Genomic DNA, 124,520 nt, shown 5'->3' on the forward strand with positions numbered 1-124,520 from the left:
CAGAGGAGATAGTAAACTGAAGAATTTGTACCAAACCAAAAGTGGTATCCTGAAAAGTGAACTCAATACCGTCTGCTAATATTCAGGATTCAGCTGAAATAATGCTCCACTTGTGTCTCTCTTCAAATTGGCCTTTTAAAAACAAAATCAATGCAGTTGTGTCAGATCAATAAGGGATTCCCTGGGGTGATTTCACAGCCTCAGCTGTATCACAAAACATCTTCCCCTTTTGTCAACACTGAGGAGCAGCAGTCTGGATGACCTGTCAATTAGAGGTTTTCTGTCTAGACCTGATGATAGTCCACACGATTGCAAAGCCTATGAGTGAACACTTATGGTGTAGGATTTACTTTGAAACAATTTTCACTTAGAAATCATAAGTAAATTTCACAAATTATTACAAAGAAATGAAAACTAACAAAACTCTTTTTTTAAAGTAAAAAGACTCAAGTAGTATGTTCCTGTAAAATGTACTCCAATAATCTTGGTTTTATTTACATCTAAAAATATATTTTACAGTACTTGAAGGCCTATTACTGCTGCAGCTCTCCTGGTTGTGGTACAAACCAAACTTCTGAATGCAAACCGAAAAAGACCTGCCACTGAATTCTCTTTAATACAAGTTTACAATAAATACACTATAATATGTCAGATATCAATTTTATATGATTTTGTATCACACTTTAGCCAATATTGCTAGGTATTTTGCTAATGATTCTATTTTTTTTTTCTTCTTTCTGAGTCTATTGCATTACATTACATCCTGTCAGTATGAGAGCACTTGGCATGAAGTCAGGGGTAGCTGACAGAAAGCAATTAAATACCTGAACAGCCCAAGGAGGAACCTCCTCCAGTTTAATTCTTTGGCAAATCCTTGGCTCTAAGTGTGGGTGATTCTTAATTATTCCTCAGAGTCCTTTTCACCTGGCTCACCGTATTGAGTCTCTAACAAATCTTTCAGTCTTGGCCCATGTAAATGGTATAGGTTAGGTCCCTGAAGAGGCAAAAGAGCTTCATTAGAAAGACATATTTTTTTCTCTAAAATGAAATGAACTGGTAATTGCTGATAAAAGTTTATTTGGTCATAAAGAAATTATGATAAACTGTAAAAGGGGTATAGTCTCTTTCTTCTATACCCGACAGTTGAATTATTTGACTGAATCATTTCGTGTTTTTCCCTAGTTATTGGTAAATGCATCCAACCATCTGGGATAATGACCAGCTGACTGTACATTATTCAGCTTATTGCACAACTTCTAACTAATAAATATGTGGACTATTGATGAGTAGAAATTATTTTACAATTTTACCTGTATATTATCTATTATATATTATCTTAGTTTTCACTAAAAAAAAAAAAGGTCCATTAAAGTGTGTACAAAACAATTGTCCTTGAAAAAAGACGAACACAACAATAAAATTACAGTAGGCTAATCCTAATATGGAAGTCAGATGAGGTCAATTTCACTAGTCGATAACTGAGACACAATATGGTGCCAGTTGCATTTGCATGAAACAAGAGTGAGCGAGTCTGCGGAGTGATACAAGAGACAACGAATTAGAGCCGGTTTCAGATGCCAACAAGAGGGTTTGCTATAGGCAAATTTAGAAGATGAATATTAGGAAATATTATCGCTGGATTCCACGAGTGAACAACCAGAATCAAGCAGCCTTTTCCAGAGACCAGTGAAATAAGGTATTCTATCAACCTAGTGTTTTAAGGGTTCATTTGTTCTCGAATATGATACAATGTAAGGATCCTTGACACCAAAGATGAGAGTCTTATTTCACTGATATAAGATATTTCCAGAAAATGTCTTCTCAGTCAGAGAATAAAGATAAAAGATTATATTTCCCATCCACATAATTATATTAATTAATACACAAAACTTATTGCATCAGCGTCTAGTCTATAGGCCAGATTTGTGATTTTTCTTTTTTCTTTTTTGCCCTGACTTTCACTTTCTACATACAATCATTCACTTGACATATTCTGTCTTATCAAAAGACAATTTTTCATTTTAATTCCAGTCATTTTCAAAATTTTCAGATCAGAAATGTCAATATCATGTCTTCTTAAATTTCTATATATGAACAAAATACATTTTAGCTATGAGCTGATCTGGGCAAATATGATGCAAACATTCAAGAACAATTTACTAGCCATCTTGACATGAGATGCAAGTAGCCGAAGACAAACCAATAGGAGGATTCTCTGACAAAGACAGATATTAAAATTAATGGGTGAAGTCATAATTTCCCATTGGAGGAGTACTGTATTGTCAAAGAGGCAATCAAACTGCAGATATGAGCGATGGTTCAGATGCCCAATATACCCCTTTAATGTTGTTTTGGGGAATTCTTTGGATTTATGACTCTCCTTAGGTAATTCAGATAGTGATGCCTGTGAATGTTAATGTCCAAGAGACCTAGCATTTGGCTGATTAAAGTCAAGATGAACACTCTGGGCTGCATGTGCCAATGGAGACTGGTTAATTATCCACATTACCCCTAATCACAACCTTCTTTGGTTTTGGCTCATTTGCTCTTTTCTTCAATGATTTTCTATCTATACTGCAACATGTGGCCAGAGACATTTTACATAAAATACCAATAAATTAATAATTTTTTTATTAACATAAATGATCACACACACACACACATACAAACCCCGCGATAAAATAAACATCCCATAATTTGTCTTGGTGAAGAACTTGTTGGCAATAACTGTAATCATGTTTTTTTGTAATTGCATTCCTTGACCTTATCGCTCTATTGCTATTAAGGTTTTGTAATGGAGATCTTTAACATCAAGACCAAAATGAGTCACTCATTTACTTAAAAAGAAGAGGGAATAGGGGGAGACAGAATAGGAATGAGAGATAGAATGGGAAATTAGAATAATGACACTCGACTTGAAAATCATTGTATAAAAAATATCTGAACAAAACTGTACTTTATTTTTGTTTGCGCTGTAATATGCAACATATTTTGCAAGTGTAAATTACAACAAAATTAAGCGATTAACAGATTCTACTCAATTAAAAAAAAAAAGAATCTGAGTAATTAAAAAAAAAAAAAAGCATTTTTCTACTAACTAATTATTTAACATTCACATTTCTATTGCTGGTTTACAATTCATTAATCTGTAAAGTTAACTTCTAAATCAAAAATTACTTTTGAGAAAATCCAAAATGTTCAAATTAAAGTTGATACAACATTACAGAACAATTGCTAACGTTTTTCAATAGACAGTGTATCAAGTCTAAACTCACCTTGTCAGCTTACACTGGAGTCCAAAGACAAATTTGTTAATATATTTCAGTGCACAACAGTTAAACTGTCTTACGAAAGAGAGAAAGAAACAATGCATTCTCTATGAATACTGCCAAAGACATATCAATATCGTATCAGATATAGTGCTACAGCATCATTCGACCCAAAGTCAATCCTTGACAATATCTATGCTGTGCTATCAAAATATAATGAACAAAAAGAAAAAGCACAGCTACTAACATGTCTCGGAAGCTAAACAAAGCTGCCATATTGAAAGTCAAAGAAGAGGAAAAGGCAATACACTCTACGAAAAAGTCAGTCTGAATAGTTGCTTGCAGTAAAGCAAAGCAGAAAAAAAAAATCCATGTCTTTTTTTACGCACAAATAAGCAAAGATGTGTCTTTGTGCTCTAAAGAAGAAATAATGTCTGGTAAGCTTCACCACATGTAGTAACTTCTTGTTGTGTCCACCTGCGTCTGCTTAGTGTCTGAAGAACCGTCCTTGTCCTTTTCGCTGTCTGCCTCCCATAAGTTAATGAGGGGAGGATAGAGTTCGTTTAGGGGGATAGAGGAGGTTTTCTGCATGTACTTCTTTAAGGAGTGATGGTAGTTCTTCCTCTTCCATCGCTTTGCAATGTATAACGTGATTGAGCCCAGGCTGATGATGGCCAGTATTGTGCCCATGACTGCCGCCAGAGCCGTATTGGTGCCTTCTTCAGAGATCTCCACCGCAAACGTAGCATGCTTGGTCGTGACATTGACGCATGACTTCTGGGTCTGCTGGTGGATATTGGAGACCGAGAGACAGACCTCATACTCAGTGGCCGGCTGAAGGTGCGTGAGGTTGTACTCGTGAACATCTACAGGAACTTTAGCCGTATAGGTGATGTGAGGGTTGTCGATTTTCATGGTGGCTGAAGACCACTTCAGATTGGATGTCATGACGTTGGAATTCACTTTCCAGGATACTAAAATTGAGTGGGACTCTGTGTGTTTCACGTAGATCTTCATGAGCTGGGTGCTATCCAGAAGAGTCCCGTTGACTCGAATGGCGGTCACCCGAGTGTCCGCTCCTTCTGTATTCTGAGCCACACAGGTGTAGTGGCCAGAGTCATCCACCTGAATGTGGGATATGCGCAGAGTTCCTGCACTGTTGAGTTGGTATTTATCGGATATGGTATCCATCATGACTTTGTTACCAGATGGGGTCACCCAGTATATTTCTGGTTCAGGTTCAGCCATAGCACGACAGTCAAGGTCTACCGTCATCCCGATGTCTAGGTTGAGGTGATTGGGGAACGTGTCGTGAGAGATCATTGGCAGACACTGGCCTGAAGATTCACGAGAAAGTACGTCTCTCACACGCTGACCTCTAACCTCAAGTGGCATGGCGCAGAACATGGAAAGAGGCTCCATAAAACGAATGGTTGTCTTGTTCGAGCTCATCCATTGAATTACACAGTCGCAGCGCAGCGGGTTGCTGTGGATACTGATCTCCCTCAGGTTGGGCAGGGACTCCGCCGTTGCTTCGTAGAAAGAGTTTAGAGCGTTGTTATTGAGCATTAGACTCTCTAGTGATGGCAAGTCACGGAATGCTAAACGGCTCACGTAGGAAAACTTGGGGTTGTTGGTGGCTTCGAGTTTGGTCAACTCTGGGAGGTTATCCAGCGCAAAGCGATCAATGGACACAAGTTCTCCCATGTTGTTAATACCAAGTTCTTTCAGCCTTAGCATGTTCTTGAAGTCGCCCTCTTGAATTTTATGTATTGGATTCTTGTTCAAATCCAGAAATTTCAGGTTTGGAAGCTTCTGCAGAGCAGTCTGTGGCACCCGGACTAGTTTATTATCATAGAAGGAGAGACTCTCCAGGTTGTCTAGTCCAACAAACGCATTGCCTGGGATATCAGTGAGCTCCATTCCTGCCAGGACCAGGCTTCTTAAGTTGGTAAGAGGTTTGAAGTTCAAATCCAGGATGCCAACCACAGGATTTTCCCCAATCATCAGGATCTCCAGGTTGGGGGTTGATTCAAACCAGCGACTGTCAATGGCCTTGAGCCTGTTGGAGTTCAGATGGAGTCTCAGAAGGTTATGCAATCCAGCGAAGGCATTTGGTGCAATGGAGCTGATCTGATTGTGATTAATGTACAGCTCCTGTAGATTGGTAAGGTCTTGCAAGCTGAAGTCAGGCATCTCGACTATTTGGTTTTCCTCCAAGTGAAGCGTTGTGAGTTGCGACATGTTGGTCAGGCCGATATCCTGGATGTTGCTGAAGTTGTTCTGGGACAGGTCGAGTTCTGTGAGATTCAGTAACTGTTCCAGTTCCTCACTAGTTCTGGCAATGTAGTTACTTTGCAGTAGCAACACCTGCGTGTCAGCGGACAAGTTCCCGGGGATGCGTGTAAGGTGAAGGTCATTGCAATCAACAGTAGTTGCTTCTCTGTAGGTGGACTGGGGTGTGAACCAAGGCCGGATCTCGCACACACAAAGCTGCGGACATTCTGTACTCTGAACTGAAGAGAGGCCAAGTAAAGCCAGAAGCAGGAAGAAACAAATCTTGCCCTGCACAACAAAAAAGAAAGTCCCTCTTGCCATTCTGACTGTTCTGACTGTAAGTGTTTATCCTCTCAGATCTGAGCTGGAATTCCTATAGCGCCAAAAAGATGGGGAGGTGAGATTCTCATTCAATAGAAGTGTTGCAGAATAGCCCTTTTATCCCTCTGAAAGCTTGAACAGTGGAGTTAAAGAGCTTCCAGAAGACTTAAAAGAGTGTAGTTCCCGTGGGCTCATATAGGTTTGAAACTTCCTCACAGCATGAATCTTGGACTGGAGAGTTGGCCTAGAATAAAAATAAACAGAGAAAAGCCTGTTACAATAATTAATGGAAAGATTCCTTCACGTGAAAAATTGTGTTATGTAAACATGTCCTACAAACATGTAACAGATATGAGTTGAAAGCAGAAAAATGGATTCAAAAAATAGAAACAATGTTTCTACACATGGATGAAGCAAAAATTGCACCGAAAAAGAAAATTCTGAAGTATTTAAGTATTTTCCAGGTAAAATGCATGTCCAAAAAAAGAGATAAATGTACTTGCATTGACAGATTTTTCCCCACATTTTTTTCATTATGAAAAAATGTATTTTACTTGTTTACCACTATAAACTTTAAATTATAACCGAGTTTTAAGCAGATATATCTAGATTAACCACATAAAAAAATTACTAAATGAGCTAAGCATTATGTAGAAAAGATATGAAAAATCACAGAAGTAGGCGAATATTTTTTATATTTTGTAGGCGATATTTTTGTTCCAAATACAAAATACAATAAACCTGTGTACAAATATAAAGATAAAGTGAAAACCAGAGGCACAGGCTTTTGTTTACTGCAATCTGACATGCATGAAGTGGTGGCTCAAAGATGAAAGAAATGGTGACCGAAAGAAAGGAAGGCAATATTATTCCTCAGGTGATCAAAGAATTGCTATTGTAAACAAAGACTGAACTTTAGTGAGGTGTAGAAATGACTCTGTACATTTATTCATAGTCTTTCCTGTCAAGATATTACCATACCCTGATTCAGAATGGTTTTCCATCTTAAATAACTACAGTATTACATCTCTTGCAGCAATTATGTAAAACAAAATACATAAAAATAAGATATTTATATTACACAAATGTGAACCATGACAAACCAATCATATCAAATCAGGTAAGCTTGACTTGATTCTGCATGCTCGGTAGGAAATATGTGTTGTCCTAGATTACGGAGGATAATTTAACACTAGAAGGGCTTTTGAAATTTGGAATGAAATAACCGAGCATATTAAGCATCCATCGCAAGCAAAAGGCACAAAAAGGTGGCATGTTATTGTGTCTTTGACAGAGCAGTGAACGGGGCATCTGCTATCCCATATGGTGCTAATGCTGACTCAATCACACAAACAGCAAGCCAAAGGGATTTAGTCCTTGCCAAATACCACCTACATTAAGAGCAGATACTCCTCCACAAAAGTTGCTCAGCCTTGTTAATGTTTCTTAACGGCAAGATTCAAAACAACTGAACTACACTTCTCCTGAAAACATAAGATTTAAAGAAAAAAATTTGAAAGATTTGAAAAAAATCCACCCACATGATATTTAGATTACATATGCCAACTTCAGAAATATGTTCACTTCAGAGCTTTGGAGTCTCTCATGAAGTTGAATCCACCAACAAATACAAGCTTGATCTCATTCTCCCAAGAAAATGAATGGAGGAAACATGGTACAGCTGGTGTAAATGAGTCCTTTAATGTGAGAGTGGAAATCAATAAGAGGCCTGATCTCCCCCCTGTGGCCAAGGGAGCATCAGGGCAATTTAGAATGAGAGCTGAATGTAACTGCCAGTCTCAGCAATTCTCATAAACGAGTGCAGTACACAGATGGGACCCGGCCTGTGTTATCGGAGTTATCAGCACCATCCTTAAAGTATTTCGTAATGCAATACAGAATGACACCTCACACTGAAAATGGCACTAATCTAGTGAAAACAGAAGCCAAATCAATAAACTAATTGAAGAGATGACTTTGGAAATTCACTATTTTAATATTTAACATTTTCAGTCCATTTATCTTATAGGTTTGAACAAGAAAAATGACACAATAAAAATATACAATTATCTAGGTTGTAATACAATATGTCACACAATGACATGTGAAATATCTTAATAAGGTAATTAAGATGAAAGATTAAACTTATCTGTAAAATTTTAAGAGAGGCAGATGAATGAATGAGATGAAAGAAAATAGAAGGACTAAAGTGTTCCATCATTTTCCAGGAATAGCAACTAATTAACTGATTTTCACCAGAACATGATCCATGCTTTCCATGGTACTCAATTCGTTTAATGTCTTAAAGGGATAGTTCAATTCTGTCATCATTTTAACCCACCTAACCTGTATGACTTTTTTTCTGTATTACAACAGAAAATATATTCAATGATGATTTGTCTTTGATATAAGGAAAGTCAACGGGGTCCAAAACAACACTGGATCGCACTGATTTTCATTATTAGGGTGGGTAAAGATGACAGAATTTTCACTTTCGTGTAAACTGTTTATAATATATGTGATATATAAATATTTGTGACCCTGGACCTCAAAACCAGTCATAAGTAGCAGAGGTATATTTGTCCAAATAGCCAACATTGTATGGGTCAAAATAATCGATTTTTCTTTTATGCCAAAAATCATTAGGATATTAAGTAAAGATCATGTTCCATAAAGATATTTTGAGAATTTCCTACCATAAATATATCAAAACTTAATTTTTGATTAGTAATATGCATTGCTAAGAACTTAATTTGGACAAATTTAAATGAAATTTTCTCAATATTTAGATTTTTTTGCACGCTCAGATTCCACATTTTCAAGTAGTTGTATTTCGAGCAAATATTGTCCTATCCTAATAAACCATACATCAATGGGAAGCTTATTTATTCAGCTTTCAGATGATGTATGAATCCCTATTTCAAAAAATTGACCCTTATTACTGTTTTTGTGGTCCATGCAGGGTCACATATAAGCTGCTACTGTTATGGCATTTTCTATTGTTTAAAATCAGTAAACAGTGGATCAAATGCACCCCATATATTCTGCCATTTTATTATAATTTATTATTTTATATAATATGTTTAATTTTTACCAATACTGAGGTCAATCTGAGATTCAGCACTTAATAGCAGTATTTACCAAAGTGGAGGCCAAAACCTTTCCAGTAAGTAGGATAAAGTAATCCAGAGATCACAATTTAATTTAAGACTGTATCTCGGGCTTAAAATTAAGCCACAATTCCAGCTCTGTTTTTAGATTAAGGCTTAGTTGTTTTTCTCTAGTTAAGAGACATTACTTCAGTTTTATTAATTCTTTTGTGAGCATTCTATTGATAATTTGGAAGCAAAGTTACTAAACAAAACTAATGTTGATGCGGAGTGTTTTAGGGTTCAAATAAGCCTAAAAAATAAGTCAGATGCTTTAAATTTTTTCTTTAAAGTATATGGCCTCATAAATCAGGATATGTAAGTTAGGATGAGGTTATTATAAAATGATGGCTACAAATGAAAACCTCATTAGAAGTTGCAAACAGAGAATTACTCTCTTTTCACATTTCAATAGCGGTATTTTGGAAAAACTGTGCACAGGCTGCAATTATGAATGGAAGAAATATGATGTAACAAAACAAACATATTTCTCACAGTACCTAAGGACCACACAAATAGGACACCCTGATGATCCTCATAAATATTCCATCTTTATAAGTAAACAGGATCTAAATCCAAATTAATGGCTATTTATGCCATTCCAACCTCATTAGGTGAACTTCTGTAACCAGCTTGCTTCCTGTTGCCCAGCACGTCATCCTGAACTTCCCCTAGTCTTAGATAACAAATGACAGCTGTGAAATTCAATGGGAGCCTATTTGAAACACCTGCCATTTCAGATCACCGACAGATGCAGATCTGTTCTCTGCAGAGAGTGAAGACTTCTGTTTTGAAGACACGTCTGATCTATGGGTCACAGTACTGCTGTGTCTGACAGGGTATTATTTCAAGTTTGAGGAAAATGAACACTTGAAGCCTGCAAGTTTATTTGAAGTGTACACTAAGAGCTAAACCGAGATTTGAGTGTGATCCCGAGTAGCTCTTCGTTTCGATGCCCTAAATATTAAGTGAACTTAAGTGATGACAAACATACAAGTTTGTCAATGAAACTTCCAAAATGGTTGTAAAAACAAACTTTAAAGATATTTAGGCAAAGAAGATGCACTAAAACTACCTCCTAAATAAGCAACTTGAGCACCGTAAAGTGCACTTTTTAAATCTCACAGAAAATCAATATTTTAACTACTACCAACAACACTAATGGGTTTGCTCGTATAAAAATAAGGGTATTTGGATTGGTACGCAAGCCTGAGCTAATGGCAAGGATCCACACAAACATTAGAACACATCATTTGTTGTTTGTTATTTGATTCAGTGATTCATCAAGCCACTTATGAATAGCAACAGAAAAAACAACTGTTGTTGCTACAGGGCTGATTGTGTTTCTCACAGCCTACAGGACTTAAAATATCCTGAAAATACATTTCCAGGAAACTGTATTTGCTTTTCTAACCGTCTATATGCACACAGCTTTCTGTGAAGGCAGAGGAAATACATTCCCAGCATACAATACAAAAGTCCAAATAAACAAGTGGAGAAACCCAAAAGGCCTGCTAAAATGGCTGACAACGTCATCTCCAAAAATGACCATCTTGTCTCTAACTCCAGTCTTTTCTCTGCTAATCTCCTCAAGGGGCTCACTTCCTAAAAACCTTCACAGAAAGTGACTGAGAAATTAACGGTAATTAATTTTATTCTTGGATCAAAAAGGCTTTGCAAAGGGCCAAGAGAGCAGATCTTTTCACATCCAACATTCAAGACCGTCTACGCTTGCCAACTCTTAATCTGAGGGGTATTATTAATTGCATGGTTAATCATTGCTTTGCCCAGGGTTGAACTGTGGGGTAATGGCATGGGCGGTAAAGTGCTATAGAGATGGGGACTATTGCGAATGGCATAAAAACATTGATTTTTGATTGACTTCTGATTGCCGATCAAATGGAGTCCTCTGTGTCACTGCACAAAGATGAGTGCTGAGAAGCAAATGCACAGGAAGCCCCAAAGGTCCCATTTCAATTATTTTCAGCACTGTGTGTTTCAAACCATTTGCACTTATAAACATCACTGAGTGGGATTACCAGAATTTGTAATATATAAAACACTCAAAATCCTCAAATAGCATTCAGAATCATTGCGTGTGAACATCAAGTTGAATCTTCCATAAAAGATGCATGTTTTGAGATTTATCCTAATATATATTCAAAAAAGTTATTAATTTGGTTAAAAATGTTGCATACTTGAAACAGCAACTTATTTTCTTATAGCTAATCAGCTTAAAATGAATATGTGTATTACAAATGCTGTTTAAACTAAATATTTATATACATAACTATTTAAAAAATGCATTATGATCATAAAATTAAATTAGGTGATTTGATGAATTTATAAAAAAATAACTATTAAAATTCATGCATTTATGAGAGCAGTGAGAAATGTCTTTTTTTTCTCCATCTACTGTCCAAACAGATCTTTTGCTACAGTGAATTCTTAACCAGATAATGGTTGCAGAATTAGTCAAACAGCTGCTTGGTCGATTCCACTCTTTATCTCTGTGACCAACACAAAAGACAGACTTATTCTTCACCACTGACCACTGTTACTTCCAATCCCCCCCAAAAAATGATAAGTTCCACTACAAGAGCTATATTATTGTAAAAAAAATATAATAATAATAATGTTGACAGAACAGTTTTTATTACACTGCTATTAATTACACATCATAATATGTTAATATTTATTTTGCAAAATGTTATCGTTATATATTATGAATGAACATTTATATTAAACAAAGTATAGGATAAGAGCCATACAATCCCTAAAATCCACTGGGGGAAAAATGTTACCCTTTAGGACGTTTTAAAGACGTAACCACCTGCAGGCTATTGTCTTCATCAACACATGCCCGACATTTTCTTTACGTTGTTGTTGCTCATGAGGACGCTTCTCTTCAAATGTAAGAAAACAACTTCTGCAACAGACGCAACAGCTGCAACAAGGGGTGGCGTCCCCAGGGACAATACAAACCCCCCTCCTCAAACCTCATTATACATCCTTCCCTGACTAAAAGACGTCTTCCCGTGTTTATTGTCTTTCCTAGGGAAGTCGTGGCGTCTTATTTCGAACGAGTAAGCAACGAAACATCTGCTGGAGTGCCTGGACATTGAGATGCAAATCACATTTTTGCATCGCCAACCAGACCCCATGCGCGCGCCTGCGGTAAGCCAGCAATAACGGGATCTGATCAAAGTTTGGGATCGATTTCCGCCACAATTACAGTGTAAAATCACTCTCAGCAGGCTAAATATAACAAACGAGTGGCTGTGAAGAATTTAAATAATGCAAACGGCATAATCAAGTAGAAATAGAAGTTAAACTGATACGCCAAACAAGACTCAACCAAATGCTTTACGCATGATGTTTTATCGTTGCATGCATTCACGTTGATGTAAAGCTTTAAAAAGTCACCCGTTTACCATTCCCATCACATTCTGCTTACTCCTAATACACACACACATACGTGGTAGCATAATCTTATACCAGGCTATTGTTCTGAGAAATACAACATAGATTGTGTGAACTCATAAATAAACCATAAACTAAGAAAAATTACACACGTTTTGCCCTTGAACATCTCAAGCGCAACAGCCGATGCGTCCTTGCTATAAATGCAGTAAATCACGCCGTATGGCAGGCCATTTGAACATTATTCCTTAAAACTATTTTTTTTATAACAATAGTTCTTATTCTTATTTTTTTAGAACTGCATTTATCATTCTAATTACTAGTAAGTTATCCAATGTTGACTAGTAGCCTATCACTTAATGTATTCTCTACATACTAGTAGCTACTTATTCCTTTGCTACTAGTCAGCTATCCAAACAGTATTTTTTAATTTTTTTATTTAACCAGGACGGTCCCATTGAGATACAGTATCTCTTCTACCAGGCAGTCCTGATCAAGATAGGCAGAAAAGGACAAAGTTACAAAGAAATACATCATTGTTCACCACACAATGAACAAACAAAAAACACAATTCAGTAAAAAGTAACTAATCCATTGTTGGTACCAGTTTGCAAAACGTTGTTACTTAATTCTATATATGGACTCCTAATTTTCCTATTAGGAAAAAAAATAACTTTTGGGAAAGTTTATAGCTTATAATGAATAATTTGCCTGCTAGTATTTAATAGCTGCTTGTGGAACTGAACAAGATATAGTCACTACTGGATTTATTCATAATAATTTTAAGAACTAAAATATGGTTTATTATAGTACTATTTATAAATAAGTATTATTTATAAACAAGTATTAATATAAAAAGAGACAGTATTTAAATGAATAAATGGTAAAACGGCTTGCCACACACCTAATCCATAGAAGAGAAGCCCAAAAAAGCAACATAGAGACCATCTATTTTCAGTTTACAAGAAGGAAACATTTTTGGGTGACTTACTTTAAAACCACAGCTCATTCTGACAGACAAAGGTTTTGCAAGTAGCTCCGTTTTTTTATTAATTTATTTATTTATTATTATTGCACTGCGAAAACCTGTTTAGTTGCCCGTGGTTCTGGTTTAACGTGCACAGATGAGAATAGTATATGGATGCTTCAAAATCTATCTGAGCATACCTCTTTGGATTGCCAGCCTACACTCTCCGAATGGCACTGAAGTCCTCCCTCCGCGCTGACTGATTGCACTTTCAGTATCTAGATACAGTATCTATGTCCTTGCGAAAGAGCACTGAAAGAATATCCACAGATAATAAATACCATCTCGTAGCTCGTAAGTTCCGTATAATGAACTGCTTTACAGTGGCATCGTTTCGTTACATCCACTCCGCGAAAATTCATGTGCAACCTTCGCCAAGCGCATGGTCAGGTTTTGCATGGATCTTTGCGACGGGAATCCGCTGACTGGCTCCCATCCGCCGTGTCTCCGTGTTACTGTGGAGCCCGTGCTGCGTCGCCAAGGAAAATATGATGACAGCACCTGGCGCTGTCCGGGCGAGTCAGCTGATTCCCGAGCAGGCGATTGGTTGCTAGCCGGTGGCTGTCACTCGATTCCCAAGCAGAGCGCCATCTGTTCAGGGATTGTTGTGATGCGAACAAAGGCGGGCACTGAGGGGAGCGCGGTGGGGATAACGCGGGGCGTGGAAGCTGAAATGCTAAGGAGCTGATATTCTCTTATGAGAACGACTCCCTCCTCTTTGACGTAGTGATGGAGGACTCTGCATGGTGTCCCACTCACCAAAGATTTACAATGAGACAATGTCCCTTTGTTCGGTGCCTCACTTTGAGGAAAGTTCTTCCTAATCCATCCATCCATGTGCATTGTCTTGGATTTTCAGACAAAATTTCCTGTTTTAAAACAAAGAATACATAATAGCTTATAAATGGAAAACATTTAAAAATGTATTTAATTAAAATTAAATGTAATTAAATTATTAAATATTTAATTAAAAATCAAATTAATTTGTGTGGAGAATAGGAATAGAAAACTTTTTGCTCTACATAATATGCCAAAAATACATAAATAAATTAATAATTTAGAAAAAAAAAATCCCAGGAGACGTGGTGGATGAAAGCATATGCGAGCATAAGCAGTCTGCTCACATAAAGCAAACACTTGATAAGTGGAACAAAAAAACATCATGCAGTAGGGGTGATTCATTTCCAATTCAGTTTTGAAAGTTTTTTTTTTTTTTTGGAAACTAATCAGATTCATTATTAGTGTTTTGGAAATTGGTGATTTCTGGAGGAACACATGCAAAAAATACCAAAAAAGTAACACTTTACAGTAAGGGTTATTTTTAACATTAGTTAACAAGATTTTACAAAGTTTTTTTAAAAATACTTCTAAAGCACTTATTTATTATTTTAGCGTTTTTAAAATCAAAATATTAATTATGTTAGTATTATTTAATGAGCTAATTAACAGTTACAGTGTTATTTCCTAATGTTAACAAAGAATAATAAATACTACCAAATGTGTTGCTCATTGTTAGTTATTGTTAGTTAATGCATTAACTAATTGGACATTATTGTATGGCATTACCAAAAATGTTACAGCCTGATTCAAAGGCACATGTGACTAAACATCTTCTGATCTCTACTGTATTTAGATACCACAATTACCCAGAGAGTCAATGAGTTTAAACTGCTGGATGAATGCGTAGGCGCCTTTTCTGAGTCACCTTCACATATAAGTGGAGAACTGGAGGCAAGAGGAGAATACAGCTACTGCATTGCCTCCCCATGGTATTCTTTAGCCCCATTGAGAGATACAGACAGATGGAGTGCTGTCAGTGTTTGTGTGTGCGTGGGTGGGTGCACATAACACAGGGAAACTTTTTGAGGTCACTGTTGCCCTGAAGGCCTTAGCTGGCAGGTATAGAAACACTACTGGCTAGATTTGCATTGTGATAAGATGGTGAAGATCAAACACGTGCACCCACATTACTAAACCATTATCTTACAACATTCATACAGTGAAAACTCTAGGAATAATTAGCAAAACAACACCTTTTATGTGGGAACATCTAAGTCAAAAATTATTATACGACTGAATGACTATTAGGTTACACCATCAAATATTTCAAGAACCAGTTCAGGTAGAAATAGCTGCAGACTAAGACCTTAAATAAAAGTAAATTAGCCACCACTGACATTTTACAGCCTTGCTTCAGTTGCAGAAAAATTGGGATCACACGCATTGATTGAAGATATTGATTTATTCTATTAAGATGAACAGTAAACAGAATTAGATATGTCTGTTTTAGAGGATTCCCTCAGTATGCTAACCATGCTCAACAGGTTCAGTCAGTTCATGCGTGAATATCTAAATCTATAAAATGATCAAATCAGACTCAGCAACAACACATAATATTCAAAAAAGGAATCTGAAATACCGAATTCCATTATGAAAAGTACTATCTATAGAATGATTTGTATAGTTTTTTTTTCCTTCTGCTAAATATCTATTTTTTAATTCTAATATGGAAAAGGCATAATTATAATGCAACACAGATGCTAACAATAATGTAATAAACATTTTCTACTTTTTGGATGAAATCATGAAACTCTGAATCAGTACTGCTAGCATTAGAATGGCCACCATCTTATTCAGACTGACACAGAGGTTAACAGAAGTTAAACCGGAGCCTAGGGTTAGTCTAGCTATCTGCCACAGTGAGATTTAAAATCAAGTATTTGTTGTGAGAGGGTTCACAGAAGCACTGAGTCAGGCGGGACCTGTGGATATGGGATGCTGGCAGAGGTCAGTCTGTCAATAAGGCCACATTAGAGTCTTGGCGTGCTGTAGAAGTGAGACAAGAGGACATGGTCCTGTTCAGCAAACTGCTCTTTAGACCGCACATGCATTCAGTGCCACTGAAACTGTTACAGGAAAATCAAAAACTGTATGTTCTTAATATTGCCCCAGAAAACAACTGAGAAGCTACGGAGCAGGTTTGTTAAAGCTCATTGCTGAAGTGTTCACGTACCTCTGTGTGAGTAAAGAGAATAATGGGTTTAGTGTGAATCTGTGTAAATATGTGAGCTCATTTTGTGCATCCCTGATCAAATGATCAGCTTTTAAATTCTCACACGGTCACCTGAACACAAACCTACACAACTACACACACTTATGCACAAGATACATGGTCCAAAGCAGACAGGCCCACATTGTCCTGTGATTCACTATTTTACAGTATCAACATTATAGCTCAAGCACACACATTTATACACACAAGTACTTAAATAGCTTATTATATATGCACTCTTCTGTAGACAAGAACATTTTCTCCATGGCATTCTCATCTCTCCAGCCCACTCCAAGAAAGAACTCCTACATAATGCATTGCTTCTCCTCACAAAACCTCTCAGATTCAGAGAATCATCACGCTCTCTAGTCTCCAAACCCAGACTCCATGCATGGCCTAACCTGAATTAAGAGCTCAAGCTGAACACATTCAGATGAACCTGGGCAGACAACTAACTATTAGAGAGCAGGGAATTAAGACTAATTTGAATAAAGCTTAGAACTAAAAGCAAATGAAATAAGGCCATCATTCTTTTTATTTTAAACCTATCAATAACTTTAAATTAGGGATAATGGTCATGGGGAATGTGTTTGCTCAAGAACCAGTGAAGGAACAGATTAAACCCCAAAAGCATGAGAGCACCAGCTGTATTGCTGTTTCTCATGGGTGGGAGGTGAAAAAAAGTCATGGTGGTCTCTCCTCTCTTCTTTCTTTTCACTCAAGAAAAAACTATGATTGATTTATTATTCAATAACATAAAAATATATTTATGCCCAAATTACATTTAAAAATAAGGTAAACAGTTCCAAATCAGAGAGAAAAGGTCACATTATTGTACTTGTAATTAAGACAAAAGTGAAAGAATGTACCATGGTATTCTTTGAAGACGCTTTGTAAATACCATGGTATATGGTAAGAGAAGAATATAGTAATCATTCACTACTATGTATTTATCAAATTGGTAAACCGTGGTATTGTGTCTGATGAATCTCTCAAGAGATGGATAACAGTGTCTTCATACGTGCCCCTCCTCCAACAAAAAAAACAAAGAGAGAGACTTGATGGCAAAATCTCTTGTCTTGGGGTGACAATGGTGACCATGTTTTGGGTCAGGGTTATGACCTCTTGCACAGAGAATGGATAAGAAGAAGAGAAAGGGTGGGGGATTCTTTCAGGGAAAGAAATTCTCTCACATAGAGCAGAGAGAGCTCATGCCTGCACAGCAACGGTTGCCAGGAAGATTGGATGCCTTGATAGTTCTTCTCTCGATGGCAGAATCTAATCCCCTATAGCAAAGCATGTTCACATGTCAACTCAGTCTTGCTCTCCCACAATCTCAGCTTTATATGAAGTGCACAGCCAGACTGTAATTTCCCCCTATTACAAACAGAATTATACTTCCTACTTTCTTCAGGATCGAGGTTCATAATCATGAAAGTACCAAACGAATTAGTAGCCTTACAACTGGTGCAATGCAGAGCCACAAATCACATGCACACAATTATTGCTATTGTTCATCCCCTCAGGAAAATGCAATAACAAAACACTTGAAGCCTGATGAGCACAAGCAGAAATGTTTTAGATTTAGTAGAATAAAAAAGTAATTGGATAAATTGCCAAAGAACAGTGTTAAAACTCTTGTTTTCTTGTTTGTTAATATATTGAACAACCTAATATACTTTTAATCAAGATTTTCTTTTTTTTTTGTAGCAATCACATTTTGTTTTAATGTGCTTTAATGGATGCAAAAAGCTTAAATTGTGGAGAGACTCTCCCATATACTCACCCATTTAAAATTTAAAGTCGAACTATGCAATATTTAATTGTCCAAAATCCATCAACTAAAATCTCCTCCTCTCTCAAAGGAGGTTGTGTCTTCGCCACATCACGTCAAAGAGGCGTTTCACTTGGTCCACATGTAGTTTAAATATTAAGCAGCTCTGCCTGGTAACCAAATATATGCAAACATAAATGTAATAAATGAATGAGTCATTTAAATATAAATAACATTTGAGTTCAACCATTTAATATAGATGTACAGAATAAAAAATTAAAGTACATTTTATACTTCTTGCTACTTTTTAAGTATGTTTTACAAGCTGTTTATTAAATTTTATGAAACTGTCTCTGAGTACACTGAAGGAGAGTCCCCCTTCATAAACTGTTCTAGGAACTCTGAGGTTCTTTTTTTTCCATTTCTCCCCCCTTTGACAATGGTTATTTTCTTTCTTTCAGTTTTCAAATGAAAAGCATCTTATGCAAATGGATAAAATTAGACATAATTTGTCAGATAAGCAATGAAAGCTATGAGATAAGCAATGCAGATAAGCATGTATATGTAAATTATATATATAGTATATGCTGTATTCTTTTCTTGCTCTAAATCTAAGACAGTTTATCCCTCAGGATTTCAGCACCATGGATAGTGGTAATAAAATAATTTTGCAAAGAGCTCTGAACTACTGTGAGTTTGAAAGAGAGCAAGGAAAAAAGTCAGAAGTGAAGAAGTCAACCATTCCTACAAACTTTGTCTCTTTATCATAGGTTTCAAATCAGATTGTGTGCCACTTTCAATCAATGATCCCCCATCACCCGGGAAAAAACAAAACTGATGTGCAAACATGAGGTTAATCTGTATAATCCAATGCAGATTATATTTAGAGGCTTTTTTCAGCTTTTACGGAGGCCTTTGTTAATCTCAGCATCAAAAATATGTCTCCGCCATTCAACATAATAATATACAATCAGGAAGTGTTGATGGATAAAAAAATAATACTACTATTGACACTGTTCAAAATAAAAAATATTTTTTGACAGAAAAATAGAAAAACAACGAAACCACAGAATAAAAGTCAAATAAAGCACAAGTACTACAACTAACACATTAATAGGGTTATGAGGATTATTAGGACATGCACAAAATGTTTTCCCCCCAATAATTAAATAAAAATCTGTCTATGGATTAGGAAAAGGATAACCCAGGATCAAGTCTTCTGGAAAACATCAGGATCTCTTTATTGCCCTGAATATTTCACATGGCAGGCAGAAGAGAGTCCGTTGCCAGTTTATAAACTATGTTCTATTCTCTGTTCTAAAATGACCAAATTGGGGAAAATGTTTTATAATACACCATGAGGTACTCAGAAATGTCAACAGTGCGCGTTTGTGGTTTACTTGGTGGTGCTCACTTTAGGCCACAAGGACAATGTATCTTTGCTTCAAAAAATAGCAAAACTTGAAACTTGTTTATTGATTTACTTACTGCCCTTGTTTAGCCAGCAACATTACCTTTCAAAGCATATTACAAAATCAATTCAACCCTTAAGTTTTGTGTTGTCATTTCAAGATATATTGAACAAAGAAATGCTCATGGCAGTTGCATAAGACATTGAACCGATGTCATTCATCCGCCATTACTGTGCTGCTTTTATATTTTGGGTCTTACTTGGGTGTATCTTGCAAACAACTTAAAATGTGAAAGCAGCTCTATAATTTGATGGTAATGAGGAAACGTTTAGGCAGTTAAAGGCTTAATATTGACTTTTTCCTCCTGTACACTTTACACAATATAGAATTAAATTATCACAGAAATTGAGATGCAGACAATCCTTTATCTGGAATCCCTCACATTACTGCTTCCTCTCACTGTGCCTAGTGTTTGTTAATACAATAGAGGGATAAAATTGGGAACACAATGTCTTTCAGCAGATATGGGACGCCTCGTCGCAAAGCCATTGCAGTTTAGAGATTCCAATTATTTATTTATTTTCTCCAGCAGAGCACTGGTAACTAGGCCACCAATGAAGAGTGAAAGGTTGGTAAAACTACGTTAAATTATAGCTCATATTTCATATAATTCACAAAGAGAAGCTACTCCTCTCAACAGAGACAAAGCAGCTAACCATAAGATCAAATAGGGATTTTGGGAATTACTATGTCATGTAACAGATGGTATTCTCCAGAATCTGCTTTCATTACACAGAAGGTCTGATATGTTTTTTAAGAAACATTTCCTTATGATTTTAATATATAAACAAGGTATATTATACAAAACAGTGGTGAATTTGGCTCCTATGTCATGTTAAATGCCATAAAGATGTCTTGTTTCTAAAAATATACAGACATATGGGCATCGCTTCGCTATTGTTTGCACATGCTCCCTAATTTAAGATGATTCTAACTCAGCTACATGCATATTGTGGATTACACCTGCTAGTTTGAGGCAGAGAGAATCAGGGAACAATAGTCCTCTTTAAACTCTCTAGACTGCCATTCAGCATGCATGAATTCAGCACGCATTCACTCCGCACAGCTGATTGGCATTTCAGGCAGAAGGAGCTTAAAGTTGGACCACATGGGGCTTACAAACACTACACCAAACTACCAGCCAATGTTAAAACCCCCCACTGCAAAGAGCTTAAGATACTTATAATGGTCGCCTGTACAACAGTGCCGTGATTGGCTTCTTCTCAACTTTTAAGTTTATAATCCATTTTGCCTCCTGTGAAATCTTGATTAAGTGCCGTCTGCGATCTCTGTCTCAATATGACTCGAATGCTTCTTGTTTGGCTCTTAGACATTCAGTGAATCTTCACTGATTTATATATTACATGATCATCAAACACACTGCCATTGTGGTTTTTAAAATATCATGCAAGGCCAATCTTCATTCAGGGATGTTTTACGACCCGGCTTTATACAAATGTGACATTTGCTGTCCGCTGTGAGAATCCTTTGGGATGCTTATTGGTGTAATACATGAAAGAGGACAAAACCGTAGACATATCAGATGAGTAAATTAAATTTGCAGACAGGCACAAGCTCCCCCTGAGAGCTGTAAAACGATATAAGCATAAATCTTAGGCACTTTGTTAGGTCTATTTGTAGCTAACAGACTCCAATTTGAGACTCTCACTCTAGTAATTCTTATTGTGCCGCATAAATACCAATCTGTTTATTTGTACCGGTTCAAACAAAAAATAACAGTCTTATTCCTAAACAAATCCCCTCTTACAATATTTTCAGTATTGTGACTGCACACCTCACTATAAATACCAATATGCTGTGAATGTGGATCTTTAAACACACATAAAATGTCAGTAAATAGACCAAATGTAAGCCTCTTAAAGTGTACATCACAGTACTGGTTCCTAGTTCATTTTGAATCATACAAAAAATTAAAAAATTAAAAATGGCTCACAGTTCAGTGAGGAAGCTGACTGTCAACCGAAAAGCTCTGAACAATTCACTCTCTGAGTCTGACTCAACCCACTAACTCACAAGTGACTTTTTGAAAGTTGTTACAATGTGAGAAAGAAAGTTACATAATTGTAACCATTGTATATTTTACAATTAGTAGTTTTGTCTGAAGAACAATGTTAAGGAAAAATAGAATATTCTTAAAATAAATTTATGGGAATACAAAATATACTTAACATGTTTATAAAGTTATAAATAAACAACAAAATTGCAGTTTAAGTTTGAGTCATTTGTTACACTGTGATTAGTTTTTTTGTTAATTTTTTTGGTCACATTTTAATAATTTCACTCATGATCCCTTTTACATTGAGCTTTACAAAGTGACTTAAATGATTATGATAAGTATTTCACAGTACCTCTGAAACAAAGCAGACTCAGCTGTTCTTCATGGATGTTTAAATGCACACACATTTATCCAGCAAAGGCTGTGAAAGTTGACACTTTGCTTACCACATTTTTGGGAGCACTTTGCCCGCCTCTTATTCACACGCCTGTGTTTGTTTACACGCTGCAGTGGGAGCAGATGGAGCAACGTCATCCATATTCATCGACCTAAGCGCTGTCACCTTGACCCTGACGCCAGGCTCTTGCCCTACTCTCTGTGAGGGTTCAATAGAGCCATTCACGGCTGCTGCACAAACCCAGAGTAGGCCCATTATAGCAGAGGCTGGGAAAGACAGAGAAGAAGCCTCTTCCTGCTTCCCCCATGTCTCAAATCTGCATTCCGAAACTCACGGTCTCAAGGAACGCCGTTGAAAATGGAACATCTGCCTGTAATGTAATAAAAACGTAATATTAATATGTAATTTAAAGCAAATAGTTTAATTTAGCTCAAAGGGAATCATTTATGATTTTATAGGGAATTTGAACAGAATCACTGTTTTACAGCTGATCACTGAACGAGCCGTATAACAAACTCTGCACTGAATATTAAAATCCAAAATATAGTGAAAACACTATTTAATAGCACAGTAACAAGATCGGCAGATTAAGACATTAACTTGTAAGCACAAAACACAAGATACTTCTCTTTTCAATATAAATAAGATTTTATTTATATAAACCTAAGACATAAACTAATCTAACACATGAACACAAGCATTCACACATTCACACGTTGCAGAAAGAGAGAAAGTAAGGGGTTTAAGAGAATGAAAATGTGAAATCCCAAGTTTACAGCAATATGTTCAATTGCATAGACCTGAACAACCATCAATCACTTATTTAACCCTCGCTTTGAGTTTCTCAATGAGGCTAAGATTTATATTAAATACACCGATTCAGTTAGAACCTGGAGGTGTTTCTTGCTTGCTTTGCCTGTGATAAGGGGTTTCCTTTGTGTCTCGACAAAGTGTCTGATTGGTTGAGAGTTCAGTAGTCTTTGAAGTGACGTCTTGGGCGTTGGATGAGGATGCGGATTTGGTCTGGTTGAAGTTTGAAGCTAGTGCAGTCAGAGCTGGACCTTGCAGCAAACTTACATTAGAACACGAAACTCCATGGAAAGAAAAGAAACTAAAGTAAAAGAATAAGAATAAAAGGATGTAACAAGACTAGGTGGTTTTCTTCTCATTGTGGTAGCAGCTGGCACGTGGGCCAGAGCACGCTCAAAGAGCAGCGTCAAAACGCGGTGGCAAAAGAGAAGAAGAGGAGAAGGGTGAATAAGAGAGAGTTTGATGGTGCCCTGAGTATTTAAACTCGGCTTTCAGACCGTCCCATCTGGATGTCTTGACCAATTAGATAGGCTATTATCTTAGCTAAATTTCTTATCATAAATATATATTAAAATAAATAAATATATAAATATATTATCTTATCATAAATCAGCATGTTATCAGTCACATGGTCCGAATTTTACACACTCTTGCAAAGTATAATTTTGGATGTGATTTCTATAACCAGAATATGATACATTTGACAAATAATTGATTGGAAGAAACATTTAAAGTATGATTTTTCACACTCATACATACCAAACATGCATCTGAATCCTTCAGCTATTCAATAATGATTAAAAAGACATACATAATATTTGATTAAAACATGATAGTCTAATATGTGGGTTACAAACATAAAATGGGGTTCTGCATAGAAATGTCATTTTAGGATGATTTTATGTGCATATGAAAAAGAAAGTCTTTGTATAGTTCTATGGACAACGAAGGCATGTTCTTTAGACAAAGGAATTTTGGTTTGGTCTGTCTTCTATTTGTGGGAGACCCGCCGAAGAGAGTCTGTATCTCGTGATTTTCTATTACAGGTTTACATGTGACCATCAGTCTTGATTACTTGCCCCAAATTTGACGGTCTCCTTCCTGAATTGGAATAATAAGTGTTCTTTTGTCTCAAGGTTGTAAGCTGTTCTGTGAAAGAGGCTTGCTGGTTAGTTTGCTTGCTTCCGACTAGTTGGAGCTAGGAATCTGATTTACGACGTTGTCCTGTTTCTTGGGCCTCACTGTGGAATTCCAGCTCCTCATGTTTCAATGTTCTGATCTCATCTTAAATTTGTCTGATTAAGTCTCTGATATTCTACAGGGGGATTGCTAAATTGATGGATGAAGGAAGGCAAAAGCAGACAATAGTTTGACACAAGGGAGAGCTCAATGGAGAGCTTGTTGGTTCATCTCAAGGTCTTGATCAGCATAATCAATGGGAAGCCCTGGGATGGAGTTTGTGAGAGCAGAGAGGCAACAGCGGTCCCACAGCTTGCGATTTGGACTGAAGAACATTTATTTGAATGTCACTGGTCCACACTGAAGCTATGCCAAAATATGCACCGCTATCCCTAAAGCACCTCTGAGAGCAACAGATCCTTTTATATGCAGATGAATACTGGAGTTTGATGGCGAAAAAATGGTCTTGTTGTACTGGATTACAATAGTTCAATTCAAATAAGCCCCTTTGTTTTCCACTGGATGTCTGAATCAGCAGTAAAATATCCTTTACAATGAGGCAATTAACCTCTCTGATTACAGAAGTAAGGGGAAGATGACCCATGATGTTCCTGTCAAAATGAATGAATGCAAAGCTATAAACTAAGACAAGTCCATGCTAATTTGCATCAAGTGTACATAATGAAAGCCATAAATCACTGAGCACATAAAACACACCCACAGGAACTGAGATGACACTGGTGAGGAAGTTGCATGAACCAAAAATTATTCACAGGCACTGCATATAACAGCGGGAAAAGTACAGTTTCCTGCTGTAATGTCCTGTCCAGTTGCTTCTAACCAGGCCAGACTGTCTAATTAAGTCCAGGACAAAACCCTGGAGATCACACACTACGTAGCATCAAGGGAGAGGGCTAAAACATTTTTTAGTAAACTAGGAGGTTTCAAACTATGTACCACAGGTTTGTATATCCTATGTGTGCTACAGGAAACACATTAGTCACCATGACTATGAGGTCCCCTTGTGGGAGGCGTCATCTTAATGAACTGTCATGTGAAAGGATGTCTCTCCCTCTTGTGCCATAAATACATCTTTTGCAGTTTATGCACCATGGAGTGTCCGCCTGTGGGTGCTCGTGAGGGCACAGGGAGCACGGTGTCATTGTTACATGCAACATAAAATGAAGTGGATGAACCTGCCTGGAAAGCGCAGAGGACATAACCTTGAAAACTGGCATGCTAAGTGGAGAAATGAGAAGCCACAAAAGTTTCAGCAGTTTCCCCAGAGTTTCAGCTGAAGTCTCTTATGCTCAGTAAGGCTGAATTTATTTGGACTTACAGTACAAACAATAACACTGCAAAATATTATTACATGATCCTTAAAAATCATTCCAATATGCTGATTTGTTGCTCAAAAAAAATGTTTAGTATTACGTTGAAAACAGTTGTCTTGCTTAATTATCTTTGGAAACTGGGACACTGTTTGTTTCAGAATTCGTTGATGAATAGGAAGCTCAAAAGAACAGCTTTTTAAAAAAAGAAGTCTTGTAAAATTATAAATGTCTTCACTGTTACTTCAGATCATTGTATTCTTGCTAAATGAAAACATGAATATCTTTAAAAATAATAAATAAATAAATAAATAAATAAATAAATAAATAAAACTTACTAACCCAAACTTTTGAATAGTAGTGTACTTGGGAAGATGAAAGGAAACACTGAACTATATCATTTCAGTTTAAACAGCCATTACTTTAGCTTTTCAATAACACTTTGGCCTCCTATATTTGCTGTAACTCCTCCAAACTTGCTCTTGACAAAGACTGATCAACTTGAAATGTGCAAACTTTGAAAATCATAATGCTAAAGAATGAAAATGTTCCTTCACAGCTGACTTCTTTCTGAAATACTCCAAGGAGCGTACAGCATCATACTGATGAAACTGTAGTGACATCTGTGTCAAAGGCTTATTCTGACAGGATATTGTTTGCTGAAGCAAGTAGTTTAACAACTCTGCAATGTAAAATAAGGACAACTTGTGTGTCTGCATGTGTCTTTCATCGTCAACACAGTTAAATAAGAACATGAAATGGAAATGTTACAGATGCTTTATAAATAAATTAAAAGTATGAAAAAACATCCCTGTTTCTGTTCTCTATCCAAAAAGACCAAAAGTCTATTCTGAGTTCTACTGCTGTGTGCTTAGATCTTCTTTTTGATCAGTGCTAAATAGCAACTGAAAATTAAATGCAAGTCTGAATTTATTATTAATAATATACAATAATATCATGTTTTTATGTATACTGATTATATATTTAATATGCTCTTTAATATATCATTAAGCATTAATGGACGTTGCGCTTGAGTCGCTTGTCTTTTGTAATGTCTCAAGCATGACACGACATTCTAACAGTGCTCAAAATAAAATAAGGTCAAATAAAAAATAAAAGCATGTATTGAAACCTTGCCTTTTTTCCCATTCCACTGCTCGTGTGTGTGTGTGTGTGTGTGTGTGTGTGTGTGTGCGTGTGTGTGTGTGTGAACCGACCCTTACTCTACTGGGAGCTGATCGACTATTTAACTGACCAAGGTATTTGGAATATTTACAAATAATTCTTTCTTTTTTTTAATATTTATTTTTGCCATTTTCACATTTATTATGATAGGACAGGTCAGAGCTGACAGGAAGTGAAGTAGGAGAAGGGGGGGGGGGGGGGGGGGGGGGGGTGTTTCGAACTCAGGACGCCCATAGCGCTATGGCGCAATGGCACAATGACACAAACGAATACTTCTCAGCATGTATCATCCACAGGGAGCGTCTCAAACTTAAGTTACCAATCTTAACCTTTTCCACATAGTAAATATTCTGCTGTTACCAGATCATGTTTCATCAGCTTCAGCAGAAATCCAGTTCATCATTACTGGAAAATCATTGGATCTAAACTTATTAAAGGAAGGAACAATTCAGAATAGTGAAAATGCACTTTAGTGTTTTGCTCCAAAAAATGACATAGCTGAATTATTATCGCTGATGAAACCTAGTAAATTATGTATTAACATTTATTTGTTGAAGTGAAAGCTAAAATCACTTTCTGATTCTGTCTATTTGGGGATCCTGGATGTTGCAATGTTTCACAACAGGTAAATGCTGAGGCTGTGAAGTACAAAAAAAAAAAAAAAAATGCCAGGATTGATTATTATTCTGTACCCAGGGAGTTTATCATGTTAATACATGAATGTTGTTGCACCACAGGAGGTAAATTTTATTCATGCTGTGAAAAGGAGCATGGCAATCAAAGCAAGGTCTTCTACATAGACCTACTCTATATATCAGTCCTCCTGAGTGTCCTCAACTGATTTAAGTCACCTCTTTGCCAAAAAATAATCCAATTTAAAAAAAAAATCTTTACATGAAATAGCCATTACAAGTTATCTTGGATGGGAAATTAGTTGTTTTGGCTTGTCATGTCAAATAAGACTCTCATTCAGGAGACAATATATCATTCAGAATTAATTATCCGGCTCTGAAGTCAGTTCTACCATGACGCTTTATTGTGAGTTATAACAGATGACTGACAGAGTGTTAGTGATGTGTTGTGACACAGGGTTAAAACTGAGTCTCTCACTGCAATTTGTCTGTCTGTCCTGTCACCAAGAATTTGAAAGAAGATGAGAAGAAAATGATAATATGATCAGAAGCAACATGCAAATATTCATTTGAAAAACTACTCATGGAGGGCACACGCATGCATGTTTTCCGATATAATACTGATTCTAAATTTAAGGAGGGAAGGGGTGTGTGGCCAAGTATGGTGACCCATACTCGGAATTTGTGCTCTGCATTTAACCCATCCAAGTGTACACACAGTAGTGAACATACACCCGGAGCAGTGGGCAGCCAATGCTGCGGCGCCCGGGGAGCAGTTGGGGGTTCGGTGCCTTGCTCAAGGGTCTCACCTCAGTCGTGGTATTGAGGGTGGAGAGAGTGTTGGTTATTCACTCCACCACCTACAATCCCTGAGCTGAGACTCGAACCCATGACCTTCGGGTTACAAGCCCAACGCTCTATCCATTAGGCCACGACTGCCCCAAAGATGCTACTTCATGCTACTCATATTAGATAAATACTGTTTTATAACGTGAAAGACATTTTGTGACAGCATTCTGAGTCTTTACCTCACCCTAAAGGTCTTTTTTCATGTCAAAATATACTTTCTCTTATCTATAGACAAAACAGCAGCAAAATACAAATGGGATTTGAGCTAAAATAGTCGGCATTGAAAGACTCAGCTTTGGTGCGATACTAAAAGCTCCACCACTAAAGATGAGAGTCTGTTCTTTCCCATCAAAGCCACTTTTCATCAAAAATTTGTGACAGTGACAGGCTTTCTAGAGGTCACCTCCAAGTAAACTGAGGCAGAAACTGTCCCAGACGCATTCAGCATGGGTTTTATTCTTCTATGCACATACCCGTCATCATTCACATTCATATTAGTACTGGCACATTGCCACTTTTGATACACACCTTCAGTAGAATGCAATAGCGTTTGCCAGGCCCACTTTAATATTTAAACGCATCCACCCCAGAAGTGCTTACTGCAGCTTACAAGAGAGCTGCTACTTTTGTTGACATTTTTCTTGTTGACATGCTCTTTTTGTTGCTGTTGATTATGATGGTGCTGTTGTTAAAGGGGTCATATGATGTGATTTCAAGTTTTCCTTTCCCTTTGTGTTACAAACTGTTCATGCATAGATAAGATCTCTAAAGTTGCAAAGACTAAAGTCTAAAACCCAAAGAGATATTCTTTATAAAAGTTAAGACTTGTCCACGCCCTCCTAAAATGGCTCATTTAAACACTCCCCCACATGTCTACGTCACTGTGTGAGAAGATTTGCATAACACCCCCCAAATGTATACGCAAAGAGATTTTTATTCTCGCTGTAGTATTGTTGCTGCCAGTGGCGCCATGAAGCTAAAGTACTTTGTTCGGCCTTCCAAAAGAGGACTCAACTAGAAATCAGTGGTTAAGTTGTATTTACAACACTGTTCCAGAACAGTTCAACCCAAATATTAGAGTGTGTGCAGCGCATTTTACGGAGGACTATTTCCTGAACCTGGAAGAGTAGCTTACAATACCAGCTGTGCACAAAGGCTGTTTCTACTTTGCAAGGACAGTCTGGCGCTTCTGACTCACAGCCTGTAAGTATGTATATATATTTAAAGAATTTGCCACTGACGATTCAAACGTGAGTTTTGAGCAGAGTAGAGTAGCGCTTGTTGTTTGTCGCTTCTTCGATCCCAAATGCAAACATGGTAATGTTTACGTGGCACGATGCATAAAAAGACAGTATAAGTCATTATAATCAGTAATTATGTCCCCACTGTATGCAACAAATGCCTCATTTATAATGGGTTTTATTGTTTTGGACTCATCGCGCTGGGACACGGCATCACAATACGGTAAGGGCATCACAATACGGTAACATTTCTATTACACACTTGAGGTATGCGGCCAATCACAATGCACTGGATAGCTGGCCAATCAGAGCACACCTCGCTTCTCAGAACGATGAGCTTTGTAAAAATTAATGCGTTTCAGAAAGGTGTTAATATGACCCCTTTAACTTTCAACTGTAATACAATATGAATGTCTGTAAACCTGAGCTCAGATTACCTTTAAGGGCTAATTTTTTATTACTTAAAAAAAAAAATATTCAAAAGAAATATCAAAGGGTGTTGATGTAATAGGGTTGATGAGCTTAAGCAGACCTTAAATTAGGTCAGCCTTCTGCTGCATTAGGCCAAGAGCGTGTCCCATGAGACACAAGCATCCCGCAGTGAATCCTGGGAAGCATCCTGCTACTTCGCCTGATCAAGGGCTTTCACCTTAGCAGTGTATGGGAAAAATGCATATTCTCACTAGTTCCACTTTCAGTATAAAAGTGAAGTCAAAGCCCAAATGCATAAACTGCTTAGATTGGTCATCTAATCACATTTTAGACTGGTCATAAAGTTTGGTTACACTTTATTTTGATAGTCCACTTTAGACATTCTACTAACTATAAGTAGCTTTATAACTACATGTCAACTGCATGTCAACTAATTCTCATTCATTTGCAACTACATGTCCACTAACTCTCAGTAGGGTAGGTTTAGGGGTAGTAGAATAAGTTGACATATACTTGCAAAGTTTCTAATAGTATGTTGTATGTTGTGGACCCATCAAAATAAAGTGTTAGAAGAAATTAAGCAGACAGTCTACTAATACTCTAATGACTGCTAGTTGACATGTAGTTACAAAATTACTTACTGTTAGTAGAATGTCTAAAGTGGACTATCGAAATAAAGTGTTACCTAAAGTTTTAAGTCAGTTACATAAAACATAAACTGGTTTATTTTATACCCGAAAAGTAAGACTAATTACCACTGGGTTACATGCTAGTTGATCAGACTAGTTCTTAAGACTGGTTGACTGTTTATAACTGTAGATAACCAAGCACAGTAATTTCAAAGACACATTCTATCTAATTTGTCTACCACACAGCATAACCACAAGATGAATAAAAAAAAATATGAACTGTCGGAGGTGTCATTCCCATTAAAAACTGAGCCAAGCGAATTTGAACTTTCTAGTACATACGGTCATACACTCAAGTATCTATTGTTCACTACAGATTGGGGAGGCAAATTCTGATTAATAAGCTGTTTGTTATTTTTATATTTTATTACTTAATTCATTTTCATGTTATGGCCAATGAACAACAAAAAGCAGATATTAAAATGTATTCAATTTAGTCTAAATAATCTACAAGTGATCACAGTATTATAATAATGGATAATAATTTTGAGATATGCTAAACATAATATTTAACAGTGTTATAAAATTATTTGTGTTTTAAAGATTAACAGTAAATGAGATTTAGATGAAGGCCCTAATGTAAAAATGGGGGAAACAAGCTTGCACAATAAATATTTAATATCAGCCAATACTGATAAATGACAGAAAACAATATATTTCTAATATATGGTATAGATATACTGTGCATCCCTGCAGTAGACATAATTTCAAATAAATAAATAAATAAATTCAGCTGACCAAACAAGGTGCTGCTTCTGTTTAATCCATTAGCAGTAGTAAACTTTTAAAACACACACATATACAGGAAAAGGAAGTCTAGTCTTTATGGATGCAATTTTCTGTCTTGCCAGATGGAGAGGTTTCCACCTGCAGCTCCTGCCATTCAACAAGACTGATGTTTTTCACATGACCAATCCACACCTTTCCATCTTCCTGTTTACTGAAGCTATTTTTAACACCTCTATTACCCCCATATACACAATGTACCTGTGTGCCGTGTCTTTGGATTTCGATGGATTGTTGTCATAGCTGCAAACTCTACAGACCAATCTACAGCGACTTAGCGTTGACATGGTTGCAATCTCCTTGCATGTTCTCAGTATTGGAGGGAGGAGGGTTGGGGGGATGGGAAGGATGGTAGTAGGGAATAATTGCAAAAAATGGGTGAGTGTGCACTCTGCTTGTAGAGGTTAGGTGTAGACTGGTTTGGTAGGGCTGCTCTGCATAAACGCTGTAAACACATGGTGTGTTGGGAATAAAATCACGTGAGTCTAATGAATGTGCACTGGCATGACCAAAAATAGCTTTATACAGTAGATTTAGCAAAACATTTCTGCTAAATATAAGTTTTTGTAAGAAGATTGTAAGATTGTTTCTCCTACTGTACATGACAATAACATTAAAAGAGTCTCGTGTGTCTCTAGTGTCAGTAGATATCTGTCAACAATGTGTTTGCCTTTCTACAATCAAAAGCCTGCGATTTCATTATGACCTTAAACATTTCTCATCAAATTCTTTTGAAAACAAATAAGTATTCACATTAATATTACAGATTCATACTGCTACTGTACGACAATAAAGCATCTTTTTTAATTCAAAGCCTGTTTGTAATTAAATCCCATGAGATATGAAAGAACAACCTTTGAGGAATAAAAATAAAATCCGGCAGCGATGCTAATATTTTATGCAATTATGCGTGTGATATTTAACTTATACAACATTTCTATAAACAATATGTTAATATAAGAGTAACTTGAGCGTCAGGTAAAACCAGCCAGTTGAATATTTCTTCTCAGCCATGAAAATACTTCCAAATGAAGCCAAAGCATCAAGCCTGTCGCCAAGCAACAGACAGCCCGAAAGCCTGGAAATATTTAATAAACACTAATATTTAAAAGTGTTTTTCTTCAGTTGATGTAGGCTTGGACACCCATGCTTGTGAGATGACTAATGTAAGTATGTCTGACTGAACAGGAAGGTCATTTAAATTAGCAGTAAATGAGATCTAGTATCAGGCCATTAAGTATGTGACAGGAACATACGCTTTAATTCCCATCTGACTGCATAAGATAAAAAATAGATTTTCATGAGCAATTTTAAACACTGAATAACTGGTTTCTCATTACATGTCTGACCTAACTGAGGAGAGAGAGACAGCTACAGAAAGATACAGAGACAGACTGCAGTACACTGCAAAACCAGCTTTCGTAAAGGAATTGTACAGGTTCAAGTTAAAATTTATTGACAGCTCCTTTGACATGCTGTCCATTACAGCATTAATCTATCACATTATAAATGGAAGGTCAAGTTTTGTGCATTGCATTGTGGGATGTATTACTCCAAAGAAGTTCTGGCTATGTGCAAGTTGCCATATTATTCTTACGTTTGCTGCAGTATTGTATATACTGTATACTGGGCACAGCATGCAAATGTTTGTTTATTTGTAAAATTGGATTAATGTTGCTCACTGAATTATGCAAAAATTAATTACCCAAAATATGCATTATGATGGAACAATGATAATATATTCAGTAGCATAATACAGGAAATTTGTGGTAGCATGGTTTTATGACATATGTTCACCATTAAAAGATTTTACAGCTCACAACTTTACAGCTCATTAACACAAGTTGGATGGAAAGACACAAGGAATGATTAAACACTAACTAGGTGCACATTTCTGCTCGGCCCTTTAGACATTAAATCAATTACTATAAACTCATTTGAAATTGAAAATTTGAAATTGCAATGGTAACTAAAAACACACCAGACTGTTAATGGAGATTAACCTGCATCACTTTAAAGAGTTAAAGGGAATATTGAGAGGTCCAGAGAGGGAGGTGGGAGGTGTTTTGGTAAGAAGCTGTCAGCAGGATTGTGGTGATGATAATGACAAAGCAGGAGGAGGAGAGAACTCCAGACAAGAGCTGACAGGACTCTGCTTGTGATAAAGAACTCACCTGCAGTCAAACTGTTCCTCCTCCACCTCCGTTCAGTGCCATGATCCCTCATCATTCACCTACTTAACGTCACAGCCACAGGATGTTCTGTGTGTGCATGTGCTCTTTGGCTTGATAAATGTGTAGCTTCCATGTGTTTGCCATGTGAGTAGCCTGTGTGTGTGCTTATTTTCATAACTGTGTCTGAGCAATGGTGCAAAAATCATACTTTGCACTGTCATTGAATTCTAGATTGATTCCACTGTCTGCAGCTCTGAGTGAAATGGAGGTCTTGATCATGCATCACTGCTATGTGATTCTGAGGTCCAGGTTCACATGTTTCTGAATCAGGCATCTAATGATCAACATTTATATCAGCTGACAGGATGGAGGGTTATGGGTGTCAGGGAAAATTAGATTTTTATCAGCACTGTGCATAGCATGCTGGGAAACAAGAGGGGTTGTCCAGTAGTCTTGCATCTAAGATCAGTGTTGTTCTTGATAACTGAACTAAAACTATTAAAATTGCTAACATTAAGCTAAAATGAAATGAAATATAAATATATGAAAAACCTTAAAAAAATTAAAACCTTAGAAATGTTGCCTTGGCCACTAACTGAAACAAAAAAAAGTTGGAAATGAAGCACTAAATTTATTGGGCAAGGCAAGTTTTATTTATATAGGTCATTTCATACACAATAGTAATTCAAAGTGCTTTTATAAAATAATTCACAACAATAAAAGCAAGGAATTAAAATTTTTAAATGATTAAAAAATTGATTTAAAATTAATTAAACAGTTAAGAATATATCAAATATGGTGCAATCAGTTCAGACGTAGCACAGAGCTCATTTAGTAAATGAAAATAAAAATTTCATATAAAATAAAAACACTAGCAATGCCTTAGAACATGTTAGCAACCACACAGAAACACGAAAAACACTCAAATGAAATGAAATGAAAAATGAAAATATCTAATATTGCGTGGCTGTTTCGCTGCTTTACTACCAAAGACAACAACACTTTATTATGATAAGTATAATTACAACCATCAGCAAGTGTTTACATTATCTGCCAGTGTTAATAATAGACTGCAATGATTAATGTCCATAATCAATAATGACGTATATCACGCACATATGAGGACCTAAAAGTGAGAAAGACAATCATAAAGTCATTTGTATAGCACTGCTGACTGAATGAGGTCTGGCATCTCTCTATAAAATCCTTACTGGTATTATGGAGACGACTGCGAGGCTACTAAATCTTGCCAGGATGATCCACGTTAGTAATGGCTAATTATCTTTTAACGAGGTTGGCAACCGAGCGATGCGTACCGAAGGGTCATAGATCACCATGTTCAATTGCCATTTCTCTCATTTCATCGTATCTTTGGATTCCCTGTGGCCCAAATAGATTCTGTGGCATGAATAAAACATAATGTGTATATGTAAAGCGTGCATAAGTAATGAGCGCATAAGACACAAAATAGGCCTTCTTATGAAAAATATGCCTGGGGCGAGTGCCAAAATTCGTAAAGATGACCTAAAAACAGCAGAAGTGGTTTTACCCGAGTCGCCAATGTTCTATGATTAGCACGACCTTCTGCAAAGACAGGTAAGGCACATCTAAAGCATGCCAGTCTGTGATGACAGCTAGCTTCAGAAGGTTTTTGTCGGAGAGGAGGACTCAACCACCCTTGACAATATCAGGTTGTGGTGTCAGTGCTTTGAAATTAAAATGCAGTTTCCTGTTTCATATGCCACCAAAGATGTTTCCATGCTTCAAACAGGAAAACAACTTCAATCTGACTGATATTACAGGGTGGAAAGAGAAGGGGAGGAACGTGAAATGTTGCCATTCATCAAAAGTATGGTAATGATAAACATGTTTGTGTGCATTAATGACTATAGACATAGCTCAATGTTATGACCTCCCACTGTGAGAGAATACGATTAGATCTTTACAACGCTTAACAACCGCAACTGCTAGAACATGTGCGGTACAGAACACAAACTTATAAACAAGACATGAAGAATAAAACAGAAGGCTTTTTCAGACAAGACAGAACCTATTTTTCTATGCATGATCATAGTTTAAGATCAAAAAATTATTTTTGAAATAAAACTGGAATATGTTTTGCAAGAAAATAGATCTTCAGAATTTCACTTTTAATTCCTATATTTTATGAGTGAAATTTGTTTCTACACCATTTTCTTTCCCGTGTAGTGAGATTCGGACTTTTAAAAGAATTACAGAACTAATGAATAAAGGAATAGTTCACCCAAAAATGAAATATACTCACCCTCATGTCGTTCCAAACCTGTATAAGTTTCTTTCTTATGCTGAACAAAAAAAAAAGATACCAAACAGTTCTTGGTCCCCATTGACTTAAAATACTATAGATGTCAATGGGGACCATCAACTGTTTGATTACCAGCATTCTTCAAAATATATCCTTTTATATTCAAAATAAGAAAGAAACTCATGCAGGTTTGAAACGATAAGAGGGTGAGTAAATGACAAAAAAAAAAAAAAAATTTTTTTGGGTGAACTATCCCTTTACTAATATCATCTTATATTGATATATTCTAATTTGTAAAAAAAATCTTATATTTACATTAATGAGAGGAATCTGGAATGTAATAAATGTTAGGCAAGCAATATGCTGCATAAAAATATATTTCTCTTTGTCTCTGAAAACGTCTGAAGTTCTCTGAAATTCTGCAATGTGACTAAGACTCCTTTGTTTGTGCAAGACCTAGATTTATAATTCATAGGGTTTATCATGAGTTTGCCTTTAATAGAATGTAGCTTGGTCATTTTAAGTTTTGCAGCTGATGTTCTGTGGGTCAACGTAATGAGCATCTCTAGAAGCACAATCAAGACAGTTATTTTAAATGTATATATTAATTTATAACCTAATGATGCCACTTGTTTAATGATGAGAAGCCTGAATAAAATAAGACATAGATTAGGCATCATTGTCTGATTACAGTATCTGCGTGGCATTGACTTTCTGAATGCTGTGTGAAAGTCAATTTATAATCCCTGTTTGACAGAGCTGAGATGAAGAGGATTTTGGGATGAAAGAAATGCACTCAGACACAGGGCCATCAGAGGCTGGTTGTGCACATGTAGGGTGCTAGATCCAGTTTTATCTCACAGGCAGCAGAAACACACACCACCGATGAGCACATACTCATACATTTATATTAACTTACATATATATATATTCTGGGCTGAATTGTTCCTGCACAAATACACAGAAATGAAACTGGAAAAATTTAAAAACCAAATTGAAAAATATAAATTGCATCCAATCTTACACTCATATAAATGCACATCTGCACACGAGCAGAGGCAAGAAAGCACAAATGCACAACTACACACGGCTTCTGACAGCAGACAATGTCCATGCTTATCTGTGTGTGGTTTTCAGGTTGAGGAAGTATTAGGACTTGGCTATACATTGTAAGGAGCACAGTTCCCGTATTCATGCATAAGAAGCTCAGGAGGTTAAGACTTCAGAACGTGTTGCTATGGAGCACAGAAGGAGGCTCCTTGGAAACACCCAGCATTTAGATTCAAGGAGGATATTCAAAAAAGAATGCTTTATTTATTTATTTACTTTTCTAACTTAATTTTAATCTTTCTTTCCAATAAATAAACACCATATGTTTGTGTCTGGAGTCCCTGCAGTGACGGACAGAGGCTCAGACGGGATATGACACACGGACAGGAAACCATGGAGCCTGAGCTGAATTGTGGGCAGATGAAACACAGGTGGTGGCACTGTGTGTGTCTATAAGCGTGTGTGCACATGGAGGTTAAGTAGAGCTGCAGGCTAAAGTGCTAAAGACCTGACAACAGACACGCTGAACTGCGTCTGTGCTCACTGAATCGTTACAGTGTAGCCCTGTTTTCAGCTGGTAAGAAGAAAAAAGCTGTCATTATGCCATTCTGATGGCTAGCCGGTGTTATCAGCGTTACAGGCTGCCAAGTTCAGCAGAGGAAAATCTGTCTGTAAATAGCTGAACATACACGGGCTATTAGGCTCGCAGACTATTAGACAGCCTATATGTCAACTCTGTATATAATATAAGCATATGGGTCAGTGGCGTAACACTATTCTCATCCAGTGGCTATATGGCAGAAACATCCTAAGTCAGAATTCTGTCCTATCTGTTTATTAACCATGGTAACTTTTTTTTTTTTTAAATCTTAAGTCAAGAACTAAGAAAAGTTGTTCAGAATTAATTTAAAATGTAATTAATGCAGGCAATAATTTGAAAAATCTCTTTAATGATTAACTTGTTTTCTATTTCTAAATTAGAATTAATTTTGATATTTTTGTTGTTGAGCTTAAAATAACACAATATACAGCTGGTGTAACTGTGCTGTAGTAGAAAAAATATCTAATTCAAAATACTTAGTGGTAGTTTGCCACATTCTTTTATTATTATTTTAAAAATAAGCTATTTAATTTAATTGTTTTTGTTGTTTGATTAGTATGAATTTATACGAATGATCTTCACCTAAGCCCGCCCCTAAACCTACCTGTCAATGGGGTTTCGACAAATCGTACGAGTGAGGTCGGACGAATTAGCCACCTTGTAAAATACGTACGAATTGGTCGTGAAATAGCATTGAATGAACCCACATAGCCCACAAAAAAGTTATCAGTACAATAAATCATGTGTTTCATGTGAAGTATGTGATCATAGCATGATTAAAATTAGGAAATTTCTAAAAAAAAAAAAATTGTTTTCTAAAGAGAAATGTAAATTTGGCTCTTGAATAGTGCTTTAAAAGTAAAGCATTACTTAGACTTTATAAATCCCCAAAATCTAGCATCAGAGATCCAAATCACTTCTTTGCCCTGTCAGCAGCAGCAGATATTAGTCACTGAATAATTCAGGGTGAGATATGTCCCAAGTAATTTGTCTGAACCGAATCTCCAAAATATCATCCAGGTCCAGTTATGTAAAGAGTTCCAGACACCCTTCAAGAAATCAGTTCTTTTACATCAAGTGCACGCTACCAGAAAAAGACATGTAAAATCGCTTGGGATTGGGAACCATTATAGCTATGGACACATTATGCTAAAAGCACTATGCTATTCGTGGCTCTGACACTACTTTGACTCATTGAATCTTGAGTGCTATCCACAGGCATCACAGAATGGCAAATAAAATTGATAAATTAATTTAAATAACATGATCCCAACAAAACTAGGCCTAAATACTGAAAATTAAAGGTTCACTAAGGTCAGAAAACTTTAAAGTTTTTAGACACAGCCAAACAGCAACTTCCTATCAAAGAAAAAAAAAACTTCATATAAAATATATACACTGTAGTATGCGAAAGATTTTTGGTAATAATGCAGACGTCTTCTACACTGCCAGTGAATTCCTGCAGAGAATACAACACTCATCCAGCTGAGCAGCCTTCTACTGAACATTGGTATACATGCATGCCAGTCGCCCCCATCCTGTCCCACTCCCATCTTCAAATACCGGCACACTACTGAGCCTTCATCCTGGGATTTTAGACAGTGCAACCTCCCTACTATGAATAATTCAAGACTGAGAGAAACAATTACATAAAGTGGGTGATCAATTATTTAGCCCGGGTTATATGTATTATTGAGCGTTCAGGAAGCTTGTAACTTAGTTGTTATGACTGCAACCCAACAGGACACTGAATGGGTAATGGTTTGGGGACATGGTTAACATGATTGTGTGGGGTGACCACTGAGGGGTATTATGTATTTGCTCAAAGCGTAGCTGCCAAAAACACACTGGATTGTGCAATGAAGTGAAGGATGCCAGATTTGTAGAGATCCAAATATGGTATCAAATGCAGACAGAATCTTTTTGCATTTCCTGTGGTGATTTTGCATTTCAAAATCTGTGGTATGAATGTAATGTAATTAAAACAAATAAAATCAGACAATAAATGTAATTTTAAAAAAAAGATCACAAAAGGACATGGAATGGTTCATTTCCAGAGCTTATCTTATGATTTGTCTGTCATCAACTACTGTTGTTTTCTCAGCCGATCAGGTAGTTGTTGGTTGCTGGTGTCGCTGGTGGTTTCCAAACTCTTGATTTCTCCATGCCCTTTGTTTTTGCTAAAGCTCTAACTGACTTCCTCTTTTCTTTTAGCATCCAAATTGCTTGCTTTTCTCTCAAAGTCAGCTCCTTCATCTTCATCCTGGTTTGTGTGTGTCATCGTCGAATGCAATATTCAGAATACAGAAGTAATGGATATAACTGATACAACAAATTCCCTGCTTTTAATATCTGAATAATTAATGCAACAGGACACAGCTGATCACTTAGAAAGACCTGTGAGGCAACTGTTCCTATACTTTATGCTCACATCAGATAGAGGGATGAAACTCTAAAAGTGCTGAACTTCTTAGCTGGTAAAACATCTGTGTGTTGAATCACCCAATAATAAAATGTGACATTCTGTAGTTTTGTCTCATATTCATCTTTTAATCATATTTGTAAATGTCTTGACTCCACAGCCAACAGAGCAATTTTTACTTAACTGTTCCAATACATTTCGAGAGCACTGTATGTTAGATATTAAAAGATATCTGCCAAAAAATCAAAATTCAAACTACAAGGTCTAAAACACATTAAAACAGGTCCAAAAACGAGAAAAGTTCAAATTCTTGAACTTTAAATGTGCTAGACATTGGCTGCAACAGAGGTACGTGCCACCTGAGAGGCTGTCGTCCGTGTCTACAGTGATATGAAGAGGATGTTTTCCAGAAGCCTTGAGAATTTTCAATGAAAAAAAAATGTTTTCCGCTCCACCTTAGTAAAAGAGACAGCAAATCAACAGGGATATCCGTCTTAGATCTCAGATACACTGATCATACTGAAAAGTATCCCATGTGCCGGAAAAAGTTTGACAAAACTGAAAATGGTTCTTTTCAAGCAAGCAAAGCTCGTCCACGAATGTAAATTTGGAGGCTAAGGAATAATACTTTCACAGTGAAACACCGACCAATACATAGGCCTACATAGATGAGATCATCATTCAGTAAACTGTACTTTTAATTAATTTTCTCATGGGAATTTAGAATCAGAAGTGTCACCGAGATCACTGAGCTACTGTGGGAGCAGTTTTCCTCCCTGGTGTCAGCATCTGATTATTATAGTTATGATGGAGTATGTGAGCTTCGTACATGACACTGGGCTGGAGAGATATGTAACAGATGAACATTATCACAGCAACCATATATCACACTGACAGTGAAGACAAACTTAACATCCAACAATGCCAAAGCCAGACAAGAAAAATGAACATATTTGGGCATTTAGGCATACATATACATACATGTTAGCTTTTCTATACCAGTCGAGGCTTTTCATTGCTTTCTTATTGAGCTCATGAAACGGTCTCTAATGAAACCTCACACTTACATTTTCATTAAGATACTATTTAGCATATTTATTAACAAGTAAACTCAGGGAGGCTAGTTTTCAAAACAGGTGATTTCAGGTTTTACTATTCATGCAAAAAGTCTAATCGCATTAACTCTCATTCAAGCATGCCATTATTTAGCATGCCAGAAATCCCACAGGGTCCAAGTTATCAACAGAAAAATCAATGCTTGATTATATGACCTAAGTATCTTACATAAACAATATATAAACATAAACAATAGCATTAATACCAGTTAACAACATAGATATTACATTCAAGGATAGAAAAACAACCCAAACATGTATTTCAGTAAGACATTCTTTAAATAAGAAAATGTGCTACACGTGTTCTGGGAGAAGTGTTTCCCTCACAAGCTGTTGTAACAAACAAGACCACTGAGGCGAAATCTCAAAAGGGACAACAGTCAGAAAAAACATGCCCAACTCCCAACACGTTAAGAGCCAACTAGTACTCCAGAGGCAACTCAAGCTTGTTTTAACCCAGCTCATAAAGTGTGGTGGCACACTGTGCTACGCTCTCTAGATCGTTTCATTTCCAATATTGGGCTTGTTGCCAGATGATGGTCCCCACTAAGAAATATGGTCTGTCACAGTTGATTCTGCAGCCATATTCATCTTTAGGTGTGGGGGGCAGAGGGAGTTATAAATAATAAATGATAAAAGGCAATCAAAAACAAGAGCTTCGAAAGACCAGCGTTCAGATTGTATGCAGTGCACAAGCTCCACAGGGCATCTTATTGATCATATGACCTTTAGCATTACAATGTCAAAACTGTGGAGGCTGCAGTCAGCAAAATCCATCAGTATGTCAGTGAAAGGACACTGAGGCTACGCCAGGACATCGCCAAGCCTTGTACACAGATTTGCATGATTTTAAAATGACGCAAAATGTTCTAAGATAATCTTTTTTCTAAAATGGACTTGTGTTCTTGCTCTAATCTGCGCTTCATAATGATTCATAAATACTTATTACTAGGCTGTATGTTTGTTCAGATCATTATTTCATTACTAATTTCTGTGTTATGATTGAAGATAAAGCAGTTTAGAGGAAAGTTTGGTTTACAGTAACACTGATACACACACACACACACAAACACACACGTTTGTTTTTGTGAAAAGTGGAGACATCCCATAGGCATAATGGTTTTTATACTGTACAAACTGTATGTGCTATTGCCCTACACCTAAACTTAGCCCTCACAGGAGACTGTGCATTTCAACTTTCCCAAAAAAAACCCCCCTTTGTATGATTTATAAGCGTTTTGAAAAGTGGGGACGTGGGTCAATGTCCTGAAAAGTCACCTTCACCTTGTAATACCTGTGTCATACCTGTGTCATTATACAAATTTATGTCCTCATTTGTCACAAAAACGCACGCACACACACACACACACACACACACAAACACACACACATATATATATATATATAAAACGTATGTGTGTATATATACATACACATAAATTGATTAAAACTTAACAAAACTACAGTCTTGATTATTCCTAAAATAGCCTACATTTTATTCAATAGAATGTCGTCAACAAGAAGGCTATTTTTGGGGTATTTCATCCAATTAAATTCCAATATTTTCTGAAAAAGGAATGCCAGTCTATACAACTCTGACTCAAAATTCTATTTTTGTTGGAGCAAAATGCCTAAACTGCTTATCCGCCAACTCCTGAAAGTCAAACACCTTTTATACTGCACCTCCAGATATCTCCTTCTTCCCTTCACAGCCATCTTGGATCTGTGCTCATAAAGCTCAGCAGTGCACCTGAGGCTCTGCTACAGGTTTCGTTCAGTCAACAACAAAATTCAAAAACATGGGCAAAGAAATTGAATTATCCCAGCCATATATCTCCACGAATGCCACTGCAGAGGAAATTGAATGTTGATCTTCCGATTCGATTGGCTTTCCAATGAAATGTAATAGCATTACATAATTGAATGAGTGGGAAAACGACAGGGTAAACAGAAGCAGGATGTTAAATATGAACTGTGCTCACACAGGATGTTGAGAAGATCAGACAGTCAGAGGCATGAGTCAAAATGGACATAAAAAGTGTTGATAATCTATTGAAAGATTTTAGGATTAGAAATGATTAAATAATAATAATAAAAATAATAGAAATCTTTATCAAATCTTTATAGAAAGTGTTTCAATACTAGAATATAACCAAATTTCTTAATAAAATATAACATTTATATCAGTTTTCACTTCCAAGACGGAAAAGATGCCAGTACTGTGTATGCATATATTATACGGTACATTCACAAACATAACATACTTGCTCAATTACTGATGATTATCTCTTTTAACAAAAGAAAAATAAGCCTCAAACTGTTTACACCAGAAAATTTTGAATGACATGTAAACGGTAGACCGAATCCACTGTCTGTTACAATAAAGATCGTCTTAGCTACAGTAATTTCACATCCGACCATCTGTCAACTTGCTTCTTTAAGCAAAACCCCATTTGAACAATCTACCCAATACACTACATACACCCTAACAGATGTTACAGATTTTAGCACACTAGATTATGTCATAAAAGTTAGACAGAATTAAGTGATATTCATGTGAAACTTATGTCACTAATCAAATTTTATGGCAATGTCATCATCGAAATGTCTCGCCGTCCCAGAGCGCTAGGTATCATTGCGATTTTTCATTTATCCATACAGCAACATACAAGAAGGCAAACACACAGAGCAAAAAATGTATTCAAGGAGAATGCAAATTGGTTCATTAATATTAATAACTTTTACAGTAAGATGCCAGTCAGGAGAAAACGGTGGGAATTTGCAAGTCTAATCCAGACTTTAGGACTCTAGGAAGGGTTTGTTCCACATCACAGCAAAAAGATGTCTTACTGTGACTGGAGGTAACAGAACACCTCTGTTACATCTGATTTTATCTGTTTCGAGACATTAAGATAAAAAAAAAAAATGAAAAAGAAGAAATAAATAAAACACAATAAGTGAGTCATAAGGGTCACATCCACCAGTTCAGGTCTAAGTTGCTCTCAGGTTCATATAAATAGCTGCTCTCCTACACACTGTGTTCTGATATACAACACCTCCTCTAATGTTGACGTGCTAATACTTCCTTCATGTAATGGCACATACCACATCAGCTCATCCCTCTGCTTCCCTGCTTTAGTTTGGTCCTCATTAAGACCCTAGTTCTGTCTACTGATACCACCATTGAGCTCTACTGCCCACTTATCCTTTGCCAGTACTGTACTAATGAAGCCTCATTTGTTGACTCTGAGTGATTAGACTTAATCAGGGCTTAATGACCTTGAGGCTATAAATGCAAAAAGGCAAAGACTTGTTAGCTTGGGAGAGTTGTATTTTAATATGTATGCAGAAAGGAATCCACTACATTTAAAGGGTTCGTACAATCCATTTTTTTAACTTCTCCCTTGAGATTCATTTATAATGTTGCTGAAGCTTTATGAGCCAAAAAGAGACATATTTTAGTTTCTCGTTACCACTTTCCACCCTCACTCTGATCCTTACATTAAAAGAGTCCTCCTTCGCATGTCATGATTTCTCAGTTTCTACTGGCACTGGTTGGGATTTTTTTAGTTGGTTCAAATATAGTTTTAACTGTCCTATCCTTCTGTAACAGTCTTTTTGTAAATCTTGTGTTGCATTTTGACAGGATCACAAAACAATTAACACTGAAATGTGCCGCCAGACTATTCAGACTGATTAGACTGTATTGATTCTGTATGTTTCATTATGCTGATGATCAAGAAAAAATTCAAGGCACAGCTTATGTAACTCACACAAATGTTCACAAACATCAAACATGCAGAGAAAAGTCTTTTTTACAGTCTTTTTTCTAAATGCATAATTATCTGGAAGATAAAATCCTGCCACAGATGTCAGAATGCCGCTTACATAATTCAAAACACATCAGCACTGTCATATTTCAAAGTATCTATTTCCTCTGCTTTGTATGCCTCACAGTAACCGCAATATGTATTTAATATGCCCGGATGTTCCAGAGAGATTAATTATGAGACCCATAGCATCATGGTAAAGCAGTCTATGAGTGAATGACAGCCCATGCCAAAAAGGAGACAAGTGAAGAAACAGCAATGCTCCACCATCCAGAGAAAACACATAAAGCATGACATTCAAAAAAGGTCAGCCTCTTGCTGTCTTTCATCCAAAAACAGGAGAACACACACCCACACAAATTCAACCAGGTATCCACACACACAACCCTTACCACAACTACCAAGGCCAAAGTCGAATCATTTCTTTTATTCTTTAATTATAAGATGCCCTTTATTCCCTAGTGTATACTAATACCAGTCAGGTTTACACCTAAATAGTTCTAACAGTTCATGCACTACTGATATACAGACAGCATGTAATAATGCAGATTTAATGCTAAGTAAGCAGTTATGAATTTGATAGTTCACCCAAAAATGAAAATTCTGTCATTAATTACTCACCCTCATGCTATTCCAAAACCCATAAGACCTTCGTTCATCTTTGGAACACAAATTAAGATATTTTTGATGAAATCCAAGAGTTTGCAAGAGGAATAAATCATCAGTGATGTACCCTAGGGTCCTCTGATGTGTGTGTGTGTGTGTGTGTGTGTGTGTGTGTGTGTGTGTGTGTGTATAAAACGCATTTCAGAGTGCAATGAAACTCAAAATCAAGCTTGTGTAGCTAGAAGCACCTGCGTGTACATTCTAGAACAGAGTATATCTGGGGCCTTATATTGATGTAGATATATACACACTTTGGCATACATGAAAATGCACAAGTGCAAACACAGACAGCACAGTCTCTCCCAGGTTTCCTCATCAGTATTCCATGGCCACAGCATGCTGCAGTGCCAGTGACACTGCTGTATCTGGCCTCTCTTCCGCTCTGCTATGTGGCTTTGGGAGAGGCTACATAGAGCTTCATGCTTATCTGTGACAAACCTCCCCATCTGAGACTGTTTGCTTTCTTCTACTCACTCACTCACTCACTGTCTCTCTCCCTCCGTCTGTCTGTCTGCCTCTCTCTTTCTCCTTGTTGTGGCCATTCAGAGTCTTTTATCTTGATTATCTGATTTATCTGATGAAAACAATAGTACACGAGAGCTTTAGAAAAAATTATGACTTTGCAGCTGTACTAAGAGCTTCAACACGAAAAAAGACTATGTCACTTGTCCATGCTTTCACTTTAATTCCCATCAGTTTCTAAAGGTAGGCAGAGAAGACATCTGGTAGAATTAAACTCCTAAAAATATCAGTCTCAGAGCAATAGACATCTCGCCGTAAAAGCCAGAAGACATCAAAGGTTTGCACTGAGCATCTTCAGGGGGCACAGTCTTGATTTTAATAAAGGCGGTTTTTCTGCTGCACTACCTTTGCGAGAGTCTTCCCAGCGGAGATTTATTAGCGAAAGATTAGTAGCTACTGCTAGCTTCCCGTTTGGCAGAATAGCATGTCTAAGCCACTGGTTTCATATTGTCAGTTTGCCGCTAAAGTGCTGTGTCGCACAAATTTTTTTTAATGTAGGTGAAATATTTGAAGCAGCACTTCCCTTGTTATTTTTACCCTTCTGTGGGACTGACACAAGCTTGAGTGGCTTTTTTCCTTGCTGGGTAATGCCATTTTGATGTTGCACAGGTGCAGACTGCACCTGCTGTCTCTCAGTGCTGCTCTTTCATTGGCCCAGATGTATCGCAAAGCAGAATCTTGGCCAATCAGGCATTACCAAGTGTTGCCAAAAGCAACTTGTTGTGATCTATGTGTGAGTGCATGCTGAAATCAACTTAGAACAACCAGTCGGCCGTTAGACACGCGATACAAACAACAGTAATGTGAGAGGAAATTGTGCTTTGCATAAAATATCACAGATTAAGAGAAATTGACTATTTCTCTACTGTTATTCAATGTTAAATATCAAGTCAAATTGTAAGAAATATCAAATTAAGAAAAAATACTTTTGTACTATGGCAACATGTTTGAATGATAAAAAAAACTATTACAGAGATAATTATATAATTGTCTTCATTGGAGAAGATCAGTCCTCTAATTGAATAAGATTAACTGAATGCAAACAGAGGAATCAGTGTCTTAAACTCAAGACTCACTGCCAAGCTGAAGCCCATTTCCTTTTCCACAGAAGTGGAACAGTAGTTTGTTCTCTTGCCCCCTGAATCAGTGCCCTGTAAATGGGCACTCACAAAAAGGATGTTTCTCTCCATTTGGTTGACAGTCTGAGCGGCACTGCAGGCAGTGAGCAGTAAAGAAATTTAAACAAACTGTCCTTCAAGGAGTAATAATCTGTGGCTTTTAATCTTTTAATCTAATCAAATAATATGAGTATTAAAAACAGTACAAATTAACCTGAAACTTTATCCTCAAACTGTACAGGGAGTTTATTTACATATTTCATTAAACCACAATTTTAATAGGGATGCAATGACATTAAAAGCCGGTAAGTGGGTAATCAGTGCTGTTATTGTTAACTAAAATGATTCAAAATTGTTTTCGGTAACTGAAATTGCCTTATGTCTACATTTAAATACAAAAATGCCTTATGTCTACATTTAAATACAAACATAAAATATAAAAATTAAATAAATAAAAATGCAATAAAATTTTATATAAATAAATTACAAATCACTAAAAACTAAAAATAGTCATTTGAAATGCCACAAGTGAATCACAACATTACAATTTACAGTATAACAATGGATTCATTTTGAGATTTGCTAGATTTAAGTTTTAAAGATTAACTTTAAAAACATTAGATGACAGCAAAGGTAATAAAAATCAGGAAAAAAAATGCACCATTAAATATCCAATATGAAACGATGCCGAAAAATATATAGCATCAGCTGATAACTGATATAACATTATTATATTTTACTTTTTAAATAATCTTGAGGAAAATATAACCTAGAAAACTTTGCTATTTTAAGCTCTAGAATATCATGTCACATAATAAAACTATATCTTTAATATCTTCATACAGGAACTAGTGTTCAAAACAAATACCACACGCTTAGGCAATATTCTTAATGTATGCAGGATATTTTCCTGACTAACTCTGTCTCCCATTCAAGATAATGGCATGCTGTTCTGTATCTTGCTGGGAGGGTAATTAACACCATTCCTGCCTCCTTATTATCTCAGATGCTGAAGATTATAAAGACAAATGTGAGTGCCGTCTTGTCATGCCTGCAGTGTCTTTTTACCTCATCAATGTCCTTGGAAAGCATTGGACAGAATTTTGGCATGAAGGTGCCAAACAAGACACCAGGGATCAGTTACTAACTTCTAGCATCTTCCCTCCGTCCTTGTGATCTCACTGCTGTCAGAGAAACTTAACGGTTTCCTTATCAACACTTCAGGTGAAGCACATGAATGATCTGGGCCTAATGGTTAGAGTCAGACTGTAACCCGAAGGTTGTGGGTTTGAGGCTCAGGTCCGGCAGGGATTGTAGGTGGGGGGAGTGAATGCACCTTCAATACCACGACTGAGCAAGGCACCGAACCCCAACTGCTCCCCGGGCGCAACAGCATCGGCTGCCCACTGTTGTGTGTGCACAGTGTGTGTGTGTTTGTTCACTTCTCACTGCTGTGTGTGTGCACTTGGATGGGTTAAATTCAGAGCACAAATTCCAAGTATGGGACACCATACTTGGCCACACGTCATGTCCTTTCTTTGAACAAAAGAAATATAAAAAATAAATAAAAAATCCTTCTCCACTCTACCAGTTCAGAAAACATGACCATGCTTAAATGCCCTTTATTGACCAATGGACTGGAGCAGATGCTGTGGTGTAAAGTCAATATCTTGAACACTCTGCACTTGGTGGAAAGTCTTCTCTGAGGCATTAAGTCACATTTAAATGGCCACTCACCTTCATTCCTCCACTTCCTTGCAAATTGTTCCATCCTTGCAGTAAGCATGGTCAAGTCCTTCTCGTGGCTCTTTATTGCCATCTAGAGCTCAATGCTTGTTTGTTTTCTGTGAAAACAGGAAGCTAATATTGTAGTGCACACGCTACACACACGTTTGTACAGCTATCATTGTGGGAACTTGTCATAGACTTCCATTGTTTTTATACTGACCTAACGATATTTTCTATCCACTAAACCTAAACCTAAACCTACCCCTAACAGAAATCTTTTCTGCATTTTTACATTTTCAAAAAAACACAATTTGATATTATTAATAAATGTTTACCTCGTGGGCACCGCTGGCCTGTCCCCACAACATCAAAATTGTCAGTTTTACTATACTTGTGGGGACATTTGGTCCCCCACAATTGAGTATAAACCTGTACACACACACACACGTGTATGCAGACTAGAGCAATATGACAGAACCACGTCATACCTGCCACACTATAATAATTTGGTCGGCAATATTAGCAACATGTTTTTCACAATATAATAATAATTTACTCACCATCATATTTCTTCCATTTGGTGTTCAAAAGGGGGAACATTAATGGTAATGAAAGTGAATGAGGACTGTGGCCACCTCCAAATATGCATAGTCTAAAAGACTCGTGCGATATTTTCAAAATCTTATAAAGTTATATGACACGCTTACGCGACGTACATTATATATGTTTAATGTATATGTATAATGTTACGCGACATTGTACATCATATAAACTGTTTTATTTAATGAAAATAACATCTACACTTTAAAATCAAAATCGTCAATGACGCGAACCAATGACGTTGACGCGCCTTTTTGCAGTGTATTTCAGAGATGATTTTTATTTCGAGAATTGATTATTATTTTATGCTGCCTGTCTTGTGCAAGCTACGCTACAGTTTACCACTAGATGTCAGACTTAATATTTTCAAGAAACTCAAATTATGGGGTGCGTTTGACAAAAACATCGTTAGCCATGCTTTTGGGAAACGCACCCCTGAGTTGGCTGGACAGTTCAATTCTGTGACAAGGGTGGCTCCAGATTTTGGTCAGTCTGATGGACATATAACATGTCATTTTTCGTGTCATTGGCTGGTGAAAAATAGCTATTAATCATAGTTTAGATTGTTTTATCAATATGTTTATTAAAGACAACAATAACAACAACTAGCCTAATATTAATAACAATAGGCCTAATATAATAATAATAGGCCTATAGATAGGCCTATTTAATCTCATTTCCTATTTTTCAAATTAATACAAGTATTGTTAGAGGATCAAAAACCTAGTATTATTATATTAGTTAAAATATTAGTGTTAACATTTGTATTGTCAAAAACTTATGGTCTGCAATTTATGATTTTAATAATGCAGACATATTTAGATATGCAGATTTATACAATTCTCTACACATTGATACAATACAACATGCACACACTCAAAAACCGTCAATGACATGAAAACATCTGTTGACATCCTGCTCACGCTTGTAGAGGTTGTGATGCTGTAGTTATAACTGCAATACACTTTCAGACACGTGTGATGCTATATCATGACCTCCAGAGATTGGGCAGTGTGCTAAGGGCTCGGATGAAGATAGGGAACAATGTCATTATGTCACCGTATTATTTCATCAAATGTACACAGTGTTTAGACACTTTCAATTCAGGTCACACTCTTGGAAATTATTGGGAAAATAAATTTTAAATAGGAAGTATTCCACATTAAGACTTATTTAGAGATAATATCTTGCTCTGTATTCAGCACACATATTGCACATCCCTCGCCTGGTGCAATTTTCTAGTAAGGTTTAATGGCAAATGAAAATTCAGTGTCTATCGGTCAAGCTATTTTTTTAATTGTTATTAGAAATCTTTCTACCAAAAAAAATATATATATATTTTTGTTGTTTAGCACATTCAGTCTTAATATTCTCATGCCCACAGTCAACAGCGACTGATTTCCATCAAGTTTCTATGCTTGTAATGCTGCACAGTATTTCCCTGCTTGAATGCAATCAGCATCCCATAGTTGGGCAGTTGATTGGTTTTCTTCTCTGAAACAGCGTTGATATCAGCTTTGTTCTCCTCCTACAATTCTAAGTTGCCAACCTGCACTGGTCACTCTATTTCTGTTAAGAAAAACATTTCCCACATTATGGTTTGTCTTCACAGCTTGAATAACACCCCAGGTAATAGAGAGCAATAAACCCACAGGTAATTAAATATGTACTTTTTTCAAGTGCAATGCATCCTGCTACATGTACTCTAAAGGTTTCAAAGTTGTTGTTTTTCCCCCAAGAGACAGAAAGACAGAATGTATTCCTCTGCTGTTGCTAACGACGACACTCATGACCACAAAATCCACACACATGCAACAAACAGAAAATATACAAAGACTCAAAGCAGTTTTACATGCAGCTAAATTCACTAATGAGCATTAGCTCCTATCTATAGATATAGCTTACACTGGATGATTTTGAAAAGTACTGCTTGTAGGCTATATAACTTTTTTTGATTAAAGAGATAGTTCACCCAAAAATGCAAATTCTGTCATTAATTACTCACCATCGTGTTGTTCCAAACCCATAAGACCTTCATTCATCTTCAGAACACAAATGAAGATATTTTTGATTAAATCTGAGAGCTGATTAAATGCATTGTTTACATGAACCGGATGCACCGCTGCAGACGGGATGAGGAGAAGAACTGTTGAACTGTTGTATTCTCATGGCTTCGTAAAATTACGGTTGAACCCCTGATGTAATATGGGCTTTTACCCGATGTCCTTGCTACGTTTCTGGACCTGGGAACATTGCAGTTGTGTTGCTGTCTATGGAGAGTGTGAGAGCTCTCGGATTTCATCAAAAATAGGTTAATTTGTGTTTCAAAGATGAACGAAGGCCTTACAGGTTTGGAACGACATGAGTGTGAGTAATTAATGACAGAATTTTCATTTTGGGGTCAACTAACCTTTTAACATAAACATGTCAAGCCTTTTTAGAAAACAATAAGTGAGACTGTCAGTAAGATCTTGCCATGACAGCTGATTAGCATGAACCCTCATCATGCTAAATGTGTACTATGCAGATCATTACCATCAGTAACTTCTATGTACAAAACCCTCCCATCAGATCAGTCTGTGATGTTCTTTTTCTTGTTGTTATGGAAACCCTGCAGACAAAATTATTTGCCATTCTTGTCCAGTACTTCCTAGTTTATTGGTGGCATCTTTAATCCCTGTCCACTTTCAAGTGTCATTTAAATTGCAATGAATCAGCACGGTCATGTTGATGCATCCAAAGTGTTACTTGAATGTCAAGTCAACCAACATTATTGAATTCAGCCTTTGAATCTTGGATGCTGAATGGGTTTGTATTTTTCTCAACTAATGTCTCTAAGAAACTGTAGATTTACTACAGTTAATAAATTATAAGTCAATAAATTATATAACATTGCAAGTTCAGCAATTATTTTAAATCACATCATAAAATGCTACTATAGAGAAATGTGCAGTTACAATCCGCTACACACATCCTGCTAAAGCAGTTTCACAAAATTTTTATAGTCAGATCAAATTCACTCTAATTTGACTCCAGCCACAAAGCATGCTGGGTAACGAACAGTGCCCAAACTTTTTATTCTCCCATTTTGACAAACTACATATTCACAAGATGTTTTGTTTGGTGGCTTGAAGTTATATTATGTTCTGTTTCAATTTAGTGTACAAAATTATAAAAATTTATTGAAAATGTTTGAATTGAAAATACATGAACTGTATTAGTAAATAAAAAAATAATAATTAAGTGAGTAAAATGGTTGAACAGTCTATATGTGCTGCATTCCGCTCAGGTGAAAAGTGTGTATGATGTAATGATGCAAAACTACTGGACCAATTTGAGAACAAGAATGCAATATAAAATGTTGTGACTTTTGGAAAGTGTTGAAAGAAATTAAAAGAGTTTTGACATGTCGACAGACAAAATATAGTACAAACTGGGAATGCAGAGATACTTTTTTGGAAAATTGCTAGACCCTTGTGACTAATCTCTGTGCAATTGCCACTGCCATCAAAAAAGAATCTTCAAACAAGTCAGCTTCTGCAATCACCTACTGTGCTTGCAGCAGACTATTTTCCATCTGCTGAATCTCAGACACCTTATCTGGTAGAGTTGTCCTTGACTGTGATCTGGACAGTAATAAACTTCTGCACAAAAAAAAAGTACAGGTGCAAAAAGAACAAAATCCTCAGGAAGTGTTGCCCTGGACCACCATTACAGCTAATGAAGTAAAAATATGGCATCCCGTATTGTTGAGGTTTTCACTGGAGAAACCCATTAAGAATGTGTGAAAATGTTGACTGCTCTTGACATTTTCCTTGAGTTGTTTATATGAGCCATCACTCCTTTCATCTATCAGATCTTAAAACCCTAGCTGCCATAAAAAAAAATGAAAATGAAAAGAAACTAACCCTTACTTTGCATTTAGCTCTCTGATCCAAAAAGGAACATACAGTTTGATTATTAAAAAAAAGGCTCACGTGGAAGATGATACTGGGCTCCCACAAAGGATGAGATGACTCAAACCTTTCAGAGGTTCTGTCTAATGGAACATGGCCAGCATGGTCAGTGCATTCAGTTGTCTATTTAGTCCTGTGGAAGACATGCGCAACCACCATTCTTTGATGATTTGGATTTGTATATATGCATGATCAGCTTCTTCTCACTCACATGTTACATACACAATATAAGGCACAAGAGGGGTGAAGTAGGTCTGATCTAGCAGTGGACACAGACAGCTTCTTTTGTGCCAACTAAGATCAATTTTAAAAAAAATTAATTAATCATAATAATGAAGTTAACAATTTAGTGGATTTCTGTTTTATCTGTCATGTTATGCTATAGCTTATATGGATAAGCAAATATTGTTAGTCATAGTATGTGGATTTAAAAAGATACTGGAGGTTTTGATTTATTTATGGATTATGATCTTCTCTGTCACCTGTTTGTGTATTTATCACTTTCATTAGAAACTTCTAGCAATTGCTAGACTTGAATAAAAACTACTGTATACTGTCCTGAGCAGGGGCACATTAACGCACGGGCTTCAGGGGGCTGAAGCCCAGGGGCCTACACTGGAAAGGGGGCCCAGTGGCTGCAGGGAAATTATATTTTTTGAATAATTATTTTTATGGGAATTTGTAATAGTATGTTTACTTTATGTAACGGCTATAATTCTGATGTTCCATAAGTGCCACCTTGTGGTAAAGAGTGAATTTGCATATTCACTTATATATTCACATTTTACAACCAGTGTTGTGAATGTTAATTGGCATATTAACAAGAAAACAAATTGAAATTTGACATAATTGCCAGGAAGCTTAAAAAAGGGAAAAAAAGATTTTCTGGGGTAGGGGGGCCTACTGTAATGCTATAGCCCAGTGACCTCTGGTTATCTTAAGGCACCCCTGATTCTGATATTTTTTGATAATATTTCAGCAATCAAGTATGAGTGTTTTCTATGTTTAGAATCAGATTAAGTGATGCCAAATTCGCAAATGCATCACTTGTTTGATTCAGAAAGGCAGAAAGCAAAAAGAGCGCTGGATGAGGTTAATATTTACCTAAAAGTTGCATCGTAAGAAACAAAACTTGCAAATGTCTTCTATTGTATCTTCCTGAGGGAAGCAGTCCAGTCATAGCTTGTTGTGTTCTACCTGAGGTCAGTGTCAAGTTGTGACTAAAATTGTTGGCCTGTTCTTCAGCCCCTAATAAAAAAGCACGCCTTCCTCAACAAGCAGCATGTTTTGAGATATCAGCTATGGTGCAGGATGAGTTGTGCACCAAAGTTTGACTCTTAAAGTCTCTGGTTTGGTTATGGTTTTGTAGATAAAACAGTTCTGTTTGTTTACTGTCAAACTTGCATCTTCTTGAATGATATTTCCCCATCATAGGGTAAACATAAAACAAGTAATCAAAAAAATAAAAAATAAATTGCAGAGGTCTATTGAAAAACATATTAATTGCTACTCCTTGTGGCCACCTGTATAGGCCTGTCCATTTTCAGTCAGTTCATGCGTCCTTATGCTGTCTGCCCAACGTTCAAAGCTTGTATGGAAATTTTAAAGCCCTTATTGAGACACGTTAATTGATTCAATTATTTTCTTTGAAAGCCTCTGATATGCCAGAGCTAATTGTGTCAGCAGGCATCAAAGTCTTATTATGAACAGATCAGATCTTTTTATCCCCAAAACTCATTTCCAGCTCACTTCCTCTCTAGCGGCACATTTTATATAATTTTTTTAATTCCACTGTGCCTCAGCCAAACTTGGCTCATAAATGCTTGTCCTGTTTTGATAATAATGGTCATAAATCTTGATATTTACTGGGATTTTAATAAAGAACACATACACACACACACATATAAAGTATATATATATATATATATACAGATATAGATATATAGACAGTTGTGCTCATAAGATTACATACCCCTTGCAGAATATGCCAAAATGTTAATAAGAGGGATCATGAAAATTGCATTTTACTTTTATTTAGTACTCTCCTGAATAAGCTATTTCCCATAACAGATGTTTATATATACTATATATACTCCATAAGACAAATAATAACTGAATTCATAAAAATTACTCCATTCAAACATTTACAAACCTTTGAAATTTTAATGATCTGTGTTGTTTCCTGGATGATCCACAACAGTTTTTAGGTGTTGTGATGGTTGTTTATGAGTCCCTTGTTGGTCCTGAGCAGCTCAACTGCCTGCTGTTCTTCAGAAAATCCTCCAGCTCCTGTACATTGTTTGGTTTTCCAGCATCAAGGGCTGTCGTGGCCCAAAGGTTGCGAGTTTGAGTCTCAGGTACGGCAAGAATTGTAGGTGGGAGGAGTGGATGTACTCCGCTCTCTTCCACCTTCAATACCACAACTGAGGTGCCCCTTGAGCAAGGCACAGCACATAAATGGCTGCCCACTGCTCTGGGTGTGTTTTCACAGCGTGGGTGTGTTCACTGCTGTGTGTGTGCACTTAGGATGGGTTAAACACAGTAGGGGTAACCACATGTCATGTCTCTTTTACTTTCATCTTCTGCATATTTGAACCCTTTCCAACTGTGACTGTATGATTTTGAGATCCATCTTTTCACACAGCTATTACAAAAGGTGTAAACATTTATTGATGCTCAAAAAGGCAACACAATGCTTTAAGAGCCAGAGGATGTAAACTTTTGAACTTGATGTGAAAAATTTTCTTATTTTGTTTAAAGATCTTTTTTTTTCATTTGGTACTGCCCTTAATACATAAATACTTAAATGTTTCCCAGAAGACTAAATATTGTAGTTAAATAATAGTTATGTATGAATCCCCCAATTGTCCTCCATGTGAAAAGATGGATCTCAAAATCATATAGTCACTGTTGGAAAGAAATCAAATATGCACAAAATGTTGGAAAACCAAAGAATGTGCAGGAGCTGGAGGATTTTTCTGAAGAACAGCAGGAGAACTGCTCAGGACCAACGCAGGACTCATGAACAACAACAAGATTCAAGGGTATGTAAACCTTTGAACAGGGTAATTTTTATCAATTCAGTTATTATTTTGTGGAGATAGTATAAACATCTGTTATGTGAAATAGCTTATTCAGGACAGTATTAAACAACAGTGCTTGATGAGAATTTTGTAGTTTCATGCAATTTCATATATCCTTTGAGCTACAACTACAAATTCAGCGAGCCAGTATGTTTACCCATACATTTAGAATTACAAACATTACAGTGTCTACAAAGACTTGGTTAAATAAGTCCATTTTAAAGCAATTCACTTCTTTGTTCACAGATACTATTAATGTCAATTATTGTGAATCCACAGGCACATCATTCCTCAAATGTGATCCAAATTTGTGTAGTTTCCACTTCACTAATAAACAATGTTGTTTACTTTTCTCAGCTCTTTTGCACATCTGAACTGTACAAAGACGCTTGTCCGAGGTACTTTGGTCAAAAATTGGAAGAGGTCAGAAACCTGCATCATGTTGTCATGATATTTTGAGTTTGAAAAGGAAAGAAAATTGTGAGGCACACATTACTGCATAGTTAGAGTTGATTACTGCTCTGTTTTGCAGCTCGATTTGACACGTTCTGAGACATGTTCTTATTATGTTATACGTAACCTCTCACACAGATACTGTGTACACTGAAGAATATTTTAACATTAAGAAGAAATGTAGTTTCATCTGATCATCTGTGCATTGATTAAGTTGAGTGGGTTTTATTTTTCCTGTCTCCCTAAACCTTGTGCATCATCACGATTATTATTAGCGGTTATTTGACTACTAAATATAGAAGTATATTGAAGAGAATTTTCTGTGTCACAGGAACAGTGTCTCTTACATTTGAATGCATACAATCTCTTTTAGGTTAAGGATAGCAGGTAGTAGAGACAAAGTGTTTGACCCTCAAAATCTTAATTCGATTGATTGGATGCATTGTCTAGCAGTGGCCAACACGTGTGGCTCATTGGTGTCATGGGCTTTTTCTGAGAATCACACTGCTTATACATCATATAAACAGCCTTGGATGCAGTTGAGCATATATTTCAGAAGACACGTGTACCAAATCTTTGCATAAATGATGTCACACGTGCACACGAATGCTCTCGAATTGATCTCACACTGTTTGAACTTTGCAGAGTGTTTGACTGGTCACAGAAACATCAGAGAAGCCATTCAGTTTCTGCGCCTACTGTCTGTCGGAACAGAGAGTGATTTTTATCATTTTCTTCTGAACAAAAGCCATTTTGAGGTCCATCTGCACTACCACACTTTAACTCAGGACAGGAGCTTGAAAAAAGACATTGGTTTTAGTATTTTTGAATAAAACTGCATTTATGGATCAGTGTTTACATTATAAATCAACTTATTAAGCGTGGTCGTATGAGTACCAACATGCACATATAAATATTAATAATAATAATAATAAAATTAAATTCAACTGGCATCTGGATAAAATATGGTATCTGGATCTAAATTCATTCAAAATTCCGTTCTTTGTTTTAATTTTTGTTTTTAAGATCTAAAAATGTACTATTTACAATTAAATCAACCTGATCACAGTTGCATCAGTGAAAGTCACTGAGACTCTGTGCATGTGACCATTGTTCTCAGTTTTTACGGTGTTACTGATTGGCATCAGATGGTTTGCTCTTATATTGAACTGACATTGTTTTTATTTTTTTAACTTCAATATAGGCAGGCCCTTAGTTTTTCTAAAAACCACAAAGGAATATGATTTGAAAATGCCTGTCTAAACAATGTGTGTATTTGTAACGTGACATGCAGGCACGTGCACAGATAGAGCTCAACCTGTGCAGAGCACATGCCCTTTTTTCCCGTATACTCCAATGTGCCCTTTTTTTCCCTTTTTTTTTTTTTGTGGTGCTGGTTTTTTTCTTCTTCTTCAATAAATCAATGCTATTGGTACCCTTTATTGTCCGCCTTTTTAACAAATATTTAGCCAGTGAGAGGTATTAAAAAGAGCTTGTGACTAATTCTTGTTGGATCCGTTCAAACTGTCAGTAAAATCTCATAACTCCACCCCCTCTATCTTGACTAAATGAACTGAAGTTCCACAGCAGCTGAATGAAGTCTTGCAAGGGTAAATAAAGATCTTGTTTGAATAAGTACAGCGTTTTCTTTATGCAAGAAAATTCTTATCCACCTTATTCTTCAACACGGAAGAGACAGTGTAATTATTTCAGCAGAGTTAAAAGCATCGACAGTTGCATTCTGACCAAAACATTGTCAACAACATTTCAAGGATCAACTTATGTTGGACAGTATACCTTATAAACACTTTCCTATAACTGTTGTGCTAATTGTTATTGCTAAACGGACTGCAAAAACACTGGAAAATACACATTTCAAACAAATTCAGTAACAGACTTTTTTAACTCCAATATTCAAGTTTAATACCAAAGCTTACCACTCTTCTCTGTTTAGTGAAAAGAGCGAAAAATAAGGCTAAAAGCGTTAATATTTTGTCACTTGAATTTAATGTAGAAGTGTTATGTTGATGTGGCATTGATAAAAGAAGATTTGAAAGTCTGTCTGAGCAAATGTGTGTGTTTACACTGATAATCTCTATGAAGTCTTCCACACTTAATCGGTCTTAATTGTTTTGTTTTCCAGTAAAAATAAGAAAACAAGACAAACTCTGTGTATGATAATTCAACATATTTTTTCATATCCAATTATGAAAAAAACACTATTTCAATTCATAGTTTATTTAAAAGTAAATATTGTTCCAAAGCAATAACCTCACTAAAATAACGAAAACTGAAATAAAAATGAATAAAACAACATATTTTAAACCTTTAAAAACAACAAAATTATTAAAACTTCAACTAAAATGAAAAATCTAAATCTAAAACTCATTTAAAATACTTATAAGTAAATATAGATAACAGCATCTCAGTGAAACTAAAATAACATTGCTGGTTTGGATCTATTTATTTAATTATTTTTAAACCCCTGTCCTGAACAAGATAAAGTGTTTACTATCACACACTGACTAAAGATCAAAAACCGTGTCATTTCATGTTGCACACTGATAATTTGGATAAGATAGGCGTATATCCAAGTGCAATTTTTGATAGTCTCCCTTAAAGCTCTCATATCACAATGTTTCAGCAGTGATACATGTGACCATTTCTTTCCTCTGTGCCACGTGCTTCCTTCCATTCAACACTCAAAGATCACAGACCTGTTTCCATGAAAATCCAAAATACAGTTTCCATGCATGTTCTAACTGTAGCATAATTTTGTGGTAGCAAAATATACACATTTAGACTGGTGGAAAGAAAACATCTAAAACACTTTATTCCTAAAAACATGGTGAAAATGCATTTCTTTTCTCGCTATTGACAGGTTAGGATTTTCTGATTTATGGAGTGATAAAATAGTCCCCTCTGTAAAAAACCTTTATCTCAAGAAAGTCAACGAAATAAAACAAATTTTGAAACAGGCTTTATCAAATTTTCAGATTTCTGGGCAGGAAATGTATGCAAATTAGTACATATTTAATTGGATAATGCCTTGTGCATATTAGCCTCTGGTATAAAAATCTTAAAAGAATAGTGCACCCAAAATTGAAAATTTGCTCACTGTCAAGTTTGTTTTTTAATCGGAAAAGATTTGGGGAAATATAGCATTACATCACTTGCTCGCCAATGGATGCTCTGCAGTGAATGGGTGCCGTCAGAATGAGAGCTCAAACATCTGACAAAAACATCACAATAATCCACATGATCAGTCCATCAATAGTGACACGTTCCAAATAGTGCTGTCAAATGATGAACTGCGATTAATCACATCCAAAATAAATGCTTTTGTTTGCATAATATGTGTGTGTACTGTGTATATTTATTATGTATATATAAATACACACTCAGTATATATCAGGTCTGGGAACATTTCAGTTGCGTTGCTGTCTATGGAGGGTCAGAGAGCTCTTGGATTTCATCAAAAATATCTTAATTTAAATTCTAAAGATGAACGAAGGTCTTATGGGTTTGGAACGACATGAGGGTGAGTAAGTAATGACAGAATTTTAATTTTTGGGTGAACTAAACTTTTAATAATGGAAAATCACTTGTTTCTTCTAAACAGCTTTTCGCTTCACAAAGCGTTAACTGGAGTCATGTGAATTACTTGTGGATTATTATTACGTTTTTATAAGCCATTTGGGCTCTCATTCTGACGGAACCCATTCATTCCATTGGTGAGCCAGTTATGTAATACTAAATTACTCTGAATCTGTTTCTATGAAGCCCCTCGGGCTAAGGGTGAAAACGTTTTCAGCCAATGGGTGAACTGCTCCTTTAATGCAATCAATAAACTGGGGGAGTATGGTATTATTATTAGTTAGTTTTCACCCTGTTCACCTGGGGTGTCTTGCCTTTGCTTTAAATAATAATAAAAAAAATGTATTCAAAATATATAACAACAATGGTCATGTCAGGTAGAAAAATCTGAACATTGATCCTCAAATCTGGCTCACAAGAACCACTTTCCTGCAGAGTTTAGCTCCAACCCTGATCAAACTCACCTACCTGTGATTTTCTAATGATCCTGAAGACATTGATTAGCATGCTCAGGTGTGTTTGGTTAGGGTTTAAACTAAACTCTGCAGGAAAGTGGATCTCGCGAGCCAGTTTTGAGTATCCCTGGTTTACTTCCCAGTGTATAACAAAAAATAAGCCGGCTGCTGAGGAGAAAGGCAAAGATGTATGCATTTTCTGAGTTAAAAGATGAATCACTGTGCCACCATATCTATTAAGGTTTCCGTCTAAGCCATCAAAGAGTAAAATTGGCAGGAATGATTACAGCCCAACTGATGTCTACTTGTCAAACCCCCATAGAAACATCATTTCATTTCTAATCTCCTAATCACTTGACCTATAGTGGCAAGCTGTGTTAAAAGCATACTTTGTTACTGACATGTAGGTCAGGAGCATTTCTGTCATTAGGCTGCCTACTTTTTTGCTTTTTTATGCTCGGCTCATTTGATGCAGATATTACTGAAAATGTAGCATTACAAAGGCAAAACATCAGTCGTGACTGTGAAGTGTGTCCTGATGTACATGCACCAATGTCAAGAACTTAAATACCGGATGCCAGAGAAAGCACATGCTTTTTACCAGTGTCCAACTGTAATTGCTCAACCACCTTCAATGAGTAATGCATGCACTGTTTGCCATTGCTGCTGACATTCAACCACTCAATATGTTCTCAAAAGCACTCTCAGAACTCCACAGTATATAATCAAAGTCAAAGCTGATTCAAACCAGTCCAATATTAAGTTCTAATGTAAACGAATATGAAAGTGGCTGTGCAAAGGAGAGGGAAATTAGCATGCAGTCAGGCACGTCACCACACTGTGCCCTAAGCAGCTCAACTATGTCCCAACTGCAGAGAACATTTCAACAGACTGGCATAACAGATGACCGTCCAAGATCCTGCTTCTGGGAATCACGTCAAAATTGGACAGACACAGCCAAATGGCATGGAGATGTGAGCTTTTGCTTGTCGATATCTGGCAACATCCCACAGCTATAGATTAAGAGCCTCATTGATTCAGGTGTTAAGCTGTCACACAAAATTCACTACAAAAATGTCCACATTTATGGGTTTTCTCTTGATTTTTTTGTTTTTCATTACTTTCATGTTACCTATTAGGAACCAGGTGTCCACACCTGTTCCAGGAGGGAAACTGTCCTGCATTAATACTTTTATTCAGCAAACACACATTAATTTAATAATAATAAAAAATTGACTGCAAAGTATTTTATACTGTTACAAAAAAAAAACAATTTCAAATAAATTCAGTTTTTTTGAAATTTCTATTCATTAAACAATCCTGGGGGGGGGGGGGGGGCATAAATGTTTCTCAAGCTGCAAATCATTATATTAGAATGATTTCTGAATGATCATGTGACAGTGAGTAATAATTTACTGAAAATTTAACTTTGCATTAGGTGTTTTTTTATTATTATTATTGTATTTCTGATCAAATGCTGAGCCTTCTGGAAAAACATTTTAAAAATCTTTCTGACCCCAAACTTTTGGCCGATTCTTGACTTTCTGACCATTGTGTATTTCATGTATGGGTGGTTGCTACACATTTCCCTCCCCTGTATTGTGAGAATCGGAACTGTATGTACTCTTTTTGACACGTCTTTCCACATTTTTCTTTTTTTAATATTTCATCCTCTGGGGGTGGGTTATAGCTTTAATTAAAGGGGTCAGACCACACGTAGTCTTACCAGCTGAAAAAATATTGCCATGCCCTTTTATCCTGTTAGTTATGCCTTTGCTTCTCTCCACACATGGCTTACTTTTGTTGTTAGTCTTATCTTCACCTGAAGCTCACAAGTCTCAAAGTCACAAATTGCATTAAATACCTTTCAAACATGAACTGATTCCAATGCCAAATGTTAAACTTTATTGACACACAGAACACTGTATTTTGTACACCACTGTGATTGTGATTAGGACACAGCATACTGCGAGCAATTTATGCTTGCTATGTACAGTTAAATAATAGAAATAATAAAAATCCCTAAGTGACTATGACCAGTTTTGCAAAAATAAATAAATAAATAAATTTAGGGGCAAATGAAAGGAATGGAGGATCGGCGGGAGATAAAATTGGAGTTGAACATAAATTCAGTGTAAAAAAGAATCATAAACCTCCAAAGCTGATACACTTCACAATGAGATGCCAGTGATTTTATTTACAGAAGTACTGTGACCCCACCGGTACAGTGATGCATCAGATGGTAATATCTTGGTACTGTGATATATACAGTAGTACTGAACCATATGCACGTACTATTTACATGTACTCCTTCGTACTTCAAAGAGTACTAACATCGTACACGTTCATGGCATTTGGACATGTTTGTTAGTGTTGTTTCATTTTCACTGTATGTCAGAGTGGCTTTTAATGCTCAGATACAGAGAGCTGACCATTGTAGCCTCCTCAGGCAGCGACTCCAAGTCTGTATGCTTCATGCACAGGAGAGTTCCCAACAATTTGGGGAAGTTCACAGTGAAAAGCAGGTAGATACATGGATTGGCAACACTGTTCAGGCTTGCCAGCAACATGAGGATGGTGAAAGTTGCAGCTGAAATATAAAAAATATATATACATATACTGGTTAGACAGAAGACATTACATTTGATCACATTCTTAATGAATATCCCGAAACATTTCATATTGATTGAGCATAGCTCAAGGTAACATGTAGGGGAGAGTGGGGAGTGTTGGAACATAATTTGGAACATCTTCCATTAGCTTAACCAATCAGAAATGAGTTACAGGGGTGACATCATATACAAATGTGTGTGTGTGGGTGTGTGTGTGTGCTTTTGTATTAAGCGTTGTATAATATGGTGTAATTTCCATTCATATTTGGTTTAATTGTATTTTAATTAATTGTTTGCTTTTTTTAACAGTTTAATAACTCCAAGGTCACATCACACTCCCCTGATTAAAATGATGCAGTTCTATAAATCTTCAAATAATAAAACAATATCTGACGACATCATTCAGGATGTGAAATTTTCCAAAGTCTCCACTTTTTAAATCACTTACTTTCTTTTTAATCACTTTTGTTATGTTTGTCAGTAGCCTATATAGGAGACGATATTGAACAGAAATATTAGTTAACTTGTGTCACCTTGTATCAGCCCTATTGTATTTGCAAAGGCATATCTCAACAGCACATCAGCACAAAGTGTCTGCTATTAGACTCTTACTCTCGGTCGGAGCGTCCGCGTCCCACACAGACCACAGCTGAACGGTGAAGAACGGAGCCCAGCACACGGTGTAGGCGAGCACGATCACCACCGTCATCTTCACGGTCTTAATCCGAGACTTGGACACCGACGCCACGTTGCTCGTACTGGTGGAAAGAGGGTGCGGGTGTCCTTCATCACGACCCTGCTGCCGCTGCTGGGTCTTCAGATACAGGTTGATCTGGAGCGCGCGGCAGATGCGCACCTGGCACACCATCACGGTTACGATGGGCACCAGAAATATCACCAGCGTCGTCCACGTCACGTACGCTTTAGGTCCCCACGGCTGAATGAACTGTGCCCAGCAGTCGTAGACACCCGGGGCGATCTGAACCCTGGAGAAAATAAACAGCTGCGGAACGCTGAAGACGAACGACGCGAGCCACGCGACGCACACTGGCAGGTTCCAGCGCGCGCGTCGCCTCTGGAAAGTCACCATGGGGTTGCAGATTGCCTGATAACGGTCAACAGTCATCACAACTATCATGTAAGTGGAGGCGAACATGCCGACGATCTGCAGATACTTGACCAGACGACATACGAGGTCAGGACCGATGAAGCGGTCGGTTATGTCCCACATCAGCTGTGGGCACACCTGAAAAAAGGCGACCACCAGGTCCGCCAGGCAGAGATGGGTCACAAACACGCGCATCCTGGACATCTGCCGTTTCTTCTTCCACAAAACCAGAAGCAGACCAAAGTTCAGAGTCGATGCGCAAAGAAAGATTACGCTCAGAAGCGCGATCTCGATTTGAGCTAAATACTCGTTCCGGGGTTCATCTCCGATGGCTTCCATCTCCAAAGTTGCATTGCTCAAGTTCAATGTAAGGACAGGCATTTTCTTCTTATCTCGAGTTTTGAACTAGTTACGGTTTAGTAGGTGCAGTTTTACTGACCCAGTGCGCACGAGACTGTCAGTATTCACACATCTGCGCATCTTTAGCGTGTGAGAGCGCACGGAGACTACAGATTGTATTTGATGCTCTGGTGGATGTGGGAGGGTCTTTCATTCAGAAATACTCAACAACACAATATGACATTCAGAAATCCACAAGCTGAAAAGATGGATTACAAAGACATTCAACCTTTGCCAATTTTGCTTAATACATATTTACTCTGGACCTTCCAGATAGAAATGTATTTATAATGTAGCCAACATAGGACATCTCCATTTAATTACTTGTGGCTAAAACCAATCAGGTGCATTCACCAATGATGATTTGGAAGTCATATTAAATGAATAGTTCACCCGAAAATTTCATTTTATTTATAATTTACTCACCCTCAGGCCATCCGAGACTTTTCTATTATTTGGATAGTTATTATATATAAAATCAACAACACTGAACCAAACTTTAATTCTATAGACGGGGAAAAAAATAAATGAATAAATCACACACATGGAAACATTATTTAAAATATATTTTTCTTTCCACAAAAGAAATAAGATTTAAAATGAGGGTGAGTAAATAATGGCAGAATTTTCATTTTTGGGTGAACTATCCCTTTAAATTTGACACCTATACATTGAATTAATCTTAAAAAACTGTGGGATTGTATAAAAACAATAATCAATGCAAAAATGATGACACAACTTACCCCTAACGTATCAATGTGAAACGCTTATCATTAAGTAATTCACAAACATATAACAAATAATCCATATGTAATCTCTGAACATCCATGGACTTTAAAGCAAGACAGCACGACACTGTACGATGTGATGTGGGTTACTTTATTTCAAAGTAAACACCTGAAGAGTTGGTTGCATAACCTTCTAATAGCTATGAACTGTTGACAAAGGCAACATCATTTTTCTCATAATGAAACCATGGCTACACCTTCATATAAGACGTCTTCTCTGCAAGAGAGCTAAATGACTCCCTTCACTATAATAATTACACCACTCATCTGAAAGGGCAAAATCTCACTTCAAATAAACAAAAAACAAAATTAACTTTGCGTCATTCAATTTAGATGCATACTTGTTCAAACCAATTATATTAATGAATGAATATGGTATTAAGCCAGGATAAATCCCCATTAATAAAAAAAAAAAAAAAAAAGAAATTATAGGGAAATTCATGAATAATTAATAAAAGAAAACTTTATTTTATAGAGTGTTTATGATTCAACGACTGTTAAGCATTCTAAATCTGAAAATGTGCACTTTGATACTCCAAGACATTTCCTGCACCCTGAAAATCATCCAAATAAACCATAGCCAGTACAAAATCCCAAGATAGCGACCACAGATATACCTAAACCTTTGGTTGCATTGTATCTGCAAAGGCATAGGACCAAATTATTTATACAACTGCCCTGATGGTTCGTTCTCACCCTACTCACTGACACTATGGCGGTGCACCGTCTGTACACAGACTCATAATGCATTATCACACATGCAAGCAGAGACATAAGCACTTTTGACACTAGAATGTTGTCTTATCTGGCATCAGGATGTGCTGAGTGTGGCCAGGAGTTCCTCTTTGCTCATCTGATAGTGGCTCTTCTTCCACATGTCCCTTAGCTCCTGAAGGATGGTGCCAATCTCTTTACCCGAGGTAAAACCCTGTTTGCGTAGGTCATGCCCACTCACTGGGAAGCGCGGGATGGACCACCTGCTCAGCTCACCTAAGAGTTTCTTTTCTCCCTGATACTTCAGCAGCTCCAGGACTTTATTCTGGGACTCCGGCTCTCTAGACTTCAACAGGACAAAAAAAAATTTAAAATTATATTTATATAAAAAATTAAGTGTTGTTATTGTTAATTAAAACTATTTCAAAACGTTCTCGGTAATTCAAATAAATCTGAAACAAATTAAAAATAAAATATATAGAAAATATTGTATTAAATATATAGAAAAATTTAGAATAGAAATGTTGCATTTGCAGGTAGCTAAAATAAAGTTCAGAAGTTCTAAAAATGTACTTTAATTACAAAATAAAAATAAGTTAAAGCTATGTAAAATAAGTTTTAAAAAAATGACAAATGACAAAAATACATAAAATGACTAATATTTAAATAATAAAAAAACTTTTAACAGAAAATATATTATTAAAAGATATTAATAAATATATAAAACTAAAATAACACCAGAATGACGGTTTTAATGATTATGGGGATAAACTGGGTCTTCCTGATGTCTGTTTGATAAATGCTTCTTTTATTTTTTTGCATGTCAAAATGTTTTATATGAAATTCAATTATTTTAAATTTAAAATGTTGTACATTGATTTAATTTTAAATACAACTGATGTCATGACATTTAACTATTTTAGAGCAGAAGGAAATGCACATACATCAATGATGAAATCTGTGTATGGTTTCATGCAGTCACATTTGTCCTGTCCCTTAACGAGATCTCGTCTGTATTTGACCAGGAAGATGCCCAAGTTCTTCTCCTCTCTGGATAGTTTCAGTCGCAGATCCAGTTTCTCCACATCATCCTGGCTTCGGAAAAGAGCAGCCAGGATAGTCATGGGTTTAGGAGAGCAGTCATGAGCCTTCTGCCAGATGTGCTTCATCTCCTCAACCCTGCCATCTGCTGGAAGACCTGCAAGAAAATACACAGCAAGTCTGAACATTTATAATATACAACAATATTCTGCATTATTATTACATTACCATTTTTCTGCCCCACAAAAAAATATCAAAGTTAACTTTAATTCAGAAATTTAAAGCATGTTAATCACAAAAAACTGCCCATATGAATTGCATTTTTAAATGCATTTTGAATAATAAATTTGGATGGGAAAAAAAAAATTAGTGACAGGTAATTGTCCATTGTATGTTTAGATTTTCAGCCACATTTCCTTACAAATATTTGTGTTGTGAGCTACTTCCTCATGTTTTGTTTCTCACCTGTGTACTGGGCAAGGCCCAACTCATAGACAAGCTCCAGCAGGTGATCAGCATGGTTTCCAACCAGCATCTTCTTCAGCTCCAACCAAATCCTCTCACCTGAGATTCCTGCTAATCCTCTGGCATTCTCTCTTATTGCCTCCAGAGTCTCGGGTTCATGTTGCCCAGGTTCAGTTGCCACCCGCCCATAAAATCTACAGAACAATCAGACAGAAACAATTTTTAAGATTTTAAGATAAACCACACTGGCCATTTATAGGCTATACAGTGGACTCCACCTTATAATCTTAATATTGTAAAATGTAAAGGATAACTTATTCACCCTTACATAATTTATCACATTATTACCTGAAATATCTCAGAATTCGAAGGTAGTCCTCTTGGATCCGTGGCGAGGCACTGCCGACAAACCTTACTTTCCTGTTCTTGAGATCTTCATATCCTTGGAAATAATCATAGAGAGTTCCATCTAGCCCTGTGAAAAACACAATATCAATATACAATATACAAAAATGTTAATGATTCAAAATCCAAATCAATGAGAAATTCAAAGCTAACGCAGGTGAAGTATTTTACCAAGAAACATGGAGTTGATGGTGAGATCTCTGCGCTCTGCATCCTTCTCCCAGTCAGTGGTAAACTCCACCTCTGCGTGTCGCCCATCGGTCTGTACATCCACTCGCAAAGTGGTCACTTCAAAGTTCTCATCATGAAGCTATATAATGTATAAATCCGCATGTGTCAGTTTGCCTTCCTAATGTTGACATTATGTGGAAAACTGTCACCAATCAAAACAGATCCCCTAAACCCACTGCAGTACTTTAAAAATATGACTTAGAGGTTTGGAGTAAAATTTTCAAGAATATAAAAAAAAACAAAAAACGGTATGCTTCACCTTACCCTGGCCGTAATGGTCCCATGTTTCTCTCCTTTGTTGTTTATCATCCTGACTCCTGCTGTCTGGAACATGCTCTTCATTTCCTCTGGAGTGGCTGTGGTGGCAAAATCCACATCTTCAGGCCGTTTTCCTGACAGAAGGTCACGCACTGCCCCTCCTGCAATCCTCAGCTCAAACTGGTTCTTTTCAAACATTTCTATTTGTCATAAAAAAAAATATCCCATTTTGGACATGTTCCTTGATGGTACAAATTTGCTTGGTACACTAAAATGGTAATCATTCAAAAGTTTGGACATGCCTAACTTAATATACAAAATAAAATGCAAAATAGTTTCATTTCCATTGATGTTATTTTATAGTTTCTGGTGACTTTACTATTATTCTAAAATATGGACATGCTGATAAGAATGAATGAGTAAGTGTGTCCAAACTTCTCAATGGCACTGTATATCAAAGTGGTATTGAAGAGGTATTTTTGAAAACGTGAGATAAAGTGATCTTACCAGCCAGCCCAACCAGCCCGTCGGTAAACAAGGACTCAAACTCTTTAGTCTTCAGCTGCATTGTGACTAATGATCTGTGACTCCACGTGAGATGATGAACGAGGTGCGCAGAAATTATTTAGCCCACATTGGTGAACTTGAAGACAATAAAGTCAGTGTCTTGCTGAATCTTAAATATATAAACGTTAGGTTAGTAAATAACTTGACTTGAGGTGACTCTTCGAGGCTAGTTCTTAAGGTGATGAACACATAACGTGATATTACCAAAGATTACTAAACACGCCGCGCGCAGCCATGACAGACGTTCACAGAAGGGGCGTGGCCAGGCGACACAGAGCTTCCGGGATAGCTACGTAATGACTTTAACAACCAATGAAAATTATTTATTTACTTTTTCAGGCTCCCACCCAGCATGGTGGATTTAGAAATACTCACATTTATTTGCATTTCTTGGCTCATTAAAACTGAATCTGTTTCGTATTCGTGCTGATAAAACTGTGATATGTTTATTATGTTTTATGTGTAAAATGATTTTTTCCTCATCAATCAAATCCTAAGGTTATTAGGACTCAATGACTTTAAAATCGCTGGGGTTTTGTGAAACGGTTCAATATCCGACGAATAAAAAAGAATGATTCCTTCATGAGTTACCCGTTAATTTAATCAGGCAGTAAAGCAGCCGTGAAGGAATAAAACGCGTTATCTCTCTGATTGCATCAAGTCCTAAATATTCAAACATGATGGTTTCTCTATATTTAAAGTTACCGCCCATTTAAAGCCAAAGCGCATCGCGAGAGTGAGGAAGTGGCAGGCTGTCGCATATGCAGTGAGCAGCTGCTGGGATCCGGTTAGTTTGATTTAATGGCTAAAGTGGAGATCGCCCCTTTGAGAAGCTGGGATGATTTCTACCCAGGCTCAGATCGCTTCGCCAAACCAGACACGCGAGATCTGGCGAAATGGAACAACAGAGTGGTCAGCAACCTGCTGTACTACCAAACAAACTATTTGGTGCTGGCAATCATTGTATTCCTGGTTGTAGGGTAAGTCCAGCTGTCTCTGTCTTCTTGGTGAACATGCATGCACAATATGGGATTCAACCGTAAACAGAATAGATAGTATTTCTAATTTGTTGTGGGCACGTCAACACCAACATCGCATTACAGAAAGTATCGCGAGAAGTAATGCTACTGTAAAGTCAGCTTTAAATGCACTGTAAATAAAGTTCTAATTCACGTAAATCTTTTTAAGCACTGTAATACTGTATTTTTTTGGATACGTACCAGCAATTTTCAGTACCTTATATTATAATTTGACATCATCATTGTAACTTGGTATCAGCAGCACTGTACTTTTTGAAAGATAATTTCATGTTGCATTAAAGAAAATAAGCTGTTGCCCTGTGCAGTTTAGAACATGAGGTAGTTCTTAGCTAAATATAGTTAGTTGGTCTGAGCACACATAGTTGTGTTGATATGTGGGCAGCTGTGTTTGTAAAATGAAGGCCAGTCTAATATCTGGGAGATTATGGTTTGGCTCTAATATTATAGCTAGTTGCTAAGACTGAACAATATTTAAGGGTGTGATCTCATGACACTGAGCATGCGCAAAGGCCACGAGAGCAGTATTTAGTCATGTAATCATAAACTGCATGTCTATTTTCACGTAAAGATTATTATTTAACTGTCAAATTTATTCATTTTTAAAATAACCAACATGAAAAATGCCTCCTTTTGTCAACAATATTTTTGTTTACACTTTATAACCATTAGGTGTCACTATTGGCATATTCTTGCAGAATTCTTATAACTGTGATCTAAACCAAATTCAAGTGAGCTTCAGGGCGTATTTAGTTCACTGCTTATTTCTAAGTAGACATTAATTGAAGTATAAGTTGAAAAGATGTTTCAGACTCAAATGTAGTATAATTACTATGATTTTGTCTTCAGTAACATCCTATCACCATCTGATTCTCTGTGTGCAGGTTCTTGAACCCTGTGAGCATGTTCACCGGTGCTGCAGTGGTCGCTTCGGTCTTCATTGGCTCTGTATGGGCAGGGGAGAACAAGGCAATCATCAAAAAATTCAAGAAGGAGAACCCTGCTCTGTTTGTGTTCCTGGTGATGGTTGTGAGCTACTTCCTCATGTCGCTCTTCGGTGGAGTTATGGTGCTCCTGCTTGGAATCAAGCTGCCTCTTCTCTGTAAGTTTCTTAAGAAAATTGTCATTGGTATCATAAATCTAAAAATGAAAGGAGGAAAAAAAACCAGCTTGTTTTCATAAGATGGAAATCTTTTAGATGGAATACAGTACGACTCTTTGTGGCTTGCAGGAAAACAAATGCAAAGCAGCAGTTTATTAATTCCAGCTATTTAACATGCAACATGAAGCATCTGGAAGTTTAGAGTGCTTTTTGTCATTTCAGTGATCTTTGCACATGCATCGCTTCGCCTACGGAACATGAAAAACAAACTGGAGAATAAGATGGAGAGCGCCGGAATCAAGAAGTCACCCATGGGAATCTTACTTGAAGCACTGGGTCAACAAGAAGAGAACCTCAGTCAAATTCAAGGCTTTCTGGAGAGCAAACTCAAGGAGTGAACTCTTACTGAGCTTCTCACTCGAATGAAGGAACGGCTTTCAGCTGGCACCGTTTCAGAAAACTACTCCGTTTATTCCAATTGGCAAAGCAAAAAGTATTTTTCACAGTGTGTTTTTTCTATTATGGAATGAAATAATTGTATTGACAATAAGAGTGTTTTATAATGTTTACATCTCAGGTCAAATGTAAGACGATGCAATTCAAAACGTCTTCCAAAGATTTCTCTATGACCTGTAGGGAAATGTGTCATGTTTATATTTAAAATGATAGTGTTTTTCTCTCCCAAAATATATTTATTCATATATTAAGACAATTCAATAATATAACATGACAATATATCCTCAGGTTTAGAGATCTTCAGATGTTCTGCAGTGTGATAACCGGAATTCTATGGCAACTGGAAACTCCTGCGGTACTGACAATCAACCGTATTACTTTGTAGAAGATTGTTTACTTCTGTTTGTTGCTGTTAATGTAAATTGTTCATTGATGTCTATTATCACATTGCTGATGCAGCTGTGTTGTAAAAGCAATAAGCAATTTGATCCCTGCATTATAGAAATTTTACCATTGGAAATGGAGTTTTAGATGCTCCGTTTTTCAAGATCATCCCTTACCTTTGGTTAATTGCTTTAATGCACAGCCTTTCATGGCGTCTTGTCACCTATTAGGTAAAATAACTCAAAGTTGAATTTCCTGTGACTCTATCAACCTTATTTTGCATTACGGAAGTAAGTTTTATTCTTTGAGTGTGCTTTTTGTGTTACAAGCCAGTGTGTTTATGATTATGATGAAGTAGAATAATATAATACCAAATACCAGTTTTCAGTATCATGTGGCATAATGGACTGACAAGTAAAATAACTGGACGTGATTGCATTAAATCTATGCAAAATGTGTTATTAAAGTCACATTTTGGTACTATCATGTGTTTTATTCTAATCAAATATTAATTTAGAAATCAAATTAATTGCTCTCAGCAATTGTTTCATGTTGTGCTGGTCAGTATGTTTTTTTGCAGCTTGAATGCAGCATTATCATACAGAGGTCATTTTATAAGTGCCATATTCTCAATCAAACATGATTCATTTATTCCACAATCAAAGTGTTTGAAAATATTGGGCTTACAGATATAAAGCAACTAGTAGTCGGTCATTTGATCTCAGCATGTTGGCCCAACCTGATCCATGTAAAAAAAAAAAAAAAATCTTAGGCTGCTGATATGACTGATACGACCTGTGAGTGTACATGACTTGAAACTTGTTTTCCAAAAGTATTCACTTCTTTGAGTAAAAAAACCTTTTAAAAGAGGAACAAGTGAACTGAGTGGGCCAAGCAATGCATGTGACTGAGCTATTCTTTAGAACAGTTTCCAACAGCTGACTCTCATTACAAACTCGCTGAACGACTGAACTTGTGGACTTGCATCAAAAAACGAGTTCTTAAAATGTATAAGGAAATATGACTTTAAAGGTAGTTTATTCCTAAATCCGATCCATATTCAGTCCTTCTCTCTTATTCTATGCAGTAGATTACAGGGTGTTCCTGAGCAGCTCACAACATCTGTGCAAACTTACCTGCATTAAATCATGTTTAGTTCCTCCATATGTGAAACTGCTGATTCAGCAACCTCACTTTCATGTGTTTACACTTAAAAACAGATGCAAATCTAAGCCCTTTGAATTCTACAATGCTGAGCAAATAGCTAATAAGTAATATGAGAAATGTAAGTGAACAACTATCAATTGTTGAGCGCACACACCGTTTGTTTTTTTGCACCATGATAGAGTTCAACAGGCAAATACAACAAACCTCCTAAGACACCTACAGTGAATTTATGATGGAACTCAGAAACTACCCTCCCCATCTCTAAAGGTTAAACATGACCTCATGTCTAATGCCCTTCAGGTGCATAAGGTGACCATTGTTGCATACTTTTAAACTGCCATGAAATTACTCTCTTTTAGGTCACTGAAGTAGTGGAATAATACAGTAGAGTGCTTTTTGGCAACTCGGAAGATCCAGCAAAAAATATCTTGAATCAAGTGATTTTAGGTGAGCAATTGAATCGTGGGATTGTATAGGCCCATTTATGCACTGACATTTTGTTTGGAAAAATTAGGTAAATAAAACCCCAGTTACAGATGATTATATTACATTAATATTATGTTTATATGAAGCTTAAGTAGGGTGTATAACCACAAACCCACTTGACAACTGGAAGGATGGTGTGTGTGTTCATGAAGGACTAAATAGATGGCCATTGTTTGCATGGGTTTGGAGTCAGCTGTGGATGACCTGGCTGATGTCTTTGTGCAGCTGGTGGCTACAAGAGCAAGGGGAGGTTAGACAGAAGGGCACAGCTGCAGCACAAACATCCCAGCATACTTCAGAAGCAGTGTAGGACGGACGGCCCCGGGCCACAGTTCATCAGAACAAAGCCTCTGTATCTCAGTCATTCTCAGAGCCAAGAGCAGAGGGCAATGTGAGGGGAGAGCAATCACTTCAAGAGCTGTAGGGAGAATGTCAAAGAAATACCACACTAAAATCGAAAGGAAAAAAATAAAAAGGGCTTGACTCATTCAAATGTTTTGCATTTTGAAATAATTCTTATGATTAAAACTTACTCCCCATTTCAATTTGGTGGGAAACAATGTCACTTCACTTCAATACAATAATCAAAATCATTAAATTATGCATGAACTGAGTACAAACATTTTTTACTACGATATATCCATCCTAATTTTAAAACGTTTAATATTTAATTGAAATTAAATATATACTGTATGCATGATTGTTTTACTAATGTAAATTAATATGATGCTATGATTTTTCCCCCAGTTTATTTTGGATTGAAATATCTTACAGTACATTCATTTTGTATTATTTAAAAAAATATATATTTTATGAAAATGACACTGGCTTAGAGTTTAAAGGTCAGAGGTCACAATACTTTTTTTTTTTTTCACAGGACTAAATCAAAATATATTTGGACTCTTTCAATGTATTTTAAATGTTACTTATTTTCTATTAATCAGTTCAAGTGCAAACATTAATAAATGAATTGTGGATATTTATCAAAGGTGTAGCATAAAAATCCAGCGAGCCGCATGATGTGTTGTGAGCTCGTTCTGTACACAGATGACTGATTGCTTATCTTCAGGGGAGTGGCTCATGTGCTCTTAGCTGGAGTCTCCAAACGAGCTTTTCTGGTTTTATACTGTACTCCACAAATGATGACGAGCTGCTTGTTCTCGTAAGAATTCAGAGTCTGAAGTGACAGAAAAAACTACTGTGTATAGCTTTAACACATTTTTGTATGTTAGAATTTTAATTCCATATTTCAGCTACTAAGACAGATATACAATGAATCAATTGCATTGCTACCTGGAAGTTGTTTTTTCTTGTGTGTCTGTTCAAAGTATAAATGTAACCATTATTGCATAAAATTGAAATGTTAAATAATACAAAAGTCATCTTTATAGTCCTAATTGTGGTTTACTGTAATGCTTAGTCGAGCTTGCCACTTCCTTATTGCATCCCAGCAGGTGGTATTTCCTTATGAAACCATAAGCAAGTTATATTTCGGATTATAAAAGCCTAAACCATTCATGCTCAATTCTGACAAAATACAAAAGACAATACATGTTGGTTTTCTCTTTTAATTCCAATGAATTTTTTTAGACAAATGACTAAGAACCAGCTTGAGAAATCCAAACTATATATTATATGCTTTAAAAACAAATCTTTCAAAATGATAAAAACAAATCTCTCTAAAAGATGAAAAACGTATCAAATGTTTTTACAGTATTTACAAACATATACAGTTCCCTTCTAAAGAGAAAGAGAGATGCTGTGCGCTCAGTCACGGTTTCCAATCTTTCAGAGTGAGCAAAGTCCATTAGAGTATAAAAGTGCAGTAAATGGCCATAATTATTGTACCTGGATAACTGTTAGGTGACAGTATTAAAAACTATTTTACTCCTATACAGTCATGTTTCAATAATTAAGAGTTGTTGCAGTCCGTTTTAACAGGATTAGAAAAGAAAATTAATACTTGGCACTGTCTGATGCAAAGTAACATGTTGATAGACATGATTTACTAGTACAGAAACACTGCTTGTGAATGGTACAAATGTTAGTTGTACACTAATAAAAATAACAGCACTGCTGGTTGTGAACTAAATTAAAATGGTCCCAGTACAAAGCCAGAAAGGATGGATACTTGTTATTGTGAATGCTTTAAAACTGAACCTGATGACTGAGAAAATACTGAATGAAAAGGCTGTTGTTGCAACATCACACTCCAAGTACTCGGTTTACGAACACACAAAAACACTGTAAAAAGTCTGACGAGATCAGCACGAACGACTAACAATACAAGTGTGAAAAAGCAATGTGGAATATTTTGATGAGGGTTTTGCACATGAGAAAAATCTGGTTTCAATCCTTCATATCATTGTTTGCTTGTGCCTGATGAAATATTAAATGTTGCAATATCCTTCAATCTCACAGTGTGTATTGGGGTGATGTATCCCCTTCATTTTGCCCACAGCGTCAAAAGCTTCACCCAAAGTTTCCACAGCAACCGTGTCTTGAAGACGAAGTGCTATCCCATAAGTTTGTTCACAAAGAGAATGCATTTTCCATTCTTTAGTCGCATAGCAGGATCTACTTCACACGCATGTTTTAAGGCTCTCGTCCGGCAACATTCCTACCTTTGGAACTTAATAAGCAAATGGGATGAGAACAAGGCACATGAGAGTGAACAGTTTCTCTCACCCTCTACACTATCGTTCCAGGTTTAGAGTTCTCATGCCAACAGAGCGTCTGCTGGTCTTCAGAGTCAAAGCTGCTGTCCATTGGGCTGCTTGTGTGTGAATCGTGGTGGTTCACATCTATATAGGATCTGCAAATAGAAAAGAGTAAAATGTTTTAATAATAAAAAAGAAATGTGGACAAATACGCTGATTTATTGAACATTTTAAACCCCAGTAGCAAATAACATACCAGATACACTAAAAACCAGAGTCACGGTCAATAGATGTGCAAGAAACACAAAGTTACAAAAATAACTCCTTGTGCAGCTGGTTTTGCAGCATTGTGCACTAAGGAATTCAGTATATCTGGTCAAGAAACAAGCCTTGTTTCCATTTTGATGATTGCTTTTTGATTAATATGTTTACACGTTCATCACAGATTTAAAGTAGGTTAAGTGAGACACAACATCACTGTACAGTGTTAAACATTCACACACCTGAAGCAGACCATACAGAAACACACACGTATGGTAGTCATAACTTGCACACAGCAATCAAAAACAGAGCAGGGTCGCATGCCTCCCCTCAAAACGAGACCTCACCCTTTTTTGGAAGCAAACACACAACCATCCCACCACCAACGAGTAAGCGGTAGAAAGTGCTGTGGAAAAGACTGCGGTTTTGTTAACCCATGAGTGATTCGCCATTATAGTTAGAGGCAAATGCGAGTCCTTTAAATCTCACCAATGTTGTGTGTTGTCAGTGACACTAGCAATGAGTGTAAAAGTATTCTGGGTCATAACCACTGGCAACAGCACCAGGCACCTCTAAAGGCGCTGGCAACGGGCTTCTCCTGCCCGGAGTCATCCACCCGTATTCGGGTGGGTATCTGTCCATAACAGGGTCAGGAGGCGGAGCCAGCAGATGGGGGTCAGGGCTGGTTTGGGAGGAAGGGTAAGCAGCAATCAGATCAAATTGGTAAGTGTTCATGTATGCTCACTACACACAGCCAAACAGAGACAGACCACTGGATGTATGCGGATGCTTAAAGGGATAGTTCACCCAAAAAAAAAAAAAAAACATTTCTTATCACGTTGAAACCAGTTGTATTGCTTATTTTTGTGGAAATTGTTTTTTTTTCAGGATTATTTAATGAATAGAAAGTTCAAAAGCACATTAGAAATATAAATATTTATTAACATTATAAATGTATTTGTTGTCACTTTTAATCAATGTAAAGCATCCTTGCTGGAAAAGTTTTACCTTCTAAAAAAAAAAAAAAAAAAAAAAAAAGACTGCTAAAACTATTTGAAAAATCTAATTAATTCCTCTTAAAAATTTAGAAGTTTGTGAGGAATACAATGGCTTCAAAAAACATGGAATAAAAATGAAAGTCATATGGATACATATGGACGCTCGACACAATCTCTATATTTGCATTTTTATAGAAGAAACTCGTATATTTGGAACGATATGAGGGTGAGTACACAAGTGTGAACTACTCCTTTAAAAGGTTGCTTGAAGAAACACGAGCACATTTAAAAGGAAGCCATGCAGTTGTACTTTTACAACACACAACAAGCCAGACATCCTGAGATGCTGACTAAACAACAAATCACGCTGAGCACAGACAGAGCAACCCCACACGGCTGCCGCTTTACTTACTATCAAGGGCTACACTTAGCAAATGAAGCTTTATTAACTCTTGCATGTCTTGAACCACCAGTTTGAGGCGGGGACAAACCCATCTGCTTCATCTGATAGCAAGAGGAGGAAGGAGGAAGTGGAGGAGGAGGGAGGGAGGAAGAGCAAGCTTGGGAGAAATGAGGAGGATAGTACTGAGGGCTGGCGGGGTAGTGCCAAGCACGCTTAGAGTGCGAGCTGGAGCCTCTGTGAGGAAGAGAACGGTCATAGGGAGAACAAAGCGTGAGAGCAGGTACTGCATCAGCGCTCCTGCAGAATTAACCAGATGCATGTTGTCAGGCAAGCTGTTAGCTAGAACATGCCCATAAACAACTATAGAATATCAGCTAGACACACTCAGAAAAAGTACAAAAGCTGGGATGGTACCCTTTCAAAGGGCACACCTTTGTACCTAATTTACCCCTGAAAGGTGCATATTAGCACATTAAAGTTATGTATTAGTACCTAAAATGTACAAATTAGTACCAAAATGGTACATATTAATACCTTTTGAAAGGGTACCGCCCCAGTGACAGATTTTGTACACTTTGGTAAACATAAAGAAAATTATACATGATCCAAACTAGAATTTTCTTTGAAAAAGTAAAAATCTAGAATAAAGGGTGTTTTATAGGGTATTCTTGGTGGATGCTTACTGGCTAAGTCAAAAAGCCCACCCAAGCTTCTATTATATGGATTGGGACCCTCATTAAATATAGGTCTATGAGTTTTTTCACCTTTAATACAGTGAGACCCTATGGACCCAACGCTGTAATGAGTTTCTTGGCATGGCATTGTGATGGTGGTGCTTAACTCTGGTTAAGATGGTTCAGATAAAGGCTAATGAGGTAATCAGTAAAGGACGATGGAGCACAGAAGAGTCGTACCTGCTGTGTAACGGTTGGCTGTAATGGACAGTGTTGTAGCCGTAGGACTGATGGTGTGCGGGAGGCATATCGTACTCTGACATTGCCATGACTGGTCGACCGTGCCAGTTTCCCGAACCCACTGCAATGAAATTAAGATGACAGGAAATTAATGAAGGAGAACCTCATGTAGATAACATTACTGTTCAAGAGAGAAGAAAAATTACTCAAGACAGCATCAATAACAGTCAAGGTTTTAGACTGGCCGGGGTAATTAAATGGCCGATATTTATTTATTTATTTATATATATATATATTTATATAAAAAACACATACAGGCCACCACATACAAATATTCTATGTATTCTTGTATGTGGCAGCCTTTATGTCAAAAACAAATTTCCCTAGAGATAAATAAAGTAATCTTGAAAATGCCCCCCAAAAAATCTGTCTAAACAGGACGAGAATATGATTACATTACTGATATACTGTCCTGATAATAATGTCAAACCACCTTAATGGTCCTAAACCAGGCTTTTTTTTACATATTCATAACATCTATATTATTTTCTTTTGATTGAGTTCAAATGTGTCATTGTGAGATTCACCGATTGACATTAGAAGTTCAGAAAAAAATTCTAACGTGGAAATGCAAGGTAGTGCGTTTATGCAACAGTTCTCACCTGTAGAGTAGGAAGTTGTACTATCACTGCGTACGTAACTTGATGACATGGTCCTGTAGCCCAGGTTCTGCTGCGGTCCCCTGTACGTATCATACCCTGGTTGTCTGTGCTGTCGGTTGTACCAACCACGCAAGTGTTCCACTACTTCAGCCCTTTGCATGTTTTTGACAATATTCTCATTCCTGGATGGAGGACGGTTCCTTGACGGCCTTAATGTGGCATAAAGGTTATGAGCCAAACCATCCATCTCATCCTTGCCGTAGTTCCCATGAGGGTCATGTCTGTAGTAGGATGGGTTAACATTATAGTGTCCCTCCATCTCAGTCTCGTACACGTACGGTCCATTTGGGTACACCTCAGGTTCGATGTACCGTGGATATCCGGTAACGTAATAGGCTGTGGTGGTTGGTTGTTGCCGAGGTTGAGGTGTATAACCCCGCATCTCATTTTGTGCTAAGTTTGGCATGCTGCCCGTGTTGGCGTATATGTTGCCCTGCCTCCGCCGATGGCGATTTTTTGCACGGGAATGGCAGCCAGGTACAGAGTACTCCACACTGGATTGGCTGGTGTAGGAGGAACCATCGTCAAGTATCTCAGTGCTATTACTACGACGAGGAGGAGATATGGTGAAGACAGGCTCAGATGGCTCACTTTCCGTAAGGAACTGTGACTGAGATTCCAGACTGCCGCTGCGTTGCCGAAAATGAGTGCTGCATCCAGGAAGAAGCAAAATAATTTGTGAAAATATTTTCAAAATCATATTTTTTAAAAGAAAAGTAATCTAAAAAGAATTTAAAAAATCTAAAAAAGAAACCTTTTTTTATTTAAATAATGGATGGAAAGTACAAATTTGAATTAATATATATTAACAATTCAAATGACTGGAAACCCAATAATTGTTTCACATTGGTTTGTAGGCCATTTTAGTTCACAAAAACATCCATATCTAGGCAAATAAATATTTTAGGACAGAGCAAAACTAGAACATTTCTTTGTTTTTCTAAGCCTGGAAATCCCTGACATTTACAGGTTTTACATGATCGTGGCAACGCTGATTTTATTCCTTCCTAAATGCCATACAAGGGTCACACTAGTGGGTAGGTGATGAAGAGGGGTCGTTTGTGTTCTGTACCCGAGCTGGATGCTGCTGTAGGCATTGCGGGGAAGTTGAGGGGTGGGGGGCATGCTCCGCGAGTCAGAGGGTTGGCGTGAGGGTTGACGGTAGGGACTGCTGTGTGTCGATAAGGCGTCTCCGTGTATATAGGCCACAGGTTCTTGGACTTCACCATAATTTAATCTAGAACACAGATAAGAACAATGCTTTATCAAACCAAACTTCCTTTGTGGGTGGAGTTCTTCCCGCACACAAAACCAACCTCCAAGGAAGTACACAAAAAAATTTCATGGCATGCCACCCCTGTACCTAGTTAAATCTAATACAAAAGCTCAATGGTTTTTGAGGAACAAATGATTAAATAGCAAACGACTGAATCCCATATCATTTTACAGACAGATTTCAGTCGTCTGGGCCCAATGAACTTCCACCACACTAGCACATTCTATTAATGCTCATTGTTCCTGTGAGATTTTCCAGAGCAGCTTTCCTGCTTATGCCCCTTCCGCCCCCACTTTGTGATTATTGCTGGAGTTTTTGCAGTCAAGCAGCGACATGCTTATTCCTGGGGCACTATTTTTAACACTGTGAGTGTTTATGCTGATAAGAGGAGATTGTGAAGAAAGACGTAGAGGCAAGGGAAGACTGGAATGCACGGCTGATTCCTTGTTCGCAGGTCTCTACTAGTTCAAAAGCAAACAGCAGCCATAGGCAGGAAAAGGTCAAAAGTGCTCAAGCTTAATCCCAAAGAGCTGTGGTTGGCAGGATTCTCACCTGCTGCAGTCCTGGTAGTCTTCATTGGTGTGATCTATGCGATCTGAATGGAATGATGCAGCGAAGGAGTTTGACGAGCTGGGACGTGGAGAATACTGCACTGAACGTGACCGTTGTCTCTGCGATGGCTCGTCTAAGACAAAACAAGTTAACAAGATTAAGAGGGAAGACACCTAGTCTAGCCTGCAGAGATAAATAGCAAAGTCTACTGTTCAAATGTTTGATGAATACTTTTGAAATTTTATTTAGCAAGGATGCATTAAATTGACCAAAAGTGACAGTATAAAATTCTACACTGTTAAAATATTCCATTATATCTAGCAATACTCACCATCTTCCAAATTCAAGCAGTCAGAAAGGCTGTCAAGGTTCACATCATCTGCAACAACAAGAGAGATTATAGTTCTGCGAGTATTATTTCCTTGCCGCCACAATCCATTAGTGAAGCATCAAACCTTGACTGTCAACAGTGCAAGTTTGCTTACACTGTATAAGCATGCACGTTTTCAGGGTTCACACACACATATACAGATATATACACACACACACACACACACACACACACACCTAAATAATGACTAATAATTAAACCAAATATGCACCAGCAATGATGACGGAAGCTCTTTGCGTGGGCTCCTTGCCAATCTTCACTCTGTATTCATTAATCTGATTTTCGATCTCCTGGAGTTTTTTGGTAGCATCCAAAAGGTTTTTCCTGCGTTTCTTCTTCACAGTTTTACAGAGCTCATTTTCATAGGCAAGTTTTTTCGCAGCCTCCACAATCTTCTTCTGGAGTGCAAAGCAGCTCTCCAGATTTCTTAAACGAGGATCCTGCAAGGAAAAAAATTGAATTAGCAAAGTAGTACACCAAATGCAAGGAGCTCTTGCATTATTTCTGAGAAAAGCAATTGAGGCAGCCTACCGCATCATAAGGGAAAAGGTCATCCAATTTGAAAGCAGTTCCCACGCGCCTTCGAACAGTAGGGGGCTTCTCTCCTGGTGCCAAAGGATACTCCTTAGGTAACACACCGGTCAACTCCTGATCAAATAAAAAGAGAAAGGAAAGACAATCTTAAGATATGACTGTTTAAACTGACACAGTTGAAAGAGCATAAAATACGACAAGCCACTAACAGCTTCCCGGAGGCAAATTTTCTTCAGCTCTTCTTCCTTGAGTGCCAGAAATTCTTTTATGCTCTCCTGTTTGTTCTTCAGTTCTGCAATCTTCTCTTTCTTCTGTTCCTCATTCACTTCATTGTCTCCAGAATCTAAATGAAAGTAAAAGCAAGCTCAATCACAACATTGGTACGAATGACAGAGTTCATTAAGCTGTTTTTGGGATGGGAAAAACAGAAATAGTCTTACTGGAAGAAACCAAACTTCCATTGCTGGCCATGATGAGCTTGTCTTTATTCTCCATGCCGTCCAGCTTACTGTTCCTTGGAACGCCAGTCTCTGTGAGATCCATGGCAATATCACCCAAACTTCTTGCTGTAGTTATTTTAGCCTTTATGCATGTAAAAAAGAGGTTATTGCAGCATCTCAATCACTTTTGCATGCTCTCAGCCTAGAAACAAAGCAATGATTTGTGCAATTCTGAATTTATAAGTAATAATAATTAAAGATGCACAAATATATACTCACTTTACTCTGCTTGCGGTCCAGGTAGAACTGGTGTTGGCTAATGGCCATCACCCAGATGGTTTTGATCAGAGAATGGCTGGCATACCACGCGTAGATGACCTGACCAGATTGACCAAATGTGCGTCTAGAAGCTGTTCTTCTGTGGATTAACACATGTGCATACTGAAGCCAAACAATGCATTTGATCCTATGTTGTATCAAATAATTAAAAATATGGGTTACTGTAACAGTAATTATTTAAATGGTAAGAAAGAACAGTAAAAACATTCAGTGACGATACATTTAAAAATGACAATAAAAAGTAGGTTGATTCAAACTAACGGTAAACAGCTTTTTAATTTTATAAATCCAAATAAATTAGATGTCACCAGTTTTAAGGTTACCTGATATATAATACCGACTGACTATAAAGGAGGTCAGTGACACTGTGGCACTATGTCCTGTGTGATATCATCTTTGTTTACAGAGCAACCCCAACTTGTATTACTACTACAACATGAAGTGACCGATTGCTTCACTGCTGCAGCTCAGCATTGGAAACACATTAGCTACGTCAAAAGGCTTTGCATCGCTAACATTTACTTAGTCTATTCAAAGGCCACATCCTATAGTCTATAAGTAAAGAAATAATGCTTAACAAATCACAAACTGTGCTCACTGAGTGCTTCAGCCGGTTTCATTCAGCTTTATAACATGGAAAATGTATATCAAGACAAGACCTATTGTCGATTTCTTAGCAACACTTTAAGATAAGGACCAGTTCTCACTATTAACTAGTTGCTTATTAGCATACCTATTATTAACATATTGGCTGAATATTAGTACTTATAAAGCGCATTCTGCATGACCATATTCTGCATCCCTAATCCTACCCAATACCTAAACTTAACAACGACCTTCATAACTATTAATAAGAAGCAAATTATGCAGTATATGCAGTATTATTACCTTATTGCAGCAAAATTTGTAGTTAATGGTTTGTTAATAGTGAGAATTGGACCTTAAAATAAAGTGTGACTGATTTATTTGGTTCTCTCACCTCTGAGGGTCGTTGACCTCTACGGCGAACTTCTTCTCTCGGAAATACAGGTTTTCGAGCTGTTTCCACAGATAGAGCTACAAAGAAAAAGGAAATGAGTTAGACAGGAACTATGATAGGAACACTGTTATGAAAATATCTCAATGACAAAAAAGTCCAACAAATAGGATTTGCATTAATTTCTATGATCTAGATATTTGTTTGTGAGATTCACCCAGTGAGAACATTTACATTCCTATATTTTAACATTTAATGTTTAGTTGCATTCTCTGTCAAACCAAGAAATATATATTTTAATTCCCTCTTGGACACATTATACTCTGAAATCACTCACAAAAACATCACTACATCAGTATGGATACTGATATATTTAGCTGGAAGCACAAGACAGTTGCTTTGGGTATGAAGCCAGTACAATCAAAGCACTACAGAAGCAAAGCGTCCACTGAGCTCACAACTTTGCAAAATTTGCTCTAAAGGGAGAGCACTGAAAAACAGGTTTGTGGTAAAAGCATGGCCAAAACATCTGCCATTCATGAGAACTGTCCTTTCAGATCTTTATTCCAGAGCTCCCGTCATAGATCTTCCCAGCTTAGGGCAGGGAAAGTACAATATCTAACTACTATCAGCGTGCGGGGGTGAGGATTTACCAGGAATGTTAATAAACGCTTCCCACCAGGTACTGCTCGAATGCAGCACTGAGTAATGCAGCACTGAGTAATACATACAGGACCAATATGATCCGAGCTTGGATCACAGAGAAGGTTCGACTGCAGAGAGTATATTAAAACTTAACATAATTCTGACAGTTATGTTTAATAACAACAAAATGAATAATTTCAGAGATCTTAAAAATGGACGTTACCAGTTCAGTCAGTAAGCCTTTAAAGTCCCTGGATAGCTGGACAGGTTCAGTATAGTCCTGATCTGAAGTTTCCCACAGGTTTGTGGCTTCCTCGAACAATACTCTCTTGTCTGCTTTCGAAGAGACCAAAAGGTGTTGCAAGAGTTTCAGGCGATTGAGCCCCGCCCCTTCCCTCCCCCTTCCTATGACATCACTAGCACCTCACTTTGCCCTTACCCACCTTGAGCTAGACTTCTCTTCCAAGTACTAGTGTCTCTCTCCGTTTCCGTCTGCCGACTATGCAATCGCCTCTGAAACTAACTCACACATGTAATTAAACCTTCACAACTTCATTCTTTCTCTACGGTCACCTCCCTCTTAATCGGATACCCGATTCCTGTCCTCATCAAACCAGACAAACCGGTTACGCTCTCTGAAATACACACTCATAGAATGTTATTCCTCTTGTTTCATTTTGGGAGGGGATTTGGAGCATTGATCATAATGAACAGCCTTCTATAGCTATTCATTAATCCGTGTTCCTTCTCCTGGCGCGTTTCATTTTTACAGTCTGAATCGTAATCATTCACCCGTTGGTTTGGATGCTCGTTCCTTTACGTTTTCCAAGGCAAATATGCCAGGAATCTACTACTTTCTTGTAATCATTAATGGCTGGCCATGGCACTCCTCACCTCCTGGTGAAAACAGCATGCCTCTCTCATAGTGACTAAATAGCGGATATGACGACAACAGGGAATGTCTCACGATCACAAAAATCACTACAAATATATAGCACTTTATATGTTGAAGTCCAAATGTGGTACTGACTAGCCTACTCAAAATTATCTTATTGCCAGAACATGTGATAGCACATTATAATGTATTTCTTATGACTCTGAAATGTGCAAAATCAGCTAATTTAAAACCAGGACTGGGAACGATAAAAGCACTCTCAACAATCTACTAATGACAGCAGTTTAAAAAGATGAGCGAGACAAACTTTCCAGCATAATTCTCTTAGACAATTAAATGACTGATAACTAGATAAGTCTGAGGACAAATGAGAGAGCATGCAAATGGAAAGACAATGGGAACAATCTTCAACACCTCAGACTGATAAAACAAGACAGGCAGGCAAATCTAGGAAGTCTGCAGAGGTTAAGAATTCAAATTAAATTAAAAATAGATAATCAAGCTAGACTAAATGAAATACTAATTAACACAATAATGACAATTAAATTAAAATAATATATTTTTAGGGTGGCAAACATGCTGACCCAAACCCTTCAGGTGATGTATTTTTTTTAAGTATTACTGATCCTGATGTAATTGTCACATGTGATACCAACTTCATTAGTACTATTATCACTTAAGCAGTGGATTCAATTTATACTAATCTAAAAACCAGCCCATGCTTAATCTGGATGTGTGAAAGTAGTATTTTATAATCGTACACACCTTAAAACTCTTTCATGTCACTGGGCTAATGATGATGCAGTGCAGAAATATGTTATGAATATGAACACACCCTCAAGATGTGTCACTAGATCTTCAAGACTGGCTGTGTTCACACAGTAGTGGAATATGGTTATCAGCCCTTTTTTGGAGCGGTAGATAAAGTTATATAAACACAGATATATGATGAGAGTGATAACGGCATTCTATAACTGAATACAAAATGACTATCACAATTTTCAGGACTTAAAAACACAGTTTTGTAAACCCATGCTTTTTAAATGGAACTGCAATTTGAATGAGCTGGACTGTCACACTGACTGTGTGAACTTAGCCACAAAACATACAATTTCACCAAAATCACAGATTTAAGTGAAAAAGAATAACTCTTCAGAGGGTAAGGCATAAAAAAAATATTGTAAGTAATATAACAGAAGCCACACCAAAAACCACCAATGCACGTGAACAAGTATGAGCAATCCAGACTCGATTGTCAGCTCAGAATGATGACTCGATCATATTCTGCATCACCTCTCTTAGACACAAGAAACACTCATACAAAATCCTTATGGAGATAACCACAATTAAATAGTAAAAAACAGTTTAGAAAGAAAAGAGTGGTGTTTGCATACGCAAATCTCACCACCTTGCTGGGGTGTTGCTATATGGTTGTTAGGATCTTCAGAGTGGTTTTTAATACATGGTCAGTATAATATAAAGTCAGTATTTTCCATATAATACTTTATTCATTTGCTTTGGCTTTAGTGGACCATTTTTTATTTACTTAATTTTGCAAACAACAGGTTATCATTATAATAAATCAAATTTTTTTCCCACATAATTTATATGAGTTGTTATACTTAAAACTATATTGACATTTTTATTTTTTGGGCAAGGTGGTCCTTTTGCAAGGAGATCATATTTCCTTGGCATCAAAATGTTTGCAAACCCCTGCTTTACAGGATGACCCAATGATATAGGCTAGCACATAATTTAGTGTAAACACAATGTAAACAATAAAAATGTATTAACTGCCATCTGCCTATGTCTGATCTTTTAATAATTATTAATAATTAAGTAATTGACTATTCAAACTAAAATATATGGAATATAATTGGGGATAGACTAATATTTCAAATGTATCTTTATCAGGAATAATACAAAAACATTTCATTTACTTCTTTCATAGGGCATCAGTTCAGAGCCCGGGAAAGTTCAGCCAAAAAGTTTCAGAGCTTTTAATACCGCAGACCCCCAACAGCTCTCGCATGTGGAGGAGTTATAGCCGCGAGACCCCTCGCTCTCCTCTATGGCCCCCCGCTAAGCTAATTGCGTTTTATTGCTTGATCAATTGTCTAGGCTGAGTTAAACGCACAATGACAGTCAGATTTGCATAATGAGCTTGGCGTTCTGGAAGAAGATTGGGGGGCGGGTGGACACAAAGACTGCCCTCTTTGGCAGGAAGCACAATCAATACTGGCCAGATGATGGGTTGCACTCTGACAGGGCCTAGTGTACTTTCAAAAAGAGAGTGTTAAAACACTCAGTGGAGTGGGAAAAGGCACAAAAAGGAGAGGGAGGGAATGGGAGAGAAGATAACCAAATGTATGACCTTTTTTTTTTTTGGCAAGGTACCTTGAAAAATTGTGAATATGTGTATATCAATGTACTCTGGCGATACTATGTGATAGCAACACTGTACTTTGGTGCCACCACATTACCTTTTTGTTAAGACAAAAGGAGAAATTAAAAAGGTGGAGGTTTACTCCCGTAACACCCCGTAGATGCCTTCGCCAGGAGAAGAGCTGATTGGGGCTCCATCAACAGAGCCAATCCCCATTCAGACATCACACTGCAGGCATCGCTCCAGATTCTACCCCTCCCGCCCAGCGCTGCTCCCCATGAAGCTCCATAATTACACCCTCCACAGGGAGGGACTGGTGTTCATTGCTGCCATGCAGCAGGGTTTCAGAGTGGGACATACCCATTAACACTCTGGAACAGGGCTGAATATACATACACACCCAACTGCATACTACAAAGCACTGGTGTAATGGATGCCAATTAACAGACACTTTAACGAGTGAGGCTGGGGTGAAATATAGAAGCTCTCCTCATAAAAATGCAGTGGTTACTAATCTCGCATAGGACAGACATGTGATAAAAACTTGATAAATGAGCATGTTCATTAAAAATGTCAATGAACAGAAAATTATAGATAAGAAATATCTACAGAAGAGGCACACCAATACTGTTGTGTTCACAGGGCACTGGGTTACCGCAATGTCTGCTAAGAAATAAGAACTGGATTTTCCAGCTTATAGTCATCAAATGTGAAAGATATTTGAAAGATTTTTAGGCACTTGGTAGCCAGCACACTATATCCATAAGAAGAATTGTACACAACCATTTAAAAGGTTGGGAATTGTGAGATTTGTTTAAATGTTCTTTGAAAAAAAGTCTCTTATTCTCACCCAAGGCTGCATATATTTGATTAAATAAACAGTAAAAGCAGTAATTGTGATATATATATATTTTAATTGTGATATATATATATATATATATTATATAACGATTTAAGAACTTTCTAAGGCTGGCCACACACTAGACGATTTTCAAATCTTAACCGATTTTAAAAACACGGGAGACATCATGACTTTTAGCCTCATGATCCTCTGAACACACACTAGATGATTCGGCCAGACCGCGAGAACACACTTGATTATTGCAGGAACGACTTCACAGTGACATGAGATCTCACAGAGACTCGCGAGATCAAATGTGACTACAGAAGAAAAACAAATGAAGAACAATTGACGTTGTTATCTGGCTCACCCAGCGCATGTTCTGTTTCACAGTGAAAAACAAAGTATAAAAAAAAGAATATGGGTGATGTATTCTGCTTTCGTGGCATTTTTGTGGCTGCCAAGTTTCAGTTATAGAAGCACACACCATCAGGTACGTGACGCTTGCTCGGTCTCACTGGCTATCGCAGGTATCGCATCAGAGGCAGCCCGATCAAGAGTCATAAATTTCACACGTTTGATATTTACGATTTAAGTTCTGGGGCGCTCCATCTCGATCTTGAGCAGATAAATAATTATAATGACACCACAAAATAGAGGATTTTTTGGACAAAAAATCATTTGTGACAAGCCTCGAAACGGACCACATCCCCGATCATTCGGGGGTACAAATCGGGCTTAAAATCTTTTAGTGTGTGTCTAGCCTAATTTAATATATTTTTTAAATAAAAATTTTTCGTCTTTTGCCAAATCTGAATTCAGCAGCATTTTTTCCAGTCCCCAGTGACACATGATTCTTCAGAAATCATTAGCACATATTATGCTACTGTGGTGCTCAAGAAACATTCCTTGTTATTACCAATGTTGAAAACAGTTGTGCTGCTTAATATTATTGTGGAAACCGATACATTTCTTCAAGGTTCTTTGATGAATAGAAAGTTCAAGAGAACGGCAGTTATTTGAAACTTTATAAATGCCTTTACTATCACTTAAATGCATTCTGATATAAATTATTCTGAAAATAAAACATTTATATTCCAAGTTATCCCAGAAATATCCATACTGTACACTTGTGCGAGAAACACTGATCACAGTCTTCACAAATTTCTGCAAATTTATTCAGCAGTTTCTGTTCAGGCATTCACACTGCTATGCAATTATTTGAAACTTTTTTTATTGGTGGTCTGAAATAATTATTTCAGATAAACCCACCCATAAATTATGACTGTGAATCTAGAAAGAACAGTAGAATTTTTTTCCAGCACCACTGTGACTTTTAGCACTTGCTAAACAAAACAAAACAGCAAACCTTTCGTGGCTTGAGCTTGTCTTGCAGGTCGTACTGGCCAATGCCTTTGTAGCTAATCCCCAGCCACCACGGTATACCCTGTTTGTCCTATGAAAGGGATGAGATTTTTTTTTTTTTTTGAAAATGAAAAAGGTAATTACTGCTTTGTTTGGCAATGGTAGTGAAATCAAAAGATCAAATGGGGCCAACCTGCAAAGCCATTCACATACAGTTGCAGCTATTTTAACAGTACGGTTTGATCTCCAAAGACATTTCTAACAATCTATACACAATTATAATTAAACCACACACATTTTACTAGCGGTTAATTATTTAACCAACCATAAATCAAAGGACATATTAATTATGGCAGCTTCAGTATTTATGTCTAGTTCTGTGTTTCCTAAAATATCACACGATAAATCAAATCACACACCTTCACTTTGTAGTAATGAACTCCATATGCAGGCAAGGATTCAACTAAGGTCAGATACCTGTTGAACAACAGTATAGCACAGAAAGTTAAAAAGACAAAAACATCAAGGATGAACAACATTTAAACCAAATAAATCATCTATAATGTGTCACTAACAGCAGTTCTACAATTGATTTCTCTCAGTGCTTTCACAGTGAGGGACAATGTCAATATATCAAAGCAGCAGCACAAATCAAGCTGACAGAAATGACCTTGTCTCTTCCCAATGAGCTAAAAATAAAGTGACAGTGTGGCTAGGCCCATTGAAAGCAGCCACTATCAGTAATGTGGTCTAATTAATTAGGCAGTTTTGCCTCTCCACAAACAGCCGAGGAGCAATTACCAGAGGTAGATCAACAGGCTCAGACTTGTAGTCCCTATACCTACGTTCCTTGAGGTTGTTTATGTCAGACATATAAATGATTAGTGTGCTTACCGTATGATAGCCTGTCCACGACTGAGGCCTTTCAGCTTCTTATAACGCTCGATTACTTTATCTTCACTAGAGGGCAAGAGAGAAAAGCGTTACCATCCGCGCAAGTGCAACAAAACAGCAATTGAGCATGAGACCAACATGTGAATGTGCCATTTAAATGACGTGGCTAGTCAGACTATTAACTAGTCAGATATTACACCAGGTGCACCCATGTGTGAAATGCCATCTGGCTGGCTGTCCTGTGAATCACACACACACAAACTGTTTGAGGCAATTATTCTAATAACCGGTTCCTCAAACACACAGACACATTGTAAGTATTCATTTATTACTAGGAAACAACAAAAAGGAAATTAATATGGCAGATGAACATTACAGGAAACTAGCACACCAATAAAATTACAATATTAGGCAATTTTTATGTATATAAACTCACAGCTGCTTTTGCATGCACTCGCACAGCTGTCTCTTAAACACTTGCACTAACGCACAGCTGTTTCCTCACATACTCATTCCCACTCACACACTTCAGTAATTGCTGTCTGTTAACTGGTTTACTGTCTTTGCGCCCCACACTCCAGGGCTCGCAAAATCGCTAGCCCGACGTCCCGGGGCTATTGTGTTTTCCAGTCGGGCTACCAAAATGTATCACTGCCCTGCCCGACGGGCTACCTTAAATACAGGGCTCCCACCAAGCGGCAACCTCCCGCTCCCTCTAGTGAAACCAACACGGAAGTGATTAAAACTGCAATTCATCGACTAGCTGCTGGAGGCTGGCTCCAAAAGGGAGTCAATCACATTGACTCTCCATGTTAAAATGCCCAACTTTACAGTAGAAAAAAAACGTTTACAGCCTGGTACAAAAATTTATTTTGGTCTATATAGCTAATTTTGCCCTTCGTGACAACTGTGAGGGGGGTGAATTTTTTTATAACTCATCCATTTAAATTATATTAAGCCTTAAACGTCTGCATAATTAAGGGCATGGCCACTTGAGTGACAGGTTGATTGACGTTGCTGTCTCTATCTGCTGTCTGTTAGCCATCACGTTACCTCAGCCGCTGAACTTGGCATCTCTGCCATGTTTCTGCTTTTGTTTTATACAGTCTATGGCTTTTTTCGTTATTATTTCTTAAAATTATCTAATAAAATGGCTTGTTGTGTGGTTAATTGTACTAACAGACCGTCCAAGTCCAGGCTCCATTTTTTCCGGTGAGTGATATTGTAATGTAATTTTATTTATTAATTTATTTATTCTTTATAATTTTATTTAAAACTTAACTACACTCCAGAATCCGACAGACTGTGATTGGCTGTAACGTTAGGCCTGTAATTAACGTTACTGGTTAAGCGTTTTCCTCCAATAGAAAACTGTTAGGCTATAATACAAACTCTGTGGCTTAAAGAATTAAAACCGATTAAAACTGTTTTTAAAAGACGAAACTCAGTGAGAACATGATTAATAAAGCATACTATATACAGACAACCAGGCACCTCAGTTCCGCCCACGTCCTGCCTCATTGCCCATTTTGGATCATCCGGGAGTGACGCGCGGTGACGCGTTGCCAAGATGGCGGCGGTCGGCTCCGCCCACTTTAGGCTTCAAAAACGCTCTTCAGAAACCTACGAGTGACGTCGCGGACACTACGCCCATTTTTTTTTTACAGTCTATGGCTCCCACGCAGTGTTCCCTCTAAGCTGAGCGCAGTCACACGCACGCTCTTCTTCCACCGCGGCCGCGCAGAAGAAATAATGTGCCTCGCGCACACAAAAATGAGTTGGGAAGCCATTTGATTGAATGCCGCAGTAAAAGGGAAATAATAGCAATGCTTGGGCAAACCGCTATAGAGCTGATGTCATGACAGAGTTAGAACCGGTGAATGCGGTTTACAGGTTTCATAGAAAGAGAACGATGTGCACCAAATGAGTCGCTGTAGAAACTGAATACTTCAATGGTTGCGGTGCGCTCAACACGTGAACTAACGCAAACGCAATGACAAGTGAAATAAAACGTCCTCATATATTAAAGAAGAGTGGCTTGATTAAGTGCTGGAAATAGCGGAGGATGGGCAAAGAACGGTAACAAAACTCTAAACATGTACAGTCACACACAAGAGTATTGTACAAACTGTACTTCATATCAATGTTTAGACAGCTATAGAAGAATTCATGTTCACTTTTTTTATATTTAACTTACAGATCTTAGCTTAAGTTTTGCTTCAGTTTGTATTCTATTCTATTCTATCAGTTTAAATAGTTTGTTTTGATAATATATTATGTTAGGGCTATATTATAAACCTGATAAATAATTGACCTTGTTTTTGAGTCTTTGACTTGGAGTCTCTTGCTCATCAAGGCTGTATTCATTTAAAAAATGCAGAAAAAAACAGTGATATAGTGAAATATGGGGGAAGTCGTGGCCTAATGGTTAGGGAGTCATAATCGAAAGGTTGCGGGTTCGAGTCCCCGGCCGGCAGGGATTGTAGGTGGGGGGAGTGAATGTACAGCGCTCTCTCCACCCTCAATACCACGACTGAGGTGCCCTTGAGCAAGGCACCGAACCCCCAACTGCTCCCCGGGCGCTGCAGCATGGCTGCCCACTGCTCCGGGTGTGTGTTCACGGTGTGTGTGTGTGTGTGTGTGTGCATTTGTTCACTACTCACTGCTGTGTGTGTGCACTTGGATGGGTTAAACGCAGAGCACCAATTTCGAGTATGGGTCACCATACTTGACAATACGTCACGACTTTATTTTACTTTTATATTATTGCAATTTCTAATATTGGTTTCCTATTTTAATAACTATACTTTAAAATAGCATTTATTCCTGTGATCAAAGCTGAATTTTCAGCATCATTACGCCAGCAGTGTCCCATGATCCTTCAGAAATCATTCTAATATGCTTTTTCAGTGTATTTATTATCAGTGTTGAAACTGTTGTGCTGCTTAATATTTTTCTGGAACCTGTGTTACTTTTTTCTTTGATTATTTGATTAATAAAAAATTGAAAAGAACAGCATTTATTCAAAATATTTGGTTTTTTGGTAGCCAAACTTTTGAATAGTTTATATTGTAACACAAAATCTCTATTTTTGACTAAACACTGTTCTTTTTTACTTTAAATTTTTTTTAAATATCACAGGTCCCAAAAAATACAGTATAAAAAATTAAATAAAATAAAAAAGCAGTACAACCGTTTCCAACATTGATTAAAAATCAGCATATTAAAATAACTTCTAAAGAATCATGTGACTCTGAAAACACTGCTTTGCTTCACAGGAATGAATTAAATTTTAAAGTATATTAAAATAGAAAACATTTATTTTAAATTGCAATAATATTTCACAATATTATTTTGTGAAATAATATTCAGTATTTTTTATCAAATAGATACAGCCTTGATGAGCATAAGAAACTTCTTTAAAATAATTTACTGATCAAACTTTTGAACTGCAGTGTATTGTACAGTAATGTTTCTCTCAGGTAACCTAAAATATACATCATTTAGTTACATCAAGGGTCAAATCAAATATAAATAGCACATTCAAGTTAAAAGTTACACACTTTTTTGTGTGCATGCTGTACAGGTCTGGTATAAAGAATGCTTTTGCTCAGGTGCCAGAAATGTCCACCAAACAGAGAAAAGTTTTGCTCAGCAAGAAAAAAAAATTAGAGGGAACATTGCTCCCACGGGTCCTTAAATTTGATACAACTAAACTGAAGAGTTTTTAATACCATTTAACGTATTTAAAGCGGTCTAAGAAATAATTTTTCAAATTGCCTTAAATAGATTTTTAAGAATTCTGCAAATACCTTGTAAATAGTAAAATAAAACTCTTTCCTTGATATGTGTATTGAAAATGTTTTTGATTGACATTTATGGTCTTTATTTTATTTGGGCTAGTTAAATTAATTTCCGGGCTACCAAAATTTGAAGAGTACCTGCCCGAAGGGCTACCAGGGATTTAGAAATGTTGCGAGCCCTGCACTCAATAGGCATTGATTAAAGCTGCCACATCAATCCTTTTAAGGTGTTAGACTTCAACATCTAAACGTCTATGGTTACAGAAGCCAGAGGGCAGGCATCATTAACAAGCAAGTTAATTAACAAGGTTGCAGCTTGCACATTACACCTGGCCACACTAAAACATACAGCTTTTTAAGAGTCCAAATGCACACATATTCAAACTTATGGAACATCTGTGTCATTTCTGAGTTTTAGACATTGAATAATGTTCTTAAAGACATGAACACATTTACTTCCACATTTATGCTGATGTAAACGAGGCTGCACAGGCCAATAAAACATTAACTAATAATATCATAGCCCATTTTGCAAGATCAATCCAAACTTCATGGATACAATCAAGTCTCTGCCTACATGTCCTACTGAATACTGTGTTTGACACAAATGTCATAGTACAGAACCTTTATTTACTACAAAAACAAAACTACAGTCTTACCAGAATGCTAAGGATGGGTGCTCCTTCAATACCGCAGTGGGGAAAGCTGGAAGCTTTTTTAAGTCTGATCTTGTGCTTTCATCACTGAAAATTAAAACAAAAACAGCATGTTAAAATTAAATACTTCAGAAATAAATACTGGGTGGCCTAGCTAAATATATGCTAGTGTATAAAAGCTAAACACAGCAGTATTGTAGATAGAATGATAGTATAGGCTATAGCATTACTATAACTTCCAACAATATATGGGTGATTCTCATGAAATCTTTGTTGAGGCAAATCTCTTTAAATATTTCATGTTTAAAATCTTTGAAACCATGTCCTTTTTAGGCATTAAAAGTGAGGCCCAGGATGTTTACTGACAATTTAACACCTTCTGAAACATATTTTCCAAAACACATCCTTTAAATACCACATCAGTATGATAATGACAATAGCATTAGAAACTAATACACTGTCCGATAAAAAAAGATTATCAGTCAGTTACTTAAAACAAATACGAAATAGATTTTTAATTAATGAATTGTTTCATTTTGATTTGATTTTATGTTGTTGTTGTTTTTTTATCTCTGATTGAAACGTGAAATATTTTCAAAATGATGTAGTAAACCTAAAAGAATATAAAAGTATAAATTCTGTAGAAGCCATTCTTGTTTGGCCAAAACAAGGTGTGATTTAAGAGACAACGATGTTTGATTGAGGAGAGCAGCAGATATCATTCTTTTGAAATAAAACTCTCAGGTGACAAGTGATGACACTGATAGATCAATGTTTGAATATTTTGTTCAAAGAGCTTCTTGATGTTTGAAGAGCACACTGGTTTTATCTTTTATCACCCTGCTGGAATTCCATTTTAGATAAACCGGCTCCCACCTCAACTCTTACACTTTAAACCAATCAGTGTTTAAATTACATATTACAAGATGTGCATTTTTTTCTATTCTGCAACTACACAAATCTTGGCTTGCCTTTCTATGGTCACTTAGAGCCTATATATAAATATTAGATGTAAATGTAAAACTGAACTCTCCCATGTAAGTTTACAAATTCAAGCTGAAGTTAGTGATGATGTAGTGCTTGAGCTAATAGCATCTTATCTCAGTGGAGAGATTATGATATACTTCAATGTCAATGTCAGTGTACTGAATATATAGGTAGAGCAAAGTGCCGTTCAATTACAAAACATGTTGAAAGTAATAGTTCTTAATATTTTAAATACTAAAGTAATGCTCTTTCAAAGCTGTGTGATTTCTTTCTTCTGTGAAATAATTTAAAAGCATGAAATTGCATTGACAAACTCCATCTAGTGCATTATTAAACTTTTCTTCTTAGGTGTTGCATGGAAAAAAGGAAGATATACAGGATTGAAATGGCATGAGGGTGAGTAAACAATGACAGAATTTTTATTTTTTGCATCAGCTATCCTTTCAAGAGTTAGGAGGCCTCACATCTAACTGCAACAAAACTACACACAAAAAAGTGGCACCATCATGAAAGAACAAAAGACAACACCTGAATTCATAAAACAGGACAGCAGTGTTATTGAAAACCCTCGTGTCATGGGCTTCCAGACATCTGATCTGCTCTAGCAAGCTTTGATCTGATCTTTTCTAAAACTGTCTTGAGGGTGCAGTGGGCATTATTGCATTTACAGGAAGCAATTACTCAAAACGAAGCACAAGAACTGATCTAATTTTGCAATACAATGTAAAACCATAACATTGGATTCAGAATACTTAGAAAATTAATTGAGAACAAAAGGAAACGGGTTACAGAACTGATAACATGTAAAACCTTGCTAACCCTGCTTATCGGCCCATTAATACCTTGCTTGACAAAGCACCACTTTATTCCCTGGCGCACTTCCCTTTCCAAGCCAGTTGGTTCTGTAGTTCAGCAATTTATGATAAGTTTGAAGGTATAAATCTAGAAGGTTGGGTTGATGATGTGGTAAAACACAGTAAACTGGTGCCCTGAGACCGCAATGCCTTGTCAGCAATCTGGAATTCATTATGCTGTCTGTACTATCAAACAGTTGGCAAGGAAGGGCGGGCAAATACTTAACCCAGCACAAGCAACGCATGGAGGAGTTAGAACCATGTGTCAGCTTTTTCAAGAATACACCTACCCTCATTGCAAGGAAATCAGTGGGAAATGGGTCATTTGAAGTCGACGTCCTTGAACTTAAGGCAACATTTGCTTAGAATTCAGGTTCAACAAGATCATGTATTATCATAATCGTATTTAATAAAGTCCTCACTGTTTATTTTAAAAGTGGCATCACTTCCTGAACTCTCTATATTCTGTCTATAGAACTAGGACATATGGAGGGTGATCTTCTAGGAGAACCCCCGACATAAACTGCAGACAGATGACATCAGCATGACGCCCTATCGTCTGCCAACGGGAGATGTCTCCACTCCCTCTCCTCTAAAATCTATGCAGTCTTAACAGTGGAGAGGAGAAGGAGGTTTATATGGAGAGAGGTGGGGGTCTTCTAACTTCCTACATAAACTTAAAGCCCTGGGCCTCCAAATGCAACCGCTCAGGCTTTATGAGATCTGGGAGCCTTCATCCACATGGAAATAACAGAAACCAGAGGAAGAGAAGGTCTGAAGGCTTGCTGTATCCTAAGCCCACTTAAACTATAAAAGGACGCTGTCAGTAATGATATGCTGCTACCAGAACTGCTCGACCGCACTGCCTAATTATTTGCCAGCAAAGAGTAAAGGGAATAGCTTATTAGCTATAAAAATGTATTCGCATGACCCACCGATCTTTAACCAAAAACTAAAAAAATTGGTCATTGACAACAGTTTCAAAAGTATGAGTTCGGTAAATTTTGTTTTTGAAAGAAGGCTAACCAAGGCAATTTATTTAATCAAAAATACAGTAAAAAATAATAGTGTGTGAAATATTATTACATTTTAAAATATAATTTATTACTGTGATGGCAAAGCTGAATTTTTTATCAGTAATTACTCTTTTCACACATGATCCCATGATCCTTCAGAAAAATCTAATCTAATATTCAAAAACATCACACTTTTTTCCAGGATTCTTTGATGAATAGAAATGAAATAGAAATCTTTTGGAACATTAAAACAGTCTTTTTTTTTCAATTTAATTAGCATAAAAAAATGGAACCAAAATCTCTGACACAAACAGTGGAACAGCGAACAGTGCTGTACATTTTGTATTTTCTATCTCTTTATATGTATATATTCATATTGAAATATAATTTATTTAAAAGCACACACACACACACACACACACACACACACACAATGAAATGTACATCTGTAACTCATTTAATATAATCAACCATGCACATCATGTGAGATCAACACGATTCCATGGAAAAGAAGAGCACTGCCGATATGCCACTTCCTGTTGCAGAAGTACCTGACATACAGTAAATGTAAAAGGCCAGAATGAAAGTAGCTCCAATATGTCACCTGTGTACTCTAACCTCCCATTTTTACACAAAAACCTTTTCAATATGTCCCTTTTATGACAAAAACAAATCAACACAGAAACAACAAAAAGCTTGTCGAGCCATTTTACAAGGTCTTTAACAAGTTCCCCACTGCTAAACAAAAGCAGTCATTGTTGCAAGGTAAACATTTTCAGAGTAAAAGGGACTGTTTACACACACCTCTGTTCCCAATAGTGGACTAGCTTTGTTTTCCAATAATGAACTGCAAGGCTATTGAGAAAGAGTGACCAACACATGCTGAACCTTTCTGAGCAATTCTCCCTTACATTTTGTGTTAACAGATTGCTTTATCCCTATGCATCCCATTCACTGCCTCAAGATCAGTCCATGTTAACAGAGAAGGCAAAGAATTCAATTACTTACAATAACTAATCATTTGGAGTAAACCTCCTGAAAATTTATGAATGGAGGTAATATGCCCACCGGTAAGATGACTGTGGTAATGTGCTTAGAAAGTGGGCAACATTTATAAACAATGAAAATCTCTAAAGTGAATTTATGTTCTGTCTTACACAAAATGCACATGCCAAGTGTCCTTTTTAAGGTTTAAGTCCAGAAATATCCAAGACAAGGGACAAACACATCAGATATATTTACTGCCAGTTCTACTCACTTATTAAATGTTTCCTTTGGAAATGATCAACTAGGACTGGATTCACAACAAAACACTGAGGCACACAGCCTAAACATTAACTTAAAATGCTTGCTTTTAGATGGCTCTAACTCACAAAAGCTGGATGAAAATAAAAAGACAGAACACGACATTTAACTAAGTATTTCGAAAAATGTATGGTGCATTTTTTTATTAATTAGGCTACACATCAGTGGCAAAAAGGAATTTTTTCTTTGTCCTTCTCCAGATATATGATCCAAAGCTCAAATCATCCTAATGCACGATTTCATTACAAGATGAATAAAACAAGCAACACTCAAAAGGAAAAAAATCTAAATAAAGTAGAAAATTAAAGCGCATACAGTGACCTTATCAATCAGTTCTCAAGCTCACACAAGTGTCATGGCAGGTGTATGTTACATTACACTTGACAACCAGAACATGTTTTACTTTTAATAGTTGATAAACTTACCAACGTTTTTGCCCTAATTTTGAACAATATCTATTAAGCATTCAATTTCAGAGCCAAACAAACTTTTAAAAATGGACTAAATAGTGCAAGTACATTTAATACATTTATAATAATCTATATTTCAGGGGTCGATTACCCCGATTTAATGCAATCTTCAAAGCAAGATGTGTTAAGATTTCTCTTACCTTGTGTAGTCTCCGCATGCCTCCTAAAGAAAAGAGACAAAATGCTTGTGTTGATGAATCATTCAGACTGAACCTTTATACATGCTTGAGTCAATGCGGTAAGAAGCTTAACTCCAGAGTGGGTTTACTACAGACCACACGTCTCTAAACTTTGTATTAGACATTTGCCAGTTAATGAAAAGTTGATCAGTTGCGTCGCATCCTAAGCATTCAATGCACAAACACAAACATGCAAAGATGGGACGTTGCTACAGTTCAGCGAGAAGATAAATGCAAATTCTTGCCTAAAAACAGGACGTACAGTAGCACGCATGTAACGTTAATTGTTAGCGGTTAAGTTTTAAAGCAGCTTAATAATACAAATTGCGCATGAAAATGACTGTCAAAACTAATCCAGAGTATTAAAAAGTCTCACTCACCTGAACAGTGTATGCGGCTAACTTAAAAACGATCTCACTCTCCACTTCAATGTTTTCCTGTAAGTTTAAAAAAGGAAGCAGTTAAAAAATATCGCTTTACTCGTTCGGCTTTCGGCAAACACACCGAATCTGACTATTTCTCCCACCAACCGTTTCCAAACAGCACAGGTTCCACTGTGGACGACACCATCTTTGTAAACAGCCACAGGGTGTATTCACAAAAATATCCACTTTATCTACGTCACACTCAATATATCACTACACGACTAACAGATTTTTACAAGAATCTAGCACTTTAAACAATAAAGGTCACTAATATACTCGGAATGACTGCAAGAAATAAACTGGACCACCCCAGGATAACATGGTACAGTCTAGGAGCAGGTTCAGCGCTCTTGTTTCAACGTGCATCAAAATAACTTCAGCGTCTCACGAAAGCAAAATTATATTTTATCAACTTGAATAAATTGTTTTCACCACACGGTCGCGCCGGTGTAATTTCAAATAAATAACAACTGAAGTTTGTGGCTGAAGTACGACAGTTACAAAAGTAGATATTTAATCAGTCAACATGGGGTCGCTGTACAGCAACGAGTGAAATCCCTCAACCGCTCAATCACGCCCCGCGAGGACCCGGATCACACCATGACACCGTACAAAGACAGACAAATGGCTGATTACTAATTGCAATCTACCAAATATTTACTCATATTTAAAACTAACTATTATATTACTTTAACAATAAAATTAGATATAAATATAGCTTTAAATAGAAAGTAAACAGTTGCAAAATGTACTGGCCGGCTCAAGGGCCATACTGTATGTATATATATATATATATATATATATATATATATATATATATATACACACACACACATAGATTTATTACTGGGTGTAACGATTTATTATTGGGTGTAACAGTTTTAAACATTCGAAGCATTAAGCTTTACATTACAGCAAATGCAAAATACTAAATAAAATGGAAAATAAAATTACATACAAAAACTTTGAAATGGCTCTAGTAACAAATTATTAGTATTTATTTCATGCCTTTTTTGTTACAGTGGAAAGCATCAAAAAGCAGTAGCTACAAGATAGTCAAATACTGTATATGATTATTTCGAAATTGTGTGATTTACAATAGTATTTAGACTGTCAGACTGTCAGAGTGAGTTCAATTCATACTTCTTTTCTTTATTTCTTAAATGTGTTAGGCTGAATTAGATTTGGTTGTTCAATAATAGCCTTTATAGCTGGAAGAGGCTAGAGAGGAGCCTGCCAACCCAGGGCTGTCATCTGTAAAAGAACTTAATGGAAGCCACCTGCCAAGCTCTTTTAAAGCCTCACCAAAAAACACTGCAATCCATTATTATACTGTATTAGTTGTTTTGATCTGTGACGTGATTTTAATACTTGGATCACTTACATTGTAGACAGATATCTTAGCATTCCGGAAAAACAGTTCAACGGTGGTAGCATCTTTTAGATATGCAACACTCTCAATGTAAAACCTACAGAAAACACAGCAACAATCAGTGCAGAATATAAATTTACTCCTATAATTAACTGAAGTTAACAAACATTGCATATGAAGAGAAAAGAGACATGAAGGAGTAGATACTATTGTCAAACTCAATGCCAAATCTTCTCTTGTCTTGCTCTAAGCATATCTTGTATTTGCATATTGGAGTTGCATCAGCATGTCTGTGCAGCTGGCGCCCTCTACTGGATAGCCATTGAACATGCAAATGAGTAAATCTGAACTAACCTGACTTGGAATCTGAGCTCAAGAGGTCCATTCTTTTTGGAAAAGTCATGGTCCAGCACCCTGCGATCCAGTTGAAGCCAGTTCTTCTGACCCCTGATGAACAGCAATAAGTTTAATGAAATACTTTCACACAAGAAACACGCATCTTGCTATAATGATGACTTTTAAAGATTTGTAAGAACTACATCATTTAACCTCACATGTTGTGTATGATCCTGTGCTTTGTCTGAAAGAATGAATGAATGAATGAATGATCAAAGGATCTTAGCACTGGCAAGAATCCAAAGTAAGCAGGTAAGTATTTAAAATGTATCTTGTTAAACTGGAATTACTTCTAAAGCCCTAACTAAGCCTTTTGTTCAAAAGCATGCAATTTGACAAAGACATCTAGTAGTTCAGGAGAAGTTTAGTTCTTATTTGAGATTGTCTGGCTAATGATTACATACTATAAATTAATATGATTAAAGATCTACCCAGGGGCGTCTTTGTATTAAGTGGTGACGTGCTTAATAAGCAATAAGCAAGATTTCAAAAAATCATAACTACATCTTTCTATGCAATGACAACAAATCACGTCACCAACTTACTTCTCATCTGTGAAGGAGATTCCAAAGTATTCTTTCTCTTTTAGGTTAAAATGTGATGAAACCAGATCCAGGAGGTCCCGAGACAACAGTTTTGGCTGTATTAGAGAAAGCAGGTGTTATTTATTTTTTATCTGTCTGTCTGTCTATGAGTTAGTGTGGTGAGTTAGCTTACCTGGACCAGCAGTTCCAGCTGTCTGTCATCTAGCAGAAGCACCTGACACAGCCGGCCCTCCGTCATCTGTCAAAGTCAAACACACATCCAGTCAGTCTTAAAATATTCAATATTTGTATTCAACTAATTCATTAAAATAACACGCATATCGTTTAAAAGTTTGGGATTTTAAATGAATACTTTTATCACCACAGATGCATTAATTTTTACATCAAAAGTGACATTTTGTAATGTTACAGAATATTTTCATTTTAAATAAACAGCACAACTGTTTTCATCATTAGCACGACGAAATGTTTCTTTAGCACCACATCAGAATATTAGAATGATTTCTGAAAGATCATGTGACTCAAGACTGGAATAACGGCGCCTGAAAATTCAGCTTTTCCATCAAAGGAAAAACTCACATTTTTATAATTAATATTTTGTATTATATATATTTTATAAAATATATATGAAAAAAAAAAAATTCAGCGTCACTGGTGAGCAAAAGAGACTTCTTTCAAAAACATAAAAAAATCATACCAACCCCAAACTTTTAAACATTTTTATCGACCCTGTATGTGTAATATTTTGAACATACTCCTCCATGACCTCTAATACATATTTAGACATCATCATAACCTACTGCTTTACTTATAAACACTAATTTAATGATGTGAGGAGAGTGTGTCCTCTGATACGGAGTTAATAAATTGGATTGTTTTTCCCATTGGGAAGACTGATCTCTGTGTACAGTCAGCTGGATTTAGATGTCATCTTGGCAGCGTCTTGGAAGGATGACTTTAGGAGCACTCAGCAAAGTCAGAGGAAAAACTAAATTATGAACATAATTCTTATTTTATTATTATTTACATAACATGCCTTTTATATATCCTACAAATTCATTAAACGAAAGTACTAATTATGTATGAACTTATTTAGGGTGAAGCATTTGATTTAGAATGGGAGAGAGAGAGAGAGTGTGAGTGAGTGTGTGTGAGAAAGAGAAAGAGAGAGAGAGACTAAAAAAAATGTGAACTGATGTAAACCTGAACTTGTAAGGACACATTGTTCTCTTCACCATGTCTAGTACAACGCTTATATTTATTTTTCACGGTTTACATCATGTTTCTTACACAATGGCTGCGCAGCTGCATCTGAAAGCCCTTTATGTACAAGACTGAGCCTTAATTTAATTCAATATAATCTGAGTGAATCATAGTCATGTGAAATTCCAAACTGCAAATCTTTTAACAGTTCAAAGCTGCCCCCTAATAAGCTTCATCATGATAATATAACCATAATTATTTATAATCAATCCACCCTCATCTTATTTTTAATACTGCATTAAATCAATTGCAAAATTATTAACACACACAATTAACTTTTCTCCTTCATGCATTAAAATGGTGATAAGCTTTAAGATTCAACATGGAGCATGCGTGAATTCTACTTAATTAATGAGAGCCAAACTATCTCTCTTCACCAGATCCACCAGTGTGCATGTAATGACAACAGTTGACTAATTAACCAAAATGAGCCACTCTCATGCGAATTCACCAACTTTCTTGAGACTCATATTTTTTATAATTTAATATAATATATTATAATATAATTTGTAAATTATTTTTAGATTTTATTAATACTTGGTACGATATTCTAAAAGAGTAAACATTTCTTAAATGTAATTGTGATCAAACAAGAGCTATAATAAGTAGCTTACTACTGAATAAGAGAGAAAAGAGGGCCAGTCGCTATAAAAAACAAGGACCTGCATTTAAGCCGTCTTAATGGAGAGAATTATTGGTGTTGTTAATTACACAGGCTCCATTGTCTAAGCTTGGATTAGTCACTATAGAAACCCTTTACAGGACTACAGCCAAGCCCGATGAATGTTTAAAGCCATGCTTTAATAAAACTTGTTCTGAAAGATGAGATAGAACATGCATACTAATAACAATACTTCTTGGTGTTTTTTTCCAAATGGAGAACATTACTTGAAATTGATTCTTAGGCAGTGTTTTGGTTAGTTTAATATTTAAATTTTGATTAGATCAACTGCATAGCAGTCAATAACGATTACCATACATTAGGAAAATCTGCTCCAACAGCAATGCAGCGAGCCTCATGGCTTTGAGTTGAACTTTATCATGCCAAAAACAATGCTCTTGAAAGTGCTTTACACTAGACTCAGCATCAGCATTATTTAAGCTTAATGCGGCATCAATTCCCTGCCCCCCAAGACTTTCTTGCCCCCCACTAAAAAGCCCTCCACTTATCCCTGAAAAAAACACCCACTTATGTAATTTCTGCTTGTCCAGTATAGATTTACTCATGCAGGGATCTCCCTTGTTTTATGTGTTGTCAGACTATACGCTCATCACTAGTCACTGAGTGGCTGTTATATCAGTCTGCTAACTCAGATCAATGTAGACAAAGAAGTTAGTGTAGAGTTTGGGATCTCTAATGAATATTTAAACGTATAACTTTATACTTTAATATTTGTGTTTGTGTGAATTAAGCCTATATGTGTGCAAGTGGGGGAAGGGAATTTGAGAGGGTCATGTGACATATAATGCTCTTGACATATATATCATTCACCCTGAATTATAATCGGAGTTCAAACAAAGCCCCATACTCCCTCTTCAAAAACAAAAATTAAAAAATAGTACTTAAACCATTATTAACACCACTAGTTCAAACCTGTCACACATTAATAAACTCTTACTTTCAGACATACATCATCTGTGACCTGAAGACCCTCAGCCTCTGTCAGGAGCGAGTGTGATTTTCAAGTCCAATCTTACACAAACAATACTGTTTCAGGGTGAGTCACAAGAAAAACAAAAGGATGAAATGACTCAGACCTACCAGTCCTAAAACTACATAAAAAAATTGGAGAGAAGATCGGTCTGGATGTATAAATATCACTCAACTGTGGAGTGACTCTCAATAAAGTTGATTAAAGAAACACATAAATAAAACTGGCAATTACATTTCTAGTTAAATTTTGATCAGTTTCTCTCACATCATATGGGCTCAGACCATGATCATTAACAAACTTGGAATAGTATGGACCTCTTTTATGGTTTTATTTGTAAAGCTTCACAGCCCACAGTATGGTATCCATTCACTTTCACCATATAAAAAGAGCCGTGTTAGCATCCTGTAAACAAATGATTTTAGTTTGAGAGAAGAAAATAATAATATATAAAATAAACCTATAAAATGCAACCATGGACAAGTCAATTGAACAAATGAATGCAATGACCATTCTGAAGTGATTAAATGAGTCCACAAACTAAACGGTAAATACAAAGCAGTCCTAACAAATGAGGTTTTGCTACATCATCTGAACATCACCTGACAGTCACTTTGCTCTTGTTGCTAAACTGCTATGCGACAGTGGGTGCATTGCATTTAAAGGAAAACTCCACTTTTTTTAAAAAAAAAATAGGCTCATTTTACAACTCCCCCAGAGTTAAAAAAGTTGAGTTTTACCGTTTTTGAATCCACTCAGCCGATCTCCGGCTCTGGCGGTAGCACTTTTAGCTTAGTTTAGCATAGATCATTGAATCGGATTAGACCATTAGCATCTCGCTCAAAAATGACTAAAGAGTTTCGATAATTTTCCTATTTAAAGCTTGGCTCTTCTGTAGTTACATTGTGTACTAAGACTGACAGAAAATTAAATGTTGCGATTTTCTAGGCCTATATGTCTAGGAACTATACTCTAGTTCCGGCGTAATAATCAAGGAACTTTGCTGCCGTACCATGGGTGCAGCGAGCGCAGTGATATTATGCAGCGCCTGAAAGTAGTCCCCAGCTATATCATAACTAGTTACCTAGTTACTAGTTTTTTTACACAGTGTCCACATGGTCAATAAACATCTCTCTTCACAGAATTTGAAAAAAAATGTGGTTCCACAAAGACACGTTCTTCAAGTGATTTACATACAACTCACATACAACTTTAAAATATAGAAAAGCTCACGATTGTTTACCAATTCAGATTTCGAAGCATCTGTTCGTTTTGACTTCTGAAGAAGCCACATCAGTGTTTAACAGTATATATTATATTAGCTGTCATGAATTACTGAATCCAGGTTAAGGTTATTAGAACAGCATTCCTTACACACAATGACATCAGACAGACCACAGCACAACAATAAGAGGAGAAACCATGACGCTTACACTCATGAAAAATAAATTAATTGACAACCGTATGACAAAGTCCAAAAGAACACTTTATATTCATATTTTGACTTAATAGAACTACTCTCAATAAAACTAGAACTACTCTCAATAAAACTCAACTCAAGTTTTTGTCAGACATCTACTGGAGTAGTTCTGTCATCAGTTACACACCCTCATGTTGTTCCAAACCCATATCCTTTTCTATCTTCCATGACGCAAAAAAGGAGTTTTATGTTCAAAGTGAATGGTGAATTCCTCACGTAAGCTGTCACATGGCTTCATGAGACTTAGATATATATATACATACACACACACTTATATATATATATACATACACACACACATGACCCCAAAACTTATAGACATCTCATACCTGGTAGACATCTCCCAGATGACACCATGTCTGCAGGAACCTCCTACAGGGAAGAAGCCCATCACTATAGCATCTCCTCAGCACCTGTTCAGCCACAGTCCACACTAACTGACTTCCAGAGGCCAGCAGATCCTCTACACAACAAAATAAGCCCAGCGCCATCCCTGCTTGTCTGGCACACTAGGAAGCTGTGTGCTCCCTCTGAGGCTGATGTAACCTAACTGGAGCCTGGAAGAGCCAGGGTCGGAATGCCACTGGCTGGGTTTGAGGCTCTGTATGTAGGCTTCTGTCCAAGACTTTCCCCCTTGGAAGAGCGCACAGACAGAGGGCAGGCCACAAACAATCCACACTCAGAGACAAGCCTATACCGAAGCTCCATAGACATACTCAGTGATGCACACACTCATATACAAAAGAATGTGAGCAGTGCAGACTCACATACACACACATATTTACGCAAATTGTACACAATGACTATCCCAGCCGTGCCAGTCCCTTTTCATAAACAAAAGTTGTGGTTTCTCTGAGCTTTTCACAAGCGTATGTCTTTTGTGACCAACGTTTTACAGACACTTATATAAAACCAATCAAATGAGAATGTTTTGTTAGTCATAGCGATTAAAATAAAAACTCCCAACTTTATATCTTTGGCTCTTATTGAGAAAGTAAATGTTAGCTGCTTCTGTATGAAATTGTGTCAGTTAAGGGTGTAGTTTCCTCCAGATGCCACACTTCTCCACCCGGCATATTCCATAAAGGAAAAATGTATAAAAATACATACTTTTATTTGACATACGCAATATAGGAGGCTGATGTGTTATGACTAACGCCCAAACTCTACAGCAAATTATAGAGGCAATGTAAGGGTCTTCATTGGACAAAATGGAATAAAATAGGACATTTTCCATCCTCTCAGTGAGGCCCTCAACTAAATCTATCATCCATTTGACCTCTAGGTTTCCACGGCATCATTTCCTGTTTCAAATTACTTTAGATTACATTCAATATGTCAGATGTTCATGTTCCAAAAGGATGTTTTTCTTTCTCCTCCTGCTGTCTGTGTATGAGTTTGGGGTCTTGCATTACACATCTTGGGGTAGAGTTCAGACTCTATTTTGGGGTATAGTTGTAAGATTTGAATCTTCTAAAACAAAGAATGCAGTAGAAATAATGGGATGTGATTCAAACAGACTATTAATACTAAAAGAAATACAGCTAGAAATTAATCAAACACTTAAATAGGATTTCCCTTGCTAAAATTGCTTATTCCAGGAAGTAAACAGAATCTCAAATGATGCAAACAAAGTCCATAGAGAGAATGGAGAAACACAAGAAGTAAACAAGTCAGTTAAGTGGTAGCTCCATAGTTAAAAATACTAAGAAAAATGGGCCAATCAATACAGACTGTATGCATCTATAAAAAAGGACTAGGAAGACTGCACTTTTGTGACAACACAATAAGCGATGTGATAAATTACTGTAGATATGCACACAGACATATGTGCATATTTATATATGTATATATAAATATACATATATTTAATCAAGACAATACACACAACACATATATTTGCTTCAACGTAACTGGTAACAAAGAAACACTTCTGTTCAAAATTCTGGGTCGGTAAGATTAAAAAAAAAAAAAAAAAAAGTTTTGAAAGAACTCTAATATTAATATTGTAAAATATTAAAAATGAACTGTTTTCTATTTTAATATATTTTAAAACATAATTTAATTTATTCCTGTGATGGCAAAGCAGCCATTACTCCAGTCAGTGTCACATGATCCTTTGTCCTTTTTACCACACACTTTGTAGCTCATGAAAAACAGCCTTTATATAATACACAGCATTATAGACACTATGCAAGCTAGCGAAAGTAAACACAAACCTCTTGCAGTCCCACAGTTCTGAGCATGAATATTTATATGGGCAAAAAGGCGAAACAAATACAAGCTGTTGCATTAAACAAGAATTAGTTTAAAAAGCCTCCAACCATGACTGACAAAGTTGTGATACGTGCTCAACAGTGCCCTCACGGAGCAGCCATTGATGTTAAGCACTGATTGGATGCTGGGAGGCAAAGAGTCAAGGGTTTAAGTGCATTCTGGGAATTTACTCATTGGTAAGAGTAAATACAGGGGTTGGAAACAGGGCAAACTGCAGTCTAGCATTGATCTGTAAGAGCTTTACCCCTCAACCTTAGTGTAAAACTATAAGCTTAAAACAATTCAGATTCAACCAAAAAAATTAATAAATGAAAAATAGGAAGCATTTCATTTTTTTCACAATAGTCTCACATATTGTAATAGGTTTCTGAATGAGGTATTGTACATTCAAATATTTTTGTGTAGTGACCACTAAGCCATACAAAGAGAACCGATTTCTTGTTTTTCCACACATGACTCCATTGGCCATTTATTCCTCACATAGTAAATTTGTTTATTAAAAATAAATAAACAAATATAACAAAACATAAAATATTTTTGCAATGCAGTACTGATCACCCTTTAAGGTCTATTCTATAATGACTAATTGACTTATCCTTAAATATGTTGTTTTATTTTATTTTATTTTAGATTTATATTTCAGACTTATAAATTCAATTTATGATAAAGTATTATTTATATTCAAAATCAATTAGCTAATAGGCCTACTTCAAAATTCAAATATATTCACAGTGAAAAACATCAATATATATTTTATTGTTTTGCGTGAATGTGACAAAATCTCCAGTTATATAATTTGTTGATTAAAGAAATTTATAAATTTCTTTAATCAACATGCAACTTAAATTATAAATTTATCTCAGGACAGAATACACTGAGGAATACGAAGTTGCATGTCATTCCCAGTGAAAGGTCTTAGGTAATTCGCTGGGGACATCTGACAAAAAGTATCTGGTTAAACCTCTCAGGTGTGTGTGTGTGTGTTTGTGTGTGTGAGAGAGAGCACAAGTCCAAAATCACAAACAAACATTAAATGCACATATACGAAATGCTCAAAATACAGGCTGTAAATATGGAATGCAAGTACAAACACATAAAGACATACAAACACACACACAGCACGAGGTTTACACTCAAGAGCTTATATAACTGCCTGTATTCACAAACACACAGAGCAACCAAGGTCCACATAATGCCTGCACCTTTAAAAGTCAACACAGCTGTAGCTTTTGAAGCCATAATTTAGGCTGAAACTCAAAAGAAAGCATATTGTTAAATAAAACAAAGACTTTCACATCAATGTGTGGGAAAAACATCAAATGCCAAATTTAATTTCCACATGTTGTGTTCAAAAGGCAAAAACATCTGGGAGAAGTATGCCCAGGAGCTAGTGATGGGTTGTGCTTTGGTTTGCGTGTTATGCTTTATTACAAACATTACACGTTATTGCCACAGAAACTGTGGAGATACAATTACAGCTTCGGCCAGCATTGAATGATGACCTCACACACTGGCACTTGTTCGGTGTCATGTGCATAAACTCAAGCTCTCAGTGACATGGGATCCTATTCATTTTAATGGCATTGAGGCTTGATGGCACCCTGCTGGTAATTAAATGGCTATTGTCAAACAAGACAATTGCATGTTGTGTTATGTGACATCAGCAAATTTGCATAGTCTGGGCCAGATGGGGGGGGGGGGGGGGGGGGGGGGTTGAATTTTCTTAAGATCATAATGAAAAAGAAGATCATTTTTAACTTCAAACAGATGCAAAAAAAAAAATCCATATAGGATATCCATAATAATCCTTTCTCCAGTCAAAATGTCGTCTCGTCTGAATCAGGAGAGAAATATGCTTGGATCAAGCACTGTTTATAAGCAAAAACAATTTTTGATGTGATGTGAGAGAATAACAGGGGATGGACTTTTTCATTGGAGGAAGCGTTATTATGGATTATAGACCCGTATGTTGGCCATAAACACCTTAATGATGGATTTGTTTCTAACAAACATGCAGCTTTTCACTTCACAAGATGTCAACTGATGGACTGGATTTGTGTAAATTACTTGCAAATTATTGTGATGTTCTTATCAGCTGTTTAAACTCTCATTTTGACGGCACCCATTCACTACAGAGGATCCATTGGTGAGAAAGCGATGCAATGCTAAATCTTTCAAAATCTGTTCCAATAAAGAAACAAACTCATCTACATCTTGGAAGGCCTGAGGGAGAGTAATTTTTCAGCAAGATTCAGAGACATTTTATTGGCTAAAATGGTTTAAAAAAAATCTCTGTCTTTTTCTCTTTGTTTCAGTCTTTATCTTTCTCTTGCCAAGAGAAACTCCCATGGTTACAGTCATACACTGATTTGTATTAATGAGCTAATTTCCACTGAGAACCCAGAGGAGGGCGGCACAGAACTGCTATCCTCATCATCCTGTGCGGTCCCCCAGCATAGCAATAATGTGACATCAATTACCAAATGCAATATGAGCATATTTAATTGGCTGAAAGGGGAAGGCATTTCATGCATCCAGAGGGCATATACACTTAGACATGATGGGTATATGCAGCTGGTTCAAAGTACACACGTGCATATCAACAGCTGATGGCCCCAGAAGTGTGCATCACCATGCTTTGAGAAGTGCAGTGTCTGCATTATCCTTTCATTACTGGGATGCCTTCCAAACCATTCAGCTACTGTACAGAGCCAACACCGCACGGCTGTTTGACCAGCCTCCTGACTGACTGAAGTCTCTGTTGGGTTACAGATGGTTTGACAGGTGGATTGCTGGAAGGAAAATCAATAATATTCTGAAGTGAATGAAAAGAGTTATAATATCAAACCGCCCTTTCGCAATCTGTAAAAATAATAATGCTTTTCATAACCGAGAGAGATCGAAATCAGTCAGACATAATAAATTCAGCTCTGTTACATTTTAATTTAAAATGGCTTTGGGGAAAAAGCATGGGTGTCTGATCTTTGGTTTATAAAGCATAAGCTTTAGTATTAAAGTTTGTACAGTTGTTGTTTGTGATATAGAGGAACTCCAGCCACACATTACCGCTCAAAAGTGTAGGGTCACAAGCATTCACCAAGATGACATTACATACATTTATAATGTTACAAAAGATTTGTTTAAAAAAATGCTGCACTTTTGAGCTTTTTATTCAGTAAAAAATGATTACTGTTTCCACAAAAATATTGTTTTCAACATTCATGTAAGAAATGTTTTTTGAGCACCAAATAAGTATATTAGAAGGACTTCTGAAGGATCATGTGACCCTGAAGACTGGAGTAATGATGCTAAAAAAAAAATCGGATTTGCCATTACCGGAATAAATAATTTTTTAAAGCAGTTATTTTAAATTGTAATAATACTTCAGAATACTACTGTTTTTACTGTGTTTTTGAATGGTAGTGTATCTAATGAATATTAATATTGGCATGGGCACTTTTGACTTACTTTTGGCCTAGTGAGCAACTACCTAGCCACCACCTCGACAACCCTAGAAACTGTATAGCAACACATTAATATCCATTCAGAAATCCAAAACAATAGACATCTTTATGAAGATTAAGAAATATAAGCTTTTACGACTTCATGAATATTGAATCTTAGGCGTTTAGATTACAGTAAGTCTTTGCTTTATGTGTCCTGGTGGGGTTTTAGTATCTGGGCTGTCACAGTGAGCCTATTGAAGTGTCTGTTTGACTGGGATTTGGGACTGATGTAGGCCATAGCACACAGAGCTGGGTTATGTTGGAACCTCTGAACCATGACAAAAAGGATGGGTGTGAGTGTGTGTGTGCGCATAACACAGATGCCACGGAGCAGACGGGGGAGGTGGTCACTGCTGCTTCTGCCCAGCGCTCTGCGCGTACTGTCTGTCTGCCCCCTCTAATAAGGTCCCCACGGGATTGTGGGTGCAGGGACTTTGCAGAACGGTAGATTGAGAACGCGGGGCCACTGGGTTTAAATATCATTTGCAAGAGATGAAAACCATGAATGGATTCTCGTAGCTTCACTATAGCTGTAGGGGGGCAGACAATGGCAAAGAAAGAAAGTGAGTGAGAGGGCAAGAAAGAGAGGAGGGCGATAAAGAAATACTGAATAAGCCATTTTTAAGCTATCGTAGTAATATGCAACTAATTTGTGACTTTCATCATTCGAATGATGAATATTTTTGGTCAAGCACTGAATGAAATGTAAAAATGAACTGAATAGGGCCAACAATTTGCTAAATTATTAACATGACATACGCTGAAAATAAAAGTGGACTATTTTGGATTCTAAATCTAAATCTTTTAAATTCACACCATAAAACAGTTTTTTTCATAGTTTTGTTCATGCTCTCATCAAAAACCATGACAAGAAACTTTGTAATGAAGCCATAGGTTTTGGCTGCTTCCAAATGACAGATGAATTTGCACCAAAATACTGTATATTTTGAATAGATGTACAGACTTTGATGTCAACCTAAAATGATTTTCAGCTCTTTTAAAAAACATTTAGGACTAGAAATGTTTTTTTTGTTTGTTTTTTTTAAACCTGCGATTAAGATGCATCTTTAATAGATTTAAATAATTATGTTTTTGATCCACTTCATGTAGTGTGATACACTCAAATTATTAATCGCACAAACCTGCAGGATTTATTTATTTTTTAATGAATTCACAACCCTGAAAATGTATAATGTTTTTTTTTTATTTGGTTACATGGTTCGTTACATTTTATTATTTTTATATTTAGGACTGTCAGTAAGTTATTTGGGGAGAAGCACTGACTTCTTGCATTTTCCGTATGTGCCACAATTCTTAGAAAATTATGTGTACACTATACATAAAACATTCTGAAGTCCATAACTGAATGTATCCTCACCCTGATATGTTTATATATGCGCATTTTTGTGAATTTGTAATCTTAGGGCTACTGAAGCATAAGAAGTGTTTAGCTTATCCCATCTCTCTTGTCTCTTGTCCTTATTCATTTTGAATGTTCCCTCCCACTTCACAACACATCTTCAACTATACATTATGCAAACTACCACTGTGTTAACATTTCAAAACATTTATGTCCTTGTCTCTTGTCTTATCATTCAAAATCAGTATGACATTTCACCTTAATTTCAGCCATGCTAAAGGGACAATTTTCCTCTTTTGTGGCCTAAAGAGGTGTAATAATATTTTGAGAATATGTGTTTTAATAAATACAGATGAGTTATGTATAGTATTTTTTATTGCAACACAACAGGCTGAGTTCAAGCTAAGGTCAAAGCGTTGTTAAAAAGAAATGTGTTAGTTTTTTCAGACAGACACAAACTCAACCTCTTGTAAAACTGTTTATATCTCATTTAACACTATTTGGCATTGGAATTGACCAAACACGTGCAAAATGATCTTTTAATAATTCACAGTCCTTGAATATGTGGTGGATGAGATCATTTGTGCTCATTTAGGCTATTCAGAATGGGAAGTATCCAAACGTTGTATGTGAAATGGTATATAAAACATTACACATCCACAAGCAACAGTATATGCAAATTTGCATACCATGTACAGTGTTGTACTGTATAATATATATTATAGAAATAGTACAATAAGATGCTTTTCTGAACATTGCCTTAATTCTATGAAATTAATTCTTGCCTTAAGTCCATGAACAGGAAACAGAAGGACAGAACAATTCAATTACTTTAACTGAGATCTTTATCCTCTCTCATGCTGGTAAATGGCCCACAGACACATGCCATGTGTCAGCATAAATAAACAAGACAGCGCACAGCAGGGAAAGCCAATGCATGAGCAAGTCATTCGCAGACATGACAAGGTGGATCACAACATGCCACCTGCACTCTTTTCTCTAAATCTTATCACAATGACCCGGTCATACAAGATGTTTTGCTTTGCTTAGAATCTTAAAAAAAAAAAAAAAAAATCAACAAAAGAACCACCATTCTCACAGTGAAAAGATAAGGACTGTGAATTGCTGATGATGTATGAAATTAGCCTTTGAAAAGCTTTACTAACTGCTTTGGGTAACGATTCAGTCACCTCTTGCTGGTCATTCATGGCATGAAAAGGTCACTGCCCTTTAACAAGACTTTATGAAGGCCTATGCCCCACCCCAAGGCTAGTCATACCTGACGGTCAGCTTACAGTGACAAGCTCTCTCTTTCTTTGAGTCATCCATATTTCAGAGTTTGAAGGCCAAAGCAGGGAAACGTACTTAATATCAGGTTACTAACTACACAGAGGTCATCTTCAGTAGCAGAGAAGTTAAAGAGAGTTCAAAGGAGAGTTCTGAAAAGAATTTTTTTTTTACATTTTGACAAGAAATTGTGAATGGTGTGAAAGTCAGCTATGTGAAATTAGAGTGTTTTCTAAGGTGTTCTGAATAGTGCCAGATTTACACTGCAAAAGGTGGCATAGAAGGAGGTGGCATTTCGGCGTCTTCATAGTCTTCATCAGACTGTTTAATGCTGCACAGAGGTGGCATGAATGCATTTACAAATGTATATTTACACAACAATTACAAATGTACACTTTGATAAATGTAATTTAATTGCAAGTTCAGCGAGCAGTTTTTGAGATTTCAGGATTCCCCCATTCATTTAGATAAGACTTGGTCTTGTATGAGCTGCGTCATTGTACTCTTGTGAATGGTGGCAGAGAGTGATGGGAAGAGAAGAAATTGTTGAATAAAGTCATTATTAACATATTCTTGCAGCTTCATAAAATTGCGGTTGAACCACTGAGGTCACATGGACTATTTTAACAATTGTCCTTATTATGTTCCTTGGCTTTGAATGTGGTAGTTCCCTTGCTGTCTATGGAGGGTCAGAAAGCTTTCGGATTTCATCAAAAATATCTTAATTTATGTTTCGAAGGTGAACAAAAGTCTTACGTGTTTAGAATGACATGAGGGTGAGTAATTAATGACAGAATTTTCATTTTTGGGTTAACTATCCATTTAAGTCTAGGGTATTTATTTTCATTTGTTTTATCATTCACCAACACACTCATGGCAATCTGTAACTATTTTATGTTTTCGCAAATTGGTGGCTAATTCACACAGCCTAATTCATACATTTTCATAAGATGTGGTTACACCACACTGCTGCTTAGGCTTAGGGATGAACCTTCATATTTATGTTTTTTCTAAAAAAAACAAAAAACAAAAAAACTACTTACATTTCCATACAGATCACATTCATAAACAAATTGCCAAGTCGTAAAACAGCTTCCAATACTTATGAAAAATCATAAATCAGATAACTTAGAAATGTAACACCTCTCCCCAACAACACCACACAGTTTGACGTATAAACAATTTCTGTAGCACAAACAGTGTGGGGCAAATGACAACTGAAGTCCACTAAGGCTTAGGGGTTTGTTCAAATGAACAAGTACCACTAATAATGCAGCATCTGTTACTGAAAAATGATGTTTCTTTAAGGCTGAATAATCATTAAAAAAAGCAAAGGGCATGTGGTGGATTTGATTGTCACTCATTGTAATATGAAAAGCAATTCCTTATCCATCTGCTAGATGAAAAGGGCTCCTGACCTGTGTCCACATCCTGCCTGGAGTTCATTGTCACTGTGGCCTTAGGGCTGTATGTGTGCTACTAACCTAACCCACTATTTATGAAACATCTTTCTGGTAATATTTACCATATTACAAGACATTGTATTCACTCTATCCATCTATCTATCTCTCTTGAAAAGGAGACATGGAGATAAAAGAGAAATATTGAAGAATCAGCCATGACCCCTCCAGCGCTACCACATATGTGGAGCAGCACCATACAGCTCTATTGATTTCCACTGTATCCAGACTGTAGGCCATGTCTATTTTTCAGTGAGGATGTTTCCATACCAAGGCCTCTCTTGAGAGAGGAAACACACACACACACACACCAGGAGTGGTAAGAGAGACAGCAGCGGATGGCCCATTATCATGAGCGTTTCCTCTCTGTGTCTAGGTGGACTGATATTAATAGTCGCTCTCATTCGGGCATTGATGGAATGTAATTGAACATATGCCTGCCAGTGGAAAAGAGAAAATGAGTTATAACTATGGGGATCATTCTTAGTTTTCCCCGGAGAACAGTAGCAGGGCATCATGGAAGCTAAAGTTCAAATATTGGAACAGAACAGCATCAAATAATAAAAAAATTCAGCTTTTTAGCTGGTCTATGAGCTTTTAACTTAAGATAATTATATAAAGATTTATAAAGTGATGGATAAATGGACAAAAGCATTATATTATGCAATCTATATTATAAAGAACTAGGCCTGAGGACAGGTTTATGGACTGCCAAACCTAATTTGGATCCTTTGTTTTTCAGAGCTGCCTCTGGACATTTGAAAGACTCAAGTAAAGACAAAACAATGGAAAACAAGTCCAAAACAGCTATAAAACACATGAATGCAACGACCCACTATAATTTTGGACACAATTTGGATAATTTACGTCAGATATTTGGATTTCCATATGAATCTTACTCATAAAACTGGCAGTGAGTACTAGAAGCATCTGCAAACATTATCTGGTTTCATCTGGTCTTGGCAAATACAACCCAAAACACACTTTCACCCACTATATAGAGATCTCAATGTACTTTGCACGTTTCAACATCTCAACCATCTGATGCTGTATTTGCCAGCATGCCTTTCTAAGGACACAGTCAAATTGGACTGACACCAGTGTCCTTAATGCAATAAGGGATCAATTATATGACACTGGGTCACACTTGCTCTGTAACTGAGTTGGTTTAATTGAATTGAACTGAATCCACATACCCCTCTGAGGCATTGCCAGCACCACTAAATGCAGAAGCTTTGAATTGATTTGTACTTTCAAGCTTAAAGATTACTGCCGACCCATAGAGAGAAATTGACAATCAGCTCCCTAAATCTTAATCCAGCTGGAATCAAGTGTAGAAATTTAAAAAGACTCTTCTACAAGAGCCAAAACTGACTCACTTCCCTAAAGTGCACACTTTCAAGTTAGACTGCTGGAAGCGTCAGCCCTCAGCGTATAAGCAGGCATGGAATATTATCTTTTGTGGTCAGTCTTCCTTTGTTGTGCAACAGGAAGGTGAGCCGGTTGTCAGGTTACACATGGTGAACTTACTGGATTTACAACTATATCATATAACAGCATGATGTAGAGTTAAATGGAAAGCAACTGAAATTTGACATGGGCAGAAAGACAAAATGGCCCTAAACACACATATAGACAGAAATGCATTCATGAGAAGGGGGATGGTGTTTAAAATGTGCTTCAATTAAGCACTTTACCCTAAAAACCTCAAGAGAGAGAGAAAAAAAAATTGCTTTAAATTGGTAGTTGCACATTAAAAGCCTAGTTTCTATAAGCAAACCCATTAATGCACCCTGACTGGCAAATGACTTCGAGTACCAAATATAGAATTTTCTATAGCTTATTGGGAAAACTGACCTCATTTAATGCATGCATGCAACTGAACTGTCAGATTATAATTAACACAATGCCTACCTAATTTTTAGTATGCATCTGTGTTTGAAGGCGTGCATGTGCTTTAATCAGAAAAACAGCTAAAATATAACCACTTGCGGCGTAAATCAAATTTAGAACCACATGCACATAATAAAAAAATGTCTTGCCTTTAAAAAGACAATCATCTTATGCCTTTAGATTTAGCTGAATAGCATTACCTCTCCCCCCCAAATAAAGAAAGCATTTCTTATCCTTCTTAAATTTGGACTGAACTTCGTCTCCCTCACAGACTATCAGGATGTCACATGCTCCTGTCTCCTATTGTTTGTCTTTCTCAGGAAGCAGGAAGTTCAGAATCAGTGTCTGCAGAAGCGGTGGAGAAATGGGCTTTTTGATGGAGTCTTCCCCGGTCCTGGGTTTCTAATCAACAGCTTTCACATGTGTCAACAGGAAACAAGCACACACATGTTCTCACTCCAGGTAGTCCCTAGAGTGTCATTGTTCAAGATCTGAACAAGGTATAAAAGACTTTTAGCTTTTATATTTGTGAAAAACTACAACTTTACAAAGAGTATTACCATCAAGGAAAACATGGTTTTTACATTGCAATCATCCACTGAAGGCTCATTTAAGAGAAGTCAGGTGCTCCTGGCTAAATTACACCCTGTATTTCACCACCAGAAACGCTTTCCGCAAAGTTTAAATCATATCTGTCTGTATTATCCTAGAGAATGAATAATAAGCTGTTTATGTGTATTCCACAATATGGTAGGCACATGACCATGGTAGGCACATGAGGTGAAGTTTCTGACATCGTCGTATATCAAACATTCTGTATATCAAAGAAACTCAACTTCTTATCCTCAAGTTGTTATAATATATCCATTATCTCTAAAGCGCAAAAAGGGGAAAACGTGCAGAGCACGCAGCCCTTTCAATAACAAGCGGAACTCACCTCTCTTTATTGTCGGTATTGTTGTGTTCAAGCCCCCAGGTTTGCGAAAATCTTTTGTCTTTTTTGTTACCGGAGGCTAAAATGACTCTGTTGTCTCAATGATTTCGCGTCCAAAGTCATGAACACAAAAGGAAAACCGATGCGCAAAATACAAGCAGCCGGTGATACAGTTCATGCCAGCTTTGTGAGGACACAGGCTCTTTCGGTAGAGTCCCGTCCGCCGGTTCACTCATCTACCCCTCCTCCGCCCCTCTCTGCTCCCTACAGTCAGTCCAGCCTGAGCAGATGAATTTCCCTCTGCTGTTACCATGGTGATACGAACGCCATTGACGTGAACGCGGGCTGAACCTACAGTGCCTGGAAATAAAATTAAATAATATAAAATATTAAATTAAATTAAAAATGAACGCATAGTGTCAGTAAATGGAGTTAAAAGTTTGGGCAACAATGGGGATCTTTTTTTATTGCAAGAAAATACACATACAAAAATACAATATAAGATCATAAGAAGATCTAAAGAACAGAGCACAAATCAAAATGAAAATAAAATAAGAAAAATAAGACAAATAAATAAAACTACAAGAAGAGAGATGATAAAGAAAGAAAAAAGTAGAATTACACAATAGGGACCGGTCTTCTAATAGTTTACATTTCTTCAGTAAACTAGAACAGTCTTCATTTGAACAATCTTACTGATTTACAATGGCCTACATTCAAAATTCCCTTTGAAAAACAGAAAACAATTGTTTTAAGCCTCTTACATTTATGGATATAAAATGTGCCCAAAATTAAAATATTATTCAGTACAAATTGAGTTCGATCATCTTCCATCATTAAACCAAAAATTGTATCAACAATGGGGATCTACCAAAGCAAATAATCATAATTATGTACATGAACTAATTATGCACTACGATTTTTGTTGTTGTTTTTATTTTTCTGAAGAGTCTTAGTGTGTCATCAGAAAAAGTAAACCACAACTTTTATTAATTTGACTCGTGGGTCCAAAGAACACTGTAAACATACAATTTCAACTTGGCAGTGTATCCTTTGTTTTAAAGGAATCTCTCACATTAATTATCAGTATAATCAGTGTCATGTCGACATGTTCAATGCAAATCCCTATACCTCTTATAGGTGTGTGTTGTTAATAAGTTCTGTATAACCATTACTCTAAGACAATATGCGGCACATCAGCTAAATACATATAAAATACATAATAAAGTCGATTAATCTCTTGGTAAAAGGATCACAGTTTTTTTCTTAGAACCTTTCTGTATCTTGGATGAAGAAAAGGAGGAGTGTGAGAGATTGCCACATCATTTTGTCCAGCTCTGATTTCACACATGGCTAGACAGCACTGCACTCCCACATCCATTTTGATTCAGTTGATTATCCAGTGAGACGGGTTAATGAGTTCTCTGGACTCATCATTGGAGAAAAGTTCCACTTCTCACCTCAGCGACCACAGCAAACGAGTGGACATTTTCACAACACACATTTGTTAAGACCTGTTACAGTCCTGATGAAGGACATGTCACCTTGAACTTCATATTGATTGAAGTTAAAAGTATAACTGCATGTAGGCTTTTCTTATCAAATCAAAAATACACCTTTTTTTTTCTTGGTTTCAATATGTGTAGACAGTCTTACTGATGACACCAATGACAAATTGTACCAACAACATGCACACAACTGATCACATTATAGTCTATGCTACCAATCATCATACTACTTTAAATTTGCTTTGTCTACAAAAACTAGAGGTAAGCTTTCCACTATAAAATGCCTTTTTATGCCCTAAGTGGCAAAAACTACAGAAAAAGCACAGGGAGTGAAAGAGAGAGCTTGTGAAAGAGGGAGGGAGAGAGTGATGGGGAAGGAAGGGAGTGTCAATGCTCAAAACAATAGAAAAGCTCTCAAAAACAGAAACAATAGGCCTAGTACTGCAGGAAAAATGAAAAAGGGGAAAAGTGTGGCTTTTGGCCAATATATTATATTAGGATGGACCTTGCAGTTTTTAGTTTCACATCAAATTTACATACAAACAACAACAACAAAAAAACAATTAGCACCCCCTCTGTTACTGTCATATTGTCAATCAGATAAACTAAAATATTGTTACAGGGTTCAGTATTAAAACACCTATTTGTGATGCCTTCAGAAAAACATTTACTGAATAAAGGACATATTCATACATTCTCAGTATTGATCTGTTAAACAACCAGAACGACCACAGAGAAGGATGAAATAGCCAACACTGTGTTTGGTGCATTAATGTGGAAATTGATCAATTATATTCTGTTTTAAAAGATTAAAACGACCTGTGCAAAGACAATGGATTTCTGCTCCCATTTCCTCATGACAAACTATTGTTTACTGCCATCTAGTGAATAAAACATATATGACTGGTCAGGGAGAAATGTTTAGCACCATCTGCTGGAGAAACATTTCATTAAAGGCTGAAAAGTCAAGATATGGAAACATTTTTCAGTTCAGTCACAAGAATTGCATTCAGTTGTGTCATGGCAAGTTTGTTATAACGTTAACCACAGTTGTTTTTAATAATTAGCTAAATTACAGGGTTGGAATTAAATACTTTTCTGCTGTTCGTTAAAACATCTCCTGAATGACCTTTCCCTAAGATTTGTCGACCTGTGCTCCATTATACAGTATTTACTGTCAACAGAAAACTGGCAACCGTTCCTTGCGAGGAAAGACCTATCTTAAAGTTGCGTTTCTTCTAAATTTCTCCATTAATTAAAAATTCTACATTTCTGTCCATCCATCCTCATATTGGATGTTTTTTTTGTGGTCCAGCTGTGTTTGTGAGTCATAATGTTCAAGTATTTATTTTCAGTCAGTGTAAAAATTATCATGCCCTGTAACAATTATGAATAGTCATAAATCACAATCAAAATACTGAACAACCTCATTTTATTTATTTATTCATTTTATTTGTTTTGGACACACCGTCTCAAATAGATGTTCTCACGTGTTCCAAACTGTACTGCACAATTAAAGAATTAATTCTTTAATATATTATTGGCATTTATTCAAACTGCCCCAGGTTTTAAATCCACCCTTCTCAAATAATTGTATTCAAGTTTTTTAGGTTTATAGTTTTCATACTTTGTGTGAATGCAAATGTTTTTATTTTTTAAATAAAAAGTTTTAAGGGGTATTAGAGCAACACCCTAGCTTAACACTGATCCTATCTGAGATTACACTGCAATGTCACAAGCGATGTAAGTCCACCGTTTTGATTGACATGAACTATCTTTGAGCTAGACTGCGAGCCTGCAGCTTGGGAGCGCTGCTCTCCTCAGCCTGAAAAGGCACAGTTTCATTTGAGAGGTATTTTCTGGAGGCTGTTTGTAACAAATCTGAACCCATTAGCCCCAGAAGCTCACGTGTTTGCAGGTGTTTCTATGCGATCTCTGTCTGGATGAGTGATGGTTTTGTAACAGTGTTGTGAATTTTGGTTTGGTTTCTGGTAAGACTTGTTCCACAGCCCTGAAGAGAGATGCCTTTATTGCTCATGTAAGAAAAGTAGATAAGTACTTACAACATACACAGATCACCACTAGCCACTTTGATTTTACATGTCAGTAGCTTTGTGAAAATTCCACACTGTAAAAAAATCCTGTTAAAAACTGACAGCAACCGACTGCTGGAAATTCAGTGTTAAAAATGTTACTGCATTATGGGTTTGAATT

General features: G+C 36.8%; 5 protein-coding genes across 8 annotated transcripts; 1 reads left to right on the forward strand and 4 right to left on the reverse strand.

Moving 5' to 3' along the window:
- Window positions 1-2,929: 2,929 nt before the first annotated feature.
- On the reverse strand, window positions 2,930-49,649 carry lrrn1 (leucine rich repeat neuronal 1). 2 transcript variants are annotated; one of them, XM_079378327.1, is made up of 3 exons: window positions 49,383-49,649; window positions 48,832-48,938; window positions 2,930-6,111 (listed from the first exon to the last, which is right to left on the reverse strand). In XM_079378327.1, exon 3 carries the CDS (start codon window positions 5,865-5,867, stop codon window positions 3,714-3,716), a length of 2,154 nt encoding a protein of 717 aa, XP_079234453.1. In that variant the 5' UTR covers window positions 5,868-6,111; window positions 48,832-48,938; window positions 49,383-49,649; the 3' UTR covers window positions 2,930-3,713. The 2 variants fall into 2 exon arrangements, with proteins under 2 accessions (XP_079234453.1, XP_079234454.1); XM_079378328.1 differs by lacking the exons at window positions 48,832-48,938; window positions 49,383-49,649 and adding an exon at window positions 13,607-13,925.
- Window positions 49,650-62,851: 13,202 nt separating this feature from the next.
- On the reverse strand, window positions 62,852-65,280 carry LOC306844906 (oxytocin receptor-like). The gene is made up of 2 exons (XM_079377338.1): window positions 64,191-65,280; window positions 62,852-63,556 (listed from the first exon to the last, which is right to left on the reverse strand). Exons 1-2 carry the CDS (start codon window positions 65,065-65,067, stop codon window positions 63,351-63,353), a joined length of 1,083 nt encoding a protein of 360 aa, XP_079233464.1. The 5' UTR covers window positions 65,068-65,280; the 3' UTR covers window positions 62,852-63,350.
- Window positions 65,281-65,944: 664 nt separating this feature from the next.
- LOC306844905 (CCA tRNA nucleotidyltransferase 1, mitochondrial-like) lies at window positions 65,945-70,430 on the reverse strand. Its single transcript, XM_079377337.1, has 7 exons — window positions 69,495-70,430; window positions 68,994-69,187; window positions 68,670-68,808; window positions 68,442-68,568; window positions 68,094-68,287; window positions 67,532-67,785; window positions 65,945-66,933 (listed from the first exon to the last, which is right to left on the reverse strand). Exons 1-7 carry the CDS (start codon window positions 69,553-69,555, stop codon window positions 66,685-66,687), a joined length of 1,218 nt encoding a protein of 405 aa, XP_079233463.1. The 5' UTR covers window positions 69,556-70,430; the 3' UTR covers window positions 65,945-66,684.
- LOC306844907 (PRA1 family protein 3-like) lies at window positions 70,282-73,323 on the forward strand. 2 transcript variants are annotated; one of them, XR_013781947.1, is made up of 4 exons: window positions 70,356-70,534; window positions 71,476-71,693; window positions 71,916-72,186; window positions 72,438-73,015. XR_013781947.1 is itself a non-coding variant. In XM_079377339.1 (3 exons), exons 1-3 carry the CDS (start codon window positions 70,356-70,358, stop codon window positions 72,089-72,091), a joined length of 573 nt encoding a protein of 190 aa, XP_079233465.1. In that variant the 5' UTR covers window positions 70,282-70,355; the 3' UTR covers window positions 72,092-73,323. The 2 variants fall into 2 exon arrangements, 1 of the variants encoding a protein (XP_079233465.1); XM_079377339.1 differs by having other exon boundaries at window positions 70,282-70,534; window positions 71,916-73,323.
- A 2,413-nt stretch (window positions 73,324-75,736) lies between these two features.
- frmd4ba (FERM domain containing 4Ba) lies at window positions 75,737-121,064 on the reverse strand. 2 transcript variants are annotated; one of them, XM_079377180.1, is made up of 24 exons: window positions 120,802-121,061; window positions 103,859-103,924; window positions 103,687-103,781; window positions 103,100-103,192; window positions 102,758-102,842; window positions 101,329-101,385; window positions 100,910-100,932; window positions 96,141-96,224; window positions 91,679-91,744; window positions 91,204-91,261; window positions 90,789-90,875; window positions 84,656-84,732; window positions 83,617-83,755; window positions 83,338-83,479; window positions 83,107-83,240; window positions 82,895-83,011; window positions 82,575-82,803; window positions 82,304-82,351; window positions 81,973-82,105; window positions 81,217-81,381; window positions 80,085-80,794; window positions 79,423-79,543; window positions 77,597-77,789; window positions 75,756-77,001 (listed from the first exon to the last, which is right to left on the reverse strand). In XM_079377180.1, the coding sequence occupies exons 2-23, from the start codon at window positions 103,922-103,924 to the stop codon at window positions 77,621-77,623; spliced, it is 2,898 nt and encodes a 965-aa protein (XP_079233306.1). In that variant the 5' UTR covers window positions 120,802-121,061; the 3' UTR covers window positions 75,756-77,001; window positions 77,597-77,620. The 2 variants fall into 2 exon arrangements, with proteins under 2 accessions (XP_079233307.1, XP_079233306.1); XM_079377181.1 differs by lacking the exon at window positions 77,597-77,789 and having other exon boundaries at window positions 75,737-77,001; window positions 120,802-121,064.
- Window positions 121,065-124,520: the final 3,456 nt, after the last annotated feature.

Source organism: Barbus barbus, assembly GCF_936440315.1.
Source record: "Barbus barbus genome assembly, chromosome: 25".
Lineage (NCBI taxonomy): Eukaryota > Metazoa > Chordata > Actinopteri > Cypriniformes > Cyprinidae > Barbus > Barbus barbus.

What these genes read in the sequence shown, in the direction of transcription:
- LOC306844906 (XM_079377338.1), bottom strand. Translation starts at nt 65,067, where the DNA reads ATGCCTGTCCTTACATTGAACTTGAGCAATGCAACTTTGGAGATGGAA. An exon ending in CGCGGACGCTCCGACCGAGA is followed by an intron (nt 63,557 to 64,190) that starts GTAAGAGTCTAA and finishes TTTATATTTCAG; the next exon opens with CTGCAACTTTCACCATCCTC.
- LOC306844905 (XM_079377337.1), bottom strand. Translation starts at nt 69,555, where the DNA reads ATGCAGCTGAAGACTAAAGAGTTTGAGTCCTTGTTTACCGACGGGCTG. An exon ending in CATCAACTCCATGTTTCTTG is followed by an intron (nt 68,569 to 68,669) that starts GTAAAATACTTC and finishes TGTTTTTCACAG; the next exon opens with GGCTAGATGGAACTCTCTAT. An exon ending in CGAATTCTGAGATATTTCAG is followed by an intron (nt 68,288 to 68,441) that starts GTAATAATGTGA and finishes ATTGTTCTGTAG; the next exon opens with ATTTTATGGGCGGGTGGCAA.
- LOC306844907 (XM_079377339.1), top strand. Translation starts at nt 70,356, where the DNA reads ATGGCTAAAGTGGAGATCGCCCCTTTGAGAAGCTGGGATGATTTCTAC. An exon ending in ATTGTATTCCTGGTTGTAGG is followed by an intron (nt 70,535 to 71,475) that starts GTAAGTCCAGCT and finishes CTCTGTGTGCAG; the next exon opens with GTTCTTGAACCCTGTGAGCA. An exon ending in AATCAAGCTGCCTCTTCTCT is followed by an intron (nt 71,694 to 71,915) that starts GTAAGTTTCTTA and finishes TTGTCATTTCAG; the next exon opens with TGATCTTTGCACATGCATCG.
- frmd4ba (XM_079377180.1), bottom strand. Translation starts at nt 103,924, where the DNA reads ATGACGGAGGGCCGGCTGTGTCAGGTGCTTCTGCTAGATGACAGACAG. An exon ending in TTCATTACTACAAAGTGAAG is followed by an intron (nt 90,876 to 91,203) that starts GTGTGTGATTTG and finishes TCCCTTTCATAG; the next exon opens with GACAAACAGGGTATACCGTG. An exon ending in TGGAAGTTTGGTTTCTTCCA is followed by an intron (nt 83,241 to 83,337) that starts GTAAGACTATTT and finishes ACTTTCATTTAG; the next exon opens with ATTCTGGAGACAATGAAGTG.
- lrrn1 (XM_079378327.1), bottom strand. Translation starts at nt 5,867, where the DNA reads ATGGCAAGAGGGACTTTCTTTTTTGTTGTGCAGGGCAAGATTTGTTTC.